This window comes from Lynx canadensis, chromosome D4 (genome assembly GCF_007474595.2).
Source record: "Lynx canadensis isolate LIC74 chromosome D4, mLynCan4.pri.v2, whole genome shotgun sequence".
Lineage (NCBI taxonomy): Eukaryota > Metazoa > Chordata > Mammalia > Carnivora > Felidae > Lynx > Lynx canadensis.
This window is the reverse complement of record NC_044315.2, coordinates 56,077,059-56,209,552: the sequence shown is the minus strand read 5'-3', so window position 1 is coordinate 56,209,552 and position 132,494 is coordinate 56,077,059. Positions and strand designations below refer to the sequence as shown.

Genomic DNA, 132,494 nt, shown 5'->3' with positions numbered 1-132,494 from the left:
GGGAGGGGCTGAGATGAGGAGAGAGTAACTATGCTTCCCTACCTGTACCTACCCTCGTTCTCTAGAGTATTCCCTGAGAGTCCAAGAGCTAGTAAGTACTTTGGTGATGTATAAGGACAGCTGCCAGGCCAGACTACATGACTAGGCCCTGCTGCCCTCCTCTCCAGCTTCTCTCCACCTGTTCCCTTCAGCTGGTACTCCTCCAGCTGGATACCATCCTCCTACCCCATTCCCCAGTCATTGTTCCAATTTCTCCTACTTCCATGCTTTGGTTCACACTGTGCCCTGCCTGGATGCTCTCTTGTGAAGCATTTGAGGTCCCTCTGATGCTGCCTCCTATGCATTCCTGTACCATGGACTGAACACACACCCCCCCTCCCCATGTACTAAGGCCTAGTTCTGTGGGTCCCTGCTTCACTTCAGGGACTTGAAAGTGCTAGGGGCTGCTAGGGTCTTGCTCAGAGGATGGCCCTGAACGAAGAGGTATGGACAAGGCAAGGCTGGGGATCTCGGTTAGGAAGGCAAAGTGAAGCCATCACAGAATCACAGCTCCATCCTACCCCCCTGCTAACAAAATTAACAAAAGCCCAAACAAGCCAAAGCAAAAATGCTGCTGCAAACTCAAGTCAAACCAAACAAGCAAATTCTTTTTATAAACCTTAAAATGTGATAGCCAAGGAAAGTAACAGAAGATTCTGGTGTAACAAGTGAGCGGTATGTCACCTAACCCCATTGCCCAAAAGGAGCATTGAGAAAAGATGAGTCAACAAATACCAAGGATTGTCACTAACTAACGTCCTGTAATTTGAAGAAAATGGATTGTTGAGTGAGTAGGTAGCCTTAGGAACAGTCTGGGGAAAGGCCTTTGTAAGTAGAAGCTTCTGTGTTCCTCCATGAGATCTCAGGAGAGGCAAGAAGAGCTGCCATAGCTTGGCAACCTCCAGAGTATGGGGCTGAGGTTGGGGGGACAAACCAAAGCCTACAGGATGGGTATGCATCACCTCCCAGCTGGAAGAGGATATCTAAGGGGGGCCTCAGTGGAGAGACAGCACTTAGGCCACATCAAAGTCAGCAGGTTGCCAAACCATCCTCATAGCACAGAAATGGGGTGGGTGAGTTTGAAAGCAATAGCTGGCTTTCAAACCATAGCTCCCAGAAGATAAACAGGTCCAGTTGGGAAGGGGCTCAAAGACCTACACTCCAGGGAAGGAGAGGTCTGCTAAATGTGAGCCATAGTACGTGGTTGAAAGTGGAAAGAGAATGGCCTGGACTTTAGGCATTCAGACCACAGCCACAATATAGGTAAGAAGGAAGTAAAGAGGGAAAATGGGAAGGGAGGGAGGGAAGAGAAAGGAACAAGGAAGACAAGATGCAAAAAATAGATGAAGGACCCAAAATAGAAGAAAACAACCAAAAGAATAAAAGATTTCCTGGCAAGTTATTCTGTTAGAAGCCCTTAATAATAGTATGAAATCCAGAGAACATGAACTCAAAGACAAGATGGTGACATAACAGAATGAGCTGGAAAGGGATATTACAGGGGTGCCAGGGTGGCTCAGTCAATTAAGCAACCAATGCTTGATTTTGGCTCAGGTCATGATCTCATGATTCACGAGATCAAGCCCTGCAGTGGGCTCTGTGCTAACAGTGCGGAGCCTGCTTGGGATTCTCTCCTTCACTCTCTGCCCCTCCCCTGCTTGTGTGCGTGTGCTCTCCTCTCTTCCAAAAAACAAAAACAAAAAGGGAGATTACAGAACTAAGGAAAAATAATAAAGGAACAAAACAGTATCATTACAGATATAATAGACTAGCAATAACAAAACACAGAATAGATATGGCTGAAAATCAAAGTAATCTGTAGGAAAGGCTTTGAGATCCTGAAAGTGAATACGATGAGAAAAGATAAAGATATTAAAGCAATTAAGAGTGAAGTTAGTAGGACAGAGGCAAGCTACTATAAGCATAATTGTTGGCAGCCTTAAAGTAGAGGTTCCAAAAATGGAACAGAAAAAGATATTAAGATAGGAAATACAGAAAAGCTTTCCCTGAAATTAAGGAAGCACTGAATATCCAGACTGAAAATGAACACCATATACCAGAAGAATTGATACAGAATAATTGATACTGATTTATAAATACTGATTTAGTTACTAAACTTTGAAGATTAAGTAAGAATACTTTGGGATCCCAGGCAGAAAGAGCAAGTCGTGTATGGAGGAAAATTCAGTCTGATCTTAGGCTTTCTGCAACCTAACATTCAACAAACCAAAATAATGAAGCAATACCTAGGAATTTCTAAGGGTAAAAAAGTGTTACCCCCAAACATAACCAACAAACTGGTTGATCTCACTCATGAATTTGGGGATACAGAACTCATGAGCGCTTCTGAAAACTACACAGTGACAAATTCAGTCAGCCAGAGACTAGTCAAAATAAGCTGAGGAAGGGAGATCTATGGTGAAAGGACAGGTGGTGAACATTCATTCCACTTAAGTGAAGATTAAACTGGGAATTTTAGTTGTAGAGCACACTGTAAATATAAATCCTTATAAAGTGAGAACAACATTGGCAACATAATCTGGAATGGAGAGAAGCAGTGGGAAGGAAAGCAGACGTACTAATCACATTTTCTTTCATAGAGCAACTATAGCTCATAAAACTGACAATGATAAAAATCCTACTCCAACCTCTTAATCAAAATTGTTCTTAACTTGAGAGGGGTCTTTTAGGAATGACTAATTTTTGAGATGAAGAAATGCTTAGCTGAAAGTTCAGCTATTCCTTCATTTTCACTTTGTTTTATTTACTTTTTTAAGCAGGCTTCATGCCCAGCACAGAGCAGGATTTGAACTCATGACTGTGAGATCAAGACTCAGACACTTAACTGACTCAGTCACCCAGGCACTCCACCTTTGTTTTCACTTTAGTTTCTTTTCCCTCGATTAATTTCAAGTATGTTTTGTATGTTAAGTCAGAAAAACTGCTTCTGCAGTACGTCCCATTCATCTATAAGTTTTCTACCTGTCTCTCTTCTTATATACTGTTCTCTTCACTTCCTGCCTCCACCCCAGTACTTTATTCTTACCAGATGTTGACCTATCTCTGGGTGGTGAGACTTAGTGACAGGTTGCATTTTTCTTTGTATTCTTTTGTGTGGCTTATAATTTTTAAATAACAAGCATGTATATTTTTTCAGTCTATTTTTTTTTTTTACAGACTATCTAATCTATCTACCATCTCTTTTGTTTTAAGGTAAATCACTTAACCTCTATGAGCCTCAGATTCCTCATCTTCAGTCTGAGGACAACAAGATTTACATTAGAGGTTTTGAAGATTGTGAGATAATATGCGGTAGGCTTAAAAATTGGCCTCCAAACATTTCCACATCTTCATTTCCAGAACCTGTGAATGTTAACTTACATGGCAAAGGGATTTTGCAGCTATAATTAAGGATCTTGAGATGGGAAGATTATCCTGGATTATCAGGTAGTCCTGATGTAATCGCAACCATCCTAGTAGAAAAGAGGTGAAAGGGGTCAGAGTCAAAGGAGAGGTGATGGGGTGATGGAATCAGGAGACTGAAAGATGGAGGAGGGGTCTACAAGCCAACAAATACAGCCACTAGAAGCCGAAAAGGCAAGGAAATTGATTCTCCTCTCAGAGCCTCCAGAAGGAACCAACCCTGCATACATCTTGACTTTAGCCCAGTGAAACTGATTTCAGACTTCTGACCTTCAGATTGTAACAGAATAAATCTGTGTTGTTTGAAGGCACTAAATTTATGGTATTTGGTTAAAAAAGCAACAGGAATCTAATACACCTTCCTATGTGCTGTTCCCTTGGCCTCCCCATCCATCTCTTTCATCCCTCCAATTCCCACTTGTTCAATATTTGATTCAAGTTTCCCTGACATTGCCTATCTTCTGCTGCTGCCCAGAGATGGGGTATATTTATCTCCTATCACAGCAGTCACCCCTCTGGGTTACTGTTGCTCATGGATAGGTCTCTCCCTCACAGGCTGGGCATGGGTGCCAATAGAGCAGGGCCAGTTCTCTCTGCCCACCTAGCCCAGTGGAGGACCCAGCTTGGTAACTATTAAGTTAACAGATGAGTGAATGAGGGCTAGGTGAGTAGTTGGTACGATATAACCATTATTCTATTTCCTTGGTGTTAGTATCTCTCCCTCGCTATTACTACCTGGCTTTCTCTCCCATCAGCCTGTCCTCTACATACAGATACTCTTTCATCTCTAGAAAACCAATCTGTGACTTCCTTCTTTGGTCCTTGGTCTAAAATACACCCACATCTGTTGTAAGTCTGTCAGTAGGTTTACTTTCACATGCGCATGTGTGTGTATATGTGTAGGTTATGAAGACCTGTGAACCTCTTTATGTGTATTACCTGGATATGTGGTATGTGTGTAGTGAGTGCAAGACCTGTGTATCTCTGTATGGATGTGTTTTCATGCGCATGCCTGTGGTCTGGGTAGACTTGTTTCTCTATACATAGGTCTTCACTTGTATGTATGTGTACCTGTTTGTGGGTTGTGTATGAATGTGTTAGTGTGTGTCTGTATGTGCAGGGAAGGATACCTTTGACTTCTGCCCCCAGGGGATTTGACGGCCTGAGGCAGGAGTTGGTGTGCCTGGATAACTTACTGAGATGTTAGTGGAGTTTTGTTCCAGTGCAGTCTTCCTTTCTTGTCTCAGGCAGAAGGCTGGGCCTTTTTTCTCCCTGTCTTTTGGGGTGAGCATTGCAGGCCCAGGCCCCTCAGCCTAAGACATCTTCCTGACTCTAGCCTTGTGGAAGCCTAAGCTTCTTCAGGGGATTATGCTAAGGAGAGAGGAGAGGGTCAAAGCAATCTAGAGTACCCCTAAATGAAGAGGGGATCTGTGTTTGCAGGAGTAGGTGGGACCCACAAACACTGCCTACTGATGCCCTAGGAATGGAGACATGGTGAGCTTGAGAAGGCAGGACCCTGGAGATTGAGCTCCCAAATGGGCATCTCAGCAAAGAACATGTGAATCTCAGCATAAAAACCCAGGATTTTTGCACAGGTGGGGAGGAAGGGGTGAGGAGGTTCTCCCAAAATGACTTTCCTACTAGCTCCAGGAGCAAAGACCTGGGAAAGAAATTATAATTAGTTTTGTTTTGTTTTTACCATTTTAGCCATTTTTTTTTTTTTGCCATTTTTTAAGTGTACAGCTTTGTGGTATTAATTATATTCACATTGTTGTGTAACCATAGATTTCATTTTTATAAAATAGAGAAACATTACTAATTCTACACACCTGAGCACACCAACCACTGGGCTCAGTGTCACAGGAAAAACACATACCAGTTATGGGGGCACTATGGAGAGGCAGAGGACACCTCCTACCCCTGGGGGGAAGCCCAAGGAAGGATGGGAGGGAAAGGCAGGAATAGTGAGGACCCTCCTGTGGTCAGTAGTGGGCCGGGTGCAAGCTGGGGCGGCAGAAGAGGTGGAGCCAGGCAGTCTTGGCTTTGAGAGCCAGGCTGAGGTTCAGGAACTTCTACTGAGAGTCAGAAGGCCCTGGGAGCTGGGGAGACTTTGTCAGATTTGTGCTTGGGAAAGACTGCTCTGGCGGCCGTGCAGAGGAGGGCAAGGAGGGAAGAGAATGCAGAAGAAGAGGTAGCTAAGAGGTGCTTTGAATGAATAATGTGGAAGGCCTGAGGGCAGGTAGGAGAAGAACCAGGGCCTGGTCAGTGAGAACAGTGCTTTTTAGAGCACATAATCATCATAGCTTGATGAATGTGGAGGGGAAAGGAGGGAGAGGGAAGAGCCTTGTACAACCCTGTTGAGTGGGAGATGGTAGGAAATAGCAAAGGGGGAGGATAGGCTTTGGAGAAGTTGATAATAATCCTGGCTCATACATTCAATCACTTGCATATTATGGTCATACAGCAAGTAAGGAGCAGATGGGCTCAGATTATATATGTCAAGTGTAAGGCACTAGTGGGACTTCTTGGTAGAAGGCCTTAGGTCAGTAGTTAAGAGAATGGACTCGGGTCAGATAAACCTGGGCTCCTGTTAACCTTGGACAAGGTGGTTAATCTCTCTACAGCTCAGTTTCCTTAAGTGGAAAATGGGAAAAGCTTGTACTTCATAGGGTCCTTGTAAGGATTTAATGAGATGATGTATATAAAGAAATTAGCATGACAGTGCCTGCCATGTTGTAAATGCTCCATAAATCTTAGCTTTTAATAACAAGAGCAGCAGCAGCAACAACAAACATCAGTCTGGGACTTGGGAGTGAGGTCTAGGTTAGAGTTAAGGCATCATCAACACAAAATGGACACAGAAGCCATAATGCAAAGGAGGACTTCAGTTAAGGAGAGAAGAGAGGAGAGAGTGGGGGAAGAGAGCACAGCCCAACAGAGAGGAGGGGGCCAGGGAGGTGAGGGAGACAGACAGAATGCTGAAGTTGAGGACAATGCAGCAAATCAGAGTTTTGGGTTTTTAAAAAAAATTTTTTTTAATGTTTATTTTTTTTTTAATTTTTTTTAACGTTTATTTTTGAGACAGAGAGAGACAGAGCATGAACGGGGGAGGGTCAGAGAGAGGGAGACACAGAATCTGAAACAGGCTCCAGGCTCTGAGCTGTCAGCACAGAGCCTGACGTGGGGCTCAAACTCACAGACCGCGAGATCATGACCTGAGCTGAAGTCGGCCGCTTAACCGACTGAGCCACCCAGGCGCCCCTAATGTTTACTTATTTTTGACAGAGAGAGAGAGCGCGCGCGCGCGCGCGCGCGCCTAAGTGGGGGAGGGGCAGAGAGGGAGACACCAAATCCGAAGCAGGCTCCAGGCTCTGAGCTGTCAGCACAGAGCCCAGTGTGGGGCACAGGGCTCGAACTCACAGACCATGAGATCATGACCTGAGCCAAAGTCAGATGCTCAACCAACTGAGCCACCCAGGTGCTCCGCAAATCAGAGTTTTAATCCAGACTATATCACTGCTCTCTGGGGCTTCAGGAAAACCTGTGGATTACCTGAGTCCCAGTTCCTTCATCTGTTCCATGGACCTATCTTGCATGCAGGTGAGGGATATCCATGATGAATGTAAAGCTCTGACAGAGTCTAGGTGCTTAATTAACAATGGTTGTTTTAGGAAGAGGAATAACTGTTCCCAAAGAGGGTGGCTTCATGGAAGGCAGTGAAAGATGGAGTTTCAAAAAGGGATCAACAGCCTCAATGCTGCCAAGAAGTCAACAAAGATAAGGACTACAAAATATTCATTAGATGTGACAAGGAGGTGAAAGCGACCTTGGTGAGCCACCTCCAGGGATGGTGAGAGCAGAAGGTGGGGGCAGTGGCTGAGGAGTGATGGGAGGTTGGGAAGAGGATCTGACAAAGCAGGTGACAGCTGGGCAGGGATGCTGAGGAGCGAGTAGGCGGGTAGGGGGCAGCAACAGGCATGGTTTCAAGATAAGGAAATCAGAGCAAAGTCACAGCAAGTCTGCCTGTCCCAGAGTATGACTGCCTTATGCTCACCCTGCTCCCACCAGCTGATGACTGGCTCCACCCTTGGGATCCTTTGCTCTCCACACAAGGCCTCTCTGTCTGGGCACAGACCACGGTGAAATCCCAGGGCCCGGGGTGTGTCCTGGGACCCAACCTGGGTCACCCAGTGCTGAGGTCAGTCACCTCCTCTCTCTGCCCTACTTGCTAGTGCAGCCTAGGAAAAGTTGGAGTGGTTCATACCTTCTGCCAGATCTTGACTTCTTGTCCCTGTCTTTTTGCTTGCCTGGATCTGCACAGCCCAGGGGAGATGGACAGTAATAATAAAAATAGCTACCAATTATATTCTTTCTCCAGGTCCTTTCCCACCAGTATTTAAACATGCCTATGTAAGAAACATAAAAGAAATTTTTAGAAATTAAATATAAACCCTCTCTGATTCCACATCCTTGTGGATCTATTCTCTTGAGTCATCTGTATTGTATTAGCTTCTTACTCATGAAACCATTCAGATCTGGTGGCCACCACATACCCCATCTCCACTGCCCACCTTCCATTGCCCACTGGAACAACTTCTTGCCAAGATAATCAACAGCATCCTTTCTTTTAAATCCAATGGTCCCTTTTCTATAACTACTGGACCTCTCTGACATTCTGGATTGCTGACCTCTCCCTCTTTCTTGAACCTCTGTCCTTTCTTGGCTTCTCTGAAACGGTGTTCCTTCCTGGTTTTTCTTCTATCTCTCTGACAGCTACTTCCTTATTTACTTTGCAGATTTATCCTTTCCCCTGCATCCATTAATGTTAGTATGGTGGACTCCTTTATGTATTGTTTGGATAGCCCTCCCTTCTGGTGAGAACTGCCTTTCACTCATATGGTTATCATGGGAGCCACCATATAATGACTTCACTACCCCCCCCCCCCCCCCCCGCCTCATGGATCACTGATACAGGGAAATGGCACCTGACCAAAGCCAGGCTCATGAGAGCAAGTCCCTAGGAATTTTGAAACTGGAACTGAGAAGGGTAAGCTGGAACTAGAACAGAAAGAAATGAGCCAATATCTTGTTGGGATTTAAGCTATAAAGCTGAGAATTGCCAGAAGCTGGATTTATTATTATATGGATTGAAGAAACATAGGAAGCTTGTCTGGAGAGAAAATAGGAGAGAGAGGAGGCAGGATGGGGACAACAAGCAGGACTTCCCAATTCCTCTGATTCTCCCAGTGTATCGCCATCTTGATTGCTAGAACCCCTCAGTTTCCTAATCATCAGCATTAGAGAACAGCCAAGAACGCAGCTTCTGCAATTCAGCAAGGCACATAATGATCTAGCTTCTAGCAGTCTGAGGTTCAGACCGAAACACACTTCTTATTCCAAGTGAAATACTTACACTGTTGTCCCCTAACTGCTTGCAGACCACCCATTTTTGATGTTTCTATCCTGCCAGGCAAATGTGATGGTGCTTCTCATTGCAAAGTAAGTTGATTGGAATGCAGGTGAGGCAAGGGCATCAATCCAAGGCAGGTTGAAGAAAGGCTTCTAGCCCTGTCACTCCAGTGTGTGATTTCCCACGAAGCCAGAGGCAGATTTAGAGGGACTGAAAGTGCCCCTGTTAGCACTATGAAAAACATAGTACTAAAAAAGAGAAATTGCTCCAAGAGCTTGCACAGGCCCTGCATTTTTCTGGCAAACCTGAGGATTCAGAGAGCATGGTTCTACAAATTTTTAGTGTTGATTATGGTAGTAGAAATATGTTATATTCATAGATGTCCTTCACCTTTTAAATAGTTTTCCTAAATGGGAAAATTCACATTTTAAAATCCAGCCTCCTGGAGCGCTTGGGTGGCTCAGTCAGTTAAGTGTCCGACTCTTGATTTCAGCTCAGGTCATGATCTCACAGTTTGTGAGTTCGAGCCCTGCATTGGGCTCTGCACTGACAGTTCTGAGCCTGCTTAGGATTCTGTCTCCCTCTTTCTCTCTCTCTCTCTCTCAAAATAAATTAAAATAAACAAAAAAAATAGGGGTGCCAGGGTGGCTCAGTCAGTTGAGCATCTGACTTGATTTCAGCTCAAGTCATGGGATCTCACAGTTCATGGATTTGAGCCCTGTGCAAGAACCTGCTTGGGATTCTCTCTCTTCCTCTCTCTCTCTGCCTCTCCCTTGTTCATGTGTGCACTCACTCTCTCTCTCCCCAAAAAATAACTTTTTAAAAAAATAAACTAAATAAAAAATAAAATAAAATCCAGCCTGCTTAGTTTAGAAGTCATAACTAAAATTTCCATCATCCTATGCAGCTTGTGTATAGGCAAGCTACTTTCCCCATGTGAAACTGATTTGGAAGTGAGCAATATGAGTGAGGAAAATATCACTAAAGTTCAATATTTCTGGTTCTCCTCTCCTTCTGAGAACTAGGAGGATTGCACTTCTCTTGTCTCCTGATGTTAGGGATGGCCATGAGATTTGTTTTGATCAGTGCAATGTGAGTAGAAGCCAGTGTGCATTTTTCCTCACTCTCTTCTACCACAGCAAACACCGAAGGTTCCTATCAAGAAAGTGGTATTGGGTGCCTGGCTGGCTCAGTTGGTAGAGCATGCGACTCTTGACATGGGGGTTGTAGGTTTGAGCCCCACGTTGGATGGGGATTACTTAAAAACAAAATCCTTTTTTAAAAAGTGGCATCATCATAAGATGGTGAAGCCTCCATCAGCCTAGCTCACTGAGTGATCACAGTGAGCAGACTCCTCCTCCCAGGTTCACCCATGCTGGACTGTAGCATGCAAGAAATACATCTTTGTTATTTTAAGCCAGTTAAGATCTGGGGGTTGTTTGTAACAATTGTTACCTAGCTAATTCTAGATACCTAGGAAGGAAGCAGGTTAGACATAAGACTTCAATTTCTGCTACTGCTGGTAGTACAAGTGTCCACTTTTTGGTGGCAGTGGTAACAGTGGTGGTTTCCCACTGGTTGCAGTATTGAGTTCTTACTGCAAAAGTGCTACAGAGCTTGTAAAATTGGCAGTCAAATTAAACTTTTGGTACTTAGTATTTGGAGTGGCAGTGACTGTGGTTTCATCAGGTTGTGTGTGGTATGGTTTGAGTGTTGTTCCTAGAAACTGAGCCTCAAATCCATTTCTCCAGCCCTCCTAACATTTCTGAGCTAAATAATATCTTTTAACAAATCCCTTTTATGTTTTAACTATCTAGGGTGGATTCTATTTGTGAAAAAGAACTCTGATAAAATTATTATGTTTAATAAGTCTCATGTTCCATCAATTACAAGAGGCAAGTTATTTTATGAACTACAGTTGACCCTCAAACAACACAGGTTTTAACTGCACAGGTCCACCTATATGTGTTTTTTTTTTTTTTTTTATAGTACCTTAAGTGTATTTTCTCTTTCTCATGATTTTCTTAATAATATTTTATTTCTCTAGCTTACTTTATCATAAGAATACAATATATAATGTATATACAAAATATGTGTTAATCAACTGTTTATGTTATCAGTAAGACTTCTGGTCATTAGTAACCAATTAGTAGTTAAGTTCTGAGGGAGTCAAAAGTTACACACAGAGGGCGCCTGGTTGGGTCAGTGGGAAATGTGTGTGATTCTTGATCTCAGAGTTGTGAGTTTGAGCCCCGCATTGGGTGTATAGATTACTATTTAAAAAAAAAAAAACAACTTAAAAAAATGTTTTTAAAAAGTTATACATGGATTTTTGACTATGCAGGGGATTGGTGCCCCTAACCCCTGTATTGTACAAGGGTCAACTGTACTAGGAAAAATAAAACTAAAAAACTGTTACATGCCACTTTTTGTAAGACTATATTCTGATTTCAGTTTAAACTGGGGGGGGGGGGGTGGATGTGCTTTAGGATGAATAAGCTATTAGCAAAAGGAATTCTCCCCCAGATGAAACTGACAGCTGATGATGATTTTAAAAGAATTGTATCATTCTGGGAAGAAAATAAAACCACACCCAATCCTCATAAATGCAGAGATCTGTGATTATTCAATCCCAGGGTAATTCCTAAAATACCACCAGAAAGTGTAGTACTTATTAGTACAGTGCCCCACAGAGAAATCCTCCACAATTATGCTCTCAGAACACTGGATAAGGGATCACATCTTTGTGGGGAAAACCTGGGGCACCCAGATTGGCTGACTGAGAAACTGTAGCTAAAGAAGTGAGTCAACAGATGCCATGAGATTTCCTACCCCACAATTTTCATTGTCATTCATGGCCAAAAAATATAGATGATACCCTTTCTCCTTTCTTCCTTCCTCCCTCCCTTCCTTCCTTCCTCTCTTTCTCTTTCTTTCTTTCTTTCTTTCTTTCTTTCTTTCTTTCTTTCCTTATATTTATTTATTTATCTATCTGTTTGTTTATTTATTTATTTTTGAGGCAGGGGGGCGAAGAGAGAGGGAAAGATCTCCCACCAACTAGAAGATCATGACCTGAGCCGTGATCAAGAGTCAGATGCTTAGCCAACTGAGCCGCCCTTACAGTGCTTTCCTTTTACTCCATTTTATTCTTTATTTCTTCCATCTCTAGATATCAGGAATTTGGGGGTTGGAGTTTTTTGGGAGTGTTGGGGGTAATGGTTTAAAGGAGTTCAAAGGCAGTTCAAACAAAGGTAATGAGATTATTAGAAGCCATATTCACACCTTATAGAAAACTGACTGGGACATGAAGGGACAATACCCAGAGAACCTATATATGAAGAACAAGGGTGCTATGATATAACCCCAGAAGCAGTAGCTGAATGTGTCATTGATCTGCTCTATACTAGAGAGGAGGTGAATTTACTGGCATAAATATCATGGAATGGCTGGAATATGTAGGTGGGGACATTTTTGGAATCATACATATAAGAAAATGATGTGTGTGTGTTGGGCAAACAAGGGGTGGACTAGGGCAAACACCTGCCAGTCTGCATTCTGTCTTCTCCTAGGACCACCCCTTTGTCCCCCAATGCCATGTTAGGCAATCTGAGCCTCATCCATCTCTTGACCACAGTTGATTGGTCTAGAATTAAACATCTAACTAAGCTGAGCCAATCAGAGTACTTCCTGAGGAATTTGCAAACTGTAACCAAGAAAAAGAAACCAGTGTCTTGTTGAGTGCCTAGACAATAAGATTTTTAAGCTTTGTGACTGTCTGAAGTGATGTTTTTCACCATGTAGACCAGAAAAGCATTGAAAGCCAGTCTGGATATGAGGATGATAGGGGCAGGGGAGAACAGAGGAAAGAGACTGGCACAAAGTAACAGATGAGAGGTGGAGAGAGAACCTAATGGCTTTTGTGACTATTAGTTCCAGTTGTTCCTGAGGCATTCCTGTCTTTAGGTTTCAGTATCTGATTATAAATGTTTTTTGTTTTTTTGTTTTTGAACCAGGTCTTATTCTTCTTCGGTGAGCTCATCCACTTTTCTGATTTGACTACTACTCATTTTCTGATAACTCACAACATGTCTTGAGCCTGAACCCCAGACCTGCTTACCCAACTGTCTATGGGACATCTCAACTTAGGTGTCCAATTGGTACCTCAAATCTAGCATATCTAAAACAATTCATCATCCTCCATCTCCTCCCACACACACACCACCCCAACCCCTGTTGAAACTCACCCCTTTTCGTGTGTTTTCTATCTCAGTAAATGGCATCACAGTATCCCTAGTCACCAACCTGGGAGTTATCCCAGACTTTATTCTCCCTCTTACTCCTCATGTCCTGTAGGTCTAAGTCTCTAAGTCCTGCCAGTTGTAATTCCTAAATATCCTCATTGTTCTCTTTTTCTCTCCAATCTTCTTCCCCTACATCATTTCAGTCCTTTGTCATTACTCTTTGCCTTCACTGTCAAATGCCTTCAATCTCTCCTTCCACCCAGTAGCCCATATCATCCCTCTAATTTCTGGATATGATCACATTTACTCCTCTGCTCAAAAATTTTCAGTGGCTCCCCACTGTTTTCAGGATAAAATCCAAACTCCTGCAGCTGGGTCACAAATTCACTCACATGACAGATGTGCAATATAAGTCTCCTCTGTTTCCTAGAAGTAATTGATCTTGCTCACAATGCCCCCACCCTTGCTGGGTAACAGGGGCAAGGGAACTAAATCCATTCTGGTAAAGTCAGTAGGGTCTAAAAATTTATTTTAGACAGTCTCTAAGTAATTCAGTAAGTTTGGATGACTCAGTCTTTCAGATTATCTTACCCTTCCCTTACTGGTTTCCAAGATAGCATTTGGATTTATAGGGATCTCATGTGAATTTCATGGCATTGAGGAAAAGGGCCTCTTAGCTATATGGTCCTTGGAATTGTGTCAGTTGGTATTTGCTGAGATGTGGCTGGTCCAGTATAAATGAATTGGTGAATTACAACCCTGAGCGGTAGCTATTACTAAAACAACTTTACAGATGAAGAAGCTAAGGCAAAAAGGAGTTAAGTAACTTGCTCCAGGTCACGAAGTTAGTTAAGTGGCAGAACCAGGAATCAACACCACCCTTATTCTGGAAGGCACTTCGATCTATGTCTAGAATTCCAGAGATAAAGCTGGATTGGGGAGCATTGAGAGTCTTCGTGGTATAGTTTTAGGACTGTGCTCATCCATGGAGAATATGTAGAGCAGGATGGAAAAAGGGTCCAGTTCAGAACACTTAGAAATCACTGGTGTATGAGGTGGGTAGGAAGGCCTACCTGACAGCTCCTGCCCAAGTTGATCTTCCTCTTAGGAGAGACTCTAGGATGGAGAGAGTCAGGAGCTTCTAGGATGGAGAGTCATGCCTGGTCCTATTCCCGCCATGGATGAGCAATCTCTCAGAGTACCGCATTCCTCTCTGTCCTAGGCTCTCCCACAGCGGAGCAAAGCACGAACCCCAGACCAATACTGGGTAGGAACTCAATAAATATGTCCAAAGAACTTGTATTGGCAGAGCTGCTCACATCTCCTAGGGCCAGGGAATGTAAAGCCGCCCACAAACCCTCTAAAGTGGGGGTGCAGAGTCCACCCCCAGGTGGGAGTGGATGTGCAGAAGTCCAAGGGGCTTCCCAGATGAGGAGGTTCAATCTCCTCCCAGATGTGGGGGCCCAAGGCCTTCCTCCAGATGACCGCGGCAGAGGCAGATATGGAGGGGCAGTTTCCTCATGTATAAGGGTACAGAGGCTTTTCTCAGATGTTGGATGTACAGCTCTTCCGGGTGTTGAAGGTGCAAGAAATTCCCAAAAGTAGGTGGGCTTCATCCCCGCCCCCTTCCCCCGGAGAGATCGAGACCAAGTAGTCCCTTCAGTCCTTCTCCCGCCCCCTCCCCACCCGGGCACAAGGGTTGAGCCAGTCCCCACCCCAGCGCGCGACCAATCGCCCAGGAGCCTGGCGCAGCCAGCCAATCGGGTGACAGCAGTGGCGCGGAGATGGCTCCGCCCTCCACAGGCCGCCGGCGCCGGCCTCTCAGGAAGCGAGGTTCTCCGCTGTTTTTGCTGCCTGCCGAGCCCAGTCGAGCCCAGCCGAACCCAGCCGAACGTAGCCGAGCCTAGCCGAACCCCGCACCCGGGCCGCCGCCGCCGCCCGAGCGCCGCCGAGCGAGCTAGCGAGCCTCCGCGGCCGCGGAGGAGGCACCGCCCCTGGGGGAGGAGGTGCCAGCTCGCCGCAGACCGCCCGCGGCAGAGGCCGCCCCGGTCGCGCCGCGGCGGGAGCGGCCGGCGGAGGCTGCGCGGCCGAGGGGGAGGGCCGGGGGAGGTGACATCGCCCCTGCCAGCCTCCAGCCCCCCCCTCCCCTCCCGCAGGCTCCTGAGTCTCAGTCGGCGCCCAGCATCCCGCAGCCCCGGACCCTCCCGCGGGCGCGCACACCGGGCTCAACTCAGGTAAGGGGGCCCTCCCCCCACGGGCACGGGCCCCGAGAACTAGAGACAGAGATAAAGAGACCGAGACCCACATGGAGACGTAGCGGCACAGCCGGGGCGGGGGGGGGGGGGGGGGAGGAGAGACAGACACAAAGAGACACACGAGACTCACAACTACAGAGACAGACCCCACGGAGAAGGGGAGAGAGACACGTCCACGGGGACAGAGCGACACACAGCCGGGAAGAAAGACCGAGAGACACGAGACCCATACACACAGAGACGGATACAGAGATACACAGAGATAGCCTGGGTGAGAAAAGAGACACTCAGACACTCAGAGATGGAGACAGAGACAAATGTAAAGAGAGCCACATAGCTGCACAAACATAGAGGTGGGTATACAGAGGCAGAGGCACACATCTAGGCAAGGGAACCTAAAGACAGATTAAGAGCCAGACACAGACATACACAACTGACCTGGAGAGACAGTCCCACAGAGAGGCACACCCCAGTATACAGCCTTGGATACACAGACCCACACATGCCTGCCAGGGCCTCCACAAAGTTCCCTGTGTCTGAGCTGGCACCTCTGGAGGTCTCCTGGGCTGGCTGGCTGGCTGGCTGGAGTCCTGAGAAGGGGGAGGCGCCCAGGCCACACCAACACTGGTCACAATCCCCATCCTTCAAGGCCTTGGGCTTCCTCATCTCATCCATTCTCACAGCACTTTTGAGGGCTGGAAGCTTGGTGGGCAGGGCCAGGCCATGCCCATTGGTTCTAAGGAGAATGAGATATAGGCTGTCTACTCTAGCTTCCCCACTGTGGCTACACCCCCATCCAGGTGCCCAGGGCCAAGTCTCAGGATGGGGGTGTTGGCTCTGTGGGTTATTTGGGCCTGCCGGGATCCAAAGTCTTCTGCCAGGGAAGCCAGAGATGTGGGACAGGATTCTCTTAGGCCTCTCCTCCTAGGCCTCACCCTACCCCTTCCTCACCACCCTTTCCTCTGCTGTGTACCTGCCACAGGCTCAAGACTGCAGGTGGACATCTCCATTGCCCAGGAATCATTGAGTGTGTGGACAGAACAGCCTCTTTGGAAGGCCAGCTGTACTGGAGTCCTGCCTCGGCATGGGCCTTGCCGTCGAGCCAGCCCCGTGGTCTGTGCTGGTCTGAGGGTGCTGCCTGTCATGGGGGCAGCCATCTCTCAGGGGGCCCTCATTGCCATCGTCTGCAACGGCCTTGTAGGCTTCTTGCTGCTGCTGCTCTGGGTCATTCTCTGCTGGGCCTGCCATTCCCGCTCTGCGGACATCGACTCCCTCTCTGAATCCAGTCCCAACTCCAGCCCTGGGCCGTGTCCTGAGAAGGCACCCCCACCCCAGAAGCCCAGCCATGAAGGCAGCTACCTGCTGCAGCCCTGAAGGCCCCTCACCTAGCCTGGAGTCTGGGACCTAAGTCTACCCCACCCAGAGCCTGGAATCAGGATCCCAGGGTCTAGCCAGCCTGGGGTCCAGAACCCAGAATCCAGCCTGTCTGGAGCTGGACCTAGCAGCCCAGAGTCTAGCCAGCCTCGCTCCAAGAGGGGCTCTGGTGGCCCTAGGTAGATAGGCCTGGGGTGGGGATCAATGAGTTGGTGCTAGGGCCAGGGCCGCCTCGACTCTGCTCCATACTGAGGGCCACGGGTTGGGTCCACCTCTCCCTAGGCCAATCGCCTCCAGGCCCTTGACGTTGGGGAAGCAAACTGGAATCCATGGCAATAATGGGAGGGTGTCCAGGCTGGGCCCCTCCTTGGGTCCTCCCACTGTTTGCTGGATAATAAATGGAACTATGGCTCTAACCTGAGATTCCCTCCTCTTCCTGGGGACTCTGTGGTAGAAAAATTAAAGGTGTGGGGTGAGTTTCCAGACACAGGTTTATTTGTGTAGAGTAGGATGCGATAATGGTTGAGGGCTGAGTCCTGGGGTGAGGTGCTGGGACCAGGGCTGAAGGAGATGCTAAGGGTAGATACTGGAACCTGATCAGGGGTTGGGTCACATACTTGGTGCTGAGGCTGGGCTTAGGTACCAGGGTCAGGGGTTACAAGTACTGGGTTCAAGAAATGGGACAGGGACTGAGACCAGGCCCTCAGGTCTTTGTTTTCACTTCCCTCACCAGGTTCAGCAGTTTATCCAATTTTGCGATCTCCACAGCTGGACCCTTCTGTACCTCCTGCCCCTTCTTTTCCTGGAGTGGGGGGAGTACATGTGGGGGAGGAATGGTGAGGGGTGGGCCACCTTTCTCTGGGTCCCACCTCTGCCTCCTCTGCCCAGCCTGCCCCAGCTTTGTCCCACCACTTTTCTACCCAGTTAGATACTGGATCCCCACCTCTCCCCACCCCCACAGGGTCCTTCCCCAACTCAGGTTAGGAGACATGGGCTCAGCTGGGGCCCTCAAGAATCTAGGTGTGGCTCTGAATCTAAGATCAACAAAGGGTCTTGATGCTGGGAGAAGGTTTCCACCCACTGACCCTCACAGGAACTAGCCATTCAGGCTAGGGAGGGCTGTAGCTCTGGGGAGAGGTGAGGGCTCTGACTGTTGGGACCACCCTTCCACAGGAGTGTCCCTGGCTGAGTCCTAACAAGGAACTAAAAGATGGGTGTTTGCTGAGGGAGAGAGGTGTGGACAAAGCCACAGGTGCCCTCACCTAGTACCAAAACTTTCAGATCAGGTTTGGAGCAGAGTGACATTTGGGGCCAGGTCTGCTGTATCAGACATACCCAGGGTGGAGGAAGTTGTCAAGAGACCCAGGAGGGCAAATGAGATATCCCATGTGATTCCAGATGTCATTAGGTGCGACTGTTCCTCAGAAGAGCAGATCCTAAATTTATGACCCCTCACCCCGGTCCACAGGGCACTCTAATGCCCTGAGAAAAAGAGAATTGGGACACTGGGGTATGTGTAACTCACAGGCCCCAAGAGGTCTATGGCAGACCAGCACTAGTTCCATACTCCCTTCTGTTCAGGCAGCAGGATATGGGCTAGGCTGGGGCAGCTGCCATTTCCTGCCTTCCCTCTGTTCCTGAGCCCCCTCCCCTGCCTTCTCAGCCACCTGTGCCCACTGCTCATTGGCACCTGCTCCAGCCTTGCCTGCTGAGGGCCCAGCCTAGGTTTGCCCTGGGCTGTGAGGAGGGGAGAGAGTACATGGCCAGGAAGCCCCTTCCTGGCCCCATCCGGGCCGCTGACACCACGCAGATCTTAGATTTCCTCCTGGTGTGATTGCTGCACCTGCTCCGAAATCTGTCTCCCTCTCTCCTTGTGGCCCAGTGCCTTTGCCACTGCCCAGTTCACCTCTACAGTCTCTAGGCAGAGGATAAAGATGTCTTTTTCTCTAACTACTCTCCTTCCCAAATCAAGTTAGTGCTGTCTTCTTGTCTTCACCCCATCCCCTAGGAATTTCAGGACGTGGCTTTTAGTTTCAGCTTTGTCGTTAATTCCCTATATGACTTTGGGCAAGTCCCTTGCCTTTCTGGGCTTCTGTTTCCCATCTATATGGTAGTTAGGGAAAGATAGTCCTTGACCTCTGACAAGTTGTGCTCTGACACCAATTAGGGGAAGCTTCACGGGTCAGGAAGTTGGGCCTCTGTGGCCAAGCCCTCCTGAGAAGGGCAGGGAGACTAAAGCCCGGAGAGGGGCGGGGGCGGGGTAGGGATGCCCAGAAGACTTCCTTTTGCACAAATCACTTGACTACTGATAGGATCAGATGACGGTTTCACAGGAACCTCTAATCCACTGAAGTACTAGCCCTCAGCTGTGTCACCTGCTCAGGTCCTCTGTTCCCCGGGCACCTATTTCCTCAGGTCTTCAGAGATATAGGTCGCCGGATATACAGAGCCCAGCTCCCTTAGCTATGACTGACCCTTGCTCTGAGAGGAGTTGGGACTATGGGAGATCCTTGCCTCCCTGGGTCAGAGTGGGCAGGGCAGCCCTCCCCACCCTCAGATCTACCATCCTCATGGTGTGATGGTTGTACCCTTGTCTCTCACTGGGCTGTCCAGCTCTGCCAGCTCAATCTTCAGTCTCTCTCCTCACTAAATTAAGATCAGATTTTATCTGTTCCTTCCCTCCTCCTTGAGGCCAACTAGCTGGGCTCAGCAAAGAGCTTCAGACCATGCCCAACTCCTCCATCCCATCCCACCCCACCCCATTCCCAGCCCACCACAGCCTCTAGGCCACAGCTGCAGGCGCTTAGCAGCCTTCTGAGTATTTATAGCCAAGTCCACCCCCTCCCCCAGCTGGCTACAATTACAGGCCCGGCCAAACTCCCAGTCCTTGCCTTCTGGTCATTGTGGGGAATAGATGAGGCAGGTACCAGAGGTACGTTGCGGTAGCCCCTGCCTTGGTAAGGGTGCAAGGAGGCAGGTATCGGTAGTTGAAAGAGGCCTGCCCTTACCTCAAACTGCAAATAAATGCCCCATATTGCAACCAAGAGGTGTAGTCATCAGGGCAACTTGGTCCAGCCCTGGCCCAGCTCTGATCCTGGCCTAGAACCCGGCAGAAAACAAATTCCATATCCTCTCTTAGCACCCAAATGGGCAGGACTGGGCTCTGGGTTATTGGGCTCTGGATTCTAAGGCCTGGACTCTTACATCTGAATCAGGACTCTGAGATCTAGACTTTGAGGTCCTGGCTCTAGGTTTCATGGCCTGTTTTCAGGGCCTTTGGGCTCTGGGCACCGTCTCCAGATCAGTACAGATCTCAGAAAGGAACCAGAACTCAAAAGGAGGACTGCCTAGCTGCTGACCTAGTTACCCTCTTTTCCTTTCTACCTTTTTCCCTGTGTGGACCCGCAGCTCCCAGCTCAGGGACCACTGGAGCTGAGGCCCTTTAAGCCCAGCCAATGACTAAGTGACTAAGCTCCAAGCCCCCTGCCTGGATAACCTGGTCTACACCAAATAAGCTGATGATGTCCACGTGCTTCCCCAGGCTTCAGACCCAGATAGTCACCTGCTTACTGGATGTCTCTACGTGGGAGCCCCCCAGGTAACTTAGATTCAGCATTTCAAAACTGATCTCATTGTCTCTCCACAAACCTACCTCTTTTGTGCTCCTTATTTGGGCAATGACACCACCCTTACCCTGCATTTCCCAAGCCAGAAACGGGGGGGGGGGGGGGGGGGCGGGGGGGTGTGTCACCTCCTGGCTCCTCCCCTTTTTCTCAACCCCCACCATCTTGGAAACTTTGTTTCTTACAGTAGCCCATACTACCCAAGCCTGTACCTTTGGCATCTTGCGCAAGTTGGGTGAGAGCTTGAGGCAAGTGACGTGCCCACGGTCATCACCCACAATGATGATAGGGTGGATGGGATTGAACTGCACGTGGGTGATCTTGTTCTTCTTTTTGGCCACCACAGGCTGGTTGCAGATGGCCTCATACTTGTTGATGGACAAGTCAAACACATGAGTCTGTGGAGAGGTGGGTGTCAGCATACTCAAGGATAATGGGGACCCGTCCCCCACTTCAGAAGAACTAGCACATGAGTTTTCTGGGGAAACACATCAGAAGTCTAGCACACTGGAGCTGGAGACAGTGGGAGAGGGAATTTGTGTCTCTGATTACATTTTCCTGTGGTTGAGGGAATGAGAATAAAAAGCTTAGAAAATTTATGCAGAATTAACAATAATGGCAGCTACCATTTGTTGAACACTTACTATGTACCAGACTTTGTAGGATCATGTTACATAGTTGTACACCTAATAATCCTCACAGCCACTCTATAGGGTAGGTCCTGTTATTATCCCCATTTTATAAACGAGGAGATAGAGGCCCTTAAGGCTAACTTGCTAGTAAGTGGCAGAGCCAGGGTTTATATCATATGCGAGGGTTTAATATATGTGAGGTGCTCAGACTGCACTTGTCATATAAGTGCTCAACAAATATTTGATCTTATTTTTACCATTCCCTAAGTCCAGACCATTAGTAACTCTTGCCTGGACAACTGTGGCAGTTTCCTAATGGGTCTCTCTGCTTCCGCTCTTGCCCCTCTACAATCCATGCTCCAGGCAGCCTCTCAACTTACCTTTAAAAAATCTAAAATCTTCCAATAGTTTCCCTTGGCAGTATATATACAATCCAAATTCCTGACTCCAGATTCTCCGCTCTCCACTCTCACTTCCTGCTCTCTCCTTTGCTTCCTAGACCCAGCCATATTTGCCTGCTTGTTCCTTAAACACCTTCAAGCTCATTCTCACCTCAGGGCATTTGCACTAGCTATTCCCTCTGTCTGGAATGCTTCTCTCTGTCTTCACACAGGGCCGGCTCTTATCATTCAGCTCTCAGCTTGAATGTTACCATTTGAAGAAGCTTTCCTTGACGACTCTAAGAGACCAGTCCTTTCTTTTCTTTACATCACTCCCTTTCTCTCTCTCTCTCTTTTTAAAACTTTCTTCAAGTAATGACTTATTTTTATTAAGTTTGTTTATTTTGAGAGGGGGAGAGAAAGAGAATGCCAAGCAGGCTCTGCACTGTCATTGTGGAGTCTGACGTGGGGCTTGAACTCATGAACTGTGAGATCATGACCTGAGCCAAAACCAAGAGTTGAGTGCTTAATGGACTGAGCCACCCAGGTGCCCCTTTTCTCTCTCTTTTAAAAAAATATAATAACTTTATTGAGATATAATTCACATACAAAAACATTTACCCACTTCAAGTATACAATTCTTGGTTTTTAGTATATTTACAGTTATGGAACCATCACCACAACCAATTTTGGAACATTTTCATCACCCCAAAAGAACCTTTGTACCATTAGCAGTCACTTCCCATTTTCTCCCACACCCCCAGCCCTAGGCAACCACAAATCTACTTTCTGGTTCTATAGCTTTGCCTATTCTAGACCTATATAAATGGAATCCTACAAGTGTGTGGTTGTGACTGACTTCTTACACTAAACACGTTTTCAAGTTCATCCATGTTGTAGCATGTATCCAATACTTCATTCCTTGTTATTGCTGAATAATAATCTTTTTGATATACCATATTTTGTTTATCCATTCATCAATTGATGGATGTTTGGATTGTTCCACTCTTTGGCTACTATGAATACTGCTATGAACACTGTGTACACACATACTCCTCTTTCAATCTCTGCCTAGCACTTAACACTATTTTTGTTGTTGCTTTTTTTCTCTGTCCCTTCACAAGAATGTGAACTCTTAGAACGATAAGGACCTGAATTGCCTGGTGCTGGGCCCTTAGTAAAATTCTGTTCAGCAAATAGATGACTGATTGACTTTAGGGTGATGCCTTAAACTATAGTCTTTCCTTGAGTAGTTGCCTCTGAGTTTATATCAAAGTCCATAAGGAAAAATGGATTTGTATCCAAGAATTTTCTAAAAAAATGTTTGTTTCTGAGCTTTTACCAATTCTCAGTGTTACACAGACCCCTCTCATCTCCCCTTCTCAGACTCAGCTTGCACACTCTCAGGGATGAGGAATTTGCTACCTTTTAGACATTATTTCAATCACAGATAACCTCTGGCTCAGAAGTTTCCCTTACATCAAGGTTGTCCCTGCCATCCTGTAGCTCCCTCCCCAGGACCTTCAGAGAAGATAACTGCTCCTTATGGCATCTTATCCCCCAGAGTGTTCTCTCCTTTAAGATGAACAGCACCATTTTCTCCTTGAGGCCTCATGGGGTGAATGATTCTTTTTTTGATAGGGCTCTGGGTTGCCTAACCCTTGAGAATACAGAATCCTTATGTCCCACCTTCCCCTACCTGAGCAGGGTACTCTGTGGGCTAAGAGGGAGCCCCTGAGATACTTCATCCTATCTCTAGTAGAGGGTTGGCCAGGGCACTCACCTTCCCATTGGTGGTAACTGCTGCAAACACAGTAGAAGAGTATGGTGCCCAGGCCACATCGCCCACAGCTGAATTTAGATCATAGATGAACATCGGGGTCCTGCAGTGGTGGAGGGGTAGAAAGTTTGCCATACAGAGGGCTCATGGTGCTAGAGCCCCAGTGGCCCCAGCCCACAGTGCGGCCTGAGGGAGGGCATGTGTCTCACTTGATGGTGTGGTCCCAGATCTTCACGGTCCAGTCGGAGCTGCAGGACATGAAGACCTTGGTGTGGTATGGGTTCCAGGACACAGCATCCACTGCCATGTTGTGGGCATCATAGGTGTCAAGGAATTTGCTGGAGTAGGATTTAGAGCACTGGGGCAAGGGTGAGGGTGGTGGGGGGGTCAGGAATGAGAGAGAGGTCAGCAGCCACCACACTTCCCTGGGTGCCCTGGAGGGTCAGAACCTAAGACTCCTCTTCTGTCCCCACATTATTGTCACCGCTGAAATGGGACTAAGCTACTGGCTGCTCTTCTCTGTGCCCTCAACACTAGAGAGAAAGGAGGAGGGGCGCCTGGGTGGCTCAGTTGGTTAAGCTGCCGACTTCGGCTCAGGCCATGATCTCGCGGTCCGTGAGTTCGAGCCCTGTGTCGGGCTCTGTGCTGACAGCTCAGAGCTTGGAGTCTGTTTCAGATTCTGTGTCTCCCTCTCTCTGACCCTCCCCCATTCATGCTCTGTCTGTCTCTGTCTCAAAAATAAATAAACGTTAAAAAAAGAAATTTAAAAAAAAGAAAGAAAGGAAGGAAGGAAGGAGGGGCTTAATGGGCTGGGGGTTGGGTGGGTAGGGAGTTTTCCTGGAGGGTGAGAGACAGTGCTGTAGTCTGCCCAGAGGATTCCAGGCCAAGTAGAAAAGGCCTTCTCTCTGGGAACCAAGGCCAAGCAGGCCTGGGGGCCCTGGGTGACGTGTGCCTTAGCCTTTGTCCAGGCCAAGGCCTGAGTCCACTCACAGCCTATAGAATCCTCGCAATAGTGATAAACATTCCACCTTGCCCAGGTAAGAGCAGGTGCAGAGCCAGAAGCAAGTCCCAACTCATGACTTCCCATTGGGTTTCTTGCCCAGACCATTATGCCCTTCCCTCTCTCCCTCCAGGAGATAGTGTGACTGAGTAGTCTCTTCCCTTCTGCCTCTCCCACGCTGCCATAGGGAGGGGTGTACAGGGGGGTGGGGACCTCTTTTGCATTCAGACCAGCTCCTGCTGGGCCTTAGGGGCTCCCGGGAGGCTGCCTGTAATTAACATTCTGAGTCTTTGAGCCTAAGAAAAGCTTGCAGCAGAGCTATTTCTGGATGGATGGAGGTTCAGAAGGATGTTCACCTACTAACACTGAGACCTTGCAGAAACTGGCCTTGAAGTTCCATCCTACTGGCTGAGACACCCAGGATTCAGAGATTAATTTTCTTGTTACCTGGCTTTCAAAGCTCAGCTGAAGTTCTCATCTCTTCCAGGAAGTCTTCTCAGAATGTTCCAACTCCCCCCCAACACCCACTCCTACTTCTACTTCCTCTACTCCTAGGAAGGGAGGGAGGGCCCAGAGGGAAATGTGCCAGACTGGGCTAAAGTCACCGTCTAGATTTTCATCCTCTTTCCTGCAGTCATCCACTCTTCCTGCCACCGAAACAAGTCAAGAAATACCTTCTCTTCTCCCAAGAAGCTTCCTAGAACTGGTCAAACCCTAAGATCTGTCAGAATAGGGTCTGTTGAGAAGGATAAACTCTCGTGGTTCTCAGGTCAGTGGTGCCTCACCTTGTAGATTTTTCCTTCCTCTGTGCCCACTAGGAACATATAATCGATCTCTCTGTGGAAGTCAAAGGCGGTGCCACAGCCTTGGGAGAAGAGGTACAGCAGTGTTAGACCGGTTCTGGGAGGGAGGCTCCCCGCACCTGCTTTACCCAGCAGACCCCTGTGACAGCCAGAGCTCTGGCTCTTGCAGGCTCTTGCAGGGGCTGGGGCTAGGCAAGCAAACAGAAACCGGCCGCCTGGCCTGCTGCTTGTCCCAGGCAGTTGGGACTGCAAACGGCCAGTGCTTTTGCAGACAGGATGGGGCCTGGGTAAACAAGGAAGGAATTGATTTAAACAGGGTCAGGGTCAGGGTAAACAGGGACAGGGTCTGCAAACAGGGACATGGTCTATGCAAACAGGGATATACTCTGCATAAACAGGGTAGGAATTGAGTAAACAGGGACAGGATCTGGGTAAACAGGGGCCTGATCTGCATAAACAGGACTGGATCTGCATAACAGCACCTGATCTGCATAAACAGGAACAGGGTCTGCAAACTGGGATGGGACCTGCATAAACAGAGAGGGTCTGCAAACAGCCAAGCACTGGGAGGACAGGGCCAGGCTTCCATCCAGCACAAGTGGAGGAGGGATTGCTCGGTAAAGGGGGAGGGCTACCATCTCTGACCCTCATGAGGCCTGAGTGAGGTGGCCGGGCCTGGGTGTGAGTGGGCTGGGGATCTTACCCACTGTGTGTAGCTGCAACCCATCGAGACCATCCGTGGTACCGCCCTCCACTTTCAGTTTGATGACATCTGTGTGAACCAGTTCGCTCTGCAGTCACAAGGGATGGGGGAGGGTACATGGGTGGGACCACATCAGCAGGGTTGAGAGCAGACTTTGCCATTCAGCTCCCCCCAAGCCCCATCTCCACCCCATATGACCCTTTCTGGGAAACAGGCACCTTTAAGAGCGTCCAAGACACAATCCTGCCGTCAGATGACACAGAGAAGAAGTTAAGGTTGTTGTCCATGTCATCCTTCTGCCACCTGACCTGAAACATCCCAAACCGTGAGCTGTGGGACACTGGTATGGTGTTGAGTTAGGGCTGGGAGCTGAGCAGGGCTCCCTCAAAAGTCCATGTCAGGTTCAGAAGCAAGTTCTGGGAGCCCATTTCCCAGAGTCCTGCAATTGGCCTTCCCTCCCTCCCTCCTTCCACCCATCTCTGTCTCTCATCCCTCTCTCCCTGACCATCCTGGGATAACAATGCCACTCAGGGCACTGCCCTAATGCCCTGGCTTGGTGTTGGAGGTGCCCAATTCCTCCCTGGGTTGGGTTCCAGAGCCAGTTGTAGGGGAAGATGGTGTCTCTGGTCTCAACCTCCTTATGTAGAAAGGGCCTGGAAAGGACAGAGTCCATCAACCAGTTTCCTCATTTATAAACTAGGAACCATAATAGCACAGGTTTGTTGTAAGGACTAAATGAGACAATGAACATGAGGCCCTGATGAGAGAACATTGCAACTATTAAATGTTCAATAAATGTTAGCGAATATCCTCATTATGACCCTCATCCTAGGAATCAGGGAGCCAAGGTTCTGCAGGAGAGTTTTTCCTGCTCGCTTGGGGGACAAGGAGGAGAAGGTCCCCTCCCCTGCTCTCCACTTCCAGGTGGGCTCTTCTGTAGGTGGTCTCTCCTCTGTTCCCACCTTCACTTCACTACAAGCTCCTGCTCCCAGAATCGTGCTCCCAAATCTCAGATTTGAGCTGCATTTCTGCATCTGCAACTTGGGGTTAATAACCGTGCCCCACCCATCTTCTCAGGGCTGGAAGAAAACATATGGGAAAGTGTTTTGGAGACAGAGCTGTTGTCTTATGAAGATGACACGCTTGAGGCTCAAGTTTCTGTTGCCAGATGTGGAGGCCTGGCCAAGCTGTGTCCCAGAGAGCTAGGGTGGGGCTGGGTGCCCAGAGCTTTCCATACCCCAGCTCTCTCCTGACCTCCCATGCTGGGATCCTGTCCCTTCCCCCTGTCATAAGTAGAGGCCCAGTGAGGGAGGATAGAACCCAGCTCAACTTCCTGTGACCAGAGCTGTCACCATGGCTGTTGAGGGGCGTGGTTTAGGGGAGAGGGGATGGCCTGTCCCCAACCAACCCCCAGGCCTGGCTGATCAGAGCTACAGGAGGGCGGACCCAGTCCTGCCTGGGCCTGTCCTGTCAGCTGGTTCTTTTTTCCATTGGGGGGCCTAGAATACCACAGAGCCTCTGAGGTATAAGTCAGAGCTGGCCCTTAGGCTGAGACCAATTCCCCTTCTGTGTAAAGGTAGTCTCTTTAAAGGGGGGAGGGGACAGGGGGTGTCAAAGGCCAGGCTGTAAGAGGCGCTCGGGAGCTGCAAAGGGAAGTGTTTAATGAGCAGCCGCCAGCATGCATGGAAATTGTATTTCACACCCCACTTAGCAGCCTGATGCCCAATGGGGGTTGCTGTGTATATTTGCAAGTGAGCCTGTGTGTGTGTGTGTGTGTGTGTGTGTGTGCGTGTGTGTGTGTGTACAAGTCAAACACATGCTCCTGGGGTGGAGGTGGTAGTGTAAATGGTGGGGGGGGGGGAGGTGTCAGGTGGTAAGTGGGGTTAAGAGAAGGAAAGAATGACCAGGAAATTGATAAGGTAGTAAGGAGCAGATGAAGCCTGCTTAATTGATTCCTTCTCTTCTGCCTTATCTGATCAGGGCAGATATACTTGACCCCCATCTCTGCTCATCTATCCTTCCCGGTGCCCTTCCCCAGTATAGCACAGGACACACACACACTCCAAAGAGTGTTGCTGGTTGAGGCTTCACAGTGGGGCTTGAATAGTGCTGGGCTACCTAGATGGGCTCGCTTGGGAACTAGTCTGTGCCATGGGGCAGGAACCCAGTCCCCTTTGAACAGATAGTTCTCTCCCTGGCTCCAAAATCTTCGATGGCTCCCTGCTGCTAACAGAGCAAAGTCCTTCTATCTCAGCTTGGCATTTGAGATCCAAAATAACCTCTCTGCTCTCCTCTGAGACACAGTCCCTTTAAAAAGGACCTAGACTCTGATGTCTTTGGCATACCATTAACCAGCCTAAGCTTTCCTCCAGGCTCCAGGCTTATACAACCAACTGCCTGTAGGACACCTCCTCTGGCTTTTTAAAAAAACTTTATGTATGTATATATGTACATATGTATGTATTTAATTATAAATAATGTATGGTGTTATATTAATTTTAGGTGTTCCTTTAGCTTCTTGGATTCTGCCTAAACCTGCTCCTGCTCTGGCATTCCTACCTCTGTGGATGCTCTACTGGGTACTCCCAACCAGAGTGCCGGGTAGCATCACCAATTGTTCCCCTTTCTCATATCTGTCTAGTTTCCTTCTATTGATTTTATTGCCTCAACAGCATTCGAGCATACCTTCTCATTTCTATCTCCACTGCCCCTGCTCTAGCTCAAGTTTCAAGATCTCTCATGCTGCAGTGAGAGAACATCTCCAAGACACAAGCATGACTGTGTTACTCCTCTGCCCCCTCACTCTCTGATGGTCTTAGGAACCTTGTGAAAGTATCTTAGAGGACAGGAGTGACAACAGGGGACGCTCAAGCCAGCAGGACCTTGATTCACCAAAGCAGCCCCACCCCCCACTGTTAATATGTTGGAATTCTGTACTAACACTTCATGAAACCACTGCCTTAAAGTCCAAGATTCCCACTTGCTAGAGACGCATACTCACAACTGGGTGCCTGTGTTTTCCCAGGTCCTCCCTGTCTCCCGCACTGTGCTCCAAATGATGTGTTGCTTCCCAGCAGGCCATGCTGTTTCCCCACAGGCTCTGTGTATTGCACATGTAACCCCTTTGTACCCTTCCTTATCTAACTAATACTATTTTAACTAAAATCTATACTTCATTCGATTTTCTTAGTTTTCTCCTAATATCCTCTTTTTTGGTCCTAGGATCTCATATTATATTTAATTGTCATTAACTAATACTTTCTCACCCCTTACAATTTAGCTCAGGTGTTTCTTCCTCTAGGAAGACCTGATGCTCCTGCCCCTGCTCCCTGTCCTGGATAATCTAGATGTCGCTCCTCAGTGCTCCCATGAGCCCTCTTTAGCATTTAGCATATTGCCTTGTCCTGCCTAGCCTATGGCTGTGGTTATCGCCCCGGTAGGAACCCCAGGGACCAAACCCTTAAGCACCCTCAGCTCCTAGAGGAGCAAACAAAGAGGAGTTACTGAGATGAATGAGGCAAGGGGGAGGGAAAAAAGGGAATAAGAAGTCAGGAAATGAGCGAGACAGGAAGGCCCCTCCCATGTCAAAAGCCATGATTCCTGCCAAGAACTCTTGAGTCTTTGGTTTTGCAAAGGCAGTAGCCCTGCTTTCCTGACAGGATGGTGGGAGAGCAGAAGGCCATCCCTGTCTGGGTGGGTTCCAGTCTCTCTGGCACCCACCCAGTGAAAGCAATAACGTGTCTTCTGCATGCCCCATTTCGTTTCCCAACCTGCTCTCTGATTCAGAGAACATAGCAGTGTGGCAGTGGGATGGTTGACCTTGGCCCCTTGCCCTCTCCTGGGCTTGAGGAGGGTGGTCAGGCCAATCAGAGATGCTCTGTGCTTTGCTCTGGGCTGTGTGAGCCAGGACAGCAGGGGCAGGCCTGATGCTTGTTTAGTCTGATCTAAGCAGGTCTTTTCTCCTCTCTTGGGTCTTGATGTCTGCAGATAGCCTCCCCTTGTCTGGAGACCTCCATGTGCCTGGAGGCAATGAACTAGAAGGTAGGATTTTCAGAGGAGAGAACTCTTGAGATTGTGAGTTTTGGCCCCTGCTCTGGTGGAGAGTAGGGGGGAGGATGTCTTATGGAAGGGGACATCTGAGCCCTGACTCTGGGTAAAAGATAGAGTGGAGAGGACACCATGTCCCTTGTGCCTGGACAGTCCTCCCTCTGCTCAGGCCTGTCTGGGAGATGAGAGCCAGTTCCTAAGGCAGGTGTCCACATGACTCAGGTAGCTCAGGGCCAGAAATGCAGGGATGCAGAGCCTGCCTGGAGACTCTACTAGGACAGGGGGCTGAGGAAGATGAGAGGACAGAGTCCCAGCACTGCCTGAGGAGCCCAGAGATCTTGGGGGGACTTAAGGCAGAAATTTATCCTTGGATTTCCCAGGCCTGTCCATGGGTAAGGGTATGCAGCCTCAGAAGGAGGGGGACTTTTGGAATACAGTATGGAAGGGTCTGCAAAGCCAGAGCTAAGAGACTTTCTGAAGATGAAACATGAAATCCACTCCTAGTGCAATAACATGGGGAACATAGGGTGAAATCTAGCCCTAGTGTCAGGGTAATGGTCCCATCCTATGCCTGTCTGGAGAAGAGCGATGCTACAGAGAGGCCTCAGGGACAGACCTTACCTACCAGGCCTTACAGCCCCACCCAGAGGGCAAACAATGGGCAGCACCTACTCCTGTCTGGGAGTGCCCCCAAATCTAGCCCAGATGGCAGAGGAGAGCCCCCATGGGGAGTTTAGGAAGCCCATACACAGGGAACTGGAGAACTGGAGCCCTTGACATACTCAGCCGAGTATGTCTGTGAGGTCTTAGAGTGTTCTAGCCATGGGCTATGAGTCACTGATCACTGCACCTAAGAGACCCTTAGCAGACAGATCCGGGCCCTCTTGATAGCAGCACTGGAGGAGCAGACCCAAGCTCACTGCAGACCCCTTACTTCCTAATAACCACCTTTTGCCCTCCTCTGCACCTTCTCACAGCTCCTTGGCCTCTAAGCTTGCCTATGGCCTGTCCTCCCCAAGGTCCCTCCTCCAGGGATCCTATACCCGTTTTTCCCAATCCTGGTTCGAGGCTGACCTGCCACACAGGGTCCGTGTGCTTGCCAGACTTGGGTGAGCTGTGGAAGGAGGGCTGGGAGTGGGGCTTCTTGAGGTTGTAAATGGCCACATTACCGTCGTAGTGGCCCACCACCACCAGGTAAGGGTGGTCCACATGCATGTCAAGACACATGATGCCACTCTCGCTGCTGAAGATGTATTCAGGGAAGCTGGGGTTCTTCATGCTGTAGAGCAGCAGCATGCCCCGGCTCTGCTTCATGAAGTCATCTGTCCCAGGGAAGAAGCCAGGCTGTGGTAGGATTCAGCTGACCCCCATGCCCCTCCCCCACTGGATGGACAAGATCTGCCTGCTCTGCTTGTCAGAGAGAGTGGGATTCCTCTCTGGGCTTCATCTCCTCTCTCTCGGAAATGGAACCAGGAGACCTGACTTACCCCTTCTTAGGCTTCATGGGAGGGTCCAACAGATAAGTTGACCAGGCTTATCTGAGGGACGGACAATCATTCTCCTTAATCTCCCTGGGGTACAGGAAAGAGGGATGCAAGCTCAGAGCTGCTAGGTGAAGAATGTGTGTGGGCTTGGGACGGAGCAGTAACCTCAGAGAGGGTTCAGGAGCCCAGCCCAGGGGCAGGTGGTTGTCCTTAGATGCCTGGATAATGCCCATGTGTTCCCCATGCCCAGCCCAGGAAAGGAATTCAGTTTGGACTAACATGGAATTGTCTCTACGAGTTACAAATTAGCCACCTATGGGCATCTTCCCATACCCTCTAGTGCCACAGTCCCCAGCTGCAGTCTGCACCCTAGCTATAGGCATGCTCCCAGAATTGAGAGGTCCCAGGACAGCCGGTCATCCTTCTGTGTCATCCTTCTGGCCTGAGCACAGCTTTTGGTCATCAACAGTGGACCACTCATCCCCCTCCCTGCCTGTCTCGTGTCAGTGGGGAGCTTCCTGCTTACTTTCATTCTCTGCTCATGTGGCACCCATCCTCATAATGTAGTCACTGAACATTATAGTCTCATCCCTCAAGTCTAGCTCTCCTGCCACCAGTCCAGGACCCTTCCCAAGCTCAGAAGAGGAAGTCTAGAGCAGCCCCCCATCTCAGGGACCCTATGCTAAGGGAGACTTTTGGCTGAGATGAGGGCTGTCCTCCCTTCTCTGCCGGGCTACCTCTTTTGTCCCTGGCAACTGCAGGCCTGGGCCGTCCAGACAAGGTGGCCAGTCCTGAAGTCTGGAGCCCATGGGTGGGAAAAATAAGGAGGACAACTCCAATTTGACTAGTCTCGATGAGTCATTCTTTCTGTCCTATTCCTAATGCTGCCCCTTACTCAAGGGAGTAAGTGCCTGGGCTAGGCTCAGGGACAGTCTGGATTGGGTTCCCTGGGCTCTGGACATAAGCTTGGCTACAGTTACCAGATACCCCCAACCCAGGCACTCTGAAAACATCAGTTGGTACACACTGGGAGCCAGGACTAGGGAGCAGGATGTAGCCAGGAGCCAGGCTGACCTTAGGTGGGTAGAGTTGGAAGCTGAGGCAAGCTGGCATGCCCACCACAGCAGCTCTCTATGGGGGAGCCCACCTTCCCTTGCTAATCCTCACCAATTCTGGGATTCCCATTGGGAACCCCTCCAGTGATCACTTGCAAAGGAGGCTTCGTGTGCAAGGAGGGAGTTGTCCCTCCAGTGGAAGGTTCCAGGGTGCAGCTTGAGCCATGGGGAGGGCACACAGTGGTTCAGGAAGGAACATGGTTATGTTCTGGAGAAAGTGAACCTCCCACAAAGAGGAGGAGCTGGGGGCTTCTAGATCCTCTGGAGCCAAGTGGGTCACCCTACGCCTGGTACTATCTCAAAGCCAGTAGGGAGTTGGCAGTCCCTCACCCTGTAGGGCTCCTTCTGTATGGCCCTGAGGGATGACTCTCAAAGGGAGAGATTTGTAGCTGCTGAAGGAAGTACCCCACCCAGATCATGCAGGGCTTGCACTGGGCAGCGCGACAGTCACTTGTAACTCCTTTTCTTCATCACACAAATCCTGAGCACCTGACTGGGCCTCCCCTTGGGCTGGACTGTGGCAGGGACAGAGACTGCACTGTTTATGTGGGCTTACCCTTAGCAGTCCTTAGTTTGATGAGAGAGCCAGACCCTGCAGCTGAATGAGGCCAACCCCTCCATGGGTAGTCAGTGGTAACTGCCAGGCCACAGGAAAACTATTGATGCCCTTAATGTTCAATCTGTCCTTGATGCTGGGCAAGACTGACAGGATTAGTGGGTAAGCACAAAAGTGAGTGGGTGAACAAAAGAGTGAATGAAAGCATGAGTAAGTGGGTGACTGAGATGCTTGGACTGAGTACTCAGATGCTCTCCTTATTTCACCAAGGGGCAAAGGCAGGTATGACCCTCACACTTGCTCCTACTGTGGCATAGGACCTGGCCCCTTGAGGTACAGCAGTGGTGACTCACTTTCTCTAGACAAACTTTAAGCACCCCCTGCCCCTGCTTGTGTACACAATATCTTCATGACCAGTGAAACGACAAAAGGAAGGTTGGAAACCCTAGCCTGGCTTAATAATTCTGTAGTGAGGACACCTCTGGCCTGCTCACAGAACAACTGAAACTATAAGCTGGACTTACAGCTCCAGAATTTTATAGATGGGGAAACTGAGGCCAGAGGGGAGAAATAGTGTGCCTGAGTGCATCAGACCCATCACATGGTGTTTGCCTTATGCAATATCTTGTTTATCACTGAAATTACACTGTACTAATATGGTATTCACATGGAAGTGGAGAAAGGAAGGGATACCAGACTTAATGTGGTGGTGGTGACTGGAAAACCAGTCTAATCTCTCCAGAATCTGGACTAGAGAACATGTAAGGGATGGGGTAGTCAAGCATGATAAGGGGAAACTCCTGGTATAGAGAAAAATGAATTTCAAGAGACAGGGACACAGAGAACAATCAATCACACAAAGACCTTAGACCTATCTTAGTTCCCAAGCCATATGCATCCTGACAATAAGTCCCTGTTTCTTAACCCACCTCTAGTGGCCTCTGTTACTTGTAACCAAATGAGCCCTCCTGACATAAAGATCACAGTTTCTTTTCTTTTTTCTTTTCTTTTCTTTTCTCTTCTCTTCTCTTCTTTTCTTTTCTTTTCTCTTTAAGTAAGCTCTACACTCAATGTAGGGCTTAAACTCACAACCCTGAGATCAAGAGTTGCATCATGCTCTACTGACTGAGCCAGCTAGGAGTCCCAAGATCACAGCTTCTAATCATGGCTAGACTATGTGTTTCCTAAATGCCAAAACCACAGTGGAAGAACACAGAAAACTCTCATTTAACTGGGGCTTCCACTGCACTCCATCTTATTCTATGATCTTCTCATCCCTGAATCCAGTGGCCCCTGTGAGACCTCACTATTTCATTCTCTAAGTATACCCTGTGTGACATCACAGCCCAAATCTCAACAGTAACATCATGATACCATCATCTTGTCTTCCAGAAGTCCTAAAATGACATCACTACTCAGACCACCAGTGGTCCCCATGTAATATAATCACTCAGGCTACCAGCAGTCTTAGTGATCATTGCCCAGCTCTCTAGCATTCCCAGTATGTTATCACCGACCAGCAGCCTAGTGACATCATTGCTTGGCCCTCCAACATTCCCAGGACAATGCCACCAACCAGGAGTACAACATTGGCATCAAGGTCACCTACAGTGCCTTGGTTCCCAATAAAGACTAGAATCTCATCAGGCTCAAGGCTTACAGGGCCCTGGGCCCTGGGGTACTTTGTCCTGATCCCACAAATTCTCCGGTTCCTCAAAGTAGCTCCAGTAACACAGATGGGGGCCCCCACCTCCACACTCCATTGTATAGTGGCAGAGACTCTGAAATCTGGGGCCCCTGAAGGAATTCCAGGTTCCTCCAGGCTACAGATTTCAGTAAGTATATGTGACTATGTAGAAGGGGAGGAGGAATAGAGGAAGGGAAAGAGGGAGAAAGAGACAGAGAGAGGGAGGGGGAGGCAGAGAGAAACAGAAGGATAGAGAAACCACCTAGTCTGTAACTCTGAGACAGAGGGAGAGGGCTGCTGGCCTGGCCTTAGCTCCACTTCATGCTCTTGCCCTTCTCCAGGAAGTCTTCCAGATCATTCAGCCTCTCCTCTGTGTGTGCCCCCTCACTCTTCTCTACCTATATGTCATTATGACAGGTGGTCATGAGCAGGTCTTTTCCTTAGCCTGCCACAAGACTCCATCAAAGAATGGAGTGAGCATGGCTTGGCCCACCAGGTTTATTCTTTCCAGTGTGAGGGTTGCCTCCTCCTACCCCTGCTCTGCTGGATAATCTCTAAGGCCTCCCTGACTCTGACCTTCAAGGATTCATAAGATTCTGGGAAGGAGAGTCAACCCCCTAATAGAATCTGATCTGGCAGTTCTCAGAAAGCCATGGTCTCAGGGGAGGGAGTGCTTAATTCCACCACAGACCAAAGCTCTCACTCCCTCAGCTCCTTGTGCTAGGGCCCTAGCAGAGTAGTGCCCAGGGAGGAGTAGTTCTTCTTGAACTGCCCCAGTGGGGGCCGCAGTCCCACAGCTCCACCCCTGTCTTGCAAGTTATAGCTGTAGATCATAGGGGGCCACTCTGGAGAGTTGTGGCTGTCAGGGGAAGCCTGGGCTCTTGCTCAGGATTCAGGGAAGGCAAGGCAGACAGAGGGCATGTCGGTCCACCAGGATAACACCAGGTCAGTGGCCAGAGAGAAGTAGGTGCCAAGCTGCAGAGACCAGTTTACCAAGCCAGCCTCGACAGCAGGCTTCTCCTCTCTTCACTGTGGCTTTCCAAATGAGTCCAGCCCAGGGCTGACTCCAAGACAGCAGCTGCTTAATGACTCCCTTATTAAGTCTGGCAAGAGGCATTTGGAGGGGGGCTGTGGCAGGCAGAATAACACCCCCTAAAATGTCCAAGTCCTAATCCCTAGAACCCATAACTATGTTACTTTGCACAGCAAAAGGGGTTTTGCAGATGTGATTAAGTTAAAGACCTTGAGACAGGGAGATTATCTGAGTGGATTATCTGAGTGGACTCAGTGTAATCACAGCGGTTCTTATAAGGGAAAGAGGGAGGCAGGAGAGTCAGAGGAGATGTCAGAATAATGCAATTGCTAGCTGGAAGGGGGCCACAAGCCATGGAATATGGGCAGCTTCTAGAAGCTGGAAAAGGCAAGGACATGGATGTTCCCCTAAAGCCTCCAAAAGGATTGAAGCCCTGCTGACAACTGATTTTTTTTTTCTCAGTGAAACTCATTTTAGACTTCTGACATTCAGAACTGTAAGATAATAAATTCATGTTGTTTGAAGCCATTATGTTTGTGGCATTATTGTAGCAATTTGTTACAGTAGCAATAGGAAACAAATATAGGCATTCGGGGAGGTTTGATCCAGACTCTACTTCTAGGAATCAGAGGGAGAAGTCCCATAGATAATAATCTTTCTTGGGATGGTTTGGAAGCAGTGTTTCTAGAAGTCAGGAGGATGGATGCAATGATCCCCAGCTGTTCTAACCACAATAACGAAACCCTCCCTCAGTTTCCTACACCTAGCCCTGCCACCTTGGACTCCAGGAATAGAAATGCCCTTTGGGTTAGGATTTTTAGTTTCCAAAGGCAGGGGACCAGCCCAAGGCTTCCCCAAGAAATGGCATCAGTGCTAGAGGGTTCCAAACCTCCAGGATGGCCCAGAGGCCATGGTGCCAGGCTGGGTTCAGTCTCCCAGGCAGCTGGGCTTTGCCGAGCACTCTCATCCGATTAGAAGTCATATTTAAACAGTGTAGGAAATAAGAGCAAGGCCTTGGAGACAGAATACATCAAGCGGGACATTTAATTTGATTTAGGGAAAATGAGGCAAACATTTGAGAACCTAAATAACTAACCAGTAATTAAACTAACAACGGGAATGCCCTTGCACTACAACCCAGCGAGCACAGTGGCCTTTATGGACTGTATTTACAAAGAGACCTGACAACATAATTAGTCCTGTAAATTTTACGCAGCCTGCAGCTGAGGAGTGATGGATTTTGTGTGTGGAGGATGAACAGGGAGAAATGAGGTGGATGAATTTCCATTTTCAGTAAATGAAATTAACACTGCTTAATTAGTGAAGCTGACAAATAAATGATCAGGAAAGATTTAAGTCCCTACAAGTGTATCTCTGGCCTAGGCAATCTCACAGACAGGCCAGGATGTGATGGTACAGAGTGGCAAAGGGTTTAGTGCTGGGACTCAGGGCCTGACTTTGGCCCCTTTTAATGGCTGCTCCCAGAGGGAAGCGGGGCTGAGGGACAGCTAGCTCTTCTGCCTTTCTTAGATGTAGCCCACTGGGAAGCTTCTTCCTCATCTCCGTGCGATAGCCAGTCAGAACCACACAGAGTGTCCAGGATCTGTTCCACCATCTCTGCCCAACAGATCATGAGGAGTCCTCATTTCCCTGCTATCAACTGGCTAACGGGCTGGAAAGGACCCCTTCAGTACAGTAGGCTGATAGAATTGCATCCTAGCTTTGCCCCATGGGCCATCCCTTCCTAGACTACTTTCCCTTGCCCTCCAATGTTCCTCCATCTGCTTTCACCTGCTGACAGCATCTTTTTCCACTCTGCTGAGACATGGAGCCTGGCCCTAGGGGACATCCCAGTGTCTGCCTTATATGCAGATTGACATCCCCACCATCTCATACCCAGTAGCCACACAGGGGAGGCAGGTGCAAATGTGTCTTTGCTATTGCAGGCAATTTCCTGGACTCCCTTTTCTCCACCCATTTGCTCCTGACCTGGCCTTGCTCCAGCCAACCTGCTCTATGCCCAAATAGGAGAGTGGCCCCAGTCCTTCTTAGGTACGTGCCTACCCCTTCCAACGACCTTCTTGGCAGTGTTATAGAATAAATATCTGGGAATTCCAGGCAAAAGGAGGTCTGGGCTGAGCTCATCAGTATCAAATCCAACAACAAACCCAAATTCTCACTCCAGTGTTTGTCTGCCTGAGACAAAGTCTGATGCTGGGAGGCTGGCATCTGGGAGTTTCCAAAGTCAGTGTGATGCTGGCGGCCCAGCTGCTCCTCACAGTGACCCCATCCGGTAACTAGGGTGCCTAGTTTTTTCCCTGCCTCAGCTTTGCCCTCTTTCTTCCAGGGGGCTTTCGGGGTATTCGAGAGCACAGGACTCCCAGAGGTGACCTCAGAAATGAATGCAGGAGCCCTTCTGAGTCTCAGCGCAGACTGGCTCTGCTCAGGCCTCTGCAGAATGGTGCTGAGATGTGCAAGGTTCTGGAGAAAGATGCCCACATGCAAGCTGGCCAATAACTCTGGTGCCAGTAGCAGCAACAGCAAATACCACCACCGCTGCTGCTGGGGCCTGATCTTTAGAGTAGGTAGGGGCTTGTCTGATTCTCTTCCATCCCCACAGCCCCCTTTCTCTGCTTAGGTCCCCTGAGACTCCTGCAGGAAAGAGAGGGGACAGAATGACAGACAAATCAACAATGATTGTCCTTTATATGTGGGTAGTTCTTATAGTTCACAGGGCCCATTTGCTTTTCTTTCAAGTGTGTCTAGCAACAGCCCAGGAAGTCTGGCAGGTGTCAGTTTCTTCATGTCACCAATAAGGAAGCCAAGGCTCAGAAGATACTTCTGGGGGCACCTGGGTGGCTCAGTCAGTTAAGTGTCTGACTTCAGCTCAGGTCGTGATCTCACGGTTTGTGAGTTCGAGCCCCATGTCGGGCTCTGTGCTGACAGCTGGGAGCCTGGAGCCTGCTTTGGATTCTTTGTCTCCTTCTCTCTCTGCCCCTCCCCAACTTGTGCTCTGTCTCTCTATGTCTCAAAAAATAAATAAATGTAAAAAAAAAATTTTTTTAATAAAAATTAAAAAAAAAAAAAAAAAGAAGACACTTTTGGCCCCAGGTCACACCACTGGGAAGTGACCCTCCAGCCAGAAGGTCTGCCATGTGTCCAGCAAGGGACAAGGAGACCTTTCCTGGGTGCATGCCTGCCTAAAGGAGACCATTGGGTCTGTCAGGCTTGGAGTCATCTATTCCTGAAGGGTGGGTTACTCTTCTTCACTGTTCCTGGCTAAAGCTGCCCCTGTGGGTAGCCTCTGCACGACCCCAACCAGCCTGCCACCCTGCTTCTGGCCCTGGGTGAGAGGAGGATGGGGGTAGAACTGATGCAGTTTCTCCTCCAACCTGCTAGGGAGCCTCCCTCACCCCTGCCTCCGTCCTGGGCAGAGAGCCTGGGCTGAGAGGAGCCTCACAGGGGGTCCACACCCACTCCTTGGAGGGCCTGCCCAGCCCCCAGGTCCTGTTCCAAGCCCAGTAGCTGCAGCAGAGCAGGAGGAATGTGCTAGTTCTCTGCCAGAGGGGGAGGGTGCTTCCAGCTTGGCAGCAGCCCACCCTCAGGAGTGGGGACACAAAGCGGGCATTTAGGGCATCCTCAAAGGCAGCCCAGACCACGAGACTGGGAGCAGCTCCAAGGTCTCCTCCCTGAGAGGAATGATAAACACCAACTCCTCCTTGCCCTCCCTCCCACCTCCCGCACCCTGGTCAAAGAATGGGCTGGGTGGACAGGCGGTCTGAGGGGTAGAGCACAGGAGCTTGCATGTCTGCCAGCCAGGAGAAGCTTGGAGAATGGAAGGTTTTTTCTGTTCACAGAAGCTGATCCTCCCAGCCAGGGAACATGCTGTTAGCTTGGGAGCTGCGCTAACATGAAGTGTGGGGCCCTCTCCCGTTAGGAAAAGGGAATGTCCAGGCCAGCTTGGAGGTAGTGGCTTCTGCAGGGACCATGGAACATGAAGGCTAAGCAAACTACCACAGTTACCACAGTGCTGCCTCCTGCTGCAGGGGTGAGGGGGGCACTGGCAGGAGTGAGAACACCCTGGACAATAGTGGTCTTCCAGGGCCCAGGGGCCAAGTGATGAATATCAAGCCCTTGCCCCCACCCCTGCCTGTTCCCGGGGCTGGATCAGGAAACTTCCCTCCCTCAGCCTCACCATCCAATCTCTCCCCAGGTCTGGTCCAGCCTACCTTCTCAAGCTTACCAAACCTACTTCTCCATCCCCGGTCCAAAGTCGTGGTCCAGATACTGCCATCTCTTCTTGGGGTTCCTTACCAGCCTCCTAACTGGTTTCCCAGCTCCCACCCAGTCTCATGCCTGCAATTCCCCCTGCACTGGTTCTGTCCCTGTGCTTCTCAAATTCCTTCAGTGATTTCCCCTCAGGAGAATGTCCAACTTCTTAGAATGACTTCCCAAACCCTTTGGGGGCCAACCCTGGCTTCTTCAACAGCTTCATTTCCTCCCATATCTCTTGTGCTTCTGGACCTTTGCATATGCTGGTCCCTCTGTCAGAAGTGCCTCCCCTCTTTCTTCACCACAATAACACATTCAAGGCTCACTTTGGTATATTCCTTCACCCAGCACCAATTGCTGGTATGACTGTCAGTCTTCCCCATTAGACTGTGAGCCCCTTGAGGGAAGTGACTATATCTTAGTCATCTTACTTCTTTCACATCTGGCAAAGAGCTCTGCATTGAATAGGTACTTAAATGTTTGCTGATTGAGTGAGCAAAGGAACAAATAGCCAGATTACTTACAGGAGCCATGTCCCACTGCAAACAGATCATTGTACTTTGGGTTCCTGCAAAAGAAATAGGAACCCATTGGCCCAGGAAATGAACATGGCTTTCCTGTGGACATGAGCGTTCCCATGAATACTGGTGCCTAACTATGCTGCAGATATCTACTGTTGAGTGTTGAGACCTGGGATAATCCCACAATCCCTTAAGAATCCCAGTCTCGTTTTTTTTCTATAATGCTACGTGTCATCCTCAAAGTAGTTAAGTGCAGTAGAAGTGCCATGCTCGGGGCTTGGCACCCAGCAGGCGCTCAGGGGCTCCGGGTTTGCTGCAATGTCTACACTCACCAGCAGAGGGCGGTGACGGCCAGGCGCTTGGCTTTGTCATTTTGGAATTTCCAGAGCGGCAGCAGAGTACCCTCCTGGTCTCGGTATTCGTCGGCAGCATCCTCATAGTACTTAAAATCTTAAACAAACATAGGCTGAATCAGCCCTAGGACTGCCATTTTATGGCAAGCCCAGGTCCGCCACTTTCTGTCTGTATCTCCTTGGCCCAAACAATCAGACTCTTTGTGTTTCAAAGTGAGAACAGTAATAGTACCTATCTCAAAGGACTGTCGTGAGGATTAAATGTTAATATATGTAAAGTACTTGGAAAAATACCTGGCACCTAGTAAGCTCTCTATACGTGTTATTGTTACTGTCATCCCTGTTGTTGGAGGCAAATTACAATAAAGTAGCCACGTCCTCATAGATAAAATCCCAGGTTTGTCCGTCCTTGTATCTGTGGCTAAACCCCACTATGGTGAAGCTTCTTGGATCCCTGATGGGTTCTCTGAACTTAAGTTCATCTCCAGCCCTAAACTGTCTCTGCCTCCCGTTTCCTCCAACTTAGGCAAAAGCTCCATCTGTCCTTCCAGTTGTCTGAGCCAGAAACGTGAGTAATCCTTGACTGGTCTCTCCATCATCTCTCATATTTTCCTTCTGACTACTTTTAATCCATTCATTTCTCTCCAAACCCATAGCCACTGCCCAGGCCCCAAGAGCCATTGCCTGGATTATTACACCATCCTCCTAATTGGTCTGCCCACCTCCAGTAACTCCTCCTCCAGTCCATGCTCCACAGAGCTACCTGAATGCAAATAAATAAATCACCTCACCATACTACCTCCTTCAACCCACTGAAAATCCCCCAATGGCTCCCCTTGCACATGGCTCCGTGGTCAAACCAAGGCTCCAGACCATGACTTCCATGTCATTTCCAGCCAGGTGTTCACATAACCTCTGTATCAGTGTCTGAAATGTTCTGCTCCTTCATCTTCCTGGCAAACTCCTATTCATTGAAGATCCAGATTAAACTCTTTCTCCTCTATGAGACCTTCACTTTCTTGTTGAGCAGAATTCATTTCTTCCTCCATTCCAGCCCTGTCTCTACTGAAATGTCTGTCATACTGTGTTGCTTCTATTTATCCTTTTGGTTGTCTCTCATACCAGACAGCTCCTGGGGAGCAGGAAGCATGTTATATTCATCTCTTGACTTGCAGTGCCTAGCACAGGGCCAGCCATAGAGCAGACACCCAATGACTGTTCAAAGAGTGCGATGAAATAAATCAACAGAAGTGAAAAGTTTCTGTCTTTTTTCCAATCAAGGGTAACCCATTAGAAAACTAATCCTCTCATCCAACACGGTCAAGGACATGCCCAGGCACTGCCCCCAGCCTTGAGGTTGTGGGACTACATTCAAACCTCAAACATGTCTCAGAATAAAAAAAGACTTGAGTGATCAGAGGCATGAGCCTTGATCATATCAGAGATCCCTGAGCTTAGGCTATCTTTGAAAATACTTCATTTCAGAAGGAGATTAATTGGTAATACTTCTCTGTTTTCACTTCTTCATGATTACACTTTCCCAAAGGGAAAAGAGTATGCAATTAAAAAAAATCAAAGTTCAATGCATTTTTATGTGATTGTGTTCTTACAAATGAAAAAGGTTCACCAAGGCCAATTTCTCCATGGATATTAATCGTGTTTGCAGCCCTTTGGTGGGCTGGTTGCAGAGGCTGGGTTTCAGGAAGCCAAGCTGCGTGAGTGACAAATTCATTCACAGCTGCTGTGTACTTTGACAGCTTTGAAAAGCACTCAAGGTTGTTTTCCAGCCTGAATGATAACAAGGGGGCTTGTTTAGGCTTCTGGTCTTGGCAGCCCTGGTTTCTATGTCCCATGGGTGAGCAATGAGCATCAAGTCACCAAGAAGAGCCCTAGGCTGTCAGCAAAGGAGACCAGCCAGCAACAAGGAGCTGCCAACTTTGGGGAGGCAGCTGCTCCAAATAAATGCACAACCTCTTAGGGAAATACAAGCCACTTGGGAATGTGCTGTTCATGCCCTGGGAAGGATTCTGTTTCCCTGGCTCTGTCAAAGACACCAGAATTTCCCAGGCCCCCAGGATTTAAGCATTTCTGAATAAATCTCTTTCTTCACTTCATCACTAATTAATCACCAGCATAGACTTATTGAATGTTTTTTTTTTTTTTTTGAAAAGTCTCTTCCAGCCCAGTGGCTCTGTAGCTTTGTGATGAAGTGCTTCAGCTATGGATCTAAGGGGCTGTGTTCAAGTCCTGATTGTACCACTCATTTGTCATACTAGCTACTATTTTGAACAAGTAACCATAGCCCAAATCTATCACCTATAAAATGGAGATAATAATGGAATTCACCTGACAGTGTGTCTGTCAGGATGATATAAAATAATAGAAGTAAATTGCACAGCACAATGCCCAGTACATAGGCCATTCCCAGTGAATGCTGGTGCTGGTTTTTCACTCTTATAGCTGTTTCCTTTTCTCCATTTCCTGGAAAAGGTGTGGTGAGGCCCACTCCACCCCACACCTGAACCTCATTTTTGTCTCTGTCCCTGTATTCTGTCCAATTGCATCCTTCTCCAGACATACTCTCACTGGGCTGTGTTCCTGCCTGGACAGAATCTTTGAACTGTCTGCAGAAAAATCTCAGATTCCCTGAGATATTCCAGGCCCTTCATTAACTGCCTCCAATCACCTCTGTAGCCTGAGCTTTCACTACTTTCCAAGAAACCCCTGTTTGAATCATTGAGCCTGCTGCACTCTATCCCCAGAGACCAGTCCCATTCATTTTTACCACCGAGTCACTGCTTTTGCTGTCCCTTGCCCAGAACATCTGCCCTTCTGCTAGTCTACTCACACTCTGCTTATCCCTTGGCACCTAGCTTAGCCCTCCCTACAGCCTTCCTTGACTGTTGCCACTCATCCCTCGTTTCTCTTCTTCCATTCTTGAGGATCCCCAGAGCAGTTTCAGTCTGCATTCTAGCATTTATATTATCTCCAAGCTGGACACAGTAGAGAAAGAGCACAGAATTAGGAAACTCAAGACCTAGATTTGGGTCCTCTCTGCCATTCAGCAGCCAGGTAGACTTGCCCTTACCTGCCTCTTGTGTAAAGTAGGGGTAATACTCTATGCTCTGCCTACCTCCCAGACTGTTGCAAAGATGACATTGGATCACTAATATGTAAGTTTTGCTGCACTATTGTCAGATCTCATCACTATACCCATTTTTCTTATTCCATTGTTTGTAGTTGACCTGTGTGTGTCTTGTCTCTCTAGTGACATCCAGAGGAGGAAGGGATTAGTTTTTCTCCTCTTGCACCCCTATAGTACCTAGCATGGGACACTCAAATACTTGCCTTGTATGAGGAATTTTTAATACAGGCAGTAATAGTAGTTGCCAGCACTTCAAATCTTACCTTGAGAAACATCATCATAAGTGTTCTGGTTGACCATTCGCTCCACGATTTTAGCAGCCTGAGTCACTTTGGTGATGTCATCACTCTGTGGAGATACAGAGGCCACAGGCCCTCTTAGCTAGCACCTGGAAAGGTTATGTCTTGAGCCACAGCCCAGACTTGCAATTTTCTCTCTGACACCACCCACCCCGGATAGCTCTGTAAAGATATCTCTTCATGCCTCCAAAGCCAGATCACCTCACCACCCCCTTTGGGGAATGCCCAGCTCTTAAATGGCACAAGGAGTTTGCACTGCCATACTTGGCCCCTGGGTACAGCCTGTCTTGTACTCTTTCATTCTGAACTTGTTCTGGAGAAGGCATATCTCAGAGCACAACACAAGACATTGAAGAGTATTGAAGGGGAGAGCAGAAAATGGGAGGTAGGAGGCTTCTTTAGTGGAGACAGAGAGGTTTTATCATCTCAGGCAATGACAAAGACTCTCATTAAAGCCTCAGAGAGCTTCTGGTCCAACAGATATGCTTGTATACAGGGAGTAAAAGGCAGAAATGACTCCTAATCTAAGGCCTTGCCCACTGCAGGAAGAAACCAGCTGAGTGGGCAACCCTTGAGGAGCTTCAGAGCACCAGGCCCATGGCTGTTGAAAATGAGATTTACTAGCAGTGCCAGCATCAGGCAGTGGTTAAGAGAATGGATTCTGGAGCCACACAGACCTTCATTCCCTTCCTATCTCATGCATTAGGAAGGAGCCAGTTGGCAACTTTAGGTAAGTTACTTAAATTCTCTGAGTCTTAGAGTACACATGATACAGCGGGGATGGATAATGCCACCTGCATCTGGGGTCATTGTACTATACTAGCAACTATACATAATCTTGGGTTCTCACAACAATCTTACAAAGTAAGATCATTAGGATGTCTTTACAGATGAGGAAACAGGTTAGAAAAACCTAGCTAATAAGTAGCAAAGCCAGGATATAAACTCAACTCTGTGGATTCCAGGTCCCATGCCCTCGGGCCCACACAGAAAGCCAGGCCCTCACCAGTCTGACCACCTTTGCATGGTCCTGGCAGTCTCCAGGTTCCAGATGTGTGGTGGACCACTGCCTCCCTTGTTCTGGATACTATACTACTTGAGAAGACACAGCTTTTTATTGGTTCTGACTAAATTTGTGGCCTCTCAGACCTTTCTGCCATTCCCATCCTAATCTTTCAGATCATACAAGCCTGCATTCATTTCTGTATATTCATCCAAATGATTAATGAGACAGAAATCTGAGATCTATCATTGCAGACTTTCCTACAGGGTATCATAGAGTTATTCTGCTTTCCCCCTCCCACTCACTTGAGTTTTATACCAACCTCGTCAGATGCAGGTCTCTGAGAAAGGGGTGTCACTCTGTGCATGCACTGGGCCTGAGCAAAAGATCACTCTGTTCTACAGATAGCCAGGGCCAGTACTTGAGATTCCCAGTTAAAACTCAATTCCCTTGCTTACAGGTTGCACACTAAGGTATTCACTGATGTTGGGGGGTATCTTATATCCCACAATGTTATGCCTTCACTGTAGCTTCTTGGTCCAGAGAACTGAGCTCTGCCTGCATCACAGGCTTCAATGTCAACCAAAGCTGGAAGAAAGTGCAGTCCTACTTCCCTGGACATATTAGACACCAAGTCTGATATACATGTTAGATCCCAAGGGCTTAGACCCAAGGACAATTTTCACTTTCAGCCACAGGGATATTTCTTTTCTTCTCTGGGTCCTGGTGGCTGCAGTTAAAGTTTCTGCAATAATAGTCCTAGCACACAGCCTATAGCCAAACCCTTGATGGATCTTCAAGTGAAACTTGACCCAGGCTAACACCCTCTCTGAAGCTCCTAACCTCTAGGGAATAGTACAGGGGAAGTCAAGGGTCTGGACAGGGCAACCCATGGGACAGGGACTTCATCTTTCACTTCAGAGTTCCAGTACTCAGCATGATCATGATCACAAGTGCTTGGTCTGTAATTGAATGAAATGGAATTGGGGCAGTTTATATTAAGCCAAAGCAGGGAACTCTTAAAACTACCAGAAAATGTGATTTTATCAGGGACATGTAATTGAGTGGAAGTGGGCATACCTCAGACAAAGTAAGCAAAACTTACTTAAACTCATCTGGCTTCCATAGCAAAATCGCTTCCCGGAGAGCTATCTGGGAGCTCTCCAGGGTGCTGAATCCAGACCTCATCTTTCCCATCCTATTACAGGTCAAACACATCCATACTGGGACTCTGGCTCCTGATTCAGCTTTCTTTGTGTTGAAAGGACAAATGTGGCCCTTCAGCATCTCTCTGTGGTGATCTTCTTTGTGGGGACCTATCACTATAACTTCCATAATGATCCCCAAACCTACGCTGGCTATACTCACAATGAGCCCCACAAAATAGACCCTATAATGACTCCTATTATGTTTCTTCATGGTAAATCCAGCCCAGAGTGGCCACACCCATCAGCCTGAACCTGCTGGTGTCTGTTATCAGCCCTGACTTAGCACCTGGCCCATAAGACTCACCTAAAAGATTGAGCACAAATAACCCAAGGACTGAAGGTCAAAGAGCAAATCACTCTCCAAAGCCCCATGACCCCTTGCTCAGGGAGGTGGTGCCTTATTATCACATCCCACCCCATCCTGAGAAGACTCCTGAGCTCTTTCAGGGTGTGCATTGGGCTTTCAATAACATTCGTGTCTTCTGTTGCCGCCTAGCCCCCAAACCCTGAATCCTTGCTGGCCTCCAGACCTATATAAGATTGGGAAGAGGTGTGGAATGCCAGAGGCAGCTGTGGCTCTCTTCAAACCTTCCTACAAGGAAAGAACTATTCATATTTCAACATTAGCTCCCCACCTAAGGTCTTTAAAGTCCTTCCAGATAGCCAGGCTTCTCTCTACCAAGAGACCAAGATCCCACTCAGTCATTCTCTGTGACAGATCCATGGGAAACCCCACCAAACCTGGGACTCCATAGATGTCATCTTCCTCATGGCCATCTTCCCCATTTTTTTAGCCACTGGTGTCTTTGCCTTCTCTTTCTCTTTGGTCTTTTCCTGCTTCTCAAGCTCCTCTACATAGGCGTCGTAGATCTCCCACTAGGCAAGGGCAAGATGAGAAGGTTCATTGCAGGGCAAAATCTTCACCCAGCCAGCTTCTATTCAGCTTTTGGAGCTTGAGAAATAGATTATGTCAGGCCCTGTCACATGCCTCTATAGCATCCTCTACTTGGCCCACTGTATGTATTCAATGTCTGTCTTCTGTGCTGTCAGCTCTAGGACAGGAATGAAGGAATTCTCAGGGCAGTTCTGGGATGGGCTTTCCACCCTGCAGCTCAGGGGCTCAGTTATCAGCTGGAGATCAGTATTGCTGCAAACTACAAATCCTACTAGGCAAAACAAATGGGCAAATGTCAAGGTGGATCACATTTTTCTTGGTGATTTATAAGACTCTGAACTAGGAAATTTAAAAAATGTTTCCCCCATGGAGATGTGATAAACTTTCTAGTTCATGTTTGGCTAACTACAGCACTGACCACACCTTCTGAGCATAAAAAGATAAACAAAAAGTAAGGGAACTCCTGCTAACTGCATCTGACAGCAAGAGAAGCTCAAGGATCATAACAAAGGAAGCAGCAAGGATATGGGGGGAAAAACCCAGATCACTGTGTGCTCTCCAGAGTTGGGCAGTCACTGCCACCTGGAGGCCAGATAGACACACCTTATATTAACAATTCACCATGGGCCAGTACTCCACACCACAACATAATTCAATGTTTGTTATCTCATTCAGAGCCTTCCAACAGCCCTTCAAGGCTGCTTGTTGTCCTCGCTTGACAGAGAAATAGAAATTGAAGCATCAAGGGTGACACGGTTTGCCCAGGGTCTTACAGTATGAACAGCAAAGTTGGAGCCTGAGCTCAGGTCTCCTGGCACCATATCCTGCTCAAATCAGCATGGCTATCCAGTAGAATTTGAGGGGGAAAGAGGGTCTGCAGGAACAATTAAGACTGCTGGAAGGACAGATTAGAGTGCTAACACTTCAGAGTCAGCATGGGGTGACTATAGAGAGTTGGAAGCCATGCCTATTTCCCTCTTTGATAGTCTTGCCCCTGAGAGGCATGTGGCTGATCCACAGCTCACTAGGTGGGGACCTACTGTCTAATATGCCTGATGTTCAGAGCCTGGACAAGGAGCATGGAGATGGATGGGTGAGGAGGGCAGGCTGCTAGAGGAATCTTTGACAAGGATGCATGAGGTGGAGAGGTGGGGGTGTGGTGATGACTTTTAGATTGACCCAGGGTCTCACCTGATTAGCTGTAGCCGAAAAGTTTGTCCTGGGAGGAGGTTCCATCTGGCATTCTCGGTCCTAGTGAACAATGACAACAAGAAACCAACGGAGAGCCCTCAACTCCTTCTCACTTAACCCAACAGTATATCCATCCATGGGTGAAGCATTTCAGTTGGAGCAGGGGGAGGGATGGGACACAGAACTGGGAAGTAAAGAGGGGCTGAACAAAGGATGAAATGATGCAGTGAAAGCCTACATTTTCCTTCTAAGCTTCCTTCAGAAGACTAAGCTAGAAATAGGGGGCAATGAAGCCTGATTATGCCAGTTCAACTAAGTGGGGGTTAGGCAGGGCTCTGGCCAGCCTTTAGATGCAAGACACAGAGGTCATCCCCTGGCAAGCTACTGGACTAATATCCCTCACCCTGAGAAGACTTCTCCCTAATACTGGGGCCTGTGGCTCCACCATGGGAATGCACTCCCTCCTCATTGTGTATCACCCAGATTACTGAATAGGGAGTACACAGTGTGATTAGAATCTGCCATAAACCCACCATGTAGACTTCTGCCCTCCATTTACAGATTCATTTCTGTAAAACACTGTCTTACATATGTGAGTCTCTCCCCTGAAATCCTGAGAGATTCTTTCAGCCTGTACTCAGGGTCCTCCATACTTATGAGCCAGGGAGCTTTTCCAGCCTTTTCTAGTTAGTCTATCACAGAGACCATCAACTTCAGTCAAACTGGCTCTTAGTCCTGCCTCCCTGGCACATCTGGCCTCTCCTCTCTCCCCCAGATCTTGACCTCATCTTCAAGGCCCTTACATGCTTCAGTCTCAGTTGAAGGGCTCCAGATTCCTTGTTACCCACTCTGAACTCCCATGAGGATGGCTTATAAGGACTGAACACATGCTTCAAGCTCTCCTCAGAGAATTTAACTGTGGTGCATGCCTGTCACCCTTCCAGGCCAAGAGCTACTGAGGCTGGAGTCAGGCCTGTTCCTTTCCTGCCATGCACAGTACAGAGCTGTGAGGTAAAGGGGCTGGGGTGGGGCTGCTCTACCCGGAGAGGGTTGTTTAAGGTCTGTGAGGCCCTCTCACTGAAGTTGAACTGGTTGGTGAGCTTTTGCTCCTTGGGCTGCTTAGGAGTCATCAATTCTTCTTCAGTCACTTTTTCAGCTGCCTGGAAAAAAAGACCCATAGGACCAGGGCTCAGCTGTGACAAGAAGATGGTGGGGAGTCAGGAGTGGGGAGAAGTCATGTCTTAGGATAGGATAGAAGAGGGAGAGGGTGATGATGCCAGAGGCATTGGCAACCTGCAGCCTCTAACATCTTACCTTCAGCCCCACCCCATAACAAGTTACCCCTGAAACTTCCATCCACAGCTAGAGCTGTAAGGGGAGAGATGGGAACAATATTATACTGTACCTCAGCTGCAGGCATATCTATTTGACTCCCAGCTTCAGTTTCAGCTTCAGCTTCAGATTCCTTAGGCTCTTCTTCTTCTTCAAGGATTTCAGTTTCTGAAATCACCACCTTGGTGGACTCCTGAGAACCTTGGTAGGATATTGCAGATGAACCCAAAGTCCAGGCCTCCTCCCCCATCCCCTGGTAGGGCAAGGCTTTCTTGGTTCCTGCTTTTGAGACCTCACCTACACCAGGGTTCTCATGGGTTAACTCCCAGACCTATCCAGGACAGCCAGCTGTTGGACTTTATGTAAGTAGAGGCTCTGCAAAGTTATGGCTTAGTGATCTGCTCCCTAGGGTAACCACAGAGAGGGGACGAGGCTCTGGGCTGTAGCATCAGGCTGACCTGAGGCCTACCTGCTGCTAACTCATCACGGTAGTGCTGCCGTCGTCCTTCATCCGAGTCTTTAGGGATCAGGTTCCCAACCTGGCTGAAGTGAACTGCCAGTTGGTTCACAACGCCAATAAACTTATATGTGCCTTCCTAAGAGGAGAGAAGACTGGGTAAGACCAAAAGTCCTGAAAAGGGCTGCTGGAGTCAGAATGTAGTCTGCCTTCATTCTATAAGGCTTAACGTGGCCCATCTGTTAACGATATATATAGATCTCATCAAATCCTCAGTTAACCTGAAGTTTTCATTGCATTGCAGCTTAAAGAGGAGGCAAATGAAATAAAATTTTTAAAAATTCTCATAAAAGACATATTTTTAAATATCTTTTCTTTCCAATTTTGAATAGCCCTGGATTTGTCTATCACTGGCTCTTACATCCATGCCAAGCAATCCTGGTATACCTGTTTCATCACAGATTTGAGGCAGGTCACGCATAGTCCTCAAACATACCTGGCCTGGCCTACTCTGAACAGTATTTAGTGAATGTGAGGGCTGGAGAGATCCTCAGAGATACCAAATCTCCAATTCCCCTGTTTCCATACAAAAGGCCACAGATAGCTAGAAAATGTTTGAGTTTGGCACTTGTCCAGTTTATAAAATGTCCAGAAAATGAAAATCAGGGCTAGTCTTAAAGTCTAGGTAACCTTGTTCATTTATTCTTCAACAACTAATTTTTAAACAAATACAACATGCCAAGTATTTTGTTTTAATTTTTTTAATGTTTATTTATGTTTGAGAGAGACAGAGCATGAGCAGGGGAGGGGCAGAGAGAGAAGGAGACACAGAATCCAAGCAAGCTCTAGGCTCCAAGCTGTCAGCACAGAGCCCGATGTGGGGCTCAAACCCACGAACTGTGAGATCATGACCTGAGCCTAAGTCAGATGCTTAACCAACTGAGACACCCAGGCACACCAACATGCCAAGTATTTTCTAGGTTCCAGAGACATAAAGCTTAACAAAAGCAGATATGATCCCTGCTTTCACAGGGCCTATTAGTCTGGTTCTTCTAGACAGCCTCCATATTGACAAGCATCTTAGTTGTACTGTTGACTTTGAGACCAAGGTTTCCTTCCTTCTATCAAAATATATCTTCCCAGCCCTTTTAAAGTCACATAGAATATTGTTGTATTTGTATGACACACTAGGGTAAACTCACTGGAGAGGAAACCAGCCCATGGGCTCCAGCTGTATCAAACCCACCTGCCTCTGGAGAGCTGAAAGAATCACTATTTCTGCACATAGGTTGGGACACTCTGCCTTAAGAAGTCATCACAAAGCCCTTCTTCTCTCAGTAACTCAGATGGATGGGAAATGAAACAGTGCAGTTATTAAAAGCATGGTCTATGTTGGTGGGCAGAATGGATTCAAATCCTGATTCCTTCCCCTATTTTCTGCATGACCTTGGGCTTAACCACTCTACGCTTCATTTTTTTCATATGTAAAATGAAGATAATAATATCTAATTTTTAGGATAGTTATAAGTATTGAAAATAATGAAAATAATTTATTTATTACTGTTTAAAAAATATTAGATAGAGCATGAGCCTGAGAAAGGGGCAGAGGGAGAGAGAGAGAGAATCATAAGCAGGCTCCACACTCTGTGCGGAGTACAACGCAGGGCTCAATCCCATGACTCTGGGGTCATGACCTGAGCTGAAATCAAGAGTCACTCAACCAACTAAGCCACCCAAGTGCCCAGAAAATAATTTATTAACAGTGTCTGACACGTAATAAGTACTGAATAAGATTTCAAGGGAGATTCATTATGGAATTTTTTAAATCTCTGGAAAATTCCATGTAAAATTTCAAGGTTCTGGTCAAAGACCAGAGTTTAAAGGTGATCTCTCTAATAGCAGAGAAGCTTTTGGAATGTAGCAAGTCACTGCCAAACCAAGGAGCACCTAGAGTCCCCTACCCCAGAGGGGATGACTTACTTTGAAGCTGTACCTGACGATGTTCTGGGGTGCATGTGGGTTGTTGGCTGTCAGAATGCGGGTGAACTCCTCCTTTAGCTCCTAAGGGAGAGAAATACCAAGAAATACCAAAGGGCCACACCTCTTCTGAGATTTGGGAGGGCTCCTCAGGGTGTCAGCAGACATCTCACACCCAGGTTCTGTGCAGGCTCCTAATCAGTACTATGAAAGAACACATCTCTGAGGGTAGAGAAGGTAGAAGGGGCAAGGGCAGGATGCTGCTCACTCACCGCATCAGTCAACTCCAGCTGGTCAGGGGGTCTAACTGTGGCTTTGGACTGGGCCCATTCATCTGCTCCTTCTCCCACTTCAGTCCCTGAATCTTCATCCTGGACAACAACCTCACATGAGGATCAGCAAGCAGTGCTCTCCCTTCATTCACAAATCCTCCCAGAAGCCAAGCTCTGCCCCTGATAAGTAGAATACAAAATGCACAACAGACCACTCATGGAAGAGTCCAAAGGAACTGCTTAGGTCAGAGTTCTCATTGCCTGGAAGATCTTGGCCATGTCAGCCCTGGGGGTCAGTACTTATCTGGAACATTGTGGTGGGCCTTTCGAGCCAGAAGGGAGACCAGAAGTGGCCCCTCCCTATTCTCTCCCATACAGCCTGGAACCTAATGGTCAGGACCAGCTGCCAAAGGCAGGGCTTTATGCAAAATGAAAGGACATCCAGCTGTTATTTAAGATGCTTCAGCTCCAATTCATATTTTATCTTCCAATTTGCCACCTTATGGTTACTCTTATGGCAACACTCTCAGTACTTGGTAACTTTAAGCCTCAGAGTCTCATCAGATCCTTAGAGCAAAAAAATCAAGGACTAGAAGTTTTTCCTTTCTGTAATAGACAGTTAAACACCTTGCCGAAGTGGCCCATGATGTATTAAAAAAAAACTCACCCTTGTTAGCAAAAATATGCGAAATAAAAGAATGCAATTCTTCACTATAAAACTGTTGAAAACTAAAACAACAACAACTACTACAAAAACCCAAAACAAAGAGACCACTCAACCAAACAAAACTAATCCAGTGGTGGTGACATTGTGGGAAAATTGCTACCCATAAATTGGCGCAAACTTTCTAAAGAGCATTTTGGAAATATTTACCAAAAACCTAATAAGCATTTATTCTCTGTGACTGAAGTTTCTATGTATAGGACTTTATATTAAAGAAATAACCAAGGACATGCCCAGAGATTTAAATGCATGAATGTTTGCTGGAGAATTGATCATAATAATGAAAAAGAGGAAATATCTAAGTGTCCAACAATGGGGCATGGTTGAACAAATTACAGTATAGCCTTAAGGAACATATGGTAAAATATTATACAGTAATTTTAAATGATGCTATAAAAGTATGTTTATTGGCAATGGAAAGCACTCTAAATATATTATGTAAAAAGCAGATTATAAAATAACTTACAGTTTGATTCCATTTAAAAACAGGGGTGCCTGGGTGGCTCAGTCGGTTAAGTGTCCAGCTTTTGACTTTGCCTCAGGTCATGATCTCATGGTTTATGAGTTCAAGCCCTGAATCGGGCTCTGCGCTGACAGTGTAGACCCTGTTTGAGATTTTCTCCCTCTCCCTCTCTCTTCCCCTCCCCTGCTTGTGCTTTTTCTCTCTCAAAATAAATAAACTTAAAAATAAATAAATACACATAATTTTTATATATGCACAGAAATATCTGAGAGAGTATAACATCATGTGTTAACTAAGAGGTTTTCAATAATGGTGGGTTTAAGGGTGATTTTTTTTAAAAATAGGCTTCACACCCAGCACAGAGCCCAATACGGGGCCTGAATTCAACCCTGAGATCAAGACTTGAGCTGAGATCAAGACTCAGCTGCTTAACCGACTGAGTCACTCAGGTGCACCTAAGGGTGATTTTAATGGTCTTTTTGCCCATTTGAATTTTCTAAAAAAGATATAGCTAATATTTTCAACAGAAAACAATGCTGTTAGCATCTCGCTGAGAGCCTTCAGTGGGCTCAGCACTTACTCTCTTCCTGGCTCCTCTGCCTATGTTGATGCTCTGAAAGAAAGAACAGAAACAAGAGGTAAGTCATAGGCAAATCTCTGTGGGAATATCAGAAACAGTATTACAGGGAGGCTTCTTCCCAGAGATCTCAAAGACACTGGACATTGAGCTTTCCCAAGTCTTAAAAGTGGTCCTCTTAGTGGCAACATGTGCTTCTTACTCCAGTCAAGGAGGCCCTGTATCTGAGGCAATCCCATTCCAGTGTCAGTGCCGCTGACCCATGAAAAGCAACCAGGTAACTTAGCACTGGGCATTTCTTATTTGCAACTAGTTCCACAAACATTTTTTAAAAAGCATATTCTAAGTGCTCAGCTCTGTACTATGCGTTAAGGAGATTTCGAGGTCAAATTATATTTATAAATACTTGTTTGGGATGAATGTAAGCTCTTTATAAGCAGGTACTTTGTTTTATACGCTGCTGAGAATATAGTAAGTGTTCAAATACTTATTTTTTTCCCCCAGAGTGAACATAATCCTTTATTTCAAGGTGATTCTTTTTTTTCTATAATTCATTTTTTACAATTTACATCCAAGTTAGTTAGCTCATGGTGCAATAATGATTTCAGGAGTAGATTCCCTAAGCCCCTTATCCATTTAGCCCATCCCCCACACACAACCCCTCCGGCAACCCTCTGTTTGTTCTCTATATTTAAGAGTCTCTTATGTTTTGTCCCTCTCCCTGTTTTTATATTATTTTTGCTTCCTTTCCCTTATGTTCATCTGTTTTGTATCTTAAATTCCTTATATGAGTGAAGTCATATGATATTTGTCTTTCTCTGACTAATTAATTTCACTTAGCATAATACCCTGCAGTTCCATCCACATAGTTGCAAATGCAAGATTTCATTCTTTTTGATTGCCAGGTAATACTCCATTGTGTATGTGTATATATATATATATATATATATATATATATATATATATATATATACACACACCACATCTTCTTTATCCATTCATCCATCGATGGACATTTGGGCTCTTTCCATACTTTGGCTATTGTTGATAGTGCTGCTATAAACATTGGGGTGCATGTGTCCTTTCGAAACAGTATCCCTGTATCCCTTGGATAAATACTTAGTAGTGCAATTGCTGGGTTGTAAGGTAGTTCTATTTTTAACTTTTTGAGGAACCTCCATATTGTTTTCCAACTGGCTGCACCAGTTTGCATTCCCACCAGCAGTGCAAAAGAGATGCTCTTTCTCCACATCCTCACTAACATCTGTTGTTGCCTGACTTGTTAGTGTTAGCCCTTCTGACAGGTGTGATGAGGTGGTATCTCAGTGTGGTTTTGATTTGTATTTCCTGGATGATGAGTGATGTTGAGCATTTTTTCATGTGTTGTTTGGCCATCTGGATGTCTTCTTTGGAGAAGTGTCTAATTCATGTCTTTTGCCCATTTTTTCACTGGATCATTTGTTTTTTGGGTGTTGAGTTGGATAAGTTCTCTATAGATTTTGGATATTAACCCTTTATCTGACATGTTGTTTGCAAATATCTTCTCCCATTCCGTTGGTTGCCTTTTAGTTTTGCTGATTGTTTCCTTTGCTGTGCAGAAGATTTTTATTTTGATGAGGTCCCAATAGTTCATTTTTGCTATGGTTTCCCTTGCCTCCAGAGACGTGTTGAGTAAGAAGTTGGTGCAGCCGAGGTCAGAGAGGTTTTTGCCTGCTTTCTCCTCGAGAATTTTGATGACTTCCTGTCTTACATTTAGGTCTTTCATCCATTTTGAGTTTATTTTTGTGTATGGTGTAAGAAAGTCGTGCAGGTTCATTTTTCTGCATGTTGCTGTCCAGTTTTCCCAGCACCATTTGCTGAAGAGACTGTCTTTATTCCATTGGATGTTCTTTCCTGCTTTGTCGAAGATTAGTTGGCCATACATTTCTGGGTCCATTCCTGGGTTCTGTATTCTGTTCCCTTGATCTGAGTGTCTGTTTTTGTGCCAGTACCATACTGTCTTGATGATTACAGCTTTGTAATACAGCTTGAAGTCTGAGATTGTGATGCCTCCAGATTTGGTTTTCTTTCTCCAGATCGCTTTGGCTATTCGGGGTCTTTTCTGGTTCCATACAAATTTTAGGATTGTTTGTTCTAGCTCTGTGAAGAATGCTGGGGTTATTTTGATAGGTATTGCCTTGAATATGTAGATTTCTTTGGGCCAAATACTTATTGAATAAATGAAGAATGTCATCAAACCGATTAGTGATCATGATTCTGGGAAAAATGTTTTTCCTCTTTGGACCTCAGTTTCCTTGTCAGTAAAATGCATAGGATTGGATGTGATGACCTTCCAGCTCTAACACACTAAAATTTTATGTTCCCAAGAGCAGCATGCTTTATTCAGCTTGATAAACATTTATTGGGCATCTATTTGTGTGTCAGGGACACACCTAAGCAGTAGGACACAGATGAAGAGAGATGAGGTCCCTACTCCAGTTTGTTCAGGGTCCATGGAGGACAGAGCAGTGTAAGAATGTTCATCATTTACTCTCTCATTCACTCACTCACTCACTCACTCACTCTCTCATTCAGTACTCCTTTGAAAGCCTCCTCTGTGCCAGCAACAGAGATATGTGTACCCAGGGTGCTATAGGAGTACACAGAGACACCTACTGAGCACAAGAAAGGCTCCCAGAGGTGGCTGTTTCCCAGCTGGGCATCAAAGAACAAAGAACCCAGCTGGGTTGTCTAAATGGAGAAAACATTATTCAGAAGAAGAAAACAGCATATACAAAGGCAAGAGAAGAACAGTGACAGAGCCAGTAAAATATTCCACCAAACAAACAAAAACCCTGCAATATACATGTATATACATATATATAATTGTTAATATATATAATCATTCATATATATATATATATTACAATAGGTGTTTCAGATGATCAAGCAAAAGGGAGATCAGTGGAGGCTAGAAATGTGACAGAAGGGTTCTTGGAAGAAGCAGGTTTAAAGTATTGAAGGAAAGGCCAAGGCAACATGGTGGCAGTACAGCACATTGGACAGAGACCTCTGCTCCCAGTTCTTGCAGGCCACCTGTATATTCTTGAGGAAGTCTCTTGGGCCTCAGTTTCCCAAATACAAAGTTAAGAGAGTTAGACTAGATGGGCTCTTACAGCTCTTACATAATATAGTCTATGGGAGAGGATTTGATGGTGGAGAGGAGGAAAGGGATTCCAGGGAGAGGGAAGAGCATGTCTCAGCTTGGATTAGGATTGTTATTGGTAGAGCAGGCAGCAGGATTCAGATCTCTGCCATGTTGCCAGGGTTTCCAGTGATGGAACCCTTCTCTGAGGCTAAGCTGCATAAGCCAGAAATCTGCTTTTTTTTTGAAGCACCTCTGATCCCTAAGGTAACAAGATGCAGGCGTCACAACTCCAACAGCTTTCTGGCCCACAACAGACATTGGAGGGCCAATCCCAACCCAAACTGCCAGCCTTAAATAGAAAACGAGATCCAGTTACCATTGCCCCCCGTAAATATGTCTGTAAAACATTTATCTGGCAATAAAAGAACTGACAAGGCAATTTGAATGTAATTGTTTTTGGCAGTTGGAAATATTTCAATTAACACACTATAAAAGCCACACTATAATAAACGCAAAACAGGCCAATGAAATCAGCTGCAGTCCTGACTTCCCAACCATGGCAAAGGAGATTAAATGTCAGGCTGCCAACTTTGGGCCCTTGGTCTTCCAAAAGGAGAAGCCTGAGATGGACAAGCCTGAATTCCTGGAAAGCTTTTGATGGTTCCTCCCAGAAGCCATCAAACCACAGAAGAACAAAGCCCAAACTCCCTCCCTGGCCTTCAGAACTCTATCATCTGGCCCCACGTCTCCATTCCAGCCTGCTCTCCAGCCCTTCCTGTGCTAGCATTTTGAGATGCAGCCTAGCAAGGCTACCCACATTTCCTGAGCATCGACTGTGCTTTCCCACCTCTGCACCTTTGACTTTTTTTCAAAAAATAATTTATTTATTTTTGGGGTACCTGGGTGGCTCAGTCAGTTAAGCGTCCAACTTCAGCTCAGGTCATGGTCTCGTGGTTTGTCAGTTCAGGCCCTGCATCGGGCTCTGTGCTGATAGCTCAGAGCCTGGAGCCTGCTTCAGATTCTGTGTCTCCCTCTGTCTCTGCTCCTCTCCCTCTCACACTCCATCAGTCTCTCTCTCTCTCAAAAATAAACATTAAACATTTTTTAAAATGTATTTATTTTTAAGTAATCTCTATACCCAACATTGAGGTCAAACTCATGACCCTGAGATCAAGAGTTGCATATTCTTCCAACTAAGCCAACCAGGTGCCCTTGCAGTTTTGCTTTTTACTGTTCCTCTTGCCAGAAACATCATCTTCCCTTTCCCTCTCACCACTCCCACTATCTCTGCCTAACAAAACCCTACCCAACTAAACTCTACTAGTCCTTTATCTAACCCTGACATATTATCACTTTTCTTGTAACTCCCTCTACTCTTCCATTCTTCACTTTGAGTGGCTGTTGTGAGATGAAGGATGAAATGTATCTGCAAATAGATACTCTGTTATCTCTGGGTTTTGGTCTGCAAAAGGGAATAGTATTATGAAAAGAAATATAATACTGCAGTACACATTAGAGGCAGCTTGGACATTTCAGCAAAGGAGATCTACCATTCTTATACTCTTGACCAAAGAATATCCTCTACTTTTGGATAGGTCATTCTATTTGACTGAGGGAGGATGTCTATGGAGGAATGATGCAGGAAGAGGAAATATCCCCCTACCCCCCGACAGACCACCCTATCAGTCAAATTAACCCTGATAATCAATGGAATAACAGATGTCCCAGTCTGAACTCCTTCATAATAGATCATTTTTCTATTCTCATTATTACACATTTTAGTATGAGCATCTTAAGCGAAGGAACTGGTAAAAACTCATTTCTCTTTCAGAATGAGGGCTCCCTTGCTCTTTCTTGAAACTTCTCCACCTTCATTTCCATGTCACCTCTCCAGTAATTCCTTCTTAATATCCTTGACCAGGAATATATGCTTGGAATATACCCTTGACCAGGAATATATTCTACACACTCCTCTTGGGTGTTCTTATCTCCACACAGAGCTTCATCTTCTACCTTATGATGAGGTTCAAATCTGTTTCTTTTTTAAAAATATTTTTATTTTTTTATTTTTTGAGTAATCTCTATGCCCAATACGTTGCTTGAACTCACAACCTCAAGATCAAGAGTCACACACTCTACTGATTGAGCCAGCCAGGTAACCCAAAGTTCAAATATATTTCTGTAGCTTAGACTTCTCAGAACCCCATGTTCAAAAAAATAGCAGAGTACCCAAACACAGTATGTTTAAGAGCCAACCTCATTATGTTCTTTTTCCAACCCAATCATTATATTCTTTTTCTATACCAAATTTCCGTTTCTTCTAGTATTTCTTATCTCATTCAAGTGCATCCCCATCTAGTCAGTCACCCACGTTGGAAATTGGAAGCCATCAAAACACCTGCCTCGGGGCGCCTGGGTGGCGCAGTCGGTTAAGCGTCCGACTTCAGCCAGGTCACGATCTCGCGGTCCGTGAGTTCGAGCCCCGCGTCAGGCTCTGGGCTGATGGCTCGGAGCCTGGAGCCTGTTTCCGATTCTGTGTCTCCCTCTCTCTCTGCCCCTCCCCCGTTCATGCTCTGTCTCTCTCTGTCCCAAAAATAAATAAAAAACATTGAAAAAAAAAAATTAAAAAAAAAAACACCTGCCTTTCCTTCTCTCCCATTAGTATCATGTTTCAAAGTCTAACAATTCTATCTCTTCAATATCTTTCATAACTATCCTCTTCATTTACACCTTCCTTAATTCAGGCCCTTACTATCTTTTGCTTACATTTGATTTCCCTGACTCCAGTTTCTCTCCACTCTAATAATTATATCATTATCATCATTCTCAGCTATTGAACACTTACTCTGGGCTAGTCATATACTAAGCAACTTACATGCATCATCTCATTTAACCTTCAGAACCACCCTATCAGGTAAGAGCTACCATTATTCTATTTTACAGATGAGAACACTGAGGCTTAGAGAGATCACCCAAAAATGACCAGGATTTGAACCCAAACTAATCACTATCTATAAGTGATCTTCCTGGAACATTAATCTGATCATATCACTCTCCTGTTTTAAAGCCTTCGAGGGCTGCTCAATAGCCCTGAGATAAATCTCAAATTCTAACACAGCATCCACATTATCCCCTATTCTTTTCCTCCCACAGCTATGGGATGGTGATTTGACAATGAAAATTCTGGGGCACCTGGGTGGCTCAGCTGGTTAGGCATCCAACTTTGGCTCAGGTCATGATCTCACCGTTTCTGAGTTTGACCCCATGTCGGGCTTTATGCTGATAGTTCAGAGCCTGGAGCCTGCTTCAGATTCTGTGTCTTCCTCTCTCTCTGCCCCTCCCTTGCTTGCACTGTGTCTCTGTCTCTCTCAAAAATAAATAAACATTAAAATCTTTTTTAAAAAGAAAATGGAAGTTCTGGTCAAGGTAACAGATGATTATTATTGCCACCTACTGGGCATTTACCTAAACTTAGATCAGTTTTGGTACATGGCCCCCTTAAAAGCATAAGCAACCCATTTGTTCCTGAGCATATTTTAGGGGTAAGGCGATAAAAAAATTATTAAATTGCTTCCTATCATGAAGAGGTAAGATTTATAAAACAAATACATGATCAGATATACTGATGGAGCCCAAACATGGGCTCTGAAGTCAACCATACCTTGGTTTGAGTCCCCACTCTGCCACTTGTTAGTTCTATGACTTTAGGCATGTTACTTGTCTTCTCCGAACCTCAGTATCCTTATCTTTAAACTGGGCATAATGGCATCTTCTCAATCATAGGCTTGTCATGAGAATTAAATGAGTCAATGCACACAAAATGCATAGTGTGGTGCTTAGCCAGAGTTTATGCTCAATTAATGATAGTAGGCAGCATTATATTCCCATTTATAGACCCTGCTCTGCCCTTAGTCACACAGATTCTGTGTGGCCCTTGTTTACTAGGAAGCATCTACCCTAGGGACTAGAGCCTTCAGCAGCTCACATTTCCACCTAAAAGTTCAATACTGAAACATGTTTGTTCCTGGAAAGAGGGGCTCTTTGAAGCATGCAAACCCACAGATGCAGCATCCTCCTTCCTGGAGCCCAGGAGACTTCGTTTACCATTTCAATTGTCTTGGTCCTTATTTTAAAACTCACTAACAGGTTTCCATTAAGCTAAATTGAAACTAAATACCTCACCAGCTTGCAGTTTCCATTTTTAAAAGGGTAAGAGCTCTTAGTCCCAAAGGAATAGTAATTCACCAACAAATCTTCCTCTGGCTACACTGACTACATTTTAAATCTCTGAGCCTAGTGCAGTGTTAAATGCACACAGAAGGCACTCAATAAGTGTAGTTGAAAGAAATCTTAAAATTTTGAAACATTAGATATGAAAGGTAATAGACATTATCATACACTATTGTGGGAATGCCAATTGATGCAAACTTTTCATAGGGTTATGTGGCAATACCTGCCAAAATTTTAAATGCAGATACCCCTCAACTCAGCAACTCCACTTTCTTGAATTTTTCCTGTGAAAGTACTCATACACATGCATAAGATGTACAAAATTGCTCACTGCACCATTATTTATAATATTTTTTAATGGGGGAGACCCAGATATTCATTTGTGGGGGCCCAGTTAAATAAATTATGGTATAGCCATTCAATAAGATACTATGCATATTTTTAAAAGAATGAGATAAACATTTATGTACTGTTATGGAAAGCTCTCCAAGGTATATTGTTAAATAAAAAAGCAAGCTACAGAAATAGATGACCCATCTGCTTACTTTAAGAATATGCATATATGTGAATTTGCATATACATATAACATTTCTGCAAGAATATATAGACTCTGTTGATAGCAGTTTGGTTTAGGGAATATGACTGGGGAATTGTGGGGAAGGGGACCAATACTTTTATTGTATACTCATTCTCATGGTTTTAATATTTCTAATGTGAATGTGCATTACTTTTATTATTTAACATGCTAATTAAGAATTTTTAAAATCAGAGACACCTGGGTGGCTCAGTAGTTTGAGCCTCAACTCTTGATTTTGGCTCAAGTCATGATTTCACAGTTCGTGGATTCAAACCCCACATAACAGCATAGAGCCTGCTTGGGATTCTCTCTCTCCCTCTCTCTATGCCTTCTCCCACTCATGCTCTCTCTCTCTCTCAAAAATAAATAAACATTAAAAAGAGAATTTTTAAAATCAATGAAGTACAGTTAAAGAGGTTTTTCTTTGCTGTTAATGCAGTGTTAGTTAGCACAGTGCTCTGAATGCAGAAAAAGGAGATATGAGACCAGGCTGGTGCCTCCATGAAAACCTATGGGACCCTTGCCAGATAAGGCTACAGAAGGCAAGGAAGGTAGGATTTAAAAGCTGAAGCTCTAGAGTATGCCTTGGCTATGTTCCTGACTCAGCCATGAACTCTATGTGTGACCTTGAGCACAGTATTTAGTTTCTTTTTTTTTTTTTTTCAACGTTTATTTATTTTTGGGACAGAGAGAGACAGAGCATGAACGGGCGAGGGGCAGAGAGAGAGGGAGACACAGAATCGGAAACAGGCTCCAGGCTCTGAGCCATCAGCCCAGAGCCTGATGCGGGGCTCGAATTCACGGACCGCGAGATCGTGATCTGGCTGAAGTCGGACGCTTAACCGACTGCGCCACCCAGGCACCCCAGTATTTAGTTTCTAATCCTCATTTTCTCTTCTCTAAGGTAGAGAAAAATATTAGTGCTCTTCTTAGAGTTGCTCAGAGGATAAAATAAAACAATTCATGAAGAGCACCTAACTCAGAGCCTAGCACTCAGTAAACCAAGTAACAGTGGCAGTGTAGACTTTGTGATTGTCATTATTTTATTATTCTATCATGGTCTGTTATGCATGGCAGTTGAGTCCCATTCGGAGGGCATTTATTGAACAATTGAAAAGTCTGTTATCCAGGCTCCAAGAGGTCGTTATCAGAAAGGAGCCTATAACCCTGAGAGTGTCATAGAGGGATAACAATAAAAACACCTTCTGTTTATATAACATCTTTCAGTTTACTAAACACTTTTGAGTACATCATCTCATTTGACCCTTAAACTAATTTTGGTGGATGGATGTTAAATTTTGTCCTTTTATCCCCCTGAATCTATTGAGATGTCATTATATGCTATTTCCCCTTTGTTCTGTTTTTTGTTTTGTTTTGTTTGTTTTTTACTTTTTAAAGTTTATTTATTTTTTTTTTTTGAGAGAGAGAGTGGGGAAGGGGCAGAGAGAGAGGGAGAGAGAGAATCCCAAGTAGGCTCCACACTGCCAGCATGGAGCCCAATCTGGGGCTCTAACTCACAAACCATGAGATCATGACCTGAGCCTTAACCAAGAGTCAGACACTTAACCAACCGAGCCACCCAGGCGCCCCTATTTTTTTTTTAATGTTTATTTATTTTTGAGAAAGAAAGAGACAGAGCATGAGCAGGAGAGGGGTAGAGAGAGAGAGGGAAACACAGAATCTGAATCCAATCTGCCAGCACAGAGCCTGACATGGGCTCTAACTCATGAGCTGTGAGATCATAACCTGAGCCAAAGTCAGATGCTTAACCAACTGAGCCACCCAGGCACCCCTGTTCTATTAATGTGAAGAAATACTTTGATTTATTTTTTAATGTTGAGCTGACTTTGCATTACTGGGATAAACCCCACTTGATCTATTATTCTTTTTATGTATTGCTGAAACAGCGTTGTTAATATTTTGTTGGAGTTTTTGCATTTATGTTCATAAGGGATATTGGTCTGTAATTTTCTTTTCTTGAAGTAACTTTGATTTTGATATCAGAGTTATTCTGTCATCATCAAATCAGTTGGGATTTGTTCCCTTCTCCATCTTCTGTAATACTTTGTGTAAGATTGTTGTTATTTATACCTCATGTACTTGATATAATTCATCAGTGAAACCAGTAAAACCTTCTTTGTAGGAAGGTTTTAAGTTAAGGTATGGAGTTCTCATATTTTCCTTTTCTTCTTGTGTCAATTAAGGTAAACTGTGTTTTTCAAGAAATTTGCCCATTCCATCTAAATTGAATTTATTGCTATAAAGTTGTGATAATATTTCCTTATTATCCTTTTTAATGTCTGTAGGATCAGTAGTGATTTCTCATGTTCCATCCTGATATTGGCAGTTGTGATTTCTTTTTTTATTTGTTTATTTATTTATTTATTTATTTTTTTTTTTTGAGAGAGAGAGAGCATAAGTGGGACAGGGGCAGAGAGAGAGGAAGAAAGAGAATACCAAGCAGGCTCTGTGCTATCAGCACAGAGTCCAATGCGAGGCTCAATCCCACCAACAATGAGATCACAACCTGAGTCAAAATCAAGAGTTGGATGCCTAACTGACTGAGCCACCCAGGCACCCCTGTTGTGACTTCTTTTTATCTTGATGTGCTCTGCTAGATTTTGTCAATTTTATTAACCTTTTCAAAGAACGTACTTCTGGCATTGTTAATTTTCCCTATAGTTTTTCTCATTGTTTCTATGAAACATTGCGTTTAAATCTTTCCTTTTTTTTTTCTAAATCAGGCATTTAAAACTATGCAGTTCCATTATGCACTTTAGAAGCACCCTAAAACTTACGATGCCATATTTTCATTACCATTCAATTAAAAACGTTTACTAATTTCCCTTGTGCTCTTTCTTTTCTTTTCTTTCTTTCTTTTTTATTGAAATATAGTTGAGACACAATATTACATTAGTTTCAGGTGTACAACATAGTGATTTGACAAATTTATACATTATGCTATGCTCACTACAAGTGCAGCTACTATCTGCCCTTTTGCTTCTTTTGACTACCTTTATTTAGAATTATGCCTTAATTCCTAAATATTTGGGTATTTTAAAGATATTGCTGTTATTTTTTATTTAATTCCATTTTGTTCAAACTATTCCTAGTATGCTGAGATTCTTTCTCTCATGGATGGATGTTGAATTTGAGTTGAATTAAAATCTGTAAAATTTTAATCTTTTGATATGTCTTGGGACTTACTTTATGTCCCAGCATATGGTCTATTTTTGTGAACATTCTGCAGTTCTTGGGTGTAATTTTCATTCTACAGTTCTTGGCTGTAGTGTTCTATAAATGTTAATTAGGTCAAGTTGGTTAACCAAAATCTTCTATATCTATCAGTTACTGAGAGACAAGTATTAAAATCAACTATCTTTGTGTATTTTTCTTTCTCCCTTTAGCTCTGCCAGTTTTTGATTCATATATCTTGAACTTCTTTTTTTAACTTATTTTTAATGTTTATTTATTTATTTTGAGAGAGAGAGTGTGCATTCATGTGTGCACGTGCATGTGACAAGCCAGGGAGGGGCAGAGAGAGAATCCCAAACAGGCTCCACATCTCAGCACAGAGTCCCACATGGGGTTCCATCTCACAAACCATGAGATCATGCCCTGAGCCAAAACTAAGAGCGGGCCACTTAACCAACTGAATCACCCAGGTGCCCCAATGAGACATTGGAATTTCATCACTAATTTTTTTTAATTTTTATTTCTTTATTTTTGAGAGAGAGAGAGAGTGGGAGGAGGACAGAGAGAGAATCTCAAGCAGGCTCCATGCTGTCAGCACAGAGACTGCCGTGGGGCTCAATGTCATGAACTGTGAGAGCCTGACCTAAGCTGAAATCAAGAGTCCCATGCTCAATCAACTGAGCTACATAGGAACCCCCTTTTTCTAGAGAGAGAGCACACATTCAAGAGGAGCGGAGAGGGAGAGGGGGAGAGGGGGAGAAGGGGGAGAGAGGAAGAGAGGGAGAGAGGGAGAGAGACAGAGAGAGAGAGACAGAGAGAGAGAGAGAATCTTAAGCAGTGTCCATGCTCAGCACAGAGTCTGACTCAGGGCTTGAGCCCATGACCCTGGGATCATGACCTGAGCCAAAATCAAGAGTCCCACACTCAACCAACCAAGCCACCCAGGTGCCTTCATATATCTTGGACTTCTATTAATAGGTGCATATACATTTGTGACTTTATGTCTCCTCTTGAATTGACCATTTATCATTATGAAATGTCCCTACAAGTAGGGACATACTTTGGGAATACTCCTTATCTTGAAGCCCACTTATTCCTGCTAATACTTTAACCACATAACTTTCTTTCGATTGCCATTTGCCAGGATAATTTTTTATACTATTTTATTTTCAACCTTTCTATGTCTTTGTGTTTAAACTGTATCTCTTAGGGTGCCTGGGTAGCTTAGTTGGTTAAGCAACTGACTCTTGATTTCAGCTCATGTCATCATCTCATGGGTCATGAGATCAAGCCCTGCATTGGGCCCTGTACTGACAGTACAGAGCCTGCTTGGGTTCTCTCTCTCCCTTTCTCTGGCTCTCTCTCTCAAAATAAATAAATAATCCTAAAAAAAAAAAATGTATCTGTATCTCTTATAGGTAGTGTATAGTTGGGTCTTGCCTTTTTTCCCCCCTAACTTAATGAACTCTGCCTTTTAAAGTAATGGTATGGTTGCCTTAGTATGTTGCTGTTTATTTTTTATTGTTTTCCATCTGCTTTTCTTCCTCTGTTCAGCTTCTACCTTCTTTTGTGTTAACTGAGTTTTTTTAGTATTTCATTTTATTTTCTCTATTGGTTTTTTAGCTGTGCCTTTTTATGTTACTTTTTAGTGGTTACTCTAAGGTTTATAATATGCATCCTAAACTTATCATAGTCTACCAAGAATAATTAACATACCACTTCATATTTCACAATGTAATAATCTCGTAACGTCTTAGTTCCACTTATGACCACCACCTCATCTTTTGCCCTATTGTTGTCACATATTTTATTTTTATATACGTTATAAGTCCTACCTCATAATGGTATTATTTTTTGCTTTAAACTGTCATATATGTCTTTTAAGAAAATAAATAGAAGGAAAAAGAGCTAGTCTTTCATCTTTAGCCACATATTTATCATTTCTAGTACTTTTTGGTCCTTCCCATAGATAGAGCTTCTATCAAATATCATTTTTCCTTTAGCCTGCAGAACTTCCTTTTGTACTTCTTACAGTGAAGGTTTGCTAATGACAAATTCTCTCCACTTTAGTTTATTTGAAGATGTATTTATTTCACCTTTCTTATTTGAGGGATATTTTTTACTAAATGTAGAATTCTGGGTTGACAGTAATTTTCTTTCAGTGCCTTTAATATGTCATTATATTGTCTTCCAACCTCCATTATTTACAATGAGAAGTGAGCCATAATCATATCATTATTCCCCTGTATGCAGTGTGTCATTTTATTCTGGCTACTTTCAAGATTTTATTTTTATCTTCAGTTTCCAGTATTTTGACTATGAGGGACATACAGTTTTCTTTGTATTTATCCTGCTTAGGGCTTACTGAACTTCTGATAATGCTATACGTTTTCCACCAAGGTTAGGAGATTTTAACCATTATTTCTTCAAATATTTCCCTCCTCTTCTATTTCCTTCTGGGATTCCAATAACATACATGTTTCCAATACACATATGACATATTCCCAAAAGTCACCAAGGCTCTTGTTTTTTAATCTTATTTCTCTCTGATCTTCAGATTAGATCGTTTCAATGGACTCATCTTCACATTCAGCTTTTAGGCCCATCTAATAAATTTTACATTTCTGGTATTTATTTTTCTGTTTCCATTTTTCTGCTTAGATTCTCCATGCATTAAGTCAATATTTTCTGTAAGTCCATAAATATATTTATAACAGCTGCTTTAAAGTCATTGTCTGCTACTTCTTTCATCTGGGTTATCTCATTGGTATCCGTTCACTCTCTTTTGAGATCTACCTCCCTGAGCCATGGTTAAGAAATTGTTCCCTGCCACAGAGCAAAGATAAACACATGACTGACTCATGCTGGGTGTTTTCCTTCCCTCAGGAATCACTGTCCCAAGGGAATGCAGCATATATTGTGTCCGGAATTATAGCTGGTAACAGTGGTAGGGCAAGTCCAGTATGGATTATTCCATCGTGGCCAGAATATAAGTCCCCTATACCAAGGTCTTTAAAAGTTATATACAGTGTGCTGCATTTTATTTTCAACGTGTTTTTTTTTTTATTTATTTTTGGGACAGAGAGAGACAGAGCATGAACGGGGGAGGGGCAGAGAGAGAGGGAGACACAGAATCGGAAACAGGCCCCAGGCTCTGAGCCATCAGCCCAGAGCCCGACGCGGGGCTCGAACTCACGGACCGCGAGATCGTGACCTGGCTGAAGTCGGACGCTTAACCGACTGCGCCACCCAGGCGCCCCAGTGTGCTGCATTTTAAAACTCATTGCAGAAATGGGATGTTTAAAACACACATACAAACAACAACCCTAAAGTAAAGGCTTTTGTAAAAGATGGAACCTTTTGTAATGTAAATATCAGCCCTGAATGGTGGCACTGGGTTGGAAGAAATCGGAGGCCCTTCCTGCACAATTTTTGAGAAAGATTTTTCAGAAACATTGTAGAAGTTACTTTGGAGTAAAGCAGGTTATACCTTGCACTCCTTGTAAGGGAAACTGCCCTGCTCATAGCTTTGGCTGCTTGGAAAGCCATTAGGATTCTGTCCCTCCCTGAATCAGACTAGGGTGAACAGATAAGCTAGGGTCAATCAGATTCCTTCTCCACGAGTTTGAACTGGGAGTACCATGAGAAACGGCGGTTGGATGGAGATAGTGATGAAGATGGTTGTGAGTCAGAGAGAGGCCGAAGTGGCATGATGAGCTGGAAACACACTAACGTTATGAAGGAGTAGAAACCGTGGAAAAATTCGCTGATTGGGAAATGAAAATAGGGAATGAAACATAGATGCTAAGAGAAGTAGACGATGAGAGATTGAGAAATTAATTAGTACTTGCATCTGTTTCAGAACCAATAGTTTTCCAATTCTGATTCTAGGCTACTTATGTATTTATAATATACACCCACAATCCCCCACAAATACCCTTTACCCCTTCACCCACCCTCCCTTTACTTGAGGTAACTTGAGTGAGCCAATGTTCTTTGCAATTTAAAGAGCTTAACTGAAATTTATGTGCCTTAGAGTTTGCCAGGCCCATAAAGAGCAGAAGTAGGAAAGCCTTGAGTATTCCAGGCCAAGGGAACAAAATCATTAACAAAGAACAGAAGGTTGGAATCATGTGTCTGTCTAGGGATCAGCAGATTTTTTTATCCACTTATATTCTAATTTGTCCCAAAGCAAGATTTGAGGCTGACTATATGACACATGGAAAAAAATAAATAAATGAGAAAATGGATGTGAGGTAAAAATAAAAGTAGGGAAAAAAGCTTAACATTAGGAGTAGGGTCCCTACATAATTAACAGAATTAGATTGCTGCTTTGACAAAGGCAAAGTCATGAGCCACTTCTGCTTCAGCCCCAGAAAGAAAAGTTAGTAGTCACGGTATTGTAGTACGTACTTTTCCAACATTCATTTATTTTCTCATCAACTAATCCATGCAGTCATTATTCATTCATCCAGTAGTTATTAAGCATCTACTATGTACCAAATCCTAGGATGACAGCTAAAGAAAAACCCAGGTTGAGTTAGTCCTACCTCCAAGAGTTCTCAAATCTAGGTCAGATAAATAGAGGACGTAAACCCACCATACAAACCAGAATCCAGTGGCTTCATGAGTAGGACGGTGTTTTGAGACACAAACAGTGAAAAAGTTTGATCAACAGCTGTGTCCTTTGCTTACTTCTTCCATACAACTCTGTCCCAGTGATAGGGAAGACTGAACACTCCATTCAAATCCCTAACTGGCAGAAAACAATTTCATGTCACTTGCTCACAGCTGGAGCCAGAGAATCAAAATTACTCTTCAGCATCAGCTTGCAGGCTGCAAAGCCCAGGGATAAGCACAAGCTCTCTGCCATTGTTATTCGAGTACCTGGCATGTACTGAGTACTAACAATGTGCTAGTAAATAGGGCACAGTAAATAGGGCAGGAGACTAAATTCTGGCCACAAATGCTAACAGCTGTTTTGTAATCTGATAATTGTGCATGACAAACCTCAGACTGTAATTCTGAAAATAGCATGACTATAATCATAACAAAATGGAACAGCCATTGGAAAAATTTGTTTTCTAGTTATCACTTCCAGAAGGAATTCCATAACATGACTAGAGTTAGAGAAGAGAAAATTCTCTCAACTTCCTGCCACTAAACCTCTAAATTATCATCATCTGCATCCATCCCTTCTTCCTTTCTTCTCTCCTGTTACAGTCTCCTGTCCACAACTGATCCGCTCTCACCTCCTCTTCTCAGAGACTTGGCTCTAGTCAATATGTTATCTGTCTCCTGATCCCCAATTTCTTCTTATCTATGCCAGAGTTCTTCCCCTTGGCATTTAACATATTCAAGTCTTACTGTCATCCCTTAAAAAAATCCTTGTCAACCTGGTCTTTACTGTCTTCTTAGTTCCATTCAGTCTGGCTTTCACCTCAGAAATTGTTCTTTCCAGGGTCCCCAGTTACCTAATTAGGAAACCCCAGTTTCCTAATTATTATATCTAATGGCTATATCTGGTTCTTATCTTCACTGAGCCCTTAGCAGCATGCAACATGGCTGACCACATACTCTATAAACACTGTAAATACACTATAAACACACTCTTCTTTAGGACATTATTCTTCCTTGTTGTCTGCCATGTATGTTCTTGTATGCCTTCTATTCTGTGTTGTCTTCTAACTTCTCTGGTCACTTCTTCTTATCCTACATTTTGAACTCTTCTTCCTTTGTTCAAACCTTAAATCATGGTGCTCCTCCTAGAAATCTTCCCTCACCCCCCTAGAATCAGTTGTCAGCATACCCTACTACATGCTTTCATAGCACTCTATGCTACTTCACAACCACATTCTATAATTCACTCAATAATCATTTATTGAGAGCTTCTGTTGTGATGGTCACTGTGCTAGGAGCTTGAGAATAGATGTGAGCAAAAAACATCCACAGGTCTTGCTCACAGTCTAATGGGAGAGACATACAATAATCAGATAATTACACAAACAAGTGAATAATTACATACTAAGATGCAGGCTAAGAAAGAAAGGATCAAGAGCAATGAGACTACATAATAGAGGAAACAACCCTATGTTCATTAACAGGATGGCAGCATTGAGGCAGGTTGTGGGGATTGATGATTGGGCTGAAATCTTAGGAATACGTGTATAAGAGAGGATTTGAAGAGTGTTTCAGAGAGAGGAACAGCACTAATATGGGAAGAGTGGTAAAATTAAGGCTTAGGGATCTAAACAAGCCTCAGCCCATATAGGCCCCTGAAGTGTTATCTAAAAAAATTTTCCCTATCCTAAGAGCAATGGGAATTCATTGAAGGGTTCTAAGCGGGAGATGACATAATCAAAATGACAGGTTTTTGAAAATGTCTATTTATTTATTTATTTTGATGGAGAGAGAGAGTGCAAGCATGAGCAGGGGAAGGGCAGAGAGAGAGGGGAGAGAGAATCTCAAGCAGGCTCCCTGCTATCAGCCCAGAGCCCGTGGGGCTCTATCCCATGAACTTTGAGATCATGACCTGAGCTGAAATCAAGAGTCAGAGGCCTAACTGACTGAGCCACCCAGGTGCCCCTCAAACTGACAATGTGAAACAAATCATTCGATGCAGTTGTAGAGAATGGATTGTAAGGCGTATGAGTGGATGAGAGTACTGGTATAAGGCTTTTACAGTACTCTGAGTGAGAGATGGTATAGGCTGGGCTAGGAAGGTGACAGTGAATATGAAAAAGTGGTTTGATTTGAGAGGTATTTAGGAGATAGAGGGGTGAATGTTATCTAGGGCTTGAGGAAGATAGGAGGTATAAGGATGACACTGAGAAAAAGGGTCACAAGAGAGTGGATATCTTAGTTTGAACGTATAGAAACACTTTAACTGCCCTTAGATTCCACTCACCTCCTCTTGTCCTTTCTTCTATGGATCCCAGGCTCAGTCACCAGGTCAAAATTTCTGAATCATCTAAGATTCTTTTTTGGCCTTGTATGCATTCTTGCCCATTCTCCCCTATCCTAGTCAGCTCTCATCAAGATCATCAGTTCTAAAAGTACTGTCCCTCAGGGGCCTCTGGAGAGACCATAAGATGATCCAAAAATGCAAATGCAAGTCCTTTCTTTGGCTCTCACAGGCAAATGATGCAAAGTTCCAGACTGATTTTTTTTTTATGGTAACTAACTGAGTTATAAAGAAGTACTAAAATTTGTTAGTCATAAACTAAAATTAGCTTTTAACTGGAGTTCACAGAAGACTCTAATTCAGTTCTGTACTAAGAAGTCTGGCTGCCAGGCAATGTTTGGCAACGTTGCAAAGCTCCTCCTGCACATATACACATTGCAACCAGTTGGAATTCTCAAATTTTTTGGGAAGGACACTTTGTTATTGGGGCATTACCAGTGATGTTTTGGGCTGGTCATGGTTTATGGTGCCTGGCATTCATGCATTTTAATTACAAATTATGATTCATGGAGCTCTATCACAACCAATTTAATATGCCATGGGTTATTTGATTAACCTTATAGAGTAGAGGGATACACCTCTCTGATCTTATTTCCTGCCACTGCCCCCCTTCCTCCTGCCTTGCTGATCTAGAACATTTATAGCAAGCTTCCACACCAGGAACTTTACTCTTACTATGCCCTCAGTCTGGAGGCTAACTTGTTCATTTCTTCTGGATCCTTCTCGAATGCCACCTTTGTGAGGCCTTCTGTGACTGCTATGTTTAAATCATAATCTTCTGGTTCCCTGAACTTCCTACTCCATTTCCCTGCTTTATTTTAATCCTTGACACCTATTATCATCTGATAAGCTGTATATTTTACTTATTTGTTTATTGACAATTTACCTCCAACTAAAAGATAAGATCCATGAGAGCAGGGATTTTTGTTTGTTTTGTTTGTTTCTGTATCACCAGTGCCTAGAACAGTACCTGGCATATAGTAGGTGATCAATAAATAATTGTTGAATGAGAATGACTATGGCATCAGAATTGTTGACCTCTTAAATCTCTAATACCCAGATCTTAAGGCATGGGTACATATGATTCAATTTTGAATCATTCATAGCTCTACTGCCAAAGCAGATATAAACATGAACCCAGAAAAACATGCTTCTATAGTGACATTTTCTTGATATCACTCCCCACTAGTCTCTTCATCTCAGGCGTTCCCCTTCCTATACTATTTTTTTTTAAATATGAAATTTATTGTCAAATTTGTTTCCATACAACACCAAGTGCTCATCCCACCAGGTGCCCTCCTATACTTTAAACACACTCAAAGGGGGCGCCTGGGTGGCTCAGTCGGTTGAGCATCCGACTTGGGCTCAGGTCATAATCTCATGGTTCGTGGGTTCGAGCCCTGCATCGTGCTCTGTGCTGACAGCTCAGAGCCTGGAGCTTGCTTCGGATTCTGTGTCTCCCTCTCTCTCTGCCCTTCCCCCACTCATGCTCTGTCTCTCTCTCTGTCAAAAATAAATAAACATTAAAAAAAATTTAAACACACTTGGATCAAAATTTCTAAAGAATAACTCCAGGCATTCAGAACTCATATTCATTTCATTTTCAGAATTTAATATATTCCAGGCATTGTGCTATGTTCAGGGGAATCAACGATGAATGAGACAGACATTCTCACTATGCTATCACATAGTCTAGGGGGGCTATCACCCTGTCCTGTCTCTCCAAAAAGGGGACTTAATATCTTATAGAATATGACAGCCAAGCTGAGACCTGATGTATGGCTGGAAAATGAAGAAATTTGAGGCAGAATGGCATGGAAAAGTTGGACACAGACAAATGATTATACCAGGCAGGTAGAGGAAACATCAGTTTCAAAGGTCTAGAGGAGAAGAGTGTGTGGATGTCATTTTCCAGGAAGTGAGGGCAGTTCAGTGTGCTGCAACTATGGAATTTTCACAGAGCAATGGTGGGATCTGAAGTAGGTTTTGTGGCAACAGCTAGACCTTGCAAGGCTTTGCAGGCCATACAAAGCAAGTTGGACTTTTGGGACTTTATCCTGAGGGCAAGAGGGAGTCACAAGCTCAGTCCTGACCTTCCCTTTACACTGCAGGCAGCCAAGTCATAGATACCTCCTCCCTGAAGCTTAGGCTGCTTCAACCTGTATGTCTCTCTTCCTGCCAGACCCAGGGATCCCATCCTCTCTTATCTTTGTATGCCTGTGTTCTCTCTCCCCTAGAGGGAGGAGTTGTGCTAGGTTCAGGGGAACCCCAGAGTTCCCCAGAGTTCCCAGAGGAAAGGCACAACTTCTCAAACCTCTCTAGACTGTCGCACACCCAGCTCACCAGTGACCCTGACTGACCTTCACTGAGACAAGAGAGCGGAGAATACAACCTAGCACAACCCAACCTTTTCTCACACCCCACTCACCAATATTACACATTAAAACAACTCTTCCCTCTAGGGGGCAGCACTGATGTGTCCATAGCCAGTGTATACATATGTGAACATAGGGTTGTTTCCATGCGTCCATGTGTATATGGTCAGTTGACCCAGGCTTTTCTGCTTCCTATCTGCTGTCACCGCTCTCTGCTCTCAGTGAAACTAGACTCTAACGTCTCCCCTAATGGGCTGGAGAAACTGACCCCAAGCTTGTTCAAACTTTAAGTGCCAGGAAACACAAATCTCATCTGCAAGTGACAGAAAGCAATGGTTACCTGGGCCTGCAGGGTTGGGAAGAACTGACTGGGATGAGGCACAAGAAAACTTTGGGGGTAGAGGAAGTGTCCTATATCTCAATTGTAGTGGTGGTTCACAAGTGTATAAATTTGTCAAAACTTGTCAACATGTACAACTAAAATGTCCATTTCATTGTATGTGAGCCAGACATTAGTAATGCTGAATTTAAAACAAACTTTATGTAAATTAAGTCAGTAGGCCCAAGCACTGTATATGAGCTTAAAAACACAGCTACCCTGACATAAAACTAGGGCATGGCCATACAGGAACAGCAGCCTCCTCGTAGTTGCAGAGATCTAAGAGAGATGAGTCCACCTGCTCTGGAAGGACAGGTGAAAGAAGCAAACTAGCAAAGACTAATATGGAGAAAGCCAAACCAAAATATGTAAAGTCACAAACAGCATGGACACAGATTTGCTTTCCAAACCTCAAAATTCCTAGATCTGAGTGAAGGAAACTTAGAATAAATAAATAGAAGTTCTGCTTCACAGAGTCAGAAACCGCATACTAGTCCCAAGGTGATAATTCATAAAGGGTTTGGAAAAAGTGAATTCTTAAAGGACTGAGTGACAACCACAGAGGGCTCCTTGAGAAGCTGGGCCTTACCTTACCTTCCAGAGTGATGCTGGGGAGGAAAGCAGAACTCTGTACTTGGTGGGTGAAGGGGCTAACTCTTGGGTATCCAAGTTACCCAAGGGATGACATCTGGCCAGGTGGCAACAAGGACACAATGTTCAAATGGCTGAATGAGTCACAGGAGTGGTCCAGGGACTCACAGCAAAGAGAGACATATGAGGCTCCAGAAATAGTCGGGGCCAGTGTTTGGTGTGTCCAAGTGTGTGATGTGGGGGTGGGGGGCAAGAATGGGAAAAAGATCTCTCTTCTCTTCCTCTTTACCTGACCTCTCTCTCCTCACAAGTCTCCCAGCACAGAAAATCTAAGCCAAACTCCTGTACATAATCTGTTCTGTGTCTCCTGTACAGTTCTCTTGCACTCCCTCTGTGGGGTCTCAAAGGCCTGTGTCCCCACCTAGCCCAGCGCTGGACATACAGAAAATGGCTGGAAAAAGAATTTCTTTGGGACAAGAATATAAGGGCAATAAGGAAGGTATCAGTGGGAGTGGGGGTGGGAGGTAAGACAGATGGACTGGTCAGGAGGGTCTGTGGTGTGAGTGGAGAGAGGGAATGGAATGGCGAGGGGAGGACAAGTGAAAGGAAAGTGGGAAATAGTGGATCAGGGGCAGTGTGTGAGAGGAAGCTAGGATTAGAGGGAGAGAAAAGGGCAGGGTTAGAGGTCAGTGGAAACACAGGCAAGGGGTCACAGAGAGAGAGGTTAAGGGTCAACAGGGAAAGGAAGATGAAGGATCAGTAGAAGATGATCAGTGTCCTCAGAGGTCATTGGGAGAGGGCAGTCGGGGTGTGTGGTACCTGCTTACGAGGCGGCTGTTTATGGGGCATCTTGGAAGAAGCAGGAAACACCTCAACACTTGGAACACCTACAAAATACTCTCTCGCCTGAGGATTAGGAATGTGTTTGTCCCCTCGATCACGCACAGGAAATCCGGATTCTCTTTCACTTCAATTCCCAGTTGCAGGGGTTCTTTGGGGACAGCAGTCGATGTGGGTCCCCTCGCCCTTGCAGTATAGAATCGGCTCCTCCCAGACGCGGTTGCCCAGCAACCAACCTTTAGCCAAGGCGCAGGCGCCTCTGACGCCCCCTCCCGGCTCGAGGGAGAGGCGGGGCTGGGCGCGCGGGGAATCTCCGGCTCCACTAAGACCCGCCCCCTCAGGAATAAAACGACCCGCGGCCGAGCGCATTAGAAACTCCTGCATGTGGGCGGGGCTGGAGCACCCAGGCACCACCTCCTCATGAATAATGCAAGTCCAGGCGGTGTCCCGGACCCGGAAGTGGAGTTGCCGAGTCACCGCAGTGGCTGAGCTGCTGACAGGAGGCGGCGGCGGAGGAGGAGGCGAGGCAAGACCTGCGGCTCGGCCGGGCCCCAGCCGCGGTAGCACTAAGGCAAGCCCACGGAGCCACGCTGGTCTCAGTCAGCCAGCGAACCTCCCACCCCTCGCCCACCCCTCCATCTGCCCGGACGCCTGCCCGCCCGACTCGTCCCGGGCGGCCTAGTCTGCACCACCCACCCGGCTACTGGGGCCGCCGCCCCGCGCTGTCCCGTCGGCGTCCCTGGCCGCGCCCGGCCCCGGGCCCGCTCGCCCGCCGGCACCATGATGGAGGAGATCGACCGGTTCCAGGTGCCCACCGCGCACTCGGAGATGCAGCCGCTGGTGAGGGGGCGGGCAGGCCAGGACCGGGAGGGGGCGCTGCCCGAGGGGGAGGAAAGGAGGGAATCAGGCTTTGGTGGCTGTGCGGAGGGGGCGCCTTGGGATGGAGCAAAGGGAACCTTGAAATCGCATTGCCGGGGGAGGGGGACTTGTAGGACTAGAAAACCGTAGGAGAATGAGCGGAGTGACAGCAAAAAGGCATGTAAGGGCTTAGGGCATAGTCAGCAGAGACAGGCCAAGGGAGCAACGGGGAGGGCCGTCGGGTGGAATGTTTGGGGCACAATGGTGCACACCGCTAGTGGAGGCCCTTAGCTGGGAAATGAAGGAAACTGTCATAGGGCACCGCCGCGGCCAGGCCCAGTGGCTGGGATGAGAGGTGAGGAGCCGCTTAGCTTTAGAGGCCTGTGATGCTCAGCGCGGGGGAGGGGGCCAGGGAGCAATTAGGCTAAAAGGGACTGGGAGTAGGCTTGCAGAGAAGGAGGGAGCATGCCTGCCAGTTTGCTGGATACGGATGGGAATTCAGGCCTGGGCCAAGGACCGGTGGGTACAGGGGGTCGGTGCAGGACCCCTGAATTACGTTCTTCTGAGGAGAGCGCAGGCAGTCTAGGCTGGGGGTGCTAGAGCTGGAGTCGAGGGGGAGAGAGCTCGGCGGCGAGGTGGAGAAACAGGGGCGCGGATGAGAGAGCTCTGGAATAGACGGGAGAGGGGGCGGGGTCGCGCCGGAGCCTCCAGTGCCCACCCTTTCGAAGAGCCCCCAGCATCCTCGGCCTACGTGCTTCGAGTCTTTGCTGGGCGCCCATCCTACTGCCTGTCCGCGGTCCGGGAGTCTGGGAGGAATGATGTCATCGCTGCCGGCGCGGAGGGGATGGAAGGGGGAGGGCGACGCGGGCGACCGAGGCCAAGCTTAGGGGAGACCATGCCCTATGGCCACCGCTCAGGGGGGATTACCTGACTGGCTTGTACGACCGGCGGTGGGCAGTGGGGCGAGAGGCGCCGCAGCGGCCTAGCCAGCTGGTATAAGGAGAGGGGGAAGGGAGGGAGTGCCCCGCTCTGTTCACTTTTCCTTCTCCCTTCCTCCTTGGAGCCTGAGGGGGAGCTGGAAGGAGGCAGGGTAGGCCAGGAACCTGAAAGGCGTGGATGCCCTATTCTCTGAGCTATGCTGGAGCCTAGCAGAGCTCTCCAAAGCTTGAAGATCTGGGGCTCCCTAAGGCTCCTCCTTATATGTTAGGTGGGGAGGTGAGGAATATGTTCCACATTTGGGCCCCTAGACCCCTGGCTAACAGATGTGCTTTGTAGCTTCCTAAGTAAGTAACCTGCCCATTACAGCAGACCAGACAGACTTTGTCAGGGACCCATGACCAACTCTAAGCCACACCTTTTGGGGGATGGTAGAGAGAATCATTAGGAGCCACCTAGCAGGAAATGAGCCCTTTTCCCTTTTTGTTACTACTTAGTTCTAGAAGCCCAAACAGAAGCTCTACATAAGTATACAGTATTAAACTGGGGAGAGAGATGCTGATGGACTTTTTTTCCTAGGCTGATACCATCATTGGAATATTTGGGGGCCAGAAAATCCTGGTGAGAAGTCTGTCCCATGAACTTGAAGAACTTTAGGCTGGTTTAAGAGGACATTCTTTTCTGGATTATCTTTCCAACCAACCTGGCTTGTCAAATTAGATGGCCCTTCCAGTTCTAAGCATCTAATCGAGAACCAAAAGGGATGATGGATGAAATAGGAGGGAAAGGAGGTCCAAGTTAGTCATGAAAAGAAAGCAATGAGTTGGTTCTTGCCTCCCATCTGGGGTTCCTGAGAAGGAAACCCAAGGAAAGGGGGGGAAGGAATGAGGTCACAAGGCTTTCTTAGTTGTCCTTGGTACCTTTGTTATTGCCTGAAATTCCCAATGATAGTTTGAGTAAATAGTGACCCCAGAAGACTCCTAAAATGCTCTGGTCTGTGTGACTCTGGATTAAGAAGTGCTTATGCAAGGAGGCACTTATCAGAAAAGCTGTGGTTGCCCTCAGACCCTTTTCTTGAAGGCTAAAGGAGTCCTCTGTAAGAGGATACTTTGTTGAGGTTGATGAGAGTGATGGGAGTGGCAATTCAGTAACCCCCCGTTTAGGGGCACAAACATTGCCCTGTAGATTTCTGCTTCTTGACCTCTGTTTCCAGGTTGAAATCTAGAGGATCCCCAGAACTCTTTAAATGCTCTGTGTATTATTGAGACTAGCAGATTCTTGTGTAGCATTTCTGAAAGAGCCTTCATTGCAGGGCATAAGGAATCAAAACAGTATACCACAAAAGAGAAGAGCAAAGTGGCTCTTTAGAGGTATTTGAGTAGACCATAAAAACTAGGGTCCCGGGATCAAACTCAACTGTGACCTATTTATTATTTATTGAGACCTCTAGGAAGTCTCTCCTCTCCTCTGGATTCAGTTTTCTCATTTATGAAATGAAGACAAACTATCTCTTTAAAATTTAAGCAATAGTTCTTCACTCTGTCTTCCAAGGAATATCATAGGGAGTTGATGTCACTGATTTAGCTAATTCATTCACCAAATATTTCTGTAGTATCGTCTCTGTTCCAGATCTTATACTAGGTATTGGGGACACAGTGGTTAGCAACACAGACACAGTTTGGCAGTTTATTGTTCATGCTTACTCCTTCAGTGTGGGCCTGCCCCTCTGAGGGCAGAATAGGGGCTGTCTCCTTTAGCCCTAATGGAAACAAGGCAATGCTGGTATTAGCTTCACTGCTCTTTTCTGGACCAAGCTGTACTGATAAAGGCCTATCACAGGGACTCCATCATTTAAATAACCCTCCCTCACCCATAGTGGTGGAAAGAATCCAGAAGGCATTCCTTACTTAAAAGGCTCTTCTAGGGAAGAAGATTTTTATTTCTTTTTTTTTTTTTTATTTACTTGAAAGAGAACCTCAGGCTTGAAAAGGAGGTCTAAGAGAGTGGCAGGAGCTGGGAGAGAAGGCACAGCCAGCAGATCTGGGTGTTTCCAAGGTGCTAATTTAAGCATTAGTTCCAACTAGTGGGAAGAAGAGGAAGAGATCCCTGCCCTGTTGTTACTGCTGCTGTTGCCACAGCTGTGTGGAGCCTCCTGTCTGGGGTGGGAGTTTGCCTGAAAGGAATGGCTTCCTTTCTTTTCCCATCACAATTATTTAATTGGCCTGGCTGCATCTCAGCAGCTGAACCAGGCCTGGGCCTATCACTGAGAGCTCCCCAGGGTCTCTTCCTGTCTCCTTATGAAAGGAATGAGAATTGCTCTTGGAGACCTAGTCCCTGTGCTCCACTCCTGCTGTGTTCATCTCCCAGACAATCCTGAGTGTTTCTGAACACAGATTTTCCAAAGAAACTTTTAGGGATAAGTACACCTTGTACTCAGTTTTGTGTCCAAGCCACACATGCACCTCACTGATCTAGGGAAGCTCCCAGATATCCAAGGCTCTCTGTTGAGCAGTTGGGTTGGATTTGGGCTGTTGTTTGTGTGAGTAGCAGGGATAGTCTGTCTGGCCCTATTTGTCTGTTGGGCTGGTTAGTGCAGCCTCATAGTCTATGTCTTCTCTTTGGCTTCAATTGGAAAGGAAGAGATTTGTTGAGGGGAAAAAAATGGAGCTTTTAAGGACTTAATTATGTCAGGCAAAATCTTACCTCCTGTGCTCTCAAAGACCTAAGAGACAACCAAAAAAAAAAAAAAAAAAAAAAAAAAAAAGCATATGACACCATATGGGGTCTCTGTACGCCTGAAAGAAATGCTAGTCTGTCCTCCTTGAAACCCATATTATCCATTAACTCATTTGTTTTGTTCATGAGCATATGCTCATTTCCAGATACTTTAAGGATAGAGACAAATGAGATTTCTCCAGTAGGTGGCCAGGAGAAGGATGGGCTCAAATAGCTATAGGAAGCTCTTAGATATATGTCAGGAAAGAGTGGAAATCAGCGAAGGGTGCCCCTGAGTAATAGTGGCACCTCCCTTGGAAGAAGATGAGGAAAGCTGAGGTTTTTATCCTTTGACCACATGAGTTTGGAAAGATATCTGAGGCTCCTCTTGCCTCTTGACATTCATGGATGGGGATGGTCAAGATAGTAATTCAGTGAGTAGGCCACAGTAGCTCCTGAAAGTGGCAGAGAGAACATTGTAAAGAGAGCAGGAAGCCACTAAGGGAAACTGACCCATGTGTATCCTGTGGTCTGGGAGCCTCAAGTTACCTTCTTGTGGTCAGATGGCTTTTCAGTTTAAGAGTAGGTTCTCCTAGTGGGTGCATGTGGCTTATGACCCAGTAGTACTTCTCAGGTTTTGGGAAGAGGAACACCCTCTTCTCTTTTCCTATATTGCAAAGGGAGGATCAGATTTGCTCAGGCCTCCACCTTCTCCTTTACTACTCCTCTCTTCAATCAACAAACATTAAGAACTTACTTTCTGCCAGATGTTGTGTTGGGCTTGATAACACAGATTCTTGATTCAGGAATACACACAGTCAAGATGGCTTGAGGTACTATGGGTAATTAGCATTGTACGAAGTAAGAACGACGTCAAGCAGGGCCAAAGGAAAACAGGAAGGGCTCTCATCAAGTGATCAGGAAAGGTTTCACAGAGGGGACATTGCTGAACTGGCTCTTAGAAGAAGACTAGCAGCTTGACAAACCAATAAGATGAGGTGAGGGTAAGGGTTCCAAGCAAAGGGTATGGAGGAAGAAACAAAAGCGTGCATTTGAATGAATGAAGGGTTGTAATTAAGGGAATAAAATGGTCAAATTTGAGTTTAGGACTATCACTCCAATTCTGGATGAGAGATGGGAGGTGACATTGGAGGTTGGAAAACGAATATGGAGGTGGTGCAATAATAATCCAGGCAAGAGATGATGAAAGCCTCCGCTAAAGCAGAAAGAGAGGAGGGACACATATATAGATCCTAATACAGCAGAATAGGCAGGATATGGTATATGTCTGGAGTTCTGATGGAGAGGTTGGGAGTCAAGGATGACTCTCAGGTTTATGGCATGGATATCTGGAAGGCAAGAGGCACCATCACTACCCCAGGAAATTGTCGTGGTTTGGGAGGTTGGGTCTGTGTACCTCTTGGCTTCAGGGACTGCTTATATGGGAGAAGTCTGCTGTTTTCCTTTGCTCTGCTGTTGAAACTGCATTCTTGGGGTTATGAGGGACCCAGAAGTCCTGGAGCCAAAGACCAGAGTGACACTGGCCCCAACAGCCTCAAAAAGGATACTAAGACATGTGCTCACCTGCCAGTAAATACTTTTCTCCTGAAACCTACTTTGATGAATGCAAGCGAATTGGTGGCAGTAAGGAGTCATGGTATTTTGTTGCTGTTGTTGTTGTTTTCCCAGCAGCGCTTTGATGAAGGAAAAATAAAATCCTTTGTTGGCTAAGAGAGTTCTTTATTTTGCATTTTCTGGCCTGGCCTTTTAGCATCACCCTGGTTAAGCTTATAACAGTTTACTCTCTACTTGGTTCAGCTAGACTCTTTCACCGACTTCTTTTAGAATGGGTGTGTAAGTTACCGCTTCACTTGCAAGCGTCAGAATGGAAAAGGACACATACCCCCCTTCTCTGAGACCAGCCTGGAAAGCTGCACTTGGGAGAGAAGCAGTTTCCAGGCTGCTATCTTCCAGGCAAGGTGTACCAAGGGAGCAGGCTTCTAGAGTGAGATTGCTCGGAGGTGACTTGTCTTCTTAAATTAGGCCCCAAGTGTAGTCTCAGTTGGAAGGTGCTTCCATGGGCAGCTGGGTGTTAGGCTGAATCATTTCCAGCCCCCAGCTGCCTGCTGCTTTTGACTATTGCCCATAGTGAAAAGAAATGGAAAACAGAGCCTTCTTCACTTGGACCTGATTCACCTCAGGCACCCCCTCCCCTACTTGAAAGGGCAGATGGAGCCTTGTGTCTGGAAAGGATGTAGGAGACTCAGCTTCTTGGGCTTAGCTGCTTCATGCCTTCCAGCAGACCCTGGGAGAACAGGTACAGGGAGCCCCAAAGAGAACTGGAAGAGGAGAATCAGACTAATAGCAGATACTCAGAGATGCTAGCTGAAGCAAGAGGCATGGCTCAACAGGCTCTCAAGTCATTGTTTCCTAAGGAGACTCTAGTGGGAAAGTGGCCATCTGGGCCAGAGAAAGGAAGGAAGGAAGGGGGCAGAGCTGGGACCAGCTTTGGATCTAGCTCTGCTCTGGAGTTCAGAAATTGGCACATGACCCAAAGACTTCACTGTGGGGCAGCCAGATGAACTCCTTGGCTCTAGGAAGGGACTCTGGAGTGGAGAAGCCCACTAGAAAGGAGGCTCATGGGATCTGGCCTGGTGGACCTTAGACAGGGACCAAGTAGGAGTACTCTCTAGGTGGTACATTCTTAGGAGCTAGTTCAAGCAGATATGTCATTGCATTTGCTGTTGCTGCTATTGTTATTTAGCAATGCCAAGTTGAGTATCAGGTGGTTCTTGAAGGTCAATTTTAAGTTTCTATAATAACAATGATGTATTTATGTGCATAAGATGGGACTAATGGCCACAAAGGGTGTTCTCTGACCATTCCAGCCCTGAGAAATGTAAGTATGACAAAAGGCCACACTCAGGCAGAAACAAGCCCAGCTACTGTGGTACCTGGCCTGGTTTTTCCTGTTTTCGTCACCAGACTTTGGCTGTCCTAACCAGAGTCCACCCCATCTATCTACAATACCTGAAGGGATACTTTAACTAAGATTTATTGAATTAACTGCATCTGAATCATGGAGTAAGAACCATACGTATTTTACTATGTAGTTAACTTAAACATAATTATCTACAAACTATAAATGATTTATAGTTCCCATAATAATTTCCAGTTTTATCTTTGTAAAGGAATTGGTGAAGCACTTAGTGAAGCATTACTTAGACCAGCATTTTCTATAGTATAATTCTTAGAAACATTGGTCTTTTGAGATACTTTATGGGGGAATAAAAAAGATCTATAGACAAATTCCTTTGGGAAACACTATACACTATCCCATCACAATGTTTACTAGTGTTTTAAAGGCTCTGAGAAGTTCTGCAATAAAGAAACCTTTCCAGCTTTGTTTAACCCAATGTTTCTCAAGTTTGTGTATCTATGGTACTTTTTTAAAAAATATTTATTTATTTTTGATAGAGAGAGGGGAGTGTAAGTGGGGGAGGGCAGAGAGAGAAGGAGACACAGAATCCGAAGCAGGCTCCAGGCTCTGAGCTATCAGCACAGAGGCCGATGTGGGACTCAAACTCATGAACCATGAGATCATGATCTGAGCTGAAGTCGGACACTTAACTGACTGAGCCACCCTGGCACCCCTATGAGGCCTTTTTTCATGTTACATCTATTAACATCCTACAGAACAAATGTGGTTTACGGAATACTCTTTGGGAAATTCTGTCTTAGAAATTAGCCTCTTTTTTGATTCAGTCTAGATTTGTAGTATTCCCAGTTCTTTTAAGTCTCTTTTATAACCCACACCATTTTATCCCATGCTAGTCTGTAAGGGGATGTTGAGGCTTTATGTCAAGGTCTGGACTTACTGCCATTAGTAGGAAGTTCTTGGTGAACTTTGGTCAATGCAAAAGCAAATACCTAGTGCCTAGTTTTTCTCATGATAATACTAAAGGCATTTTACTTCCTTTCAGTCCCTCTACTAAATGTTGGTCTAGTGAAACCAGTATTTTTACCTTTAACTTTTTTTTTGACAGCTTCATTGAGATATAATTCACATACTGTACACTTTACCCATTTAGCACTTTACTTTTAATCTTTGTGTGGTTGCTGCTTGCCTCAATTCTGTTTCTTCTTTTTACCTGTGGGCTGTGCTCTGCCCTTTTGTGTTGTGCTAAGCAGGAGAAACTATAAAGATTATAGTCATCAGAAAGAAATCTCTCATCAGAAGGAATCCCATCTCAACTGGGATTTAAGCTGAAAAAGTGATTTCCTGATTAGGTAGGGTACCTCAGTACTTCCTCTATGGTACCATTAAATGTGCCCCCTGGTCTTAGCAGCTCAAAAGGCATTCCCGAATAATCATTTTACACTCCCTACTCCATGGGCTATACAAAGCATGAATGATAAGCAGGTTTCACCCCTTGTATCAATGTCCATTGATCAGTAGTGGCTGTCTGGACCATGTATTAAGGTGGATTCTGAAGCAGAGTTCTGGGTCAGTGAGAATGAGTGATGTGGTTGATTTTCCACATCTGCCATGGTCTTTAGTGGGGGAAGCATAATTTCTGCTTGCCATCCTGGCAGCCCTGAGGCCTGAGCCATCATAGTTATCCTAGGCAAAGAACACAGGAAAGGAAGAATCTTAGAGATGTTAGCCGGCTCAGCAATCTGTTTCACAGAGGGGCTGGACTCTTATGATATGGCTCTCTAAGAAATGAATGGAGACAATGGAATAGAATAGAAACCCCAGAACTAGACCCACAAAAGTATGGCCAACTAATCTTTGACAAAGCAGGAAAGAATATCCAACGGAAAAAAGACAGTCTCTTTAACAAATGGTGCTGGGAGAACTGGACAGCAACATGCAGGAGGATGAAACTAGACCACTTTCTTACACCATTCACAAAAATAAACTCCAAATGGATAAAGGACTTGAATGTGAGACAGGAAACCATCAAAACCCTAGAGGAGAAAGCAGGAAAAGACCTCTCTGACCTCAGCCGCAGCAATTTCTTACTTGACACATCCCCAAAGGCAAGGAAATTAAAAGCAAAAATGAACTATTGGGACCTCACGAAGATAAAAAGCTTCTGCACAGCAAAGGAAACAATCGACAAAACTAAAAGGCAACCAACGATATTGGAAAAGATATTTGCAAATGATGTATCGGACAAAGGGCTAGTGTCCAAAATGTATAAAGAGCTCACCAAACTCCACACCCGAAAAACAAATAATCCAGTGAAGAAATGGGCAGAAAACATGAATAGACACTTCTCTCAAGAAGACATCCGGATGGCCAACAGACACATGAAAAGATGCTCAACGTCACTCCTCATCAGGGAAATACAAATCAAAACCACACTCAGATATCACCTCACGCCAGTCAGAGTGGCCAAAATGAACAAATCAGGAGACTATAGATGCTGGAGAGGATGTGGAGAAACGGGAACCCTCTTGCATTGTTGGTGGGAATGCAAACTGGTGCAGCCACTCTGGAAAACAGTGTGGAGGTTCCTCAAAAAATTAAAAATAGACCTACCCTATGACCCAGCAGTAGCACTGCTAGGAATTTACCCAAGGGATACAGGAGTACTGATGCATAGGGACACTTGTACCCCAATGTTTATAGCAACACTCTCAACAATAGCCAAATTATGGAAAGAGCCTAAATGTCCATCAACTGATGAATGGATAAAGAAATTATGGTTTATATACACAATGGAGTACTACGTGGCAATGAGAAAGAATGAAATATAGCCCTTTGTAGCAACGTGGATGGAACTGGAGAGTGTTATGCTAAGTGAAATAAGCCATACAGAGAAAGACAGATCCCATATGTTTTCACTCTTATGTGGATCCTGAGAAACTTAACAGAAACCCATGGGGGAGGGGAAGGAAAAAAAAAAGGAGGTTAGAGTGGGAGAGAGCCAAAGCATAAGAGACTCTTAAAAACTGAGAACAAACTGAGTGTTGATGGGGGGTGGGAGGGAGGGGAGGGTGGGTGATGGGTATTGAGGAGGGCACCTTTTGGGATGAGCACTGGGTGTTGTATGGAAACCAATTTGACAATAAATTTCATATATTGAAAAAAATTAAAAATAAATAAATAAATACTGAGAACAAACTGAGGGTTGATAGGGGTGGGAGGGAGGGGAGGGTAGGTGATGGGTATTGAAGAGGGCATCTTTTGGGATAAGCACTGGGTGTTGTATGGAAACCGATTTGACAATAAATTTCATGTATTAAAAAAAATAAAATAAAATGAGGCAAGGGGCGCCTGGGTGGCGCAGTCGGTTAAGCGTCCGACTTCAGCCAGGTCATGATCTCGCGGTCCGTGAGTTCGAGCCCCGCGTCAGGCTCTGGGCCGATGGCTCGGAGCCTGGAGCCTGTTTCCGATTCTGTGTCTCCCTCTCTCTCTGCCCCTCCCCCGTTCATGCTCTGTCTCTCTCTGTCCCAAAAATAAATAAAAATGTTGAAAAAAAAAATTTAAATGAGGCAATACATGTTCAGTGGCAAAAAAAAAAAAAAAAGAAATGAATGGAGAAAACTGATCTTTCCTACCCTCATCTCCAACATGGATTTTTGAAGTATTGACCTTATATAAAGTTAATAATTCTTTGGAAATAGGCCAAGCAAGAGGAAGTAACCTTGACTCTGCTGACCGAATAAGGGGAAAAGAGGCAGATTTAGGAAAAAACCTCGTAAGTATCATATAAGTAGTTGGCCACACTTCAGATGAAAATATAAGCCCTTGACTAAAGGAGCAATGAGAAGGAATAGGCTATAAGATGAGACCCTTAAGCCAGCAGTTTACTGGAGAGGAAGGGCCCTACTGTGAACTGTACAGCCTTAGCACTCTCTTTTTCCCAGGCTAAATAGAACCTGCATTTTCCTCCTACCATTTTCCCAGAGACTGGTTTCCACATCTCCAGTTATCCTGGCTGCTGTAAGTGGATACTTTGAGGTTGTCGTCCCTGGAACTAGACCTAGACCTCCTCATCTGGTCTAACTGACTCAGACTACTGTGGGACCAGCCGCAATCCATAACATTGATAGTGTACTTCTATTATTATCAGTTGAGGATTCATGATCATCTTTAATAACTGTACCTACTGTTACGTTGAACTCAAGATACATCTGAAGTAGGGTAAGCCTTTGTCTTAGTAGTGTAGAATCAAGGCAAAAAACTGGGGTCACATGTTGGGCTAGGCTGGCTGCTAATACAGGTAAGGATTCACTGGAGCTAGTGAGATGGTGGTTTCATATTTATTAGAAACTATGCCACAGGGCACCTGGGTGGCTCATTCAGTTAAGCATTTGACTCCTGTTTTTTGCTCAGGTCATGATCTCACAGTCATGAGATCAAGCCCTGCATCAGACTCTGCACTGAGCAGACCCTGCTTGGGATTTTCTCTCTCCCTCTCTCTCTCTCTGCCCCACTCCTGTTCTCTCTCTCTCTCTCAAAATAAATAAATAAATAACTTTTAAAAAAAAGAAGCTATGCTACATTTTGTAATTGATTCTTACTCTCAGAGAGGGAGCTGGCTGGATTCAGCAATGTGGAATTTGAATCTAGGTGAGGCTGTGGATTGTGTAGGCTAGGATAGACCTTCAGAAAGCTAGTGCTTATATGGACAAAAGACTTCATATAAACCTACTATGTGACATGGCCATGAGCAAAGGTAATGTGCTGTTGAGCCGCATTCAGGTCCTAGGAGTTCAGTCCTTGAAGGTGACAGGTCAGTGCTATCTGAAGTCATATGTTCTATGCTGATGCCATTATTCAAGAGGGGAAGTGATTAGAATGAAGAAAGGAGTCAAAACCACATTACGTGAGAACAGTTGGAAGAACTGAGGCTGTTCAGCCTGTAAAAATATATATATATAGTTGCAGGGAAAGCATTTTAAGGTTTTGAAATGCCTAAACTGCTGGAGTTAAGAAAGGAAAAACAGTTAGACTTAATATTCACAAGGAGGAACCAGGGCCTTTGGGTTGGGAGCATAAACATGCTTCTATCTCTGGGCTTCATTGCCTCCTGTTCCCTGTGGTAATGGTTCTCAAACTGGGACCAGAGGCCAGGGCACCTGGAAAACATGTGGCTCTTTGCAAAATGCCACACTAAAGGAGGAGCTAGGAACAACACTCTAGCAATAGACGTGGCTCTATTATGTGTGTGCAATATAAACATGCCTAAAAAATCCACTGTGGAATTTAGCACGAGCAGCAACCTTCCTACTTTTCTGTTAATATGTGTTTGCTAATCTTTCCTGTCTTTCAGGGCCTATCACAAAAATGCCACATTCTTCATGCATCCTTATCTCTCCTTCAATAAAGTATGAACTGTCCATTCTACCTGTCCTGTGGCCCTAATACATTCTCTTTATTTATTTTTTTTTTTTTTAAATTTTTTTTTCAACGTTTATTTATTTTTGGGACAGAGAGAGACAGAGCATGAACAGGGGAGGGGCAGAGAGAGAGGGAGACACAGAATCGGAAACAGGCTCCAGGCTCCGAGCCATCAGCCCAGAGCCCGACGCGGGGCTCGAACTCACGGACCGCGAGATCGTGACCTGGCTGAAGTCGGACGCTTTAACCGACTGCGCCACCCAGGCGCCCCAATACATTCTCTTTAGAATTTGAAGTTTATGGTTGCAATTATCCTTATTGTAAATTTCTTTCTTTTTTTTTAACCTTTTTTTTTTTTTAATGTCTATTTATTTTTGGCAGAGAGAGAGACACACAGAGCATGAGCGGGGGAGGGGCAGAGAAAGAGGGAGACACAGAATCCAGGCTCTGAGCTGCCAGCACAGAGCCCGACGCGGGGCTCGAACTCACAGACTGAGAGATCGTGACCTGAGCGGAAGTCGGACGCTCAACCGACCGAGCCACCCAGGCGCCCCTGTAAATTTCTTTCTAAGGTAGATGAAAAGATGTTTCCAAAGTACCTGAATCACCTTGTGAAGCGGACTGGGAAAGTCATTTTTGCCCATTTTACAGATATGCAAGCAGAATCCCAGAAACGGCTTGGCTATTAAACAGCTGGAGGTTGGCATGGCCAGAACATCCTGACTCCCAGGCCCTTGATACAATTTGGGACCTAATTAAATTCTTCATCAACTTAAACTTCTCCACTTGCTTTTGAGGCATCTACACTAAGTTTTGCTCCTCCTGGCTGGCCATATTTTCTACCATTCATGCCAACTTTCCTTGTGATAGGTCTAACCAGGCCCCTCACCTCCTTTTGTCTATTGGCATCTTGAGGCCAACTCTCCCCACCCTTCTTTTAGGTTTATTTATTTAAGTAATTTCTGTACCCAACATGGAGCTCAAATTCATGACTCCAAGATCAAGAGTCATATGCCCTTCCGACTGAACCAACCAGGAGCCCCAAGACCTCCTCTCCTCTTAAGAACTCTCTCCCCTTTCCTTGTCTGCCTATCCCACCCCCACCTATCCTTCAGAAGACCATATAAACTCCCTTTCTCCAGGGGAAGTCTTCTCTGACTATTCTAGTGAGGTCTCAACCATCCCTAAAGCCTCTAAAACCTCTAGCACATAACTTGATACATATGATATCCTAATTTGGGGGGGTCCAATTTTATGTGCTATGTTGTGAGTTGCTTTCATGAAACAGAACTACAGAAGAGTGCAACTGGTTTCTTTAAAGATGAGTACGAATGGAGAGGATATTAGGAGGTGATTCTAAGGAGGGGACCTAGTAGAGACCCAGAGGAGAATGAGCAGGTGGGAATTAATGAGTGGAATAGAAAGTACATGTAGAGAATTGTGAGAGATTCAAGGGGATACATGAATTGGGGCTCTCATTCATTATTCAAAAAATACTATTGTTGGCGGAGGGGGGATGCCTGGCTGGCTCAGTCAGTAAAACATGTGACTCTTGATCTTGGGGTTGTGAGTTCAAGCCCCACGTTAGGTGTAGAGATTACTTAAAAATAAAATCCTATGGGGTGGCTAGGTGGTTCAGTCAGTGAAGTGTTTGACTCTTGATTTTGGCTCAGGTCATAATCTCATGAGTTCGTGGAATCGAGCCCCATGTCAGGCTCTGCACTGTCAGCATGGAACCTGCTTGGGATTCTCTCTCTCTCCCTCTCTTTCTGCCCCTTCCCTGCTCATGCACATGCACTCCTTCTCTCAGAATAAATAAATATACTTTTTTTTAATCTTAAAAAAGTACCATTGGACATTTGTTCTCTGTAAGACACTGTACCAGACACAAGGAATAATGTGATGAATAAAGCAAACATGGTCCCTGCCTATATGAGCTGGAAGTCCAGTAGGAGAGATAGATACTAAACAAATGAAGTGTGCTAACAAAATTACAATAACAAACTATGACAAGCGATGAAAAAGACAAGAACAAGATAGCATGAGAGAGAATAATAAAACCGCCCACATTAGACTGGGGATGTCAGGTAAGGCTCCAATGAGAAAGTAATGTTTGGGATCCAAAATTTATAAAGAACTTCCCAAACTAAACAAATAATCCAGTTAAGAAATGGGCAGAAGACATGAATAGACACTTTTCCACAGAAGACATCCAGGTGGTCAACAGACACATCAAAAGATGTTCAATATCATTCATCATCAGGGAAATACAAATCAAAACCACAATGAAATACCATTTCACACCTGTCAGAATAGCTAAAATTAACAACACAAGAAACAACAGGTATTGGCAAGGATGTAGAGAAAGTGGGAACCGTCTTGCACTGTTGATGGGAATGAGAACTGGTGCAGACACTCTGGAGAACAGTATGGAGGTCCCTCAAAAAGTTAAAAATAGAACTATTCTACAATCCAACAATTGCAGTACTAGGTATTTTTACCCAAATAATACAAAAACACACATTTGAAGGGGTACATGTACCCCAATGTTTATAGCAAAATTATCAACAATACCCAAATTATGAAAACAGCCCAAATTTCCATTGACTGAAGAATGGATAAAGCAGATATGGTATAGGGGCGCCTGAGTGGCTCAGTTGGTTAAGCGTCCAACTTCAGCTCGGGTCATGATCTCACAGTTCATGAGTTCGAGCCCCGCGTTGGACTCTGTGCTGACAGCTCAGAGCCTGGAGCCTGCTTCAGATTCTGTCTCCCTTTCTCTCTGCCCCTCCCCTGCTCATGCTGTGTCTCTCTCTGTCTCAAAAATAAATAAAAACATTTTTTAAAAAGCAGATATGGTATTTATATACGATGGAATATTAGCCATCAAAAATATGAAATCTTGCCATTTGCAACGATGTGGATGGAGCTAGAGTATATTATGCTACATGAAATATGTCAGTCAGAGAATGACAAATACCATATGATTTCACTCATATATGGAATTTTGCTTAAGAAGCAAACCAGATGAACATGTGGGAAGGGGGGGGAAGGGGAGCGGAAACAAGTCATAAGAGACTCTTTTTTTAAAAAATTTTTGTTATTATGTTTATTTATTTTGAGAGAGAGACAGAATGTGAGTAGGGGAGGGGCAGAGAGGGAGACAGAATCTGAAGCAGGCTCCAGGCTCTGAGCTGTCAGCACAGAGCCCAGTGTAGGGCTTGAACCCACAAACTGTGAGATCATGACCTGAGCCTAAGTAGGACGCTTAACCAACTGAGCCACCCAGACACCCCATAAGAGATTCTTAACAACAGAGAATGAACTGAAAGTTGATGGAGGGAGGTGATGAATCGCTGAATTCTGTTTCTGAAACCAATGTTGTGCTGTGTGTTAACTAAAATTTAAATAAATATTTAAAAAGAAAAAAAAAGATAGGGCGCCTGGGTGGCTCAGTTGGTTGAGCGTCTGACTTCGGCTCAGGTCATGATCTCGCGGTCTGTGAGTTGAAGCCCCAGTTGGAGCCTGCTTCAGATTCTGTGTCTCCCTCTCTCTCTGCCCCTCCCCCGCTCATGCTTTGTCTCTCCCTCTGTCAAAAATATATAAACATTAAAACAAAATTTTAAAAAAGAAAGAAAGTCATGGTTGGGGCACCTGGCTAGCTTAGTCAGTAGAGCATGGGATTCTTGATCTCAGGGTTGTAAGTTCAAGCCCCACATTGGGTGTAGTGATTACTTAAAAATAAAATTTTTTTTAAGTTTATTTATTTATTTTGAGAGAGAGAGAGAGGGAGAGAGAGAATCCCAAGCAGCCTCTGCACTGTCAGCACAGAGCCTTTTGCAGGGCTCAAACTCATGAACTGTGAGATTAAGACCTGAGCAGAAATCAAGACTCAGATGCTTAACCGACTGAGCCACTCAGGTGGCCCCCCAAAAAAAATCTTTAAAAAAAAAATCTAAAAAAAAAATCTTAAAAAAAAAAAAGTAATGTTTGAGCTCAGACCACAGAATGAGAAGGACCTGGAATCCCTGACAAGGAGTGACTTGCTACATGTTCTCCGGTGGGGTGGGGGCTCCCAGATTTGGTAGTCTGAATCTCTTACAAATTGACCTTTCTCCATCCTCTCCCTTTACAGCATTAGGTAAGTTTTCAGGAGTAAAGGACATAGAAGAATGTAGGAGGGCTGGTCCAGCCTGTCTCTCATAGGTAGCAGAGCTGATGACTGTGCTGCTAGCTTTGTTGTGAGGCTGGAGGAGCTATTAATGGAGTTGTGATGTGTGACGTGTAATATTTAGTGAGCAACTTGACTGTCCCAACGAAGAGCTCCTACCTGAGTCTTCCAACATTATATGACTTGCACACATCCTCCTGGAGATGGAAAAAAATATCTGGAGCTCTTGGAGGGAGGAAAGAGTGCCAGCCTGGATGTCTTATTCTCTGTGTGTTAGGCACGGGGTTCATATTCTCCTTACCACGAAAGTCAAATGCTACAAGCTATTCTGTCCAGGGGCAGACCTGACTCCAGTGGGAAAGCCAGCAGCCACACTGGCATGTAGATTGCAGCAGCTAGTGAGAAGGGCCTCTACTGGGCCTCTTACAAACCCCAAAGGTGTTCGCTAAGGATTTCAGCTTCCAGAAAGTCCTCTCTGCCCTCAGCTGTCCTGCTGCTTCCAGCCCTGGCTCAGAGGATATCATAAGCTCAGAGAAAGGCCAAGTGGGGATAATGATGTGGGAAGGTGGTGGTGGTGATCAGTGGCTTGGGAGAAAAGAGGAAGAATTATGTGGAGTCAGGAAGGGAGACGAAGTTGGGAGGTGATAGTCAAGGTAGTAAACAGCGGCACCAAAGGGAACCGGTCAGGAACCATCTATCCATCTCCCTGTCAACTTCCTAATGGAACCTCATGTTTCAGATCCTTTATTTGCCAAGGGACTGAACTAGAGCAGTGAGGCAGTCTCAGGGAACTCCTACAAGAATTGGCTTGTGTATCCTTGAGGGGCTATGGAGATGAGGGTGACCTACTGAGGGGCACTGGCCTCAGGGCAGGAGCTGTACACAGCTGTGGTAGAAAGTTGGCTGGGTACATTCTAACTTTACCACTTTTGTTATGACCTTTAGCCAAGCTCCTAAACTCTTTCAGGCTATTTATAAAATGAATAAGATCATGTACATGAAAATGAACTGCAAATTACCCTCTCATTTCTGATCTAAGGGTTGATGGCAATTAAGGGGTTGGTGTTTTCCATTTTTTGGTCAGTGGTTCCCAAGGGAGCTTTTATAGGAGAGGGTGAAAAGATGGCTTATTCTTCTCATCATCAAATGAGGAGAGCCCCTGGCCTCCTTGACAAGGCCATGATGAGACCAGGCTAGAGATGGAAGTACTCTGTGCTCCCATTGATTCCCAAAGGGGTTCCATTGACTAGAGGAGTCCTGCTCTGCCCCTCTGTACCATGACTGTTTTAGAATTCTTTTGGCAGAGTGGGGCCTTCCTGGAAAGCCCCAGTACTGATGTTAGAGGAGGATGTCCTGCTTCTGTTTCAGCTCCCATGGGCCAACTTTCAGGGCCCAAGAAACAATTGAAAATGTCCACGTTGCTACTATTCTCCCCAGTGGGGACTTGAGAAGGTAGTTTCTAGTCTGCAGACCTTCAAATTTTAAAAATGTTTTGCTATGGAAAATCTCAAGCATATGCAAGGTAGAGGAAAAGGTAAAATGAATTCCCTAGTACTCACCCAACTTCAACAATGATCAACCCAGGGCTAACCTTGTTTTACCTATACCCCACCCCCTAGATTACTGTGAATAATTATTTCATTTATAACCCTGTCTGTCTCCTATATTTCTGCAAACTGGTAATTATATCTCAAGGTCTGATTAGATTCAGATTCAACTTTTTTGTGAAGAATACTTCTGAGGTGTGCTGTATACTTCCTAGTGCATCACATCAGGAAGGAGGTGCAGGACATATGGGTTGTCCCACCTTTTGTGAAATTCAGATTAACTAGTGGTATAGTTAGTCTAATCTCTCCATCACAAATGTTGCCTTCAGCCTTTCACTTAAAGTTTTGAGCAACCATTGCTGGTCATTGCCTCAGTCCATTGTCTAATCAGGAGTTTCTTTTACATATGCACAGCAAAGAACCCCTGTCAATGTTCTGCCTATATCCCCCACAGGTATTACAGATATCTCTAGGCCTTTCTCCTTTAGACCCTACTTTTTCTATCACTGCCCTTATCCTATACCATCATTTCCTACCTTATCAGCCCAAGATGTCCCTAGAATGTCTTCAGACCACAGGTACTCACCCTGCTTCATGAATGCTTATTTGGAGTCTCTTCTCACTGAGGCAACACTATCTCCCCCACGAAGCTTCTGCATCTGCTCTCTGTGAATCCTGCTAGACCTATGCTTGACCGTGCTAGAGTGTAGAGGCAAGTCTAGTGTTTTCCTTCTCTGGGAGAGAATTCAGCAGGGGCTGGGTTTATTTTACCTTTCCAGGGATTTCTAAGCAGCCTTCTTCAATGCTGAAGACAGACTTTCTCACTTGTTTCCTGAGCTTCCTGCCCCAGCCTGGGTCCTGGCAAGGACCCAGGCCTGATTTCCTGTTTAGCTGGGCTGTGGGCTGTGAGAAGTTGGAGGAGGGGTGGGGCAGGCGGCTCTAGCAGCTCTAGCAGCTCTAGCTCTTAGGCCCTTTTCGCTTTCCAGCCAACTTAAAAAAATCTATGACAGCAAGAACACAGCTATCTCCTTCTAGTACTTTAGCATTCCTGTGCTGCTCAGGATCTTCACTCTTAGTTTCTCCCCTTACAAAGGAAAGATTGGAAGACTGTACACTCTGTGCGCATGTGCCCCAGACAAACACACTGTATATACTATGGGTGCTGTAAGCTAGCTAACCAGGAAGGCACATAGAGGTTGAGAGCTTCTTCCTGCAAAGCTGAACCTACCTCAGGGCCCTGCCCCTGCCCACAGGAGTGCTGTGCCTCCAACCACCCCATCTTAGTAGCTATTGATGCCTTAGTCACTATGTCCAATCAATGCGTGGAGAAGCTGATGGGGCAGGGAATCTGAGATGTGGAGGCTGGCTAGGGACCTGGCTATGCAGCCACCAGAAAACGTTAGGAGTTCTGTAGTGATAGCCTGTCACCAGTATAGGATTTCTTATGAGAGTCTCACAGCCCTGAATGTCCCACTTACATTCCTCTTTATCCCTAGTTCTTCCTTGGTCAATGGTTTTGAGAAGAGACCTGTTGCACATTACTTTTTTGCTCCCTTCTCCTGAATGGCCACAGCAGGAATTGTGTGAAGCCCTATCCCTTTATCCCCATGAAAGGAGATATCAGAGGAAAGTGTTGCCAAGTAGTAGGTATGCCCAGTACAGCCCCTTACATTTCAACAGCTTCCCCCTTGCTTAACTTGGCCTGCAAAGCCTTATGTCTGGTTCCTGACTTCTTCTCCAGCTTACCTCATACCACATTAACCCCAATCACTGCATCCAACCTTACAGGCTTTTCCTCCATTTCTCTGATGTCCCAGACTCCATTCTGTTTTAGTGCGTTCGCACATGTTGTTCCTTATGCCTAGAATGTTTTCCCTGTACCTTCTACCTTTTTTGGTTGACTCTTACTCATCATCTTTCAGATCTTAGCTCAGCTATAATTTCATCACAGAGGCTTCCTTCAGACTCTAGACTTTGTCAGTGGCCTTCTCCTTATTTTACTTTTTACATTTATAATTTTGCATATGTTTGTATGAGTATGTTATTCATATGGATCCTTTTGAAGGCCAAATTTCATGAAGGCAGAGATCATATCTACTTTTACTTCCCATTATGTCTCTTGTGCCTCGTAAGGTGACTTACACACAGTAAAAATTTACTAGATATCTGTCGAATTAATTAACTAATTAAATCTTGTTCCCTTTATTTAGTAACCTCATGTCACATCTTACTATTATATTCAACCGTACACCCTGTGATGTGTGCCTTGCTGTTTATGGGCACTTACTGTCAGGGGACACACATTTTATTTAATCCCGTCAACAATATGAAGAAGGTATACTCTTAATCTACAAAGAAGGCAAGTGAGACCCAAGGTCACACAGCTAATAGATAGCAATGCCCAGATTCAAGCCCAAGTGTGGAGTCAAAGCCTGTGCTTTTAACCATAACACTACACTGCCCCCTTTTGGCAGTTTGGAGAGTTATCACTGGGCTTTTTCAGTCACTACTAGGTCCTGGTTAATTTCAACCCTGATAATTTCAATCAATACTTTTTGGAACTTACAGCCCTGAAAATCCATGATCCAGTTTCAGTCCTTCTGCTTTTGGTCCAGGTTGTGGAAGTATACAGGGAAGGGAATTCAATCTGTACTCCCCAGTGTCCAAGGGTGCATGTGTCTCGGGTCTGTTTCCCATCTGTTTTCCGTAGGACCCCTGTAGCCTCCAGGGCTTAATGCAGTGTCCTATTTTAAAGAACAGAAAGTCCAGCTGTTAAAACGGCCTAATGGACAGTGGTCTGGGGAATAAGCACAGCCTGATTAAGATTCTAGGAAAGATCATTGAGATGGGGAGAGTTTGTCTTTTTGTGATTTAGTCACTAAAGATAGAGCTCTGGAAATTGGCTTCAAGTCTTTCTTAGGAAACAGACTCAGTAAGAGGACAATATCTCTTGCTGTTGATTAGAAAAACTCAAGTTAGTATCCCAAACTCTTTTTTAGTGGCCAGGGAATTCTAACACTGGCCCTGTAAAGAGGGTAATATTACATCCCTAGAAGGAAAAGTGATGTTGGAGTGCCTGGGTGGCTCGGTTGGTTAAGCATCTGACTCTTGACTTTGGCTCAGGTCATGATGCCAGGGTCATGGGATCTAGCCCATGTTGCACTCCATGCTGAGTGTGGAGCCTGCTTAAGATTCTCTCTCTCCCTGGGGTGCCTGGGTGGCTCAGTCGGTTAAGCATCCATCACTGGATTTCAGCTCAGGTCATGATCTCACAGTTCATGGGATCAAGCCCACATCGGGCTCCAAGCTGAGAGCTTGGAGCCTGCTTGGGATTCTCTCTCTCCTCTCTCTGCCCCTCTCCCCACTTGCATGTGTGTGGGGGAGCTCTCTTTTTCTTTCTCAAAATAAATAAATAAACATTAAAAAAAAAAAGATTCTTTCTGCCCCTCCTCTCTCCCTAAAAAAAAAAACAAAGCCAAGAATGGTAACTCACCAAAGATCATATAATCAGCTATCCTTAAAACTAATCTAGGTCTTTCTAACTTCAAAACCTGAGTATTCCCCACCTCTTGTTGGGAAGTACTGTATACATTGTCACAGCCTTTCTGGGAAAACAGCTGGCAATATAATGTGTGCATACCCATTGACCCCTTCAAAAATTCTACTTCCAGGAATTTATTAACTAAAGAAATAGGGGCACCTGGGTGGCTCAGGTGGTTAAGTGTCCATCTCTTGACTTCTGCTCAGGTCATGATCTCATGGTTCATGCAATTAAGCCCCGGGTTTGGCTCTGCGCTGACAGCATGGAGCCAGCTTGGGATTCTCTCTCTCCCTCTCTCTCTGCCCCTTCCCCATTCACACATGCACACACTTACTCTCTCTCAAAATAAATATAAATAAACATTAAAAAAATAAATGGATAAGTGTATAAAGACTTTTTTTTACAAGATATTATAGTAGCTATAAATTAATAGTAACAATATTATAACATTATATTACACTGTTGTAATAGCTGCAACATAATAATGGGTGTGGGGAGAAACAACACAAATCTCCATCAATGGGAACTGATTAAATAAATCATGATACATCCATCCATCCCACAACATATGTATAGGCAGCCTTTTTTTTTTAACAGTTAATTTTAAAATAAGTTTTTTAAGTTTATTTATTTGAGAAAGAGCACATGAGCTTTAGATGGGGAGGGGAGAGAAAGAATCCCAAGCAGGCTTTGCGTTGTCAGTGTGGAGCCCAATGTGGGGCTCAAACCCACAAACTGAGATGATAACCAAGAGTCAGACACTTAACCAACTGAGCTACCCAGGTGCCTTAGGCAGTCTTTTAAAAGGAGGAAGAGATAAAATCCAATATGGATTGACATGAAAAGATGTCCAGATATATATCTTTTTTTATTGTGTTAAAATGCCTATAACATAAAAGTTACTATTTTCATATATCATTTGGAATGTGGATGACATGATTCATCTATGCCTACCCAGAAGATATAGCATTTACTTCATAATTCCCGTATTTTTCAATCAGGTATGCACATCAACAAGTTGGTGAAATGAATTGGCTATGGAAATGTTGCCAGATACCTGGATGCCACCCGTCTGGCCAGTCTTGTTCCTTCTGGGCACCCCAAGTTTTGAATGGACTGGTGGTACTTCACTCAGTTCTTCTCACTTCCTTCTTAAGTTCTGTAGAGCTCTGTAGCTTTGGGAAGGCAGGCATTTCTTTGAAAACAGAATGCCATCACACCAATTAGATACATTTCTGTTTCTTATTTCCTTTTTAGAGATCTCCTACAGTCTCACTTTCACCACTGGGAAGCAAGGGCACAAAATTATTCTCACATTGCCCAAGGTAAAGCCATGATCACTGATGTGTCAATATTCTGAGTGGTTCTCTTTGGCTTCTGGCCTTGCTCCCATTGGGAGTTGCTCCCATTAGTGTTGCTGCTTATTGTGGTTTTCAGTATGGCCTTTTTATGAGGTAAAGTAGGAAAGGGGTCAGGAAACTTGGGACCTAGCCCTGGCTAGGGGACTTTAGGAGAGCTGATCAGCTTTGCAGGGTTTCCTTTTTTCTTCTCTGTAAAATTGGGGTAAAGAATAGATGCTGGATTTTTAGGGCAGTGAAAATATTCTGTACGATACCATAATGATGGATACATGTTATTTTACATTTGTTCACACCCATAGAATGTATAACATCAAGAGTGAACCATAATATAAACTTGTCTTTAGTTGATTATGATGTATCACTGTAGGTTCATCAGTTGTAACAGATATACCACATGGTGGAGGATGTTGGTAATGGGAGAGGCTATGTATATGTCGGTATACATAGGGGGTATACAGGAACTCTCTGTACCTTCCCCTCAATTTTGCTGTAGACCTAAAACTGCTCTTCAAAAAGATAAAATCCTTTATTTTTAAAAGAGATACTATTTCTATCTCTTAGGATTGTCAGATTTAATGAGATAATAAAGAAAAAGTTTTGAAAGCATAAGTTGCAACGCAAAGATAAAGATCTATATTTTTCTGGATTTAACCTTTTCTGACTTGCATTGTAAACTCTTAAGAGGCATGTCTCGAAATCTGTTTCCTATGATGTAGCAACTTAATAGGGAGATAGAGATACTGAACAATCAGGAAAAGCCACTTCATTCTATTTTTTATGTTTATTTATTTTTGAGTGTAGGGGGAGGGAGGAGCAGAGAGAGAGGAAGACAGAATCTGAAGCAGGCTCCAGGCTCTGAGCTATCAGCACAGAGTCCAAAGCAGGGCTAGAACTCACAAACCAGAGATCATGACCCAAGCTGAAGTCTGATGCTTAACTGACTGAGCTGCTCAGGAGCCCCCAAAAGCCACTTCATTCTTAAAACCAACCTGAGGAAAGCAGAGGGCAGAGGAGAGTCAGATACTCATTTCTGTTTTAACCACTTAGTTATTGTTTTAATTCTCCCCATTGAACATGCCTTACTTTTGTAAGTTAAAGAAGCCAATAAAGACTTTTTAATGGTGGGGTGCCTGGGTGGCTCAGTTAAGCGTTTGACTCTTGATTTCAGCTCAGGTCATGATCTCATAATTCGTGAGTTGGAGACCTGCTTCAGGCGCTGTGCTGACAGTGCAGAGCCTGCATAGGATTCTCTTTCCTCCCTCTCTCTCTCTCTCTCTCTCTCTGCCCCTACCCTGCTTGCACATGCGTAGTTGTGCGCCCTCACTCTCAAAAAATAAACTTAAAAAAAAGATTTTTTTTTTTAAATTTTTTTTTTTCAACGTTTATTTATTTTTGGGACAGAGAGAGACAGAGCATGAACGGGGGAGGGGCAGAGAGAGAGGGAGACACAGAATCGGAAACAGGCTCCAGGCTCCGAGCCATCAGCCCAGAGCCCGACACGGGGCTCGAACTCCCGGACCGCGAGATCGTGACCTGGCTGAAGTCGGACGCTTAACCGACTGCGCCACCCAGGCGCCCCCCAAAAAAAGATTTTTTAATGGCTTAAAATGATGTAGTTAGGGCTAGATAGAAATTGGAAGTCATCTGCACATGGAGCTAACAGCTGCAGCAAAGAGAACAAAGGATTTAGAAAGATAAGCAATTGGAAAAGCAGCTAGATTGTCAAATTGGGCCATATTGTTAAAACTATTGAATGTTAGGTCAAGGAGTTTTTAAGTAGTGGGAGCCATTGAAAGGTCTTGAACAAGGGAATGTTGTAATCAGAGCAGTGTTTAATTTCCAGAAGAGTAATTTAAGAGTAATGCATAGGATGAGTTGGAGGAAGAAGAAATAGGTTGGGCAGATAAGTGGGTTACTCTTGCAGTGGTCCTGAAGTAAGTTGATAAGGAAGAAATTGTTACAGTAGGTTCATGATTAGCTTGCCAGAGGGATAAGGAGAAAACAGGTGGGTCAAAATGACTTCCCAGTCAGGTCAAAAGGAGACAGGAGTCAACTTGAAAAAGGTTCCAGTGGCCAAAGCTGGAACAATTTGAACAACAAAATAAATAGTGGTAGTATTGGATTATACCCCCCCAAAAGAAAATATATGTGTATTAATCCATACTGGTGTAAATAAATGGCTGAATAAATAAATGAAGGAGAAGGAACATTTTCAAGAATTATGATTTGTTATGTAAAAGTATTTTATGTAGAAGTATTTTTTTTTTTTTAGAAAGAATGAGGGGAATTTAAAAATTACCTTTAGGGGCACCTGGGTGACTCAGTCAGTTAAGCATCCAACTCTTGATTTCAGTTCAGATCATGATCTCATGGTTATGGGATCAGGTCCTACGTGGGGCTCTGTGCTAGCATCATGGAGCCTGCTTGGGTTTCTTTCTCTCTCTCTCTCTCTCTCTCTCTCTCTCTCTCCTTCACTCCCTCTCTCCCTCTCTCCCTCCCCACTCATACTCTCCCTCTGTCTCTCTCAAAATAAATAAACTTAAAAAAATTACCTTTAGAACATCATAGTAATAATTGCTGCTGGCAAGATCCACTGATTGCTAAAACTAGTGGGTGAAACTTTAAGGAGAAACAAGATATTTGCACAGCCTATAAGAACCTCAACCAAAATATGTATTAATTACCATGGTAGTTTTAACATATATCCACAAATTCTTTGATACTCCTCCTCTAGAAAGTGGAGCTTAATTCTCCCTCGACTGTGGCCTGGACTTAGTGACTTGCTTCTGACTAATAGAGAATGGTCAAAATAAGAGAAAAATAGTAAGTATAGTGGAGAAATCTGGTAAACACCACCCTAAGTAATTAAAATTAGTATCACCAGCAGTAAGTCATATACCCCCTGATATGCTGTGATACAAAGGACGTATCACTTATGTGGTATTCTTCTCCCAAATCCATAACCTCAGTCTAATCATGAGAAAACAAGGCACATCAAAATTGCTGGAATGTTTTATAAAATACCTAACCAATACTCCTCAAAAGTCAAAGTCATGAGAGTCAGGAAAAGACTGAGAAACTAAGGAGACCATGGAGACATATTAATGAGAAGCAATATGGAACAGAAAAAGGGATATTAATGGAAAACTGGAGAAATTTGCATAAAGTCTATAGTTTAGCCAATACTATTGATTTGATCAATGTAGATTTGATCAATGTACCACGATTATTTAAGATGCTAACATTAGAGAAAGCTGGGTGAAGAATGTACAAGGATTCTCTGCACTGTCTTTGTAACTCTTCTTTAAATATAAAATTATTTCAAAATAAAAGGTTTTTTTAATGTTTTGAGCTTATTTAACTGGGAAAGTGGTTTGTACCATTAACAAGATAAGGGTAGTCAACAGGATGAACAAGGCTGGGGGCACAGCAGGGGATGACATCAGTGGAAGTCATAGGCAGTTGGAAATGTTGGTCTGGAGCTTAACAGGTCAGAGCTAGAGATATATATTTGGAGGCCAAACCCAGAGAGATATCACTTGAAATAATAAGTGTATAATATTATATTACATTTCTACATGCCAAGAGAGAACATGTGTAAAGAGTCAGTGATCACACTGAGGAAAGGATCTATGTCTAGGGTATGCGAGGAAGAACAGTAGGGAGGCTGGTCAAAACAGATAGGGATAGGATGTTTTTATAAAAGCCAAAGGAAAATAGAATTTCCAGAAATATCTGGTCAGCAATGTCCAATGATACTGAAAGGTGATGGGAGATCACCTGAGAAAAGACCATTGGATTTTAATTAGGACCTCAAGTGCTGACCTCCAGGAGAACAGAGTTAGTAGAGCAAATATGGAGAGATGGGGGTGGTAGACATAGGAATCAAATGGCCAGGACTTAGTGAGGAAGCAGGCTTGCCTAAACCAGGCAAAGGGACTTGTGTGGGTGCCAAGGGGGAAGAAGCCCTGGAGGAAAGTGGGATGCTCCTAGGCAGGGAAACAGAAAGTACTAACCAGAGCAAGTAGGCCAAAAGGCTGGGGCCCAAAGTTTAAGAAGAGGAGGAACCTTGACCACAAAGCCCTTGCCATTTCCTGGCTATGGAACACAGGCTGAAAGCTAGAAGCTCTGGATCAAGAACTACTTTTTTCCTTCCTGAGCTAGGAAGCCATTCTATTTCCCAAGTCCCAGCTTGTCATCACTGTGGCCTAGAAAGTTAGGCCAGAAAGAAAATGAAATAAATTGAACTTATTTATCCTCTCTTCAGCTTTTCTCTGAGATGGAGAATAGTCTGTGTTTTAAAATTAGGTATCAAGCAGTATTGCAGAGTGATTTCTATGGGGGTATATGTGTGTGTTTTATAAAAGCTACCCTGTATTGACTGCCTACCATGTGTCAGGGACTGTGGTAAGCACTTCATATACATGATCCAATTTAATCTTCCCACCAAGCTTTTGAGATGAGTACTATTATATTATGTTAAATATGAAAAACAGGGTGAGGAAGCTGAGCACTGAGAACTAGAACTAAAGCTGGAAGACTGAAGAAATGCAGACCACCAAGGCTCTACTCATTCTTCCAGCTCTGATCCACTGTTGCCCAGGGGTCCAGTCAAGGATGTGTCTGTCTCCTTCCTGGATAGGCTAGAAATCCAATCTAAATAGCCATCTACAGCAGCTCCCTACTCCAGGTGGCCAGATGGGAGTTCCAGAACACTGTTGTCTCCCAAGACCTTTACACAGTGGCCAATTGGTTCTGGGGTCACTACAGTTGGTGTGGCTGGTTCAGGGACTGGCTTTGGAATAGGATTTGGTAGCTTTATATCATTGGCTATGCTAGGACCTATCTCTCAAGCAGCATCTCTTCTCCTATGTTATTCTGGGCTTTGTCCTGTCTGATGGCCACCTTCCTCATCTTCTTCACCATGTGCGGGTCTGTGAGAGGCACCTACCCATCCCTGCTGCTTCAACTCCAGACCATGCCTGTACTAGAGTGAACTCAATTTTACTATTAAACACAGTATTTCTCTAAACCTCCCCCTCCCACTACCAAAAAAAAGTTGAAAAACAGACCCAGTGAGGTTAGAAATTTGATCATGATTGCACAGATAAATGGCAGAGGTAGAACTTACTCTAAAACTCATACTTTTAACCATTTCACTATATTGCCTCTTACCAACACTCATGCACATGCACACACACATGTGCACACACATACAAAAGGGCCTAGGCTGTGTGCCAAGGGCTATAGATGGTGGGATTAAGGTTTTCTTCTTCTTTTTTTCTTCTTTTTTCTTCTTCTTTTGTGCTTATCTGGAATTTTTATAGTGACAATGTATTCCTCTTGAATCCAGAAAAAGAAATATTTTATTTATTTAAGTCTTAAGTTTTGGTACTCTTTGCCAGATTTCCGTAATATCCATGGTGAGAACAAAGCAGATACATTATGCTAACATGCAGACAAAGGAGACTATACCATCTCTGTAGCAGTACAGCCTCTGCAGTTACAGAGCAGAGAATCTGGCATGTGTGTATGTGCATGCATGCATGCATGCTTGTGTGTGTGTGTGTGTACAAGCACATGTGTGCAGTGGCCACTGAAGTGAGGAGAGGAATGGCTGATCTGTCTGAAGATGTGCCACATGGAGACCTCTTTCCTTTCCTTATGACCAGCCACCTTGCCTGAGCCAGACCCATTTAGTCCTGAGCTTCCAGAAGTACTACAAGATACTTTTCACATACACCAAGATCCTTAATCTCAACCTTATAATCACTTGTTGAAAATCTGACTAGGGAGCCAGGCTGCTGGCATGAAGCCCAGGCTGCAGCTATATAGAATGACTTGAGTCACTACTTCAAGCAATGGGTCCAACCATTTAAGGTCAGTGTTAACTGGCATGTGGAGCTTTTGTTCAGAGACTCCTAGGTCTTCAGGGGGTGGCAGTTCAGGACCCTGGATAGCTCCTAGAAGAGCCCAGTCTCTGCCAGGTCTGAAAAGACTAGGTGCCCGAGTCATTAAGGCCCTTGCTTCTTTAATTTTGAATAGCCTTCCTATACATGTCTCTGGCTTCTTCTGTCTCCAGGATCTTCCCTATGAATCCAGGGACTCCCCCTTATCCTTTCCAGCCCTTGCCCCACCTTCTTCCACTCACATCTAGCCTGACCAAACTCTCTCTGTTGAGGTCACTATCACTCTGAAGGTGAAATAAGCTTTCAAGACAGCATCTGAGCTGTCCCTGGTTAGGATCTCACACCCCAATACCTCAGAGCTGTAGAATTTTGGAGGGATGGTAAGAATCTAGTGGAACAAGGGAGTGTTAAAACGACTTTTGTCTCTAATACATCTGCATTCCCATCTTTAATCTGGTATGTGAGGCAGGGGAAACTAAAGAGAAGCCCTGAGCAGATTTCAAGGTCTGAGGCTGGAACGTTTCATGAGCTATCACTGTACAATCAGCCTGGCAGTGGTGTCCACTTGACTTAAAGTGTTTTGGATTTGTTGTTGTTGTTGTTGTTGTTGTTGTTGTTGTTGTTGTTGTTTTTAGGGTAAGAGCATTGACATAAGGTGTATAGGGGCAAGTGTAGCAAATAGAAACAGAAATGAAACTAGTGAGTCTGGAGGTTCTCAGCCTGACACCCTCACCCTAGCCATGCACTTGGACCCTAGGCAGAAGAGAGGTAATATTGTAGAGGGGTTTCCCTCCTGATTCCCCAAATCATCTAGAGGAGGGGTGTATGAGGAATCTGGAAGGGCAGAGGAATCACAGTCACCTACTAGGGATTGGATTTTCTAGTTGATAGTTCCTTTTCTACTTCCAGGCCTCTTCCATAGCTAAATTAATCAAAGCCAGCAAATGAGGTTACCGTGTTCTCACTTTGATTGCCTCGGCTGGTAAGTAAGGAGGGAAGGTAGGTCTACCTGGATTGAGGCTGAGTGAAAGCACTAAGGATCCTATCCCTCCCAACAACCCTTGCTCTGGGCCTTGTGTAAGGCTCTCCTCCATTGCTTTCTTCACCTCTCATACTCTTAGATCCCTTATTGGAAGAACTGTCTGAACTAAAAGGCCATTACATGCTTTATACCCCCAAAGAACCTCCTGGTCAAAGAAACAGGTGCAAAAGCAATACTAAACCACCAGAGAACAGCTGCAGGCTCCTTCTCTTAACACTGGACAGTCAAAATGGGACAGGCAAGGGCAAGGAGGAGAAAAGAGCATATGGTGTTTGCTGAGCCATGAGTAGACCTGACAAGAGTTTGGGCTGGAAGGACTAAGGCTGCCTTGAATCTACCTGAAGAGATTTGGCTGGATAATACTCCTGAAGATGGGAGTATTAACAATGTAGTAACTAAGTTATGGATGGAAAGATGTTCAGAGGATCTAGATCCAGACTGTCCCTCAGCCAGGCCCCTCTCTTGCCTGTGGAAACAGTGTTTTCTAGCTTCCAGGAGAGGCCCTTGCTATGGGATTAAGCACAGGCTATTGACATATAAGCAAGCCTAGACAAGAAACAAGAACAGATGAGGACTCTGTCAGATCCCAAGAGAGTTGCTTGTGTTGGTTTTTGTTCAAGTAGAACAGGCCTAACCTCAGCCAGAACTTGCTTTTGGCCTGTTTTCTCAGGGGCAAAGCCTTCCCCATGTTTGCCTTCCTTAACAGAGGATGCTCTGTATTCATTGTTTTATTAGGAGCAGTGATTATGTGACCACAAACCTTACTAAATTAAATATAGTCCTGAGCATTCAGAAGAAGAAAAAGCTCAGGACTCAGGGGAAGGAGCAGCTGGCTAGAAAGAAGAGTCCACAAATTCTAATTCCTGGGCTGCCATCTGGCATTGACCTGGGACAACTCATTTACTCTCTGCCCTGGAGGCTCTTTCTGGAATCTCAGGGCCTGAATAAAAACAGACCTGGGAACTCAGAGAGTGAAATGACCTGTCTAGACTCTCTAAGTCAGTGTAGTTCACAGGCAAACCTGGAATCCACTAAGCCCTACTCTCCAGCCAGAGGCTGTGCTTACTGTTCAGGGAGGTTTCTTATATTTTCCTTTGCTGTCTCCTTGCCCTTATGTATGAACTCCCAAACGTTCCCATGCCTTGGGTGGCTCACTGCCTGGTCCGCATGGTTGTAAGCCCCAGGTTGTCAAAACAGACAGGATCAGAGCAGCCCTGCCCCTATCTCCCTCCAAAGGATTTTCTGATGGTTTGGTTCCAAGCTAGCTTCCCACTCCTCTGAAACTTGATAGTAAGAGTTGGGCCTTACTCATTTGATGATGAGGTATGTATATCAGCAAGCAAAATATGAGCCTGGACCTTAAGTCTCAAAGAAAGTTGTGTGTGCTTAGCTGTTGATGAGCCCCCACAAGTAGTCAACCTGGAGTTGAGTTGCTGCATTGGCCATGGGCCTTAAGTGAGTTTTAACTAGGCCAAACCTTCAGGCAAGCAAGGGAGTAAGTGAGGATTTGGGGACTCCTACTTTGGCTCTTCTCCAAAATAACTTCCTGGAAGGCAATCTTTCAGCCCCTAGGCTTACATAGAGAAGTGGCCCTACAAAGAGTACACAATACAACATCTGTCTGGGACATCATTAAACAAGGCCCTGGCACAACCTGGCAGGCCACTGGACTTTTGCCACCTCTGTTTCAGAAAGAGCCTTGCTATGGCTCAAACCAAATAGAAAGCAATCTGTTTGTCTATTATCAGATCACAGCCCTTCATTCTCTATGCTAGGCATGGGAGGACACAGAAGAACTAGGCATGGTCCCTGCCTTCGTGAACATTTGTTAAATAAATTATGCAAGTATTCACTGAAGTAAAATTTGATAAGTACATGAAAGAAATGGAAGGGGGGTAGTGCTGTGAGAGTATATTATAGAGGGACCTAATCTATCCTGGTATTCATGGGAAATTTTTTTTTCTTAATTTTTGAGAGAGAGAGAGAGACAGAATGTGAACGAGGGAGGGTAGAAAGAGAGGGAGACACAGAATGTGAAGTAGGCTCCAGGCTCTGAGCTGTCATAACAGAGCCTGATGCAGGGCTCGAACTCGTGAACTGTGAGATAATGACCTGAGCTGAAGTCGGATACAACTGACTGAGCCACCCAGGTGCCCCCGTGCGAAGCTTTTTATAAGAGATGATATGTCAGCTGAAGCCTGAAGGAGAAGTAAGGTGTAGCCGGAAGGGGAGCATGAGGCAGGAAGTCTCTTCATGCTCCACCAGCAATGAAGACCAGTGATGCAAAATGTAGTAATGGGGGTGGGTGGGGAGAGTGACACAGGATTAAGTTGGGGAAATGAGAGGAAAAGTTAAGTGACTACTTCTTTGCCACCATTTCTAGCCCAGTCTGAATTGCTCCTTTCAAAAAAAAAAAAGGGCTGGTTGAGACCCACCCAAACTGGCATACCCCCCCCCCCCCGGGGAGGCTGGTGCTTCTTCCATCTCCCCAGCACAGGGGATTTTCATAGGAATGCTCAGAAGAGGCACTTTTAGCCCCAGCATAGGGTTCACACAAACGGAGGGGTCTTCACCTGGCAGCGTGGCTCAGAGGAGGGGGGGTGGACAAGAACTTTCCCTACAAATCCTCTCTGTATGTTTTTCCAGTGCTTTGAACTACTTATTAATCTATGACAGAAGCCATTTCCTCATTTTGATGGTTCTGCTGGGAATTCCGCCCCATCACCCCCCTCCTGTGGTAGATAAAAAATGTCAGCTTTCAAGATTTTATACTTGGATTTCAGAATCTAAATTGCATTACTACATCCGGTGAGACGGCGCCATTCCCTGTTCCTATCTACGTGCTCCAGGCACTATGAGGCTGATAACATCAGCGTGTCGAAGCAGCTCGATCCAGACAATTTGCAGTTGGCTGGGGCTAAGGCAGAGGGGGTGGGTGGCAAAATTCTCTCAGAATCCAGAGCAGCCCAGGGTTGACTGGATTTTCAGGTTCTTTCTACAGACTATTAGTTCTCCTATCTGTAGAGAGAGAGTTTGTCTTGGTCCCACCTAGATGTAACAAGGAATTGTAAAGTACTCTCCTAAACATTGATAGGATAAAATCACTAAAAGCCAATGCTCAGGTTTTCCTTGGAGTGAAAGATAAAAGAGAATAGAGGGAAGAGTAGAAGTCATAATATGAACAAGTGAAATTGGGTGTCCATATAGAATCCAAAATACTCCTGGAAATGGTTACTCTGTACTTCCTTGAAGCCCTGATGTGAGGCCTTGTAACTAACCTTCTGACTGCCATTAGCTTGTGAAGTACATGAAGAGAAAGCATTGTTCCCCTGCCAGGAAACACAGGAACTTTTGGAGTTTCTTTTCTAATTGTAACCACGACTTAACTCTACAGAACAAACATTCCCTTCACAGCAAAATTTTTCAACTTATTGGGTTATTTTAAATGCATCAAATGGCATAAAACATTCATTCAACTCTGGCAGCATTCACAGATCCATTTTTGTAAATAGCCAAACAGGCTCTTCATCCTCAAAACATGATGTTTTCAAAGCGTAGTCAGCACCCAAGATCAAGGCTTTGGGAGAAGTCAGTCCAAATTCACTGAGCTTGCCAGTGCTAGGGCAAGCCTGGCTTTCCTGCTCACTGCCCACTCACCCACAGGTTCTGGTGTTTGGATGGAGGAGACAGAACTAGAATCTACCCCCAATTCTAATTATAGATATATTCTCTTACAGTGGAGGTATGCAGTTTACTGACTCCATTACTATACCTCAGGGATGCATCGATAATTAAGTCAAATGATTATTTTTAAGATTTTATTTTTAAGTAATCTCTACACCCAACATGGAGCTCAAACTTACAACTCCAAGATCAAGAGTTGCATGCTCTATTGACAGACAGCCAGGTGCCCCTAGGTCAAATGATTCTTTAGTTTTACTTATATTTGTTTATTTTTATAGAAAAGTGTTATTGAAGGTTTAAAAATGAGAAATCATGATCACTACAGAACCATGATCACTTGGAGTATAGTTTCCAATGCTAAGCCTCTCCTGGATGTCCATGGTTGGTGGAGCAGGTGTTTCTCCTTCTAGAAAAAGGTCAATGCAGGCTTCTCTCCACTGACCTGGATTCCCAGGGTGCTCTTGTTAGGTTTGTGCAGTCCTCCTGCCTAAAGGACTAGAAGTCCAGGGTTTTTGCTGCTTTTTGCCATGGCCTGGGGAGAATGACCCAAGGCTAAGTCATGGGACTGTAGTGCAGCCAGAACTCGGGCAGCTACAACCCACTCCCACTCAGTTTGCTGTTACTTTGAGGTTGCCCAGGCCCTGGTCAGCCTCTCTTGCCTTCAAACCACCCTTGCCCACAATTCCTAAGAAATAGCAGACCTGCCATGGTCTCGACCACGGCTAGATTTCTCTACTAGGGCTTCTCTTTGGGGAGTCTCAAGCTTCCCAAGGATCAGACCCATAATACTGAGAGAAAAATAGAGTTTTTGCTGAAATGTCAGCAAACCACAGAATAACCTGTGTCTTGAATTCTCTTTCTTGACATCTTCAAACATCTGGCCCTTCTCCACTGTCTCCTACCTTTTAGTTTCAACCATCCTCCACTCCAGTCTCTCTTGTCAAATAAGAGCCCCTTCAGCACTCTGGTTCTGGTTCCTCCCTGTTTTACATTATCCTTCTCAAAACCTCATTCTTCCCAGACATCCATGACACCAGGCTCTCTTTGACCCTCTGCTGCTCTGACCTGGGCTGTCAGTTCTCTTCTTCCTACCCCTTCAACACTTCAATGTTAGTGTTCCCCAAGTTCTTTTCTCTGATCATGCATATTTATAGGTGCCCCCCCACACACACACACTGAGGAAACCTGGAATCATCTTTGTCTAGGTCTTTCCCCTCAAACCCAGATCTAGTCAGCCACTAAGGCCTGGCAGTATGACCTTGATGTGTTTTTCTTCTCCAGTCCTATTATTTTCCATTAAAGTCCAAAGCCCCTGAATGTGATTTACAAAGCCCTTCATGATTTTAAGCCTTCCTCCAATTCTAGTCTCATCACCTGCCATTTCACCCCACCATTTAACATTCTAGCAAAATTGAGCTATTCTTTGAGCCTGCCATATAGTCATGTGTGTCTTCCTCCCTACTCCTTTCTTTTCTTTCCCTACCTCTTTCTCATCTGGTTCTTATCTATCTCCTACTCATTCTTCATGCCTCAGCTTTCTTTGGAGAATTCTTCCCTAATTCCCCAGGGTGGAATAGGTCCTTCTGTTCTGTATACAGACAATACTCTATACAAACCTCTGTTGTAGCATTTGCCTTATTATTAAAAATTATCTGCGGGGCGCCTGGGTGGCGCAGTCGGTTAAGCGTCCGACTTCAGCCAGGTCACGATCTCGCGGTCTGTGAGTTCGAGCCCCGCGTCGGGCTCTGGGCTGATGGCTCAGAGCCTGGAGCCTGTTTCCGATTCTGTGTCTCCCTCTCTCTCTGCCCCTCCCCCGTTCATGCTCTGTCTCTCTCTGTCCCAAAAATAAATAAAAAACGTTGAAAAAAATTTTTTAAAAATTATCTGCTTATTTATTTGCCTTTTGTACTGGCCTTTAAGCTCTTCATGGGTAGAGATCATATTATCTTTATATCTGTAGCACCTAGCACAGTGCCTAGAATATAAGTGCCCCTAAAAGTTAGGACCAGAACTGAATTGGTGGCTGAGACTCTTTCATCTCCATTTTTTTAATGTTTATTTATTTTTGAGAGAGAGACAAAGTGTGAGTGGGGGAGGCAGAGAGAGAGGGAGACACAGAATCCAAAGCAGGCTCCAGGCTCCAAGCTGTCAGCACAGACCCCGAACCCACAGGCTGCAAGATCATGACCTGAGCTGAAGCCGGTCGTTTAACCAACTAAGCAACCCAGGCACCACTCATCTCTCTTTTTTTTTTTTTTTAATTGTCCTCTGCTTTTCTCTCCTGGGCTCAGGACTCTCAGTCTGTAGTGCTTTTTCTTGCCTCCTGCTTTCTGCTAGTCTGTCTCTGTCTATCTCTGTCTCTCTCTGTCTTGAGCTATTGAGTGCTTCAGTGACTCCAATATTTCCTTCCTATGGAGAACTTTTTGAGCAGGAGGTTACTAATCAGAAAGCATCCATGCCATTTTCTAAAGAGGAGCTTCAAGTGTGTGCAGAGCACTGGAGATATGATGAGACTACTAACAGCCTTCGAAGTGCCTGCTTTATAAGACAACAGTCCCACAGCTGTGTAAGTTCTGATGTGTTATTAATCTCATGTCTTTATCTGATGTCTCTAAGAAGGGGTTGGGTATAAGAAATGACAACTTAGATTCAAATTCTAGTGCTAACCACCCTTCAAGGTATGATTTTGAACATATTACTTGATATAAGCTGGTTCTTCAGTTTGAAAATGGGAATGGTATTTACCTTACTCAGTCTTTTAGGATGATTAAATGAGATAATATATTACAAAACACCAAGCACCATTTTTGTACATATAACAAAGTAACAGGTATTCAAACAATATTAACTAAATGATCTGCTGAATTCCAGATGAACCACACCTGGTCTGCATTGTTCTGAACACTTCTCTGCCTTCGTGCAGCCAGAGCTCTTAGCAGACAGAGCAGCCTCCCCAACTTGAGCTTTGGGTCATCTCTCCTCCTCCCCCACCAAACCATTGTCCTGTCTTGGCACTAAGAGTATAAAACCAAATTAAGGTGGGTACAGAGGGCTCTTTTAGAGGCTGTCTGGGGATGGTGTGGATGTAGAAAGACTGGCCTAGAACCTTGCTATTCAAAGTGTGACCGCTGTACTAAGAGCGTTGGTATCACTTGAGAGCTTGTGTGAAAATGCAGAAACTTAGGTTCCATTCCAGACCTACTAAATTGGAATCTGCATTTAAACAATATCCCCAGGTTATTTGTATGCACATTAATGTTTAATGTAGGAAAGAAGCACTTTCCTACAGGCACATACATAAGCTAGCAGGTATAGAGGGATGTAGGCTATGCATGTATGTCAGAACTGTCTAGAAGACATTAAGGCTGCACAGGTGGGGAGGAGCTATGAGGGAGTATAGTCAGAGCAAAGGAGGTGTTCCTCAGAGGTGTGGGCTACAGAACTGTATGGGTGCTCTTTGGATAGGTATGGGGTTTTTGTTGTTTCAGGGCCCCTTCCTGTTGATACCTCAGGAATGAGATTGTACCTTTGAGTTAGCTGGTTAATGTCACTGCACCAGCCAGAGAATGACAGGTGAGTAGAGAAAGGATCTCTACTACCCTGAGCCTGGGAAGACCCTCCAGCAGGGACCCCAGGACAGATGAATATTGTTTAGCAGATGGATATTGTTTCCCTAGAGAGATACATAATCATCAACCAGCTGGCTTCACTGCTGAAAACTTGCCTTGAGTTTGTGCTAGGTTAGAATCTCCCTTCCCGCTACTGTTCTACCACCAACTGCACACACTTCTCTCTCTCTCTCTCTCTCTCTCCTCTCTCTCTCTCTCTCTCTCTCTCTCTCTCTCTCACACACACACACACACACACACACACACACACACACACACTTAAAAAAACTGACTTGGGGCACCTGGGTGGCTCAGTTGGTTAAGCTTTCAACTCTTGATTTCAGCTCAGGTCATGATCTCACAGTTTGTGGGATTGAGCCCCGCATTGGGCTCTACACCAACAGTGCAGAGCCCACTTGGGATTCTGTCTCTGCCCCACCCTGCCCCTCAAAATAAGTAAATAAATTTTTTAAAAAACTGACTTAACAGAAACTCAGATAGGGGATTATGAGTCTTTGTAGAGTTAACCCTCTCCTTCCCCTCTCTGACCTCCTTCACTGCTGGGCTGGGCCCTGAGCCTCCAGGAACCTGTAGCATTGACCTCTCTGCTGCACAAAGCACACCTGGTGGGAGTGACTGCAGGCTCTAGGCTTGTTTAGAGTCAGTAGGGTTTGTTTTACCAGAGCCACCATCTCTCCCTCTTAAGTACTCTTAGGACTCTGGATCCCTTTTTGCTTTCCCAATAGAAACACTTCCCAACCATCCACCTAGAGTCTCTTGACCTTTCTTTGTGGGAGAGTTGTTTGTGCATCTCAATGGTAAGGAAAAAGCCCTGTTATACCCACCCCCCACACAAAAATAGAGTAGGCTGAATGCCTGATAGCAACAGCAACTAAAGGTAGTTAGAATAGAGTCCTGGCCCTACACTCAACTGTCATTGCTCTTGCCAGCCACTTAATAGGTGAGCCTGTAGTTTCCCCAGGTTCCTGCCCAGGCCCAACCCTCTACATCAGGGAGGGTAACAAACCTTTACCACCATCACTTTCTCCTCTGTGCTTCTACCACCCTTTATGCATTCCTCTCTCTCATGCTCCTCTGTCTGCCTTAAATGGGCTAATATGTGTTTCTGTCTTCTTTTTACCATTAGACTAAAGTCTTTTTGCAAGAATCAGTATCTTTCCCTCCCCAAAGTACATTGTTCCCTGCCTGCCCCATGTTGATATTCAGTGACTATCAAGTTTTTTAAACAAGTGGTGAACTTACTGATGTTTAATTATTAGGGGGGCAAAAGGAAAGAATAGGAGACTGCTCTGTCCACAGAGCTAAGCTTTAGAACTGCAAGTTGTCTTTATGAGCAAAAAGTGGTGCTTGCCAGTTATAATGAAGGTTAGAAGAACAGATTGAAAAGATGAGAAAGGATGGGGGTAGGAAATGCCACAGAAGGGAGAAGCTGTTTGATACCTGCCCTGAGTCCATTGTTCACTTGTTCACTGCAGACAGGTAGCTCTTTACTCTTCCAAGGCCAGAGGAAAAGGATCAGAAATGGCAGTTGTGTGAGGAGACTGCCAGACTATTTATTTTCTTGGGAAAACAAGGATTCCAAAAGATTCATGAACCAGGGCAGGGCAGGCTCGGTCCCTTGAATAACTGAAGCTTACCAAATACCTTCCAGTGAGATTTGGGACCAAGATCCATGTGAAGATCCACAAGTCAGGCTGGCCTAGACCAAATGTTAATATCTGTTGAGATTTCTCCTGCTTCAGCTTCCTACCATGTATAAGGCTGAGGGACTAGTCTCAAAGACTCTCCAACCAAATGTCCTCTATTTGTAGGCAGCATCTACAGCATCTAAAGTAGGGCAGCATCTTTCTTCGATGTTCTGAGCCTCCTTTCTTACCTTGGGGAACTATAATCCACATCCTGGAAGGAAACTGAAAGATCCTCCAGACATGCTCCCTAAAGCTTTGTTAGCCCTGAATATCTGATGTCCTTTTCCCCCTCCTCTGGGTCCTGCCTAAGCAGAAGGCCTCCAGAAACTCAACTCAGAATCCCTTGGCCCTTATGACTCCTTTGATTTTGGAATCATTTCCTTGCCCCTCTCCTATGAAAGGCCTCATCTCCAAAGTCTGTGTTGGCTGAAACTGAAGAAGAAAGAAAGAAAGAAAGAAAGAAAGAAAGAAAGAAAGAAAGAAAGAAAGAAAGAAAGAAAGAAAGAAAGAAAGAAAGAAAGAAAGAAAGAAAGGAGGGAGGGAGGAAGGGAGAAAGAAAGGGAGAGAGAAAGGAGAAGGAAGGAAGGAAAGAAGGAAGGAAGGGAAGGTGGATGGAGGGAGGGAGGGAGGAAAAGGACCTCCTTATATCCACTGCCCACCCTCACACATTTTCTCCTTCTGCCTTAGGCCCTACCAGTCTATCTTTTATTTTCTTCAACCTTTTTCATAACATAAAATTAGCCATTTTAACCATTGTTGATCTATTTTTAAAGAACTTTACACCTTCACCCCTTTTTCCATTGAGTGAGATAGTCTTTCCCTAAAGATGTTGAAATGGGAGCTGGAGGAGGTGTGGCAGGATAGCAAGCTCAGAAAACCCTCTGGGTCGCAAGACTGTATAGGCCAAGACATGTGTCTCTAGCTGATCCAAAATAGGGCATCTGAACATCTGGCTCAGGTGATAAGCTTAAGGATAGGAATGAAAGTCAGGAGCTAGGTGAGGCGAGGCCTCCCAGAGGAACCAAGATTTTTCAATTTCTGGCTCTGGTTTCTACCTCCTGGGTCATGAGGCTTGTCCCCTAGGCCTTTATGCACAGGCTTCCCTCAAGCCACAGCTGCTGTAGTGGGTGTCCCTGAGTTGAGGTATTTGTCCTTTCTCCCAAACAAAGGCTTTTTAGTCATAGGGTTTCCAGGGGAGTAAGAGTGGGGAGGAATAGCAGAACATCAATCTAGGACAAGAAATCCTAACCATGAAGGAGGCAGAATAGGATTCTAAATCTTTTTTTTTTTTTTAATTCACTGACCTCTTGTCTCCCCATTTAAAAAAGAATCTAGTTCTTTACCATCCCACTACTAGTTTCAGATCTTTCACCATCCTTTTTTCCCCCCTGAGTAGTTTCTGAGCTACTTTTGAAAACTAAATAATGGGTAAGGGAGTAGGAGCTGCCATTCTCAGTGGGTTAACTCCAGAGCCATTTTGGCTAATTTTCTTACCCCAAGTCTGAAAGCAAGGGATACTCATTCTGTGAAGTTTGCCTCCTGGCTCTGCAATTAGTCACGGTTCCTATAGCTGATGTACTGGCACAGGCCAAGGACCAGCTGAAGCATGGTGGCCAGCCATCAGGCAGTACTGTGCCCATTTAGAGTTTTTCCCAAGCTTCAGTGTAACAAAGTCTTATCTCCTCTTATTCTTAATTGGTGGCCTCAAGTCAGGCATATTTTGTCTGGCAGATGATTCCATTCCAGAGGGAATTCTATTCTTTGAAAGAAGTTTCCCCAGAGGCAACCAGGTAAGTAAGAACTGAGGCACAGTTCTCTTATAAGATGATGGATAGATGTGATGACCTGAAATTTCCTGGCACACAGTGAAAAATAAAATATTAAAAACCAGCTATAGCCCTTTGTCATGACTAGAGGCATTGTAAATTGGAACAGTCCTTCGGGAAAGCAGTTTGATGATATGTATCAAGAATCTTAAAATTACTCCTGCTTTTTGACTTTGTAATTCTACTTTATTTAAGAAATTACCCTAGGTGTGCCTGGGTGGCTCAGTTGGTTGAGCGGCCAACTTCAGCTCAGGTCATGATCTCGTGGTCCGTGAGTTCGAGCCCTGCGTCGGGCTCTGTGCTGACAGCTCAGAGCCTGGAATCTGTTTCAGATTCTGTGTCTCCCTCTCTCTGACCCTCCCCTATTCATGCTCTGTCTCTCCCTGTCTCAAAAATAAATAAAACATTAAAAAAAAAGAAATTACCCTAAATGTAAATATATATGGATTTCAGCATTAGTATTATTTATAATAGTGAAAAATTGCAAACAATCTGAATGTCCAAAATAAGTGAATGTTAAAAAGTTATTATGCATCTCCTTTATGGAGCCATTACATTGATGATTTCAAAAACTATGTAAAAATATGGATAGTTGATTATATTCCAATACCAATTTTCAAAAATACAGAATATAAGATACAGTTGTTTTTCTGTATGTTGTTCTATGCAGGTATTATAATGACAGAATTCAACTCAAACTAGTTTAAGCTAAAAAGAAAAGTAGACTAGGGGTGCTTGGGTGCCTCAGTCAGTTGAGCATCCAACTTCAGCTCAGGTCACGATCTCATGGTTGTGAGTTCAAACCCCACATTGGGCTCTGTGCTGACAGTTTGGAGCCTGGAACCTACTTTGGATTCTGTGTCTCCCTCTCTCTCTCTGCCCCTCCCCCACTCATGCATGCTGTCTCTCGCTCTCTCTTTTTCCCCCAAGTGAGTGGGGGGAGAGGCAAAGAGAGAGAGGGAGACACAGAATCTGAAACAGGCTTCAGGCTCTGAACTGTCAGCACCGAGCCGGATGCGGGCTCAAACTCAGGAGCAGAGAGATCATGACCTGAGCTGAAGCCAGACACTCAACTGACTGAGCCACTCAGGTGCCCCCCAAAATTTTTAAAAAAGGAAACTAGGGGTGCCTGGGTGACTTGGTCGGTTGAGCATCCAACTTCGGCTCAGGTCATGATCTCGCGGTCTGTGAGTTCGAGCCCCACATCGGGCTCTGTGCTGACAGCTCAGAGCCTGGAGCCTGCTTTGGATTCTGTGTCTCCCTCTTTCTCTGCCCCTCCCCCGCTCATGCTCTGTCTCTCTCTCTGTCAAAAATAAACAAACATTAAAAAAATTTTTTTAATGAAACTAGACTATAAGGACACTAGGATTTCTCATAGTATTCAAGGGTAGATGTGCCCTACAAACCGTAGAAGGGCAGAGGAAGTTCTAGAACCAGAGCCTCTGAAGGACTTTCTCTATCTCTTGTGTTTGCTTCTTTCTGAACATCATCTTTATTCTTATCTCCCTGCCCAGTGGCTTTCTCTACTACCTAATCTACAGTCTTGAGCTTTACCTCTCCTCTTGGTCCCACTTCCTATTCTGGGGGAGACCCTGATTGGCTCCACCTGGTCCAAACAAGGGTGGGACCTGGAACCCACCCCTGTGGACTATGAGGAGAAACACCAGCTTCCAGAGAGGGAAACCCCAGAGTGTTGCTACTGTGGTATACACACAAGACTTAAATATACTAGGACATTTACAGAGGTTGTCTCAAGGTAGTGAAACTAAAAATTATTTTTAAGAAATTTAGCACATATTACTTTATAATAGAAAAATCTATTAAGCTTGCCATGGCTAGGCTATGATTGTTATTAGGCCTGGGGTGAGCAGAACTCTTCTCCATTTTGGTTCTCTCGATGAGAGCCACCACAAAATACTACAGCTTGGTGGTACTTGTTTTTGGTAATGAATTTTATCAAGTTGTTTAAGGAAACAGATAAGTCTCAGTTAATCACAGGACCAATTTAAGCTCTCAAACTCTAGCTATAGCATAAAAATCCTTCCTTCTTTTTGGTTAATTTCACCTTGACCCATTGAATCTATTTCAGTTTTCATTTTCCCAAGAATTAATGCTTGGGGGTGAGGACAGAGGTTACCTTTCTTGTGGGAAAGCTAAAATGGAATTGTGTCTCTACCTCAACTCACTCATGCAGTCTACAAGACAAAGGCAAAATTGTTCAGCACCACGGAGAGCGTTTTTCATCCTGTCAACCAGATCAAGGGCAGGTGAAAAGATGCTAGAAGCCCAGCCAGTCTGATCTCCTTACACTTCCGGCTAGTCATCAAGTACCCCCTTTCCCCCCAACCTCTTACTATTCAAACCCTTCCTTTACCTATCTAGGCTTTTAGGAATGAACTCCCTTAACTTTCTACCCGCCTTTCTGCCTCCATGTTATTTGCATCCCTCACTCATATTCACCCATCTTCCATTTCAGTAAGTAGCCTTCCTCCTCTGGTCCAAGGCTCTGTTTCCATCTCCTCCTCAAAGACCATGACCTACGAAACATCTCCTTTTCTACCTAGCTTCCTTCCCTTCCATCTAGGACATTGGTCAGGTGTCCCACAGTTTCAAAGAAATTCTTCAACTCCAGAGTTCCCTCTGGCTGTCATTTATTCTCATTCCTTCTCTTCTCCATCTAGCTCCTTGAAAAAATATTCATGTTCACTGTTTCTGCTTTCTCTTTTCCTATTCCTTCCTAAATCCTCTATAATATGGATTCTGTTCCTACTCTTCAACTAAAACTTTTTTGAGGCCACCTATGACTTCCTTATTTCCAAACATTGTCTGTATCTTCTGGGACTCAACTGGTTTTTTGACACTGTTGATAATTATTGGGAGCTCCCTAAGGATGGGGCTCTTTTCCATTTATATTTATGAACCACAGGCCTGCCATTGATAAATAACTGAAGAAAATGTTGCATGTTAGAGTAAGGAGAGAGAGAAGGCAGAATGCTCCCTGGTCAGGCCCCTCCTCATCCTGTGGAGGGAGTACTTTTTCCATAAATACCTCCCCACATAATCTAGGACCCAACCTGTGTGATGCTAGGGCTGCATCTGTGAGCCAGTCACCCCTAGAACATACTGTCCATGATTGTGTGGGCCTTATGGAACCTGTACTAATAACTTTATAACTAGCACAGATGTATTACTCAATATGAACTATACTGAAGTGCTTACATATATTAACTCATTTTAACCTCACAAGAACATTTGACATAGGTATTAACATTAGTCCCATTTATAAATAAGGAAACGGACACCCAGGACACCTAAATGGAGGTGGACATCTCAAGATAAATAAACATTTTAAAAATTTAAAAAAAAATACAGTTGCATGCTCTGCTGACTGACCCTGTCAGGCACCTCAAATTAATGGATTTTAAATTTTTTTTTAAGCAGGAGAACTGTTTCTCCAACCAAAATTTTATAGAAAGGCTAGTATATAAATGAAATAAAAGAGTATCTCCATTCTCCATACTCTTGCTTCGCTCTTGGACTCAGCCCCACCCACGGCACAGGGTTCAGGGAACACAGTTTAATGAAAATCACTGGACCAGGCTAACTCTAAGGATTCTCCTAGCACTTTTGCCTTCCTCTGATTATACTGGCTTTGCACTGGCCATTAGCCTATATATCCTGTCCCAGAAACAGTGAGACTGGGCTATTAATCATTTCTGCAGTCTGTGGAGAATTTGTTTGAAGGGTTGCAGAAACATGGGTTGCTGTTAGAGATGCATTTCAATGTCTGTCTCTTCTGAGTGTTTAATAATTTTGCTAATCCTCACTCTAGTTCCTGGATCTAGCTAACTCCTGTCAGATGTCCTTGGGGGGCATTTTAAATTCTCCCTGATTTCTTGGAGCCAGACATTTCCTTCTGCCTGGATTTTCTCTGATACTTAACATTCATGAATATTTCACATTTAACCTGATTACATTTCCATGTGATGGTCATGGTGCATTGACTGTATTTCTCAGGGAAGACATACAGGAAGCCCACAGTAAAGGCTTGAATTTTCAGGCACAGTGCCAGATATCTTTGTTCTTGCCACTAAGATGGCCTATCATGGCCAGTGACAGGTGAGATGCTGTATGGTGGACTTTGCACAGGACTTCTCAAGCTTAGGGTTCTGCACCCTGGCTTATAACCCAAAGGAACTGGTGGTTTCTCTCAGGGATCAAAAGCCACCAAGACCTGCCCAGTGGTGGCAAGGACCAAATGTGGCTCTCTGTGACCAGAATTGCTCAACAGCTTCCTAGGCCCCACTCAAACTCTATCCTCTGCATAGTCTCCTTCCAATGTTACCATTTCCATCCAGTACCTCCAGCCTGAGAGAAGCAACTCTGATGAACTCACCTGGACTGAAGAGGGAGAGGTGCCTGAGGGGTTCATGTGTTTAAAGTCAGCCCCAGGGAAAGGACAGTGAGACTTACATGGATTGATGGGAGCGTTACGGAGAAGATGTATGATTGGGAAGTCCATAGATTTAGAATGTTAATGCAAACTGTAGAAGACATCAGGGCTCCCCAAGGAGAGAGAGGTGGGCTGAGGGCAGGACTCTGTGGAAGAGACAAAGGGCTGTGGGACAAGATGAAAATGATGGTTAGGGAGGCAACATGAGTGAAGGAGAACAGTGTCCTCAAAGCCAGAAGAGGAAACCATATCCAAATGGATGGGATATGTGTATCATGTGAGAAGTGCTACAGAAAAAGTGCCAATGCTTCCCTGGTAGGGTCCCTCAGGCATGTTTATTGGCTTTACCCTTTAAGAAGCCATCAGTTTGCTTTGAGAGTGAGTCCTACCTATGGCCTAAGGGGAAAGCCAGAACCCAGCTGTCAAGTCTTCATGCCCCCTGTAGGTAGCACCTCAGAGCTGTTTTGGCTGCAGAGAGGTATGTCAGGGCCACTAGAGGCCTGCTTCTCCAAGTTTTCAGGGGACAAGCGGACAAGTGCTATCCATAAGGAGTCTCTCAAGAAGGAACTGAGACAAGGAAGCAGAGAATAAAGGATTGGAGAGGACTGCAGCATGAGAAGTTGCCTGAGATGGAGGCACTGCAGCACCCCACTTTTTCTGAGCCATGTCCCCTACAATACCAGCTAAGGGGTGGGGGTCAGAGTAGAGGAGAAAGGCCCAGGTTCTGCCCTCAGGAGGTCACATACCACTGTGGTGACAACAGCCCATCCAGGGTCTCTCTGGATGGCCTGAAGGAACACAGGCAAGGCCAAGATTTCCCTCCCAAACATTCTAGACTTTTTCTTTTCCCCTTGATGACAAGCATGTTTTCATCCCCCCATCTCATTCTAAATGCAACAGAAGCTACCATAATGGTTATATGTCCTTCCCTTGCTGGGTCACTCAGATCCCTGAACCTGACACTGTCGGACTAATCCTGGGGCATTCTACCTGTCTGTCTGCTGTCTGCATCTCCAGAAGCAGAACAGGCACAGCCTTGGGTACACTGTGCAATTTTCAGACCTTGGGCATACCATTCTTTAGTCCTAGGCAGTTTCTCAGGGAGAATGTGAATGACTCCAGCCCCTTCCAACGGACTAAAGCAGGGTAAGCCAGGGCCCTAGACCTTGTAGTAGAGGTTTGGCATGTTTTAGAGGAAACAGTGAGGCTGGATTACTGAGCAGCATAAGACTAACTGGTCACCAGCTAATTTGCTTGTTATTCATCTTCTAACCTACCATACCCGGCCAACATTTCAGGTTCTCCAGGGGATACTGTTTAGGACTTATCTGTGAAATGGAGAAGTCCTCATGAGAATTCTTTTTGTCCAGTGGCTGCAGCCTTAAAATCTGGTCTGGCTTGCCCAGTCAGTTCTCTGGATCCTGTGAAGGGACCCATACAATGCTAGAAAAAGAAAGTCTATCTTAGGGAGCATCTACTCTGACCTTTATCCAGACTTAAACTCATAGCAACCTGAAAATACCTTACCAAACAACTGCATAAGAAGAGCTCTGAAGAACAGGGCAATTAGTATGGGAGGTTGAACAAAGAGATCCTGTGGGTTAAAGGAATCACAGTAGGATTTCTAAGAGGAGGCTGGATCACACAGGACTTTGAAGAAAGACACCCAGGTGAGTGTAAGTGGGGCTGAGATTCATGGCTCTTTACCCAGTTCAGGGTCTTCCTTCCAGGGTGTATGGGTCTGCCCTTCCCTCCTCAAATCACCTGCCTACTTCCAGGGGTTAATGCCCCCAAAGTATGGGTGGGAGGACCAGCTTCAGGGCTGAGAGCAGCCCCTTTTCACTTCCTAACAATTCTGTCTCTGCTTTCTCCTCACAGGACCCAGCCGCCGCCTCCATCTCAGACGGGGACTGTGACGCCCGGGAGGGTGAGTCAGTAGCCATGAATTACAAACCATCCCCGCTCCAAGTGAAGCTGGGTGAGTGTGTCTGGGGGGTGAGGGAGATGTGGGGAGTGGACAAGGTGCTCTGGGCTGGGTCTGCAATGAGGTGGCACAAATAAACCAACTCAGACTAGATGATTCCAAGACTCAAGCCACCAAGTCATTGGCACTACCAGACACCTTATCTCCTGCAAGGCAAAGAAGGAATTCATAGTCTTCTGCAGTGCCTGAAGCTCTAGGAGGCATCTCTGAGGCCAAGAAGACTCCAGGTGTTCTGGGGATAGCTCCCATGGAACCCCAGATAGAGGATTAGAAGTTCCACCAAACACTACACAAGGCTGGGAAGAAGCTGCCTTAGAAGCAGGGTGTCAGTTACTATGTTTAAGGGGTAGAAAAGAGTAAGGATCCCAAAATCTAGAAACTGAGATCCTTTCCCCATTTCTTCCTCACCCATCCGGAGATCTCAAGGTCTAGTTGGCTCCTGTTTGAAGGGGTTTTTTAGTAAGCCCAAATATCTCTGTACCCCCTTACCCTTGGGGGTTTGTTTCATGTCCGCTCTGAAATCAGTCTCTGTTGCAGCCTGCTTCTTTGAAGTCACTTGGCTCCCAAGCACTGCCCCTACCTCCTGCAGCTGCTGTTCTCACTTCACCCTACACCTAACACTGCCTTTCTCCCTTCAGGGACCAAAATTTTGCTCACCAAAGGCTGCTGCTATAACAGACTTACTAAAATTTGGTTTCATGAAGAGGAATTACAACACAGTGCATCCAGGAAGGAGTTTATAATTAAATACAACATATCAGTATCCTTCAAAACTTCTCTGCCATCCCTGCCATCCTTTTGGCCATTTTCTCCTCAGACTCCAGCTGCCCGCCAAATACTGGACCTTTCCTCGGTCCTGGGAGCCTTTCCCCATTCATTGTAAAACTTCTTCCTCTGTAGCTGCCAGAACTCCTTTTCACAGAATACTATTCTTTTATTCAGCTTTGGGGTTTTTGTTGTTGTTGTTGTTCTTGTGGTGTGTGTGTGTGTGTGTGTGTGTGTGTGTGTGTGTGTGTGTGTTTGGTGTATTTTTGTTTTTGCTTTTGTTTTGTTTTTGTTTTTTACCTTGCTTCTCTCATTCCAGACTATATCCAGGGATCTCCTCATGCTGTTTTTCTAAACAAGAGAACAGTTCTCTCAGTGGAATTTGTTCATCTTCCCAAGACACCAGACTCAAACTGCAACCAGTTTTATTTGTTCATTACTGTTTAACAAGTATTTTAACTTCTCCTTTTACTCTCCCTCACCACATTCTCCTTCCCAGAGACAATCATTCTAAGCCTTTTTAGTTTTTCTTGTTTTATTTTCTATTTTAACACAAGTGGTATCATACTGTACACGTTTTTCTAAAACGTTTTTTGTTTCTGTTTTCCACTTAATGCCTTGGAGCCCCTGCCAATGTCAGTACATAGAGATTAAGTTCACACTTTTTTTAAGTTTACTTTTTTATTTTGAGAGAGAAAGCACGCACACATGCATACTCATGAGCAGCAGAGGGGCAGAGAGAGGGAAAGAGAATCCCAAGCAGGCTCCACACCCAGCACAGAGCCTGATGCAGGGTTCTATCCCACCACCATGAGATCACGACCTGAGCCAATATCAAGAGTCACATGCTTAACTGACTGACCTACCCAGGTGCCCCTAACTTCACACTTTTAAATGGTTTGCACAGTAGTCCATAGTTTGGTTTTTCAGTTTATTGTTTGCATTTTTCACCATTTCAAACATGCTTTTAAAATAACACTTTTTTTCCCCTCCCATTATATTACCACCAAAGCTCCTCATGAAAATTCTCGACCTCGTCCCAGTTGGACTCACGATAATCACCACTGGGAACTTTAAGGCCAAATTGCACCCCCTAGAGTCATGGAATGGTAATGGCAGCTGCTGCCTGCTGGAAAGAAGCTGGGAAAAACTGGAATCAGATGAGCAGTGGCAGAGAGAGGGTCAGAGACTGAGATATGAGAGACTAAGAGACATGGAGATCAGGGGAAATTTCAGAGTCACAGTAGCTGGAAATTCCCATTCCATCCTTCCTCTCTGGAGCTAGTAGTTATTTTATGAGAGCTTTCCCCTAGTATCCCTCTCCACTCATCATCCCTTTTTCCACATCTGGGCTTAAGATGAATAGGAAAGGGTAGACAGGCCTCCTTCAGGACCCAGGCAGCTACTGGCTACTGGTAACAGTGCCACATACTAGGCAGAGGGTCACCTGGTGACCAGCTCCATGGATCTGGTAGACTCTAGAGCCATGGAGAACTCAGAGGCTGGCACCACAGTCAGAAGTATAGCCAGAGGAGCTCCCCAGCCTCCTGCCCCTCACCCAGCTAGCCACATTCTGCCCCTCTCACTCAACAATTTCAGTTGCTCATTTGGCTTCTGCATTAATGCCAAACTCCTGTCTGGCATTCAAGGCCTTCATGCACTGGGTTGTAACCAGAGCCCCCAACCCCTTAGCACAGGACCTAAGACATAATGGTGATGGATGGTTTTTGAATAAATGCCTGAGTAAATGTATCCTAATTTTCTAACCTGACCTCCCTCCAACTTCACTCCTCTATCCCATCTGGAGCCATACTTATTCTCTTCACTTCTAAATGCATTTTTGTATATGCAATCCCTCCTTCTTAAAATGCCGTCCTCTCTCCTCTGCAAGAAGCCTTGACTTCTCCATCCTTCTCCTTCATCACTCCCTCTCCAGCCTTTCTTTGGCATCAAGCACACACTAACTGCCCCACATTGGAGTACAGCTCCTGGAAGACAGGAGTCAGCCTCTTCCTGTTGCCCCTCACTATCTGCCTCAGGTTGTGCAGGGCCAAGTACTGTCTCCACCAAGCAGCAGGCCTGGAGTTGGGATCCCTGCCTCAGTTCCTAGAGAAGGAAGGGGTTTTCACAATGGAGGCCAGCCCAGCCAGCCCTGAGAAGTGAGGTAGGGTGGCCTGGGAAGCAGGACACAGCTTCCTTCCCTGTTCTCCTGCAGAGAAGCAGCGGGAGCTGGCCCGGAAGGGCTCTCTGAAGAATGGCAGCATGGGTAGTCCCGTCAACCAGCAACCCAAGAAGAACAATGTCATGGCCCGGACAAGGTAGAGGCCCCCAATCCCACCTGGACCCTGCCAGTCAACATTTATTTCTGCTGGTCCTACGCTTCTCCTTCTTCCCCTCCCTCCTCAGTCCCAGTTCCTCTCTGAGAAGAGAGTCTCAACAGGATCCAAGGGGACAGGGGGGAGTGGTGGGTCAGGCCTAACCCTGTTCCTCACCAGGCTACATGCTCCAGTTGCCAATCCAATCCCCTAAATTTCTACCCAGGCTTGTCGTCCCCAATAAAGGCTACTCCTCGCTTGACCAGAGCCCAGATGAAAAGCCACTGGTCGCCCTTGACACGGACAGGTGTGTACAGGGATGTTGGGGCAGCCAGGCAAGCCACAGAAACTTGTGTGAACATACAAGTGGGCTGTACAGGCCATACCTGCTATATTGTCAGAACAATTGGGTTGTTCCTCAGATAGCCAGGAGCTCTCCAAGGATGAATCCTCCAGGGAATGGAATTTTTTATCTGGAGGTGGGAAGAGCAGAGAGAGGAAAAGGGGATTGGTACAGTCTGATGCTATCCTGGGACAAGTGATCCAATAGCTGCCCCCTTGAATAGGCCCTGATTCGATGTTCCCTGCTGCTGGAACACACCTGGCTACACTTGAACTTTGGGAAAACCCAACAAGCCATGGGGGGGTTTGAGACTAGAAAAAAGGTGAGAGGAGTGGGGCAAAGGGTGTACAGCTCTATTAGGAGGAGATTAAGGGTGGCAATTTTAGAAGGGTGGGGCTAGGGAAGCTGAGCATTTGTGCGGCAAGCACAATTTTTATTTAGATCTGTTATTTGAAAGCATAGGGGAGGGGTATTAGGTATTGACTAAGGGGTTAGGAGGTAGGATGCAGGGAGTTTTAATATTTAATATCAGGGAATCACTACCTCTCTGTCTTCTTTCTTCCACCACCAGCGATGATGACTTTGACATGTCCAAGATATTCCTCTTCTGGCTACTCCTCTGCTGAGGTGAGGCCCACTCCTTAGGGCCCTCCACACCACCTGAGCAGGACACCTCCATCCAGAAAAGGGGGTGCGACCAACACCAAATCACACCCTGAGGGGAGCAGTGGACAAAGCTAGGTGGAGCCTCATGGGAGTGGGGCATAATGGGCAAGGCCTGGGGTGGGACAGTGTCCAAAAGAACCTGGAGGCTGTTAAACACTGGCCTCAAGTGTGGAGAGCCCAGTTTTAGGGGCAGGGCTTGAGCCTGGGGTTAGAACAGGGTTATTAAACAGAATGGAGTGTGAAATACAGGCTATGCTTTATGGGGGTCAGCCAAATAGAGACAGAAGTTGCCCCAAGAATGGGATGCCCTTTGTAGAGAGGTGGGGCGTCCAGGATGTACCTGTAAGAAGTGAGACCAGAATTAGGCTGGGGCCTAAGGAGTGGCAAAGCCAGGCGTTTCGGTGATCTGGGATGGGACTGAGTAGGTGCAGTTGGCCTGGGGATGCAGCCGGCTGTGGGGTGGTGCCTCGGGATGCCCTGAGCCTGACCTCCCTCCCCTTTGTCTACAGCAGATCAACCAAGATTTGAACATCCAGCTGCTGAAGGACGGCTACCGTTAGATGAGATACCTGATGACGAGGACCTGGACCTCATCCCCCCCAAGTCTGTGAACCCCACCTGCATGTGCTGCCAGGCCACGTCCTCCACCGCCTGCAATATCAGTAGCGGGCGGGGCATTTGCGGCCGCCTGGGGCAGGGCCCCCGAGGGTCAGGCTGGACAGGGTAGGGGCCAACCCCTCCCCAGCTCTTCTGCCTGCCCCTGGCCCTGTGTCCCCTACAGCCGCCAACCTCGTAACAGTCATTGCTTCCTCCTATGGTAGGACGTGTACCTCTGTGTGTTCATGGAGCCGGAGAAACCAAAACCCGGTCTTTCTCCATCCCGGGGGCTGAGGAGCGGTGGGGGCTGTTTTGTTCAGTTACTTGGGGGACCTTGCCCAGCACCCTGCCCGCCTCCCCAAAGCTGCAGTGGGGTAGGGGAGAGAAAGGACTAGACATCAGGGAGGACAACACTAATGGGTGGGGGAGGGATCACGAAGCCAGGGGCTTGGCCCACCCCAGTGAAGCCATGAGTCCCCAGCCCAGCCTGACAAGGAAAGGGGCTGGGAGGGAGAAAGGTCCAGGGCTGTGGGGCAGGGCCCAGCACTCAGAGCCCCTTCCACATGCCCCCTGCCGGCCCATATAACTTTTTGTGTTTCCCCCCTCATCTCCAGATGGGAAGCCTGGCAAAGCTGCCCAGTGGAATACTGCCCCCCATCCATAGAATCACTGCCTTCTTCCTCCTTTTTTGCCCCATTCACACCCATTCCGTACTCTCTGGGTCATGGAGGAGGGTAAGGTGGGCCTTAGAGATAGGCCAGAGTTTGGGGTGATATGATCTGTCCTCACCCACCCCCCCAACCACTGCATCTATTTCTCTGCTGACTCCTCCCATCCCCTATGCTTCTGTTCATTGGTCTCCATCCCAGCCTGGAAGCCGGAGGTAAGGCTGGGCCCCGAATGCCCCATTCCCATCTCTCTCTAGCCCAAGATCCCAAAATGCTGCTCCTAGTAAGAATCTTCAAGGAAGCAAGTGTAGGAGAATATAGTGGTTGCATTGCATGTTTACGGTAGGGAGAACCTGGCAGAATGGGTGTGTGTCTGAGGCTGGCAGGGCATGTATCTGTGTCTATGTGTTGGGAGAGGTCTGTTTCTGTCACAGATGTGAGTGTCCGTGGTGGGGAAGTGGACTGTGTGGTCTGTTAACAGTGTAAGAGGCTGCTCGGCAGTGGACTGAGAGCCCTGGACCTGGAGTCAGAGGCTGGGGTTGTGGCCCTGGCTCTGGCACCCTTTCTGTGATCTTCAGCAAGTCACTTGTGTTCTCTGGGCTTCAGTTTCCTCAACTGTAAAATGAGCAGTGTCTGAAATTATTTTTAAGATCTTTTCAAACCTAAAGGAATTTCTTCATAGGAATTTCCATGGAGGTGTGTAGGAAGGTCTCTATGTGTCTTTGAATGCACCTCCTGGGCATCCTGAGTTGTATGTCTGTGTGAAAAGGAGAGGGGAAGTTCCTAAGGGACCTGTGTATGTTTGGGATCTTTTTGGGAATACATGTGTGTGTGTCTGTGAACATGTATGTGTGGGAGGGTATATGTTGTGTGTGTAACTCTGTGAAGTGTCTGTGAGTCAGAATGTGTGTACTGCTGCTTCTGCTGCTGGTGCTGGTCGGGGGGAGAGGGCAGAAAAGCTGAGGATGAAAATCAAGAGCGAGGAGGTTACCAGGCCCACCCACCACTCCCCACCCCCGCCACTGGGCATTGTAGACCTGCCCCTGTGTGAAGAAAAATGAAAGCACAGATAGCCTAAGACTGCTCAGGTTTCATGCCCACAAGCCCCATATCCAAGGACCAGGGTATACACTCCCCATCCCTCCATGCTGACAACCCACACATGTTGGTGTATCCACTCTCATATGTACCACTCACGTGCTGCAAGCATGCAAGAGGACACATGTACAGCCCACTCCCTGGATGTCATTCCTGGGAGATGGGAGCTGAAGGAGGGGGAAGGTAGTGAGAAGAAAGAATGAGGCTGCTGGCTTAGGAAGGGTAGCACCTCTCTGTGCACCACACCTATGGACTGCCAACTCCAAAGTTTTGAGGTGCAGCTCTCTACCTTCAGTTCCTCCAACCCATCGCTACCTCCTCTAGCAGCGACCCTGGTTAAGTGGTGAGAAAATGCCAAAGGGAGGCAAGAACAAAGAAGGCACTTGCAGGGCCTACAGGGTTCGTACTGGCCCCCATCTGAGCCTATCTCTCCCATCCTGGTCAGCATCCCCATCCTGTCATCTGGGCCCCAGAGCCAAGCTTCCTACCACTACTACCATCACCCTGGGCTCCCTGATTCACCCTTCTAGAACATGGGTACCTCCTCTTTTCTGGACAGGGCCCCCATGAGGGCTCATATAGATTACTGCCTTTGCTGCTGACTTGCTCTATGACTGGCCCACTGCTCAACCTCTCTGGCCCTGAGAAATCAGGGAAAGCTCCCTACCCACAGGACATACTAGTTCCCTGGCAGGCAAGGGCTTCCAACTGAGGCAGTGTACAAGTGGTGGAGAGAAGTAGGAAGCTGGCAACCAGCACCTTCTGGGTCTAGGAGAGTGTGTGGTTCCCTCCTTCCCCTATCTGGGATGTTGGAGGGGAGGAATCGAGGCCTTAGCTTGCCCCCCTGTCATCCTTCCCCCTTGTAGATACTGCCTTAACACTCCCTCCACCCTCAGCTCTGGCTGCCAACCAGCCAGGTTTCTCCGTGCTCACTAATTATTTCTAGGAAGGTGTGTGGAAGACATGAGCCGGGTATAATATTTTTTTTAACATTTGCATTGCAGTATTGACCATCATCCTTGGTTGTGTATCGTGTAACACAAATAATGGTATTAAAAGCATCAAATAAGCTAGCCTCAGCTCCCTACCTGGGTTGTGGGCAAGGGGAAGGAGGTCTGTGAAGGAGAGAGAACTGATTCTCTGAATACACATTTCAGTCTGCCTCCACTCATGGGTTCGAGGCCAGGCCTGCCACTGACCTTCTACATGACCCTGGACAAGTCGCTTGATGCCTCGTAACCTCCATTTCTCTTCATCAAAGTGAGAAGTTTGGCCTAGAAGATCTCCAGAGACCTTCTGAACTCTTGGGCTTGGAAGTTGGGCTTTTTTAAAGAGGCTTGAGGTGGGGCGCCTGGGTGGCTCAGTCGGTTTAAGCGTCTGACTTCAGCTCAGGTCATGATCTCGCCATCCGTGAGTTCGAGTCCCACGTCAGGCTCTGTGCTGATGGTTCAGTGCCTGGAGCCTGTTTCAGATTCTGTGTCTCCCCTCTCTCTCTGACCCTCCCCCCCCGTTTATGCTCTGTCTCTCTCTGTCTCTCTCTGTCTCAAAAATAAATAAACGTTAAAAAAATTTTTTAAATAAATAAATAAATAAATAAAGAGGCTTGAGGCAGTAAGAGGCTGGGGGTGGGAAGGGAATTGGATCTCTCATCTCTCCAGGGATGGGGCTGAGCCAGGTGATATCATAATGGGCAGTGCCCATCCTAGAGGGGAAAGCAGGGTGGGGTAGGAGCAGGAAGGTTGTAGGGGAGAGAAGCTGAGAGATCCTCCATAGGAGGGGTCACAGCA

General features: G+C 45.5%; 3 protein-coding genes across 4 annotated transcripts; 2 read left to right on the top strand and 1 right to left on the bottom strand.

Annotated features, from left to right (window-relative positions):
• Positions 1 to 15,278: 15,278 nt before the first annotated feature.
• On the top strand, positions 15,279 to 17,158 carry ENHO (energy homeostasis associated). The gene is made up of 2 exons (XM_030293285.1): positions 15,279 to 15,347; positions 16,351 to 17,158. Exon 2 carries the CDS (start codon positions 16,512 to 16,514, stop codon positions 16,740 to 16,742), a length of 231 nt encoding a protein of 76 aa, XP_030149145.1. The 5' UTR covers positions 15,279 to 15,347; positions 16,351 to 16,511; the 3' UTR covers positions 16,743 to 17,158.
• A 71-nt stretch (positions 17,159 to 17,229) lies between these two features.
• DNAI1 (dynein axonemal intermediate chain 1) lies at positions 17,230 to 76,737 on the bottom strand. Of its 2 annotated transcripts, XM_030293169.1 has the most exons (20): positions 76,532 to 76,737; positions 54,278 to 54,310; positions 52,511 to 52,609; positions 52,242 to 52,322; positions 50,274 to 50,400; positions 49,878 to 50,005; positions 49,513 to 49,632; positions 48,473 to 48,532; positions 47,128 to 47,262; positions 44,140 to 44,224; positions 40,711 to 40,828; positions 40,382 to 40,425; positions 30,785 to 31,032; positions 25,882 to 25,971; positions 25,664 to 25,751; positions 24,943 to 25,022; positions 23,367 to 23,515; positions 23,161 to 23,260; positions 20,578 to 20,763; positions 17,230 to 17,544 (listed from the first exon to the last, which is right to left on the bottom strand). In XM_030293169.1, exons 1-20 carry the CDS (start codon positions 76,559 to 76,561, stop codon positions 17,446 to 17,448), a joined length of 2,100 nt encoding a protein of 699 aa, XP_030149029.1. In that variant the 5' UTR covers positions 76,562 to 76,737; the 3' UTR covers positions 17,230 to 17,445. The 2 variants fall into 2 exon arrangements, with proteins under 2 accessions (XP_030149029.1, XP_030149030.1); XM_030293170.1 differs by lacking the exon at positions 49,513 to 49,632.
• Positions 76,738 to 77,035: 298 nt separating this feature from the next.
• On the top strand, positions 77,036 to 131,776 carry FAM219A (family with sequence similarity 219 member A). The gene is given in 8 exon segments (XM_030293172.1): positions 77,036 to 77,392; positions 124,150 to 124,249; positions 127,236 to 127,338; positions 127,562 to 127,642; positions 128,250 to 128,271; positions 128,273 to 128,305; positions 128,854 to 128,899; positions 128,902 to 131,776. Coding segments are annotated over 8 exon segments (615 nt in total). The 5' UTR covers positions 77,036 to 77,332; the 3' UTR covers positions 129,072 to 131,776.
• Positions 131,777 to 132,494: the final 718 nt, after the last annotated feature.

Bases quoted from the DNA above. Each gene is read 5' to 3' on its own strand.
- ENHO (XM_030293285.1), top strand. From the start codon at position 16,512: ATGGGGGCAGCCATCTCTCAGGGGGCCCTCATTGCCATCGTCTGCAAC.
- DNAI1 (XM_030293169.1), bottom strand. From the start codon at position 76,561: ATGCCCCATAAACAGCCGCCTCGTAAGCAG. The intron at 25,023-25,663 runs GTAAGATCCCCA...TCTTCTCCCAAG, and splicing joins GTTGCAGCTACACACAGTGG to GCTGTGGCACCGCCTTTGAC. The intron at 20,764-23,160 runs GTGAGTGCCCTG...ACCTCTCCACAG, and splicing joins CAGTTACCACCAATGGGAAG to ACTCATGTGTTTGACTTGTC.